Source organism: Trachurus trachurus (genome assembly GCF_905171665.1).
Source record: "Trachurus trachurus genome assembly, chromosome: 2".
NCBI classification, from domain to species: Eukaryota; Metazoa; Chordata; class Actinopteri; order Carangiformes; family Carangidae; genus Trachurus; species Trachurus trachurus.
In genome coordinates this window covers 12,261,378-12,386,173 of record NC_139914.1, presented here as the reverse complement: position 1 = coordinate 12,386,173, position 124,796 = coordinate 12,261,378, and the positions used below count along the sequence as shown (strand labels likewise).

The following is a 124,796-nucleotide window of genomic DNA, read 5'->3' as shown; positions in this document are numbered from 1 at the left end:
TGATCAACAAAGACCAACCAAACATGTCAATGAAGGAAACTGTCAAAATTATTCTCTTATTCTCTTAATCTCTTCAGCTCAACATTCAAACACTCTGCAGTACAAAGTCCACATGTTGACACCTGGAGCTGCTGGTGGTCTGGTGGCGCAGAGGAACATCTCATGTTAATTAATGTGGAGGTCGCTGGATCGAGACCATGAGCTGACTTTAGTTTGTGCATGGTTTGTATATGGTGCTGAGCCACAGTACGAGTCCAGTTGTTAGTGGATAGTAGTGCAGTGGATCGGCTACTTACCTGTCAACACAGCTGACAGCTTTTGTTATGTGGTGTTGTGCAGCTGTACGAGTCTGTACAACTTCCAACACATCTCATCTCATCTTAGATCTGTCGCTGGTGTAGTGGATCTCGCTTAGGCTTTGGACTCAATAGATTGTTGGTTCGAGTCCTGGTGATGGCTTCTTGGTTTTCTCCTTCTTTGTATGTGCTGCTTTGACGATGTCAGATACACTTTGACCAGTTTGTTACACAGATTAATGGTACAGTGGGTTACGCTGCCGCTTTGGGAGCAGCAGACCTCAGGTTCGATCCCGAGAGCGAGCAGTGAGAAGTTTTCGCCTTAAGTTTCTTTGTAGCTGCTTTGACGATGTCAGATACACTATGACCGTTGTCTCTATCACACCGATTAATGGTATAGTGGGTTGCGTTACCGCTTTGGATGCAGCAGACCACGGGTTTGGTCCCCAGGGTCGACGAGAAAGAAGTTTTCTCCCTAAGTTTCTTTGTATGTGCTGCTTTGACGATGTCAAATACACTATGACCAAAGTGTCTATCACACCGATTAATGGTATAGTGGGTACCGCTGCCGCTTTGAGTGCAGCAGACCACGGGTTCGATCCGCAGGGGGGACAGACAGAGAGAGAGTGGAAGAAGGCCGGTTGCAGCGATGCATAAAAAGCGAGTAAATAAGAGGGATTTTATTGACTTTATTACTTGAAAATACAATAATAGTTAATAATAGTTTCTACTTTTGTTTATTTTATTTACTACTTACTTTTATTTACTTATTATTACTTTTATTTATTTTTCTACTTTTAACTAGTCAATTCTACTTTTAGTTCCTATTTAGAACCTATTTAGGACCTATCTAATCACATTCATACAGACAGGACGAACAACACAACACAACACAGAGACGAACGAGACGAACGACACATAAGTCGGGCCCAGTCGGGTCAAGTCAGGACCGGTAGGGGCCGGTCAGGCCCGGTAGGGGCCGGTCGGGTCGGGTCAGGACCAGTGGGGTCCGGTTGGGTCGGGTCGTGACCGGTAGGGGCCGGTCATTAGTCGGTAACGCCCTTGTCCGGCCTTCTGTCCCACCGTTGGGGAGGGGAGGGGACTGCTCCCACTGGGGCTCGAACCCGTGATCTTCGCTACCCAAAGCGGTAACGCAACACAATTGACCACCGAGCCCGAGACAATTCACTGGTCATAGTGTATTTGACATCGTCAAAGCAGCTACAAAGAAACTTAAGGAGAAAATCTGTCTCGGGGACCGAACACGTAATCTGCTGCATCCAAAGCTGCAAGGTAACCCACTCAACCATTAATCGGTGTAGCAGAACCATTGGTCATAGTGTATCTGACATCATCAAAGCAGCACATACAAAGGAGAAAACCAAGAAGCCAACACCAGGACTCGAACCAACAATCTCTTGAGTCCAAAGTCAGGTGGAGATCCACTACACCAGCACCACATCTTTAATCAGATGTGTTGGAAGTTGTACAGACTCGTACTGCTGCACAACATCACATAACAAAAGCTGTCAGTTGTGTTGACAGGTAAGTCGTCGATCCACTGCACTACTATCCACTAACAACTGGACTCGTACTGTGGCTCAGCACCATATACAAACCATGCACAAACTAAAGTCAGCTCATGGTCTCGATCCAGCGACCTCCACGGCCATTAACATGAGATGTTCCTCTGCGCCACCAGACCACCAGCAGCTCCAGCTGTCAACATGTGGACTTTGTACTGCAGAGTGTTTGAATGTTGAACTAAGAGATGGAGTTTTCTTACTCTAATGAGTAAGTGAATAATTTTGACAGTCTCCTTCATTGACATGTTTGGTTGGTCTTTGTTGATCAGATGGTTTATGATGATGATGTTGATGATGATGAGAACTGTGCACGTTCTCGATCCCGCGACCACTGCGTTGACAGGCAATGAACAACTCCATTGCACCACGAAGAGCTGATACAAAAAAAAAAAAAAAAAACTGGGGGTGATGAACGTGAGAGGATCCTGGTGTTCAGGGACCGACAGACCCCTCAACCTTTTCTAGCATCATGAGAACAAACTATAGAGTCAATGCTGCAGCATGACGCTGATCTATGCTGTTTGACTCTATAGCTAGTTTGACTCCTTTTCCAGCTAGAGATCTAGAGGTCTAGAGGTCTAGAGATAGAGCCAGTAACACAATGAAATCTCAGTAACACAATGAAATCTCAGTAACACAATGAACAGAAGAATTAAGAAATGAAACAACACCCTTTCTTGTAATTGGCGATTGGCATTTGTAGTTAGGACTGTCCTGATGGGTTGTGTGTGTGTGTGTAATCAGTAGCAAGTCCACACAGCTGGGCAATCAACCTTTTTTTTTCTTCTTTTTTTTTAAACTTTATTAACACTTATGTACATAACAATACTGTTGTGCCTGGGGAAGAGCAATATATAAAAGTATAAATACACAAAGAGTAAATAATGAGCATTTCTAAATGTTTTTCTGGGGTTCCCTTTGACACCTCATTGATGTGTAGCCATGTGTGTATTCAGTAGGTTTATATATGACCAGTTCATTGTACCTGTACATACTAAAGCTATGGTCAACAATACATGTGTGTATGTATATCTGCAGGTATAGCATGATGCTGCTGATCTATGCTGTTTGGCTCTATAGCTAGTTTGGCTCATTTCAGCTAGAAACAGATGCTGCTGATCTATGCTGTTTGGCTCTATAGCTAGTTTGGCTCATTTCAGCTAGAAACAGATGCTGATCTATGCTGTTTGGCTCTATAGCTAATTTGGCTCATTTTCAGCTAGAAACAGATGCTGCTGATCTATGCTGTTTAGCTCTATAGCTAGTTTGGCTCATTTTCAGCTAGAAACAGACACATAGATCAGCACCATGCAGATCTAGGCGTCTATTTCTAGCATAGACTCATACAGCATAGATCAGGTGCTGTTTGACGGTGCTGATCAGTGCTGATCTAGGCAAGTGATTCTAGCTCACACACAAGGGTAGTTTGTTTTTCATTGATGTGTAGCCATGTGTGTGTGTGTGTGTGTGTGTGTGTGTGTATATATATATGGTCAACAATACATGTGTTTGTGATTGTCTATTCAATTTTTGTATTTGTATTTTTTTCTACCCCAACTTGTGTCTATTGCATCTTTGCCTTATTGCTTGAGGACATCATCCACACAGGTGTCCAAAATAAAGATTAGGCTATAGTTAGAAAAAAGAAAGTATTTAGAGGCGACAAACTCTTTATTTTAATTCTCACACTGACACATATTGTAGACTGGAGAGAAATAGGGTAATACTGTTACCACTCCCCAGAACGTTAAATCCTCACGACACCCTGACATGCACCAAAGAATTTAAGACGATTTAAAAGACACTTAAACTGCTTTTTATTTAACATCCTAACATACAGTCAACACTGAAAAGCTTTGAAAAAAAAAGATGCACTTTCAGTCAAATACTCAAAGACACTGGATACAAATGTTTCCTCTGTCTGGTGTGTTTTTGTTGCTTCTCTTTCAGTTCATTTATCCTGTTTTTATTCACGTGAACGATCCACATCCACACAGCAGGGGCAGCAGCTCCTGGTCCTCCTCTGTTGAAGCTGCAGCCTCCAAGTGAGGAGCAAACAGACACCCTGAGGATCCAGACCTTGGCTTAAAGTCACTGTCATGTGATAAAAAACCTTCACTTCAAGTTGATGGAGAAGCTGCAGAGACGTGACGATGTGGAAAGAGACGTTTTGATCTGTTTGAGTGTTGTAAACAGGAACACCTTGGCTTCTGTCCCGTTGCTCAGGTCGGTAAAATGTTTCCCTGAGGAAGAGAAAAGGAAACAGATCACAATCAATAACACGCAAGTTCAGTTCAGCTGATCAACTTCCTGTTTCCACAGTGATGTACCTGTGTGTGTGTGTGTGTGTTTCAGTCCTCCTTCAGGTTGTCGATCAGCTCCTGCGTGTGCTGGGCCAGCCTCCTCTTCTCGGCCTGCTGCTTCTTCAGGGCCGCCTCTGCTCTCTTGCCCTGGTAGATCTTCACCCCGGCGAAGCCCAAACACAGCAGCAGCGTCTTCAGGGCCAGGATGTACAGGAGGACGGGGACATTGTCCAGAGCCTAGAGAGGAGGAGGGGACGGATGGTAGGTAGATGATGAAGACAAAGTGACAAAAGTTGGAACTGTACAAGAGGGAATGAAGGAAGGGGAAAGAAAACTCTGGAAGAGCCAGGTGTCCTCTAGAAGCCCCCACCCCCCTTATTACTAGAGGCCCCAGCTGTCTAGATGGGGGGTGGGTGTTAATTTGGTCACACCATGTGCATTCTGTGCTCTGAAGTTGTAGCAGCTCTTATATAAAATTTGTATCACTTCACATTTACTAACCTATTAAACTGAATAAATACCCTTTACATGTGTCAAAGTCACCATATAGACTATCCCTTTAATGCTCTTAGCTTAGCAGATAGATAGATAGATAGATAGATAGATAGGTTTTTTTCAGACTTTTCAGATCACAGATTAAAAGAACAGCACTAAAACTAATAATTAATTGATTAAATAAAAAAGAAGAAGGAAAAAAAACAAAGAAAGAGTTAATAGAGTTGGGATTTTGGCATTTAGCCCCAAACCTGACAGTTCAAAACTATTAAAAGATCAATACAGGACCTTCACATGACACATTTATAAACTATTTCACCGTTGCTTTACTTCACCATGCAGCTTAGAGCAAAGTTAGTTGTGACAGCTGACGTGAGACCTGACAGCTGCAGTCACGTTAGCATTATGCTAAAGTAGGTTGCGACAAACTATGCGGAAAAAACGAGCCACACATGAAACAGCAGCTGTGTAGAAATAACGAAGCGTCTAATGCGTCTGTTTAAAGATGATATTTTATCTTCTTTACCTTCCAGTTGACCATGTTTATCCTCTGTGGCGTGTGATGTGTTGCCTCCACTTGCTTGTCGCTAGCAGCCGGAGTGCTGTTTGTATTTGTGAAGGAGTGGGCGGGGCTTGTAGTGGAGGACCAATCAAAATCTAGCCCCTGTTTGACGTAAAACTGTGTTGCGTTCAATGTCTCATGGAAACAACCGGTTGACTCTAATATCTTCGGTTACAGTTGACAAAAAGACCAATTAGTGATGCTCAACCGTTGTAACATTAATACACGTGCACACCAGAATGATATACATATAATATATATGAGTGTACATGTTAAATGTAAATGTTTTTAATTTAATTCTTATGATTAAAGATTTTCAATTCCTTGTATTCATACGTCCCCCTGTAGAACTTGAACGCATCATTGCTCCTGACAGTCCACAACCTGCATGAAGGTTCTAGCAACAGGCCTGCAGTAGGCAATGGATTTAAAGTTTTATTTCATCAATATAATGTGTTCATATATATAAGCTACTAAAGATGAAGTGCGTGCGTGTGTGTGTGTTTGTTACAGAGACACACAAACACCACAACTACATTTCATGTTTATTGAAACTGAAGAATACAGAGATCAATAAATTAAGAGCAGATACACAGAGAAAGACTGAAAGAGAAATGTGTCAACCAGTGTGTAAAAAATACAAGAAATAAATAAATAAAATAATTTAAAATAATAATTCAAAAAAAAAAAGAAAAGCAAACACAAGAAGCTGCCAACAATTTAAGGGTTTCTCTAAATTTTGCAGGTTTTACAGACTTTCCCAAAGAAAGAAATTCAAATCTTGGCATGAAAATGATGATTAAATGTCCATTATACACAAAATATCAACTTTATGTTATTATATAATTAGTCAACGAGTTAATGATGAAACATAAACTGCTGATGGAAGTTTACAGTGTGAGCTCTGCATGTTTTCAGCCTGCGACATCATCACCATCACATACATTCAGATAGTTATTTAAAGCCGCTCTGTCTGAGGAACATCTGATTGGTTGGTCAGTGTCCCCCGCTCTACCATCAATCGACTACAATCAATACACTGTCATCATGCTTTTTTTTTTTTGACTGTTAACCACCTTTCTAAGTATCAGATTATTCATTTAACTGCTGGTTTAAGATTAAATCATAGATGTTTCTGTTGCTCTTGAAGCCGTACAAACGTATGAAGTTAAACATTCATGCCATGATCCATCAGAGCTCAGGGCCTCATTTATAAACATTACTCTTTACACTGTTGCATAATTATTAATAATACAAATGAAACAATCTATAATCAATCAGGGGCGTAATTTAGGACACGACACGTTATAAAGGAGGCCTCTGATCTACATTTAGCAAATGCACCGTGTTTGATTCTCCGAGCGATGGCGGTCTGTTGTGACGGTCTCCCGCTGGTGCTCCTGCAGGAGGGGCGGGCAGGTGGGTGGGTGGTGCTTGTCATTGCAGGTGGGGGTGGTAGGCATGCTTTGAGTTGTTTATGGTCTGTCTGCAAGAAGAGAAAACATCTAAATCAGGGGTGTCAATGTCAAACATGCTGCCCGCAGGCTAAAACTGGCCCGGCAGAGGGTTCAATCCGGCCCTCAGGATGAATTTGCCAACTGTGAAAATTACATAGAAGACATACTGTAAGAGGCATAATATTGTTGAAATTGCACATTTAATCAAGAAATGTCAAGTTGGTTTGTAAAAGAATAGTTCATTAACTGTAAACATCTTAATAATGCACTAAAACAAAGGGAACAATTCAATGTTCTTTTTATTTACATGGTATCATGCTATTATTTTACTGGTCCGGCCCACTTGAGATCAGATTGCGCTGTTTGTGGCCCCTGAACTAAAATGAGTTTGACACCCCTGATCTAAATGGTTTAATTATTTAAAAAAGAAACAGTTTTATAGTCATTTATAGTAGGAATTTGAACTTACAGGGTTCAGTGGTGGCTTTTTCTAGTGGGCGACTCCAGCTCTGATGCAGATGGGGGACGACAGTGACGGATGGTGGCCTGGACGGATCGGCTTGGCTGAGACACACACAAAAAAAAACACCAAAATTCAAAGGTTGTCCTCCCACTCTGTTAGAAAACACAGAAGGAAGAAAAGAAGCCAATCTATCTCACCGATCTGAGCCGAGTAGCCCCTCCTGGCCATGTTCTTGGCCCGCACCGCCTCCTTGATGCGGTCCACCTCCTGCTGGTAGCGCTTGCGGTCCCTCATGGCGTTCTCCTTGGCCTCCTTCAGGGCGTTCTCCAGGGCTTTGACCCGCTCCGCCGTGGCGCGCAGACGCTTCTCCAGCTTGGGCAGCTCGCAGCGGAGGTCTGCGTTGTCTCGAACCAGCTGAGGAAGAAGAAAAAGAAGATTCATTAGGACTAAGTGACACTGATGCTTCTGCAGGTTTCACGGGGGATGTTTCCTCTACCTGCTTGTGGACTTTGGTCAGCTGCTCCAGGTTGTTCTCCAGGAAGGAGATCTTCTGTTTCTGGGCAACGTTACCAAGTCCCTCCTCACAGTCCAGCTCTGCACTCTGGGAAACACACATGGACATTTGCACGTGATAGATGGAGTGTTAAAGTGTCTTGTTTTATTTTGAAACGTGAGCTTTTATTTTGTTAGCTGAAAAGGAAGTAATGTTGACTGATTGGTGGCACATGGAAAAGAAAAGCAATCATGGTGTTTATAGCTGTGATATCTATTCTGTGATATGTATGCTGAAAGAAATGTGTTTGTTGTAGAATTGTATTTGTTAAGTTGTTATTGCTTACAACAATCTGTAAAGGACTATTCCAACTACTTGTATGTATTATATCTTTGCTTTTGCTACAGTTTCACCTTTTTCCTCATTAAAAGCCTCCCAATTACAACACAAGTCTGTTCCTTGGAGGCGCAGTGAGGAAAACGTTTAGCTTGCTGTTGAATTCAGTCGAAGCATTGGAGGAGAACAGAACAGTGTCATTTAGGTAGAAGAGGTAGAAAGGGAAGTGATGTACCTTTTTGACCCGTGTGGTGAGGTCCTGGATGAAGAGTTTGCGGAGGTTGTGCAGACTCTGCAGCTCTTTGGCCTGAGGGAGCGAGAAGAAATAAAACAAATCATTAGGTTTCAATAAAGATAATGAATGAAACCAACGCTGGAGATAATGAAATCATAAACTTTACAGACTTATAATCATGTCTTTTTATTTTATATTTTGAATTTATCTTGTCTTCTTTCACAGTTTAATTTGATAGCCTTGTTATTTTGTTTATTTTAGCATTTTACAACTGCTGCTGACATCAGTAATTTCATGAATTATTAATGCTACTAAAAGATTAAAGGTCCAGTGTGTAAAATGGGGGGAAAGCAGTGGCATCTAGCATTTCAATTCTATTATTCATCTATTAAATAATCCTATTGTTTATTTATGAATGTGAAACTCTTGAAACGTGCTCTGTGATTGGCTGGATTTTCCATTCCGCACAAACATGGCGGCGCAAGATGGTGACACTCTCTAAGCAAGACCCTTGCTATTAAAAGAAGAATTATAAGGCTATGAAAACCAAACAGGGTTTATTTTTTAGCAATTACACACTTATAGAAATATATTCATTGGTAGTATATTCAGATTTTGCCAATAAACTTTGACAAATATTACACACTGGACCTTTAAGTATAAAAGTTACAATGAGCCACATGAACAGGACTGGCTGGTCTGGACTCACCACAGTCTCTTCCAGCCCCTTCAGATCCTCTCTGGCCTGTTCCCTCTGTTCGTTCAGGACGCTGCACAAGAAAAACACACAATAACACACACACTCTAACACACCGACACAGTTCAGTGTGTGTGTGTGTGTGTGTGTGTGTGTGTGTGTGTGTGCTGCGTCTCATTCCTTCACACATACATGAGGCTCTGCAGCTTGGAGTCCTTCTCCTGCTCCTCGGCCTTCAGCTTGTCGTAGTCTGACATGAGTCTCTCCTGCTCCAGCAGCAGACCCTGGTTCAGGCTGAGAGGAGGAAACAAGACGCACAAATAAAAAATAAAACACTGGGGACGTTTATGCTGCGTTCAAGACAACTCGGAAGTCGGGAAAAAAACGAGCTCCGAGTTGTAAAAAATGAATTGAACGGCGTCGAACTCGGAAATTACAGGTCGGAAACTCGGGTATCATATAAGAGCTCCGACTTTCCGACTTACCCTCGTCTTAAACGGTTAGAATTTAGACATTTTAATTTATTTGTTGAGGTTTGAATGCATATTTTTGTGTATTATTGCAGTAGTCTATATGAAATACGTTTATATTAAGCTGTGATTGTTAACGGTGTGAAATTGCGGTTCCTCGTATGTGACGGAAATAACGTATTTAGTCTCAAATCTCCAAATAATTGGTAACAATCTGACATAGAGAAGTTAGTAGCGGCCGTCAATGCTAAATTTCTCACCACCACCAGCTCCCGAGTCAGTGGTTTGTTTGTTTTTTCGCACTTTTTATACATTTATTTTGAAAGGACAGCTGGAAAGAGACACAATCCAATGTTCATGTAGCAGTCACTTTACCTTGGATCACATACTGTAGGAAAGTGGGTAAAATTGTCCCTAACCCTATGTAATTGATGTGGGGTTTTTTTTTCTTTTTTTTGCATTTGTGTTTATTATGAAGTCGGTCTTAAATTTCATTTCAAGTGGCTTTAAAAAAGTCTTAAAAAGTCTTAAATTTAACTTGGCTTAAGCTGTAGGAACCCTGTATGAGCCACAACATGCCAAACTTCCTTCAGGTATCCATGTTTTTTTTCTCCCGAGTTCCTGCAGCGTGAACGCAATGATGTTGGAAGTTGTAAATTTCCGAGTTGGGAATCCTGACCTCGGAGTTGTTATGAACGCAGCATTAGTCCGGTGTGTGTGTGTGTGAAAATGTGTGTGTGTGTCCTCACTCTGTCAGCTCGTCCAGCATCCTCTGCTTGTCTTCGATCTCGTCTCGCAGGCGGCTGAGCTGCTTCTGGTGAGCCTCCCTGTGGTTCTCCAGCTGCTCCTCCAGAGATTTCTGGAAGAGGACCAACAGAAGCTGAGTTTCCATCCAAATGTATCCAATTTAAGAGCAATTTTGTGAAAATGCGGCAAAAAACAAATGCGAATTTATGCCCGTTTCCATTCATTAGTGTTTTGCGATTAGGAGGAGTGCACCGTGAGATTACGCCATAAGAGAGCGTGAATGTATCCAACAGGTGACACTCAGCTGACACTCAACATCATGGACAATTTACCTACTTTCCGGACTATAGACGCACCTGTATAAGCCGCACCAGCTACATTTTAAAAGAAAATACTGTACATATATAGGCCGCACTTGAATATAAGCTGCAGGTTTTCATGTTGTAACTTGAGATATTTACACAGAAAGACAGTAGGAACTGTGACAGTCCGCTCGCTTTTCCTCTGTTTTGGTTACGCTCCTCTTGCCCATGTGCATCTGTTGACAACAAAGCCGGCGAAAAATCTATAAATGGAGCGGTGGATAACGTTTCTTAACGATGTAACGGCGTGTGATTGTGTAGTCTTAACCGTCATAAACAAAAGATTACGGGTTACGGAGCGCGTTTGTGTTGCGGTGCAGAGAAGAGAGCTGGGACACCGGGGCGTCGCTGGGTGAAGTCCAGCAGCTTCACCCACAAACTCTGCCTCAATGAGCATAATCTGTTTCCATAACAAAAAGTCGCATTTTCATTTAATCGATACGCTGATAAATCCACCCCCTCCAAGCGTATAAACTTTTATGCCCATTTACTGCCTTTTTTCGAATTTCTGGCGTTTCCATTCAAGTATTTATTCGCAATTTTTGAAAATGCGAATAAAAAAAAGGTGGATGGAACTGCAACTACACACACACAGAGTCAGAGACACGGCCGACACAACGCTGTGGACAGGGTGTGGTGTTTCCAGGTCACCTTGATCTCCTCTCCTCCGTCCAGTCTGCTGATGTCCTCCTTCTCCTTCTCCAGCCCCAGCATCTCATGTCTCTTCTCTAAGAAGAAACAACACAGACATGACATGAGCTCCTACTGCTTCTTTTCATGTGTTTTCATGTCATTTAAACCCGCCCACCCCCTCTCCCAGCAGACTGACCCTGGGCCTGGAGTTTGGCCAGCTCCTCGGTCAGAGCGTCCTGACTCTCCTCCAGCTGCCTCTTCTTCTGCTCCATGTTCTGCATGTAGTCGGTCAGAGACTTGATCTTGGCCTGGTGCTGGGAGCAGAGACCACGGACCATTTGGTTTTACCATTTTATATGTGAAAAGAGACACCTGGCTGTTACTAAGGTGACAGTACATATATATATTTACGTGTGGGTGTATATTTACATGTACAAATGTGTGTGCATGTGACCATATATGGGAGTATATGGGTTGGCTGAATATGAATGTATAAAGGTCAGTGTTGGGAACGTTACTTTTAAAAAGTAATTAGTTATAGTTACTAATTACTTTACTTTTAAATGTGAAAACAGCGGAGATCTATTCAAGATTTGCGTTTAATAACAGGCGAAACAACAAAATTAATTTATTCATGGCCACATTAAGTGAAATTATTAACTTTACCGATTATCCATCTGATTATCTGTCCTGCTGCGAGCGCACAACAGGGTATCTGCGGATCCTTAAAAAGTCTTAAATTCATGTATCTAAAATTAAGGCCTTAAAAAGTATTAAATTTATTAGAAAATTCTAAGATGGTCTTAAATATATAATACACAGCGATGAGCCAAGTCGGAGAACAACGGCTTCACTGAGTAGTTTGTAACGCGCCTCATTTAATTGTCGGTAACGGTAACGGCGTTGTAACGGTGGAAATAGTAATTAGTTAGATTACTCGTTACTGAAAAAGATAACGCCGTTAGTAACGCTGTTTATTTTAACGCCGTTATTCCCATCACTGATAAAGGTCTGCATATGCATGTGTGAAGGTTTCTAATAGATATATTTTAATACATATACGAATACGAATATGAATTACTTTCTCCAAAGGGAAATTAATTTGTCTGTCAGCTCATCGACCATTTGCAGAAGAATAACATAGAAGAATATATTTATATATATACATAATATTGACAATAATTATTAGGGGATAATATGATAAAAAGGACAAGTATTTACTCCCTTTTGAGCATGTTAAAGGGATACTTCACCCAAAATCAATAATTCACCAATTTTCTGCTCACCGTCATCTCCCAGTGACTGTGTGAGATTTGCTGCGAGGTGTTTGTCTGTGTTTACATCACACATCCAATGGTTTACAACGACGAACCAACATCTCGCAGCAAAAACAGAGCCACAGGGAGCTACTACTACTACTACAAGACTAAAAACAGAGATCAAATTAATTTTTTCCCAACAACTTTTCCATGTGGCGTCTTCAGGACACTTGGGTCAGTACAGATGAGCAGTATGGAGGTATCTGGATGTTTCATAGTGTGTGTTTTGGACCATTCAAAAGTGAGCACTATCCGCCGCCATCATATGAAAATCCGTAGCCAAGTCCTCCAAACCCTTTCTTGGCATGATGGTGAGTAGAAAATTGGTGAATTATTGATTTTGGGTGAAGTATCCCTTTAAAACTTTTGATGAATTGAATATAATTTATACATTTGATTTGTTTTCCATTACAATTTTTGTTGTTGTTTGCTCTGTCTTCTGTCAGTCTCTTTTTATACTACCTTACATGTTCAAAATAAAGGCTTAATTTACCTGGGAGATGAGCAGCTGACAGGACGCCAGCTCCTTCTCATTGGCCTGGATCTTCCTGTGGGCGTCGGCCTGAGCGCTCTCCAGCTGCTTGCTGCGGTTGACCAGCGACTTCACCTCCGACTTCATCTTGCTGACGTAGAGGCGGGCCACGGTGAACTCCTCCTCCACCGCCGAGCCGTTGCCCTTCGTCTCCGAGGACTGGAGAAAGGTGATGATAACTCTAGGGGCCCAGCGCCCAGTGGGGCCCATAAAAAACCCAGTAGTCTAATCTTTGTATGACTGATTTATTCTGCATAAGACCCTGACTAATACTCATAGTACACTGTAAAAACTCAACATCCTTCTAAGAATATTTGTCTTATTTCTTGTCCAAATGTCTCATTTCTAGTCAAAACTAATCTCTTTTCCACTTAAAATAAGACTCATCATCTAAAAATGAACTTGTTTTTAGATCATTTTCACTTAAACTCACAATAAATAGAAAAATCTGCCAGTGAAAGCAAGTTTTTTGTGCTTGTAATAAGGAAGAAAAACTTGCTCCACTATCAGATTTTTTCGACTTATTCCAAGTGAAAATCTGCTTGAAAGAAGTAAAAAGTGTCTAAAAACAAGCTGCTTTTAATATGATGAGTCTTATTTTAAGTATAATGAGATTTGTTTTGACTAGAAATTACATTTTGACTAGAAATAAGACAAATATTCTTGCTAAGATACTTGAGTTTTTGCAGTGTAATGCTGCATTAGCATCAAAACAAAGAAGGCTAAATAAAAAACGATAATACATACGTAGTCTAAGAAAAAAAAGGAAAAGTTAGGGGGAGGGGCCCACTTTAGTATTCTTTAAGGGGGCCCAGAATTCCTAGCAACGGCCCTGCACGGGTGTCTGTGTGTGTGTGTGTGTGTGTGTGTGTGTGTGTGTGTGTGTGTGTGTGTGTGTCCGTCCTCACCGTGGTGGTCTTGACGTCGCTGGTGCCGATGATGGCGCCGATGTCGTTGAGGTCTCGGAGCAGCTGGTTGAGGACCTCGGAGGCTCTCTTCCTCTGCAGCCCGGTGAGCTCCTGCAGCTGGCTCAGCTCCCTCTGCACCGCCGACAGCTTGGTCTGCACACACACACACACACACACATGAAAAACTCAATAAATTCAATTCTACTATCCCTGATAGTTTGTATAAAATGCAGAACAGATCACAATTTCCACCATAATCTATGAATAAAAAATAAATCAAAATCCCCGTATGCCCAGAGATCTGCATCCTCAGACTGATACCAGAAACACTGGCCCTGAGAACACATGAGAGTAGCTGCTGAAAGGAGACATATTATTGAAAATATCACTTATTGAAGGCTCTTTAACATATATCTGGGTGTTTGTCTTGTCTTCTGGCCTCCAAAATGTGAGAATTGACAAAAAAAATCTGTAATGTGCAGACTCCCTAGGTTGAAATCCTCGTGGTTTTACCAGCTGTTCCCTCAGTTTTCTTCCAGTGATTCAAATTTGCATAATGCATAATGATGTTTGATCCTTGGGGTATTTGGACCGAAGCATGTCACAGACATATTTTAATTTGTGGAAAGGGGACAGAATATGTCTCCTTTAACCTCTGCGACTGCGTGGAAGAGACATTAATGAACTTTCTTCTTGCTTATCAATTGAAAGACTTACATATACAATCAAACAAAAAAAGTCTTATTTTTCATAACATGTGGGATTCATTTATCATATTTTTGGAATCAAGACCTGATATCCAAGTAAGACTGTACCCTTTTCATTTTATTCATGTTTTATTTAGGTATTATTTATTTATTTATGTTTGCTTTTTTAAATTTTACATCCATAAATATTCTCTTGTATATGTATACTTTAGTTTTCTCCTATTTATTTCAGTTGAATATTAATATATCCACTTTTACCAGATGATATGCAGGTGTGCTGTACATATTGTAGCCATAGATACAGTATATGTATATATATATATATATATATATATATATATATGTATATAAGTCATTTTCCTTATTTTCATTTTCATATGATGGTTTTCTTAGACTGGTGGCTCTGAGTTCAGGGTTGGGTGGAGGGAGGAAAGTTGTCGAGACTTGAAATGTAACAAATAATTTTGGATGAATGATGCACCAGGTTCAAAAATCAATAAAGATATATGTTAAAAATAATCCATATAGAGTAAAACAGGGTATCCGCAGGGTCTTGAAAAGTATTAAAAGGTGATAAATCAATTTTGGGAAAATTAAGACCCTTAAAAAGTTAAGGGTAAATTAAAAAGTCTTTTCACGACATTATAAAGTCTTAAATTTTGAAGGTATTTTTTTTTTCTGAATTAGCTGTCCAAGAGTTTGAGTCCTAAAAAACATTGTGAAAGTGTGTGAATTTATTTATTTTTATTAAAAAACAAAGATGAACCGGTACATAAAAACGAAAAGAAGATTGTTGTTTTTGTTTTTTGAGAGTGGAGCAATGTGGGTTCTTTTTTTTTAAATTAGTTTTTTGATAAACTTTTCCTTTGATTTATTATCCCAGCCTATTTTGAATTCTGTTGTATCATAGCGGTCTATAGTCTTTATCACAAACTAAAATTGTTAAAGTGTCACTGATGTGAATGGTTACAGCTTGAAGTGGCGGTGAGGTATTGAAAAATATTGATAAGGTCTTGAAAAAGTCTTAAAAAGGTGTTAGAATTAACTTCAAGATTCCTGTATATACGCTGTAAAAGGTCATCCCACCGTCTTGTGCTGCAGCTCCTCCGCCAGCTGCAGGTTGGTCTGCTCCCTCTCCTCCACCTCCAGGCTCTTGCGGTCGTAGTTGACGGCCAGCTCCTCCAGCGCCTGCAGCACCTCCTTCACCTCCTCCTTCGCCAGCTCGTTCTCCGTCTGCAGGCGGCACAGCTCCTCCTGGATCTTCTCGTGGTCGCGCCGCGTGGACGCCAGCAGCTCCTCCTGATCCAGCATCTGCTCCTTCAGCTTCTCCGCCAGCTGGCTCTGCTGGTTGATCTCATCGTCCTGCAGGAATAGACAATAGTCAATTGATTTATCATTTCTAGAACTTTATGCGCTCTCATTATAGAGAGCCTAAGCAGAAGCAGGAAGTAACGGTCGCCATGGGACCTCAACTCTGAAAAACTCTCCATGCATACACTGCAAAAATTCAAAATCTTACCAAGAATATTTGTCTTATTTCTAGTCAAAATAAATCTCATTCTACTTAAAATAAGACTCATCACATTAAAAACAGCTTGTTTTTAGACACTTTTTACTTCTTTCAAGCAGATTTTCACTTGAAATAAGTAGAAAAATCTGACAGTGGAGCAAGTTTTTCTTTCTTATTACAAGCACAAAAAAAATGAAACGAGTGAAAATGATCTAAAAACAAGTTAATTTTTAGGTGATGAGTCTTATTTTAAGTGGAAAGAGATTAGTTTTGACTAGAAATGAGACATTTTGACAAGAAATAAGACAAATATTCTTGGAAAGATGTTGAGTTTTTGCAGTGAGTGAACGGGAGTGAAAGTTTTATGACCTCTACCTGTTTAAAACATCACGGTTCATCCCGAGAAATCAGAAGTTTATCGTAAAACTATTGTAGAATAAAATTCTGAAGAATCCATAACCAGAAAGACTACAAGTCGCGTAGGTGACGTCACACACCAAATGCCGCCCTTTCTTTCCCGTGTCGGTTGGTGATGTATTTTTTGTGGGACACCAGATCTGTATCCGTAGAGCGTCTTCACACTAAATACATTCTTCTGTTGCTGTTTTACGATAAACTGCTGATTTTTTCCGATGAAACGTGATGTTTTGAACAGGTAGAGGTCATATTTTTCGGATGACGAAATAAAACTTTCACTCCCGTTCACTTACATGGAGACTTTTCCGAGTTGAGGGCCCATGGCGACGTTACTTCCTGCTTCCCCTTAAGCCTGCCACACACATAAAGATTTTATAAATCTCAACCGATTTATTATCTGTGAGAGACCCCACACATGAAGATAAAAAATCTGTGATTGAACAGTTTTGATCGTATTGTGTGTGGTGTGCTGCGATATTCCAAACACAGCACACCACACACATTAAGATTTTTCAGAATCTTGACCCTCTGGTCAGAAAACAATCCGGCATCAGCAGCGATACCAGGGGTGTCGTTGTAGCTACTCTTTCGGGTCTATTTCCGGAATGGACAATGAGAGCGACGTAATTTTTTTTTAATGAAAGCAGGACACTTCAGCCTTTACAACGATCCCATCTGTGTGTGTCTGTGTGTCTGTGGCTCCGGACGCCGAGCAGTCAAGCGGCTGTCCAATAGGGAGCCGTGCGCTGTCACATGACGGGCTGTGAGCGGCGGTCACATGGTCGTTTAAACATGGCTGCTGTATTGCTGGCTGTTGCCGGCTACGAGCGCTACCGTCTTTGCTATCGGCTATCAGGAAACCTCCCGTGTATGCGTGAATGTCTGTGTGAACCTCATGTAATGCCAGGGCTGCACCGTGGCTCTCTGTGGGAAGCCGGTGTTGTGTGGAGAAGTGGCTTGTTGCCGCGAGCAGCATGCAGAGCTCGGCAAGCAGGCGCTTCTCGGCACAACACCGGCTCTCCACACACACACAAGATGACTTTTGATTGAAACGGCCACCGAAGTCGGCCCCGATAATCGTAAATATTGAACATGTTTAATACTTACGATTATCGGCGCCGAACGTTTTCCGAGCCGATTGTCGGGGGAATTTTGACTCTTAACACACCACACACTACAAGAGAATCTTATAAGATAATCTTAAGACCTTAAGATAATCGGGCGGCGTCTGTCCGTGGTCGGAAGGGGGAAAATCGGGGCAAAATCAGCCCGATTATCTTTATGTGTGTGGCAGGCTTTAGGCTCTCTATAGGGAGGAGTCAGGGCCAGTCCTAGGATGTTGGTGGCCCCCTAAACAAGGTTTTTGTTTGTGGCCCTGCACTCTAAGCGCAAACACCAAATCACTGGTTAAAACTGAATACAGACGTGTTTATCCCTCTGAGCTTTGAGGCCATTTTCTCGAATTTAACATATTTTCTTAAATGTAACAATGTCTAAATATTAGAACCTCTGCTGTAAGCACACTGAGGCCAGTTTGTCCTAGAACACTGTAGAAAGAAATAATTTAGGCCAAATGCTGGAAATTTGAGGTCTGCTTTTTGAAAAATTTCAAATCCCTTGTGAAAACACTCCTTCAGTCATGAGCAGTGTTGGGAACGTTACTTTTAAAAAGTAATTAGTTATAGTTACTAATTACTTCTCCCAAAAAGTAACTGAGTTAGTAACTCCACTACTTCACTATAATAGTAACTAGTTACCAGGGAAAGTAACTATTGCGTTACTTTTTCTTTCTTTTTTTTAAAGCAGAAGTGAGTGATCCGGTCGTTTTCGCTAATGCTGCGTTCCAGGCAGGCTTTTGAAATCGTAAATTACAGCTTCAAGTCACAACTTACGACTTTGTAGCGTTCCAGGCAACCCACTCGTGTTTTTCCGACCTGTTTTACCGGTGAAAGTCACTATAACGGCCACTCGTAACTTCCGACCGGTGAACTCGTACCAGATCGAACTGGTACCACTTCACGGTCGGAAAAATACGAGTTTCCTTGAACGCACCATAACAGTCCTCGTCGCTACGTCACCACATTCACGGCGTTCCTTGGCTGCACACACAGCCCTGCATGCCGTTCTCTCTCCTCATTGGATAAAAACTGTAGGATACGATAAATGTTTTCTCCTCGGCTCAGAGCAGAGCAGAGGGACTGAGAGACCCGTGTTTCAGTCCAAACACTCTATGTAAGTGATTGCTGTCGGAAGATATAACTATTTAAGACTTATATTAACACAAATATATCACTCACTTCTGCTTTAAGTTTAAATATGTCGAAGAATTTGGATTTTTTTCCTCTCATTTTTAAATTGTATTTTATTGTTTTCATATATTTCACTGATCGCAATTATGGAATGCGAGTGTGTGTTTTATTGAAAGCGAGGCTGGTGTGCCTATGAAAATAGGTTACAGTGGGTTTTTTAAGTGCTGTGGCTACAAGCAAATCTCATATTGAATTTGTCTCTGTACAAAGACAACAAAGACCTTTTTAAATGTGAAAACAGCGGAGACCTATTCAAGATTTGCGTTTAATAACAGGCGAAACATCGAAATTAATTTATTCATGGCCACATTAAGTGAAATTATTAACTTTACCGATTATCCATCTGATTATCTGTCCTGCTGCGAGCGCACAACAGGGTATCAGCGGATCCTTAAAAAGTCTTAAATTCATGTATCTAAAATTAAGGCCTTAAAAAGTATTAAATTTATTAGAAAATTCTAAGATGGTCTTAAATATATAATACACAGCATCATAAAATATGTATGCACTTAAACTTTTATATGAAATAACAGGGTATGCGCGCGGGGTCTTAAAAAGTCTAAAATGTGAAAATCTAAATTTTAGGTCTTAAAATGTCTTAAATTTGTTGAATTATTGTGTTCAAGTCTTAAATAATTTTAGACAGGTCTTACATTTTCTTATGCCCACCATGGGCGAGCATTTCACTCGCATTTGCCCCTAAAAAAAACAAACATGTGTGAACCGGAAAAATTACAAAAAGAAAGAGCACACGATTGGTCAAAAACTACAAATCCCACAATTATCTGGCCTCAACAAAAACAGTAGTTAGTGTAAGTAAGGGAGAGTGGAGCTGTAGGTGAAAAGAGGAAACAACGCCACGTCTGGTCCTGTTCTATGTTGTTCGTTCACACCGTCACCGTTTATTCGTTACGTCCGCGGTGTAAAAGGCCGTGACGCAAAGACGCGATTAGGCGCGAGACGCGGTAGACGCGACTTTTTTTTTTGCGACGCAATACACCCGATTGTTTTATGGCGACGGGACCCTCGCGTCTTCGTCCTTTTCATCGTGAATCGTCAAACACGAGGAACGCTTTTTTTTCGCGCGAGCTTTTACGCGCAACCAAACGCGAGATACGCGAGAAATGCGATTTATCGCTCGTTTTGACTTTGTGTAAATTCGCGTCTTCACGAGCCCGCCCATTTTCACTACAACAACAACATTTCTGCTCTCACCAACCATGGTTGAGGTCACAACGCTGCTGTAGCTGCTCTGGAAGAGTTCCAGCTGATGAGCTACAGAGACTTTAGAGTCAAGAGGAGCAGTGCGTCGCTGTGTCGGACTGTTTGGATTTAATGAAGAAGCTGCACAGAGTCAGGTGAGCAGAAGCTCAGGACAAACACTTCGCTCCGGGACATAATGTAGCTACACCTCACATGTTCTTGTCTTTTACCTCAGGGAGATTAAAGTAGTGTCTGTTTCCACTTTCCCTCCGATCTCGGCAGCTTCCCTCTGCTAGTTTGTGTGTGTGAGGCTAAACTGCGTGCGTGTGTGGTTTGTGTACAAACTGAACACTGCCTCTGATTGGCTTAGCATGAAACCTTACTCTGCCTCAACCAATCATCATCACTTTCTAAGATGGTCAATTCTAAGATGGTCTTAAATATATAATACACAGCATCATAAAATATGTATGCACTTAAACTTTTATATGAAATAACAGGGTATGCGCGCGGGGTCTTAAAAAGTCTAAAATGTGAAAATCTAAATTTTAGGTCTTAAAATGTCTTAAATTTGTTGAATTATTGTGTTCAAGTCTTAAATAATTTTAGACAGGTCTTACATTTTCTTATGCCCACCATGGGCGAGCATTTCACTCGCATTTGCCCCTAAAAAAAACAAACATGTGTGAACCGGAAAAATTACAAAAAGAAAGAGCACACGATTGGTCAAAAACTACAAATCCCACAATTATCTGGCCTCAACAAAAACAGTAGTTAGTGTAAGTAAGGGAGAGTGGAGCTGTAGGTGAAAAGAGGAAACAACGCCACGTCTGGTCCTGTTCTATGTTGTTCGTTCACACCGTCACCGTTTATTCGTTACGTCCGCGGTGTAAAAGGCCGTGACGCAAAGACGCGATTAGGCGCGAGACGCGGTAGACGCGACTTTTTTTTTTGCGACGCAATACACCCGATTGTTTTATGGCGACGGGACCCTCGCGTCTTCGTCCTTTTCATCGTGAATCGTCAAACACGAGGAACGCTTTTTTTTCGCGCGAGCTTTTACGCGCAACCAAACGCGAGATACGCGAGAAATGCGATTTATCGCTCGTTTTGACTTTGTGTAAATTCGCGTCTTCACGAGCCCGCCCATTTTCACTACAACAACAACATTTCTGCTCTCACCAACCATGGTTGAGGTCACAACGCTGCTGTAGCTGCTCTGGAAGAGTTCCAGCTGATGAGCTACAGAGACTTTAGAGTCAAGAGGAGCAGTGCGTCGCTGTGTCGGACTGTTTGGATTTAATGAAGAAGCTGCACAGAGTCAGGTGAGCAGAAGCTCAGGACAAACACTTCGCTCCGGGACATAATGTAGCTACACCTCACATGTTCTTGTCTTTTACCTCAGGGAGATTAAAGTAGTGTCTGTTTCCACTTTCCCTCCGATCTCGGCAGCTTCCCTCTGCTAGTTTGTGTGTGTGAGGCTAAACTGCGTGCGTGTGTGGTTTGTGTACAAACTGAACACTGCCTCTGATTGGCTTAGCATGAAACCTTACTCTGCCTCAACCAATCATCATCACTTATGCGGTTGTCTCGTCCCTCCCTCCTCCCCCCTCCCCTCACCAAAGGAGAGGAGAAAAAAACAACAACAGTTTAGCAGCTTCGTGGCTGAGATGAGATGAGCCAAGTCGGAGGACAACGGCTTCACTGAGTAGTTTGTAACGCGCCTCATTTAATTGTCGGTAACGGTAACGGCGTTGTAACGGTGGAAATAGTAATTAGTTAGATTACTCGTTACTGAAAAAGATAACGCCGTTAGTAACGCCGTTTATTTTAACGCCGTTATTCCCATCACTGGTCATGAGAATGAACTGTTCTGGTGCTTGAAATAGGATATGAATACAGTAATAGATAAGTGTAGAAAACAAGTCTAATCTGAAATTTTGTAAGGTTGCTTTTTGAGCACAAATGTTGTCATTCTGCCGTTCTATTTTCACCAAATGTCTCAAATGTGAGATAAAAGAAGCTGAATATTGACTTCACATTACATATAAAGCTCATAGCTGCACGTGCAGACCTCAGGATGTTTAAATGACTTGATGAACCCCGGTACCTTTCTGATCATGTGGCCCCCCACCTAACGGCTGTGGCCCTAAACAACCACATAGAGGGTTTATGCCAGCGGCCGCCGGCCCTGGGAGGAGTCTCACCTTGTCGTCCAGCTGTTTGTACAGGTTGGTGATGTCCTCCTCGTACTTGGTCCGATCCTCGCCGGACACCGGGACACCTCCTATTCCTCCTCCTCCTCCTCCTCCTCCTCCTCCTCCTCCGGCCGGCAGCAGGTTGTCGATGACGGGAGTGTTGTCGCACGGCTCCACGTTCTTCTGGTCCTTGGTGCTCTGCTGTTCCTCCTCGGGAACATTCTCCCCTGGAGAGAAAACACTCATTTACTCCTCCATTCAACAGAGTACAGATACATCAGGTTTTTTTAATTGGATTTAATGAAATTATCTCATGACAATTTGACAGAAATAGAAAAAGCCCTTTTCCTTGCATCATTGCATATTTATTAACAGTTCTGAAGGCAAATATGCAATTTCAAAAGTCGCTGTGCACTGAAAACTGCACGTTAGTGAGTTTTACAGCATCTTCCTGTGCAATATTTCACAATAAAAGTCCAATTCAATTAAGAAATTAATGGAGACTGTCCACTGAAACTCTAGGGCTGCAATGTTGAGTTTGTAGTAAAGGTGTAATGCAGAAAATTTAAAGACAAAACCATCAAAATGTAGCTTCTTATTAAAATATGACCAGTTTCATGGACTATATTAGAAATAGGCTTTAATTCTCCTCTTTTCTTAATGCACCCCAGATGTAATGGACTTTTACTACTTAACATCATGTATACATTTGCCACATAGCCCACCATAATGTACTAATCTTTTTCATTTTACGCAACTGCAATGTAAATGTTTGTCTGTTTTTTGTTCTTGTTTTTCTTATTGTTATTATGTCTATTTTTATATATGTTTTTTCGTGCACAGTCCCTTTATGTTGTGCTGTTAAACTTCTCTTGAAAAACTAATAAAAATATTATAAAAAAAAAAATATGACCAGTTTCCCATTAAAACATATGGGAATGGAGAAAATGCCAATTAGCTTAGCTTCTGCAGTTTAGGTAATAATGATTTCCAGTCACTATTTTAGTTAAATGATGAATATCTGTAAAGGTCCCTCAATAAAATTATATTTTATCGTTTTAAGTACCATTTGCAATTACACCAAGTACCACCAGAGGTCCAAGTACTCCCGGTTGAGAAACGCCTATATTAAATATTTCACCACAGGGACATAAAAGTGCAGAATCACCCATTAACAGTCAAATCAGATCAGTCAGAGTGTTCACAGCTGGTCGGTCTGACCTCAGCACAGAGAGAAAACCCTGTTTCAATAACTATCGACGTTTTAATTGAGGTTTGCAAACAGCAGAACGAGGAGATGGAGAAGAGGAAGGAGGCAGACTGAGGAGGAGGTGACTCGGCATTAAGCCAAGCGCTGACTCATGTCAACACTGCATCAGCATAATGTGTGTGTTTGTGTACGTGTGTGTGTGTGTGAGGCTGCAGCGGAGCTAATTTGTTGCTAAGGAGTGGCCGGCGTCCTCATGGGAGTTACAGAACGGAAAACAACAAGGTTTCTGTGGTCGCCGAGCAACAGAGAGGATGCTGCGCAGGAGGATACAGGACTGTAAGCGTGTGTGTGTGTGTGTGTGTGTGTGTGTGTGTGTGTGTGTGTGACGGACCGTTCCTCCAGCGGTTGAGCTCGGCCTCCAGCCTCTGGATGACGCTCTTCAGACCCTTGTTCTTCTCCTTCTCCTTCTCGTACTTCTTCTTCCACTCCTCCGCCGTCAGCTCCAGGTTCACACACACCGTGTTCTTGATGGTTTTGGCTCTGCACACAGAAACACACACACACACACACAGCTGTTTTCACTTGCCCTGATTAGCCCTCTCGTCTGCACCTCACTCACATCTGATGAATTAAATCAACATTAGATTAGATTAAATATTCTAGGAGCATTAAAATTAATTCTTAACTCTTAATATGTGAGTTTAAGTAATGCAATAATTCTGTTTAATGACTTTCTTCTTGCAGGTGTTTCCACAGCAACACATTTTCCTTCTGTGTTTTGGTATGCAACAAATCTGGAGCCAGTTTTGTGTTTTTCTCAATAAAGATTCTTCGTTTTTTTTTTTATCAATCAAATGCAAACTACAGCACAAACCATGCTTTGTTTTACCCCTGGACAATTCACATCCCACGGTCAAATGAAAGGTTGATTTTTGGCAAGGAGGTGTATCTTTGGGTCAACTCTGGATGTCCCGAGTTTCAGAATGAAAGTCCATTTTTTGGACCCGTAATGTATTTTAACCACACCCATGACCCTTTACGTGGACAAAAATGTCCACCTCCGCCTAAAGTAAAAATTTTAACTAACAGATATCACCATGAAACTTCCCAAGTTTATCACTCACATTAAGACAAATATTTTTTGTATTACAAGTTTTGTCAAATTTTATGTTTAAATATGTAAATGAGGCAATATCTAATAAAATATGCGCTCATTTCCAGAACTGAAATCTGAACAATGCATAAAGCCCCTTTCAAAATTCTTGTTTTATTTTGTTGACATATTAGAGTCAGAAGTTTTCACTGAGGGGATTTGGGATTTGATCTCTTTTTATCACTAAAATACTGTCACCAGCCATAAAGCCCATAGAGCCCCATAGAAATGTTGTGTTTTTGCAGCAAAAACAACAGGCCAGGAAGGGGTTAAAAATGTTGAAACCCATGTCAGAAGTGATTTTCATGTTTAGTCAAGACCCAGCCCTATATGTATCACAAATATTTTGTTGTCTAAATTTTGTCCAGGTGTCATGGATGTGGTCCGAGTTAATGATGTGTTTTCTTTTCCTTTTCCTGTGTTTTTATGCAACAAATCTGGAGCCAGATTCTTCGTTTTTTATCAATCAAATGCAAACTGCAGCACAGTTAAAGTGTGTGTGTGTGTGTGTGTGTGTGTGTGTGTGTGTGTGTGTGTGTGTGTGTGTGTGTGTGTGTGTTCTCTGCCCTCCACATCGTCCCTCTAATGAATCTCATTTCATTTCCTCCTCCGTGGAGGGCAGATGGCTCATCACTCATCTCCTCCTCCTGCTGCTGCTGCTGCTGAGCCGCTTCCTTACGTAAGCAGTTTGATCTCAGACACTGTCTCTGGATCTCTTCTCTCAGCAGCAGCACACACACACACACAGAGACACACAGACACACACACACACAAACTGGTCGCACAACATCAACATCAACATCATCTCTGTGGTGGAAACAGGGACGAGGTGTGGCCAGCGTTTACACAGCAGGAGAGACCGAGCCATCTGGCTGCTGGTCTCACTGACGTCACACACACACACACACACACACACACACACACACACACATTAACACACACACACACATTAACACACACACACACATTAACACACACACACACTGCCTGCTTTGTTCCCAGGTACCTCTGTCCGAACATGAGCGTGGACTTGGTCTCGCACTCGTTGTATACGGACGGCGAGCAGCAGATGATGATGGTGGTGCGGCAGTTTCCTCCCAGAGAGTCCTGCAGGATGCGAGTCATCTTGCTGTCTCTGTAGGGCACGTGGCTTTTCTGCAGAGTCACACTCACATCATTACTTTAATAATAACACACAGCACTTAGTGACAAATACGGTCTGACAACGCACTTTGGAAATTCAACACTCTTTTTTCTTTAGTGAATCTCTACTAGCACTGTAGGACATAATGATAAGGACAGTGATAATTCACTTTAGTATCTCCTTTTTATTCTTTCTACTGTTGCAACTATCATGCACTGTATTTGTATTGTAATTAAAGGTGCATCTCTCTTCTCAATAAATTAGAATATCATGGAAATTTCCAGTAGTTCAAGTAGTTCAAAAAGCAATATAGATGGACATACTTTTCAGAAGGTCAACATTACATTTCCATATTAAAAATGCTTTTTTAAATCTAATCTTCATTAATTGTAAGCCATAATCATTATAATGAAAATAAATTACATAAATAAAGTCGTGAAATGTTGCATTCTGTGTGCAATGGATCTTCTTACCTTCTTTTTTCTACTAAAAGCGTAACTAGGGACGGGAGTTGGAAACTAGCATTAGCTATCATCTCTGTAAGCAGAACATGTTTATAACGAGTGGAGGTGTTACTATGTTAACCTGCATTGTCCCTATCAAATAAACTAAATTAAATTATTTATATTATCTATATAATGTGTTAGTTTCACTTTTTGAACTGAATTACTGACATAAATAGACTATTTCATGATATTCTAATTCATTGAGATGCTTATGACTTATATGATTTAGCTCCAGAGCTAAATCTGGCATATTTACAATCATTTTATTGTATGTTTATGAATATGCAGAGTCCCATTACAAATAAATTAGTAAATGAGAATAAAATGAAATGAGCTGATGCTGGTGAACTCACAGTTCCCTCGGCCAGAGCGGAGATGACGTTCCCCAGCGCGGACAGAGACTTGTTGATGTTCTTGGCCTCGTCCAGCACGGCTCCCTCTGCTCCCGTCTTACTCACCTGTTTGTTCACACGATAAAAAACAAAAAACCGCTTCATTAATAAAAACCTAAAAACATTAAGCTCATGAATATCTACACCTCCAACACCTCAGACTGCGACCGACCTTCTCGCTGCCGGCCAGGTCGACCAGGTAGAGCTTCCCCGACAGCTTCTTCTCCGTCTCGATGTTCTCCTGCTTGATGTTGATGAGGAAGATGCTGTGGCTGCGAGAGCTGTGCTCGTTCATGTCTGGAGAACGATTCAAAATAATAATAATCATCACAGGAAGTGGACGATTGACAGGGCCGTTGTATAGGGGGAGAAAGGTGATGATAATAATAAAAAACCAGTAGTCTAATCTTTGTATGACTGAATTATTCTGCATAAGACCCTGACTAATACTCATAGTACACTGTAAAAACTCAACATCTTTCCAAGAATTTTTGTCTTATTTCTTGTCCAAATGTCTCATTTCTAGTCAAAACTAATCTCTTTCCACTTAAAATAAGACTCATAACCTAAAAATTAACTTGTTTTTAGATAGTTTTCACTTAAATTCACAATAAATAGAAAAATCTGCCAGTGAAAGTAAGTTTTTTGTGCTTGTAATAAGAAAAACTTGCTCCACTATCAGATTTTTTCGACTTATTCCAAGTGAAAATCTGCTTGAAAGAAGTAAAAAGTGTCTAAAAACAAGCTACTTTTAATATGATGAGTCTTATTTTAAGTAGAATGAGATTTGTTTTGACTAGAAATGACATTTTGACCAGAAATAAGACAAATATTCTTGCTAAGATACTTGAGTTTTTGCAGTGTAATGCTGCATTAGCATCAAAACAAAGAAGGCTAAATGATAATACATACATAGTCTAAGAAAAAAAACTGGAAAAGTTAGGGGGAGGGGTCCACTTTAGTATTCTTTAAAAATGATGTCAGATACGTACTGGTCACAGCGACGTGCCGATTGGCTTTGCCCTCATCGATGACGTCCATCACCTCCTCTGGGCTGGACACAAAGCGCTCGGTGCAGCCCTGAGACACAAGGAGACAAGTCAGATCTTATTGCTCCTGCTTTTATTCTGACATGTTGAATCATATCTGAGGTTCACCCACCTTGACGTAAGGAACTCTGTTTTTGTCTTCATGCACAGAGAGGTTCGTCTTGGACACTTTAAACAGAGCAAAGACATTTATTTATAACACAAAACGTTCAAAAACAGTCAACTTTATCCTCCATGCTGCACACACACTCACTCACCATCCAGCAGGTCTCTGATCTTGTCCAAGTAGATTTCAAAATAAGAGACCTGCACAGAGAAACACATCAGCATCAGCATCTGCTTCAGGATTGATTTTAAGATCCTTTTAATGGTTTTTAAAGCTCTTAATGGTCTCGGTCCCAGTTACCTATCTGATTTGCTTTTAACATATGAACCCTCTAGAACTCCCAGGTCTTTTAATTATTCCAAAAGTTGCGAACAAAACATATGGTGAGGCCTCATTGTATCACTACGGCCCACGTTGCCTATGGAACCGACTGCCTGAGGACTTGAGGAGAGCAGAGAATCTGGACATTTTTAAAAGCAAACTGAAGACCTACCTTTTTAGCCTTGCTTTTAACTGATTCGTACTATTTCTATTATTCTGAAACATGCATTTAATTTAATTTATCTTATTTATTTGTTTACTATTATTATCTTTTTTATTCTATTTTAATTCATCCATTCTTTTCTCTATTTTATCCCACTACACCTGCCTATTTTACTTCATTTTACCTAGTGTCTTTCTCGTCTTCTCTTTTTATCTATTTTACCTCATTTGATCTAGTATCTCTCTTATCTTCTCATTCTATCTATTTTACTTCATTTTACCTAGTGTGTCTTTCTCCTCTTCTCAATTTTATTTATTTTATTTCATTTTATCTAGTGTTTTCCCCACTGCAAATGAGTGAGTATTAGATAGCGTTTCCCCGATAAAATCCAATGCTCTAAAATTATTGTATGAATGTGTATATGTTTGCGAATTTATGTATGTCTCCCTAACATGTGTTCCCTATATTATATATGATATGATATGATATATATTATATGAAAAGTGCTGTACAAATAAAGCCTGATTGATTGATTGAAACATGAGAAATGTTGTTTCTGTTTCCTACCTTGATGTGAAACTCCAGGTTCTCGTCCATGGAGTAGATGTGGTCGAAGATGTCGTGGGAGATGCGCGGGATGATCCCCATCAGCTGGGGGTCGTGCAGTTTGCCCTGGACACACAAAACGATGGGTGGATGTGTGATTGTGGAGTTGGGTGAAACTTTTTTTTTGAAAGTGAATTTGAAAGCTGGGTGCAAAGGTTCAAACGGTGGAATTAAAAAAACATCCTCATCACAGATCAGATCAGAATTAAAGCGTAGCTGTGGATTAGTCTCTGATCTCTGTGCAAAGTGTTTCTGCTTCATCTGGAGATTCAGACTCGCACGCGGGAATCGAACCCCCTCCCAAAACAATCTGCTCCGTCAGTCCTTTGTATGGATTTAGTGTTTGGAATAAGCCTGTTACACAACGGCTGCTGATAATCTGCTGACTGCTGTAGACAGATGCTGAAGTAAAGGTCACTGCCGCTCTCTGCTCATTGATCTATCGGCCGATCGATTGGAGTATTAGCTGATATGTGATCTTTTTTTTTTAAAACGCTGCTTTTGGACTTTTGGATTGGACGAGTCTCTCACCTCCATGGTGTGTGTCTTCCCCGAGGACGTCTGTCCGTAGGCGAAGATGGTCCCGTTGTATCCGCCCAGCACATCTGGAATCACACACATGACTTTACATTTCTACCTCTTCTATTGATACGAGCACTAAAATAATGAAAATACGACTAATAACAGGATCAATAAGATGGTGAAGAAGATAAACTAATCCACTGTGAAGCTGCAGAGCTGAGAAGGATTAATAGTCTGATGTAACGTTACATAAGGACGATGTTCCAACCTTTGACGATCTGCTTGGCGCACTGGTCGTACACCTGCTCCTGCGCCGTGTTGGGAGGCAGCACGCGGTCGAACACGTACGGTTTACCCTGTCACACACAGAAACACACACACACATGTTCACAGCGTCATTAAAATGCAGAAGAACTATCAGCTGGTTAAAACCAGATCCCAGCTACATATAATGTATGGATTCAGAAAAGATGCAGATGGAAAACTGTCATCCTAGCTTTAGCTTTGTTCATACAATGAGTCTGATTTATTTTCATGTTTAGATTTTTTTCTCTCTCTTCTCCTTCTTATAATTGTTACTGTTTTCTATTTATTATTATTTTATCTTATCATAATATACTGTATGTATATATATAGATAGATAGATATATATATACAGCTCTGGAAAAAATGAAGAGACCACTCCCAAAATGATCAGTTTCTCTGGTTTTACTATTTATAGGTATGTGTTTGAGTAAAATTAAATTAAATGTTCTTTGTTTTATTCTATTAACTACCAACAATATTTCTCCCAAAATTGAAAAAAAAAAAAATTGTCATTTAGAGTTTTTATTGGCTAATGACAAAGCTAGTCTAAATAACAAAAATATCAAGTCTTTTCAGACATTGAATAATAATAATAATGCAAAGAAAACATGTTCATATAAGAAAAGAATGACTGTCATACATGTAGAGATGCTTTTAAGAAACATTTTGTGAAAGTGGTCTCTTAATTTTTTCCAGAGCTGTATATATATAGAGAGATTTTTTTTTCTCTGTCTCTCTTCTCCTTCTCAATCTCTAAATGTATGTAATAATTGTTACTGTTTTCTATTTATCATTATTTTATCTTATATATATACATATTAAAATGTATATTATGTGTCACATGATTCTTGAATATACGTGTAAAGATTATGTGCAGCTGTAAAAAGGGAAAACATGTAAATGAAAGGAAATGTATGTGCAATGCATGTATGTTGCTGTTGAGAAAAAAGGAAATAAAAACAGAGCAGTGCATGATATTAGAGCGATATAATACAAAGTTATGTGTAAATATCAATGCTTTTCATTGATATTCCTGCACTGTGCACTGACTCCGGAGCTGTAAACGCTCCAACAACTTCCAGGATGTGTCAGTGTGAACATCCATCACTCCTCCCTCCGACCACTGACTCTGTGTCTCAGGGGGGGAAACGTCGCTGCAGAGAAAAGCAGCTCTCAGCACTTGGCCATCTCTCTTTCTCTCTTTCTCTCTTTGAACCCCCCCACCCCTCAAAACCAAAACCAAGCTGACACCGTCAATATCAGAGCGCACGGCTTCTGTAATGTGTTTCTGCTGATTGATGATGGCACAAGGAGGTGAGAACACAACATCTAGGAACAAACACCAACAACGAGGCATAGAAACTGACTGTTTCTTATTGGATATAGAGAAATAAAACTGGATAAACTCCAGGTGATAAAGCGATTTTGTGGAAAAACACACAAAAGCTGAAACTGTGTCTGTGTCTCCACCCACCTGGGCTCCCACAGGCTGAAAAACTAACAAATCCAAACCAAATCTTTACCCAGTTAACTGTGGCTAAGCTCAGTATTGATGCAGCTGAGCCTCCCCTGACTTCCTGGGGCCTCCTGCATCAGCACATTCACATGGTGAGTCACAGTGTGAGTGTGACCTCTGACCCCTGTGAACCATCACACCCTCAGCATCAAACCTGAGCTTTTAAAGCTTTCTTTCTATCCTACGCACTTATAATCTCTAATAGAGGGTTTAACATGAACATTTTTGATATTTAATCATATAAAAAGTCAAAAATATTTTCCGGACTCGCCTGTTTCTGACTTATCTACATTAAATTTAGTCATAAATGAACATTTTTGATATTTAATCATATAAAAAGTCAAAAATCTCTTCCGGACTCGCCTGTTTCTGACTTATCTACATTAAATTTAGTCATAAATGAACATTTTTGATATTTAATAATATAAAAAGTCAAAAATCTCTTCCGGACTCGCCTGTTTCTGACTTATTTACATGAAATTTAGGCATAAACATGTAAAAAATGTCAGTTTTCGCAGGTTTCTATGATAAAAGTGATGTAAACGCTGCAGGAGCTGTGAGTCAGAGTCGCTGCAGTGGATCTAAAGACAAAACCAGCCTCAGATCTTTATTGTGTTTGATGGAACAGTTAGAGTTATTCTTAGCAGCAGCCTGTCGTGCTGTGGCTGAACCTGACTCTGTTTCCAGTGGAGCTGAGTTTTGACAGGTGGCACTTTGAGCTTTATTTATCATCACATCAAAAAAAAAAAAAATACTAACACACACTAGTGGTGCAGTAGCCTATGGTTTAAAATAAACTGAACACTCCTCTACATCTATAGCTACAGCAGCTCGGCCTTACTGCGCACTTGGCACCAGGAGCCACCCTGCCACCCTGCAGAGCTCCACGGTGCTTTGTCCCTCCAACACACTGCAGTGTTTGTGTCGGAGTGGGAGTGGGAGTGGGGGGACTCACCGTGATCACCACCGTGTCGTCCTCCTTGAATTTGGGGATGTATTTGTCTCCTCTGTTGATCTCGGCCTCGTTGAGCGGCCTGAAGCGGCACATCACCCTCACCCCGCACTCCGCTGCGTCCGCCATGGTGCTGCTGCTGCTGCTGCTGCTGCTGCTGCTGGCACTGTTTACACTTGTTACACTGTTGACACTGTTATCACCGCCCCTCTGGATGGAAAACACAAACACACACACACACAAGGTAGAGAGGATGTGGAGGTGGTGTGTGCGGCACCTTCAGCTTCAGCTCGGGGCCTTGAGGATCGTCGCTACGTCCCTGCAGCTCAGTCAGTCCCGCGGTTCAGAGTTCACGCTGAACGAGATTACAACAGAGTCAGATCATTATTGTGAACCGGGCCGCTCCCCTATCCCCTAGGCTAGGGGCTCGAACCTGCTCTGTGTGGCTTAGTGCAAGCTCAGAAACCTCCGATTGCGCAGCGCGTCCTTCATCCCAGCAGAGAGAGACCGGGTTTCCTCGGCTGCGCCATGGTCCGAAGCCCGGATCGACCGCAGCGCTGCGCGGAGCCTCTGAACGCCGCTGATCCGAGTCTGGGCCTCCTGATCCAGATACTCTGACAATAAGAAGAAGATGATGAAGAAGAGGCGTCGACGGGAGGAACTAAAGGGCGTGTTCGTGCTGCTGGTTAGCGGTTAGCGCTGCCCGGTGTGCGGAGAGAAGAGGATGCGCAGCAGCACAGAGTCAGACAGCCGCCGCATCGTCAACATGAGGCGCGCTCCCGGTGCGATGCGATGCCGCGGCGCGCTCCCGTTGCTTCCTGCATCAGCACCACCAGCATCATCATCACGGCTCGTGGACGCGCACACACACAAAAAAAAATAACTGCACTATTTAGAAACTAACAGAATAAATGCAGAATATTGAATATTACCGGCTGATGATGAGCACGTGAACGCACCACAGGGCTGATTTAGATTATAATCTAATAAAATATTAAACATCAATGTGATACGATACGAGCTATAGATCCATTAACGGCAGCGATCTGCTCTGGAGCTTTTGATCAGATCACATGATCCTCATCAGTAAATGGGTTTTTAGAAAAAAAAAAAAAAATCTAATGAGGATAAACGTAATTTCCGTGTAAAATAGCTAAATAAGAGCTTTAGACCAGCTATAATGGACTTTATGTTGTGTTTTATTTACATTTTAGGCTGAATATTCTTTACATTTTCTTTTGATAGCCTATATTAAAATTTTTGGGTAAATATAATCTGTTTTTATTTCACATTCCAGGATTTTGTGAACCATAATTAAACTTTATTCTTCATTTGTCCACTAGAGGGCAGCGTACAATAAGAAATTACTACTATGGAGGATATAAACTGGTGTCTTGAAATGAACCAGTTTCTTTAACTTAATGATGTAAATATGAAGAGCTGACCAGGGACATAAATACACGTCGCACACCAGGTTATTCAAGTAAGAGTGACCATGTTTTTAATATCTTAAACATCTGTGCAACATTATTCAAAATGTTACATCACTGCATGACCTGTAATGTTTCACAATATTTACAAAAAAATGCTGCTTACATCAAACCATTAAAAAAAGTCCAAACAATCTCAAAACAATGGACTCTGACAAACTATCCCTAGCCCACATTAATGCAAAAAGAAAAAGAAACAAGAGCAATCAAGTGCACATCATACTTCACGCAAGTCTATTTTTTGTAAAGTATATATTAGTGAGAAAATATATACTTAATTACAAGTTGAAAAATTAAAATACTGACGAGGAGAAAGGTGGAAGAGAGAAATGAGATTCAAACGAGTTCAGCAAAGAAAATGAAAATAAAAATAAAAGTCACACTCGCACGCACACACACACACACACACACACACAGTCACAGGCGGGAGGAGGAGGAAAAAATAGACCGCACAGACAATCGGAAACACAAACGTGGCTTTGAACTCTTGACCACAATTAACATGAAACTGATAACAGATCTGTAACACATGGGTTCCCAATGAGACCGGGTTCCTGCATGTCATTGCACAAAAGAAACGGTGGGAGGAAGAAGAGGAGGAGGAGGAAGAAGAAGAAGGAGAGGCAGAATGAACTTTACCGCGTCATCACATTTAGAAACCGGAGGATTTTCCCTCGCCACAGTTTTACAGTAAAAGAGTGTGCACACTGAAAAAGAGCGGGACTTGTTGAAAAGCGTGGACATCCGATTATTACTGAACTCTGAACAGGAAAACGTGGAGAACATTTTTAACAATTGCATCATTTTGCTACAAATTCAGAAGAGCTTTTTCCTAAATGTTTTTCCTCCAGTTTCTCAGTGAGCAACATGATTTGAAATAAAAAAAAATACAGAAAGAAAGAAATGTTTTACAGTACAAATGACCTCTCGGTTTGACATTGATTGGACGCTGGAGTTTGTGGGGCCACAAATAAGAGAAAAAACATACTCAGTGGGTGTTTGTGGAGTAGTGTGGTGTTTGGTTTTAAGTCGTCAAAGCAGGAAGTTTCTGCAAAATGTTCAAGTAACGGCGTCAGGTATGGGAGAGTTTTGATAACGGTGAAGGACCTCAGTAGGGTTAAAGTATCTGCTGTGTACATGGTAAAGCTACAAATAAATAACTACTACTTCCTGGAAGAAGAAAAGTAAGTGGAGAGGAAACGCCGACGTGTTTGAAAGCGGGCGGTACAGTCGGAGGAGGAGGAACGCTTTCTGTTGCTTGATCGTTGTTAACGTTTATTGCACATGATAGATAATTCTGTAGTGATAATTCTGCAGGTGGTTGGTTGAGTTTTGATCAGGAGCAGCACCTGTGTGTGTGTCTGTGTGTGTGTGTGTGTGTATCTGTGTGTGTGCACGAGGTGGATTCTCGGAGCGACGCTTCTCTCTCTTAGTGTTCAAACTGCATGTATCACCGGCCGCCTTTTCACACGTGCATATTCATAAATAAGTGTGTTTTCTTTTTCTTCAACTAAAAAAAAAACAGTCTGTAACAAAAAAAAAAAAAAGTTGCACTGTAAAAAAAAAAAAAAAAAGTGTTATCTGTGATGCTCACGTCTTAAATAAAAGGGAACAAGACCTTTGTAATGGACAGAGAAAACATGAACTATTCACTTGTTAAAAAAACAAAACAAAAGAAACATACATATACACATATAAGGCTTGAGTTCTCAACTCTTGGTAGTATTATTGCCATCTAGCATATTTGTAAAGCTTAAAATAAATATGGAGTACTGTACATAAATAATTTACATCAATAAGCAAAACGAACAAACCAAAAAAAAAATTAAAAAAAAAGAAAACACAAGGCCCCTAAATGTGAGAAATGCTTTCACCGTGTTAGTGTTTCTGTCTCTGACTCACTTCCTCTACCTAAAGCTATCGTTGTGGCAAAGACGACTAAAATGAAAAACAAAATGAAAACACTGTACAAACGAGCACTAGGACGTGATCACAACATCCAAATGAAATGATTCATCACTGCAGACTTTGATTCTGGGATGTAGGCGAAGGGAAAATCCACCCAGGCTGCGCCGTTGACGCACGTGATTTTATGTTGTATGACTTTTTCTTATTAAAGATTAGTCGTTCAACCTGTTCAATACTGATTGGATCAATCCTCAGAGTCCAAAAGATCAGTTTTACATGATGTGAAACAGACTTTACTGAGCAATTAACATCTTGTGAGTTGATTATTCTTAGAAATAATTTTTAAAACAACATAAAATGACACGGATCAGGTGGATTTTCTCCTCTGAGATCATCAGGTAACCAACTTTCCTTTATCTGCCAGATACAATGTTCTTTAACTCACATGTTCACCTGCCAACCAGACTCATCTTCTTCTTTATTAAAGAACAAATCTCCATTTCCAAACGTCCTGCTTTTTTCCTTTGTCAAGGTGCCTGGTGGAGCAGATGAACAGTGACCAACACTGATCCATGGAAACATTGAACACTTTCAGCTGGTAAAGTTCATTCTGTTTTATCTTTTTTGAAATAATAATTTGAAAAAAACCAAAGAAATGAACACTTAACTGGTGTGAAGTCGCTCACATACTCGTGCCTGTTCCACTGCTGTTCCCTTACGTTACAAAAATAAAACTAAAGAAAATAAAACGATAAAAGAAAGAAAAACAGCACGTCTTACAGTTCGTCATATAAAAGCTTTAGGCTGTATTCTTATTTATCCTATGCATGCGGCCGTACGCAACCGCATTTCTGAATAGAAACCAAGACATTGGTACACTTCTTCTGCTTTGTTTTGTACAATAAAAGATAAAATGTGCATTAGGTACGCTTGTACATGACATTGTACAATATTTACATACATTTCTTAATAGCATGAAATTTCAGGATTATCTATATACATATTGAAAATGTATCAGAAATATTTGGACTGTCTATTTTTCTTAAATATGTAAGGTAATGCTTGTAGCTTTTTTTGTTTATTTTACTATCTTATACTAGAAAAAAATAGTTAATTCAGTGAGCTGTAGACAAATTGCAACCATTTTTGATGTTTTTTTTCTCAGTTTTTTCTCTGTCGTTGTATTTTTTGTCTTCTACAGTTAAAACTGTATCGGTGATTGGAATTTCCAGCACCTTTCTGTGGTCAGTCGTTAAGTCAAGTCGATATGGAACAAAGATGTACCACTGAAAGTCCATGTGTAGCACCTGTTAGAGAGCTCAGATCGCGTCAAGGCTGAACGGACAAGAGTCTGCCGAGGCTTTTTGAGGGACGTTCTCGGGCCGACACATTCATTGTTATCTGGATATTTTCCTCCTCTTAGGCTTCGGGAGCTTCACCTGACGATCTCTCGACGGGATCTGACGGGAGAAGAAAGACACGGTGAGCGCCGCACAGCTGGGAGGAGGAGCAGGGTAAATACAGGAATCTTGAAGTTAATTTTAATACCTTTTTAAGACTTTTTCAAGACCTTCTCAATATATAATGACACTTTTAACTTAACAGTTTTAGTTTGTGATAAAGACTATAGACCACTATGATACAACAGTATTCAAAATAGGCTGGGATAATAAATCAAAGGCAAAGTTTATATAAAAAAACATTGCTCGACTCTCAAAAAACAAAAACAACAATCTTCTTTTCTTTTTTTATGTACCGGTTCATCTTTGTTTTTTAATAAAATGGATAAATTCACACACTTTTACTTTCACTTTTACAATGTTTTTTAGGACTCAAACTCTTGGACGGCTAATTCAGAAAAAAATACCTTCAAAATTTAAGACTTTATAAAGTTGTGAAAAGACTTTTTAAAAACTTTTTAAGGGTGTTAATTTTCCCAAAATTGATTTATCACCATTTAATACTTTTAAAGACCCCGCGGATACCCTGAGGAGAAACGATTCAGTCAGGTGGAAATACTCACTGTGCCTGACATCTTATCCAGCTCGCTCATGGCCTCGTGGATAGCAGCTTCCAAGTGATTATTCAGTTTCCCCGGCCTGTGGGAAAACATTTTACATTTTACATTATTTACACTGGAGATGATGCAACAAGCAGGAGTCAAGGTGGTTTTAAAGTAAAGTCAATAAAGTGTGCAGGTTCACTCACTTCAGGCCTCTTTTGGCGGCTCGGTCAAATGCCTCCAGGTCGTGAGTTAGTGTTTTTAGCTTCTCTGGCTCCACCTGCATCAGGAGCACAGAAAACAAATTTAACAGGTAAAAATGTGTTTAACCCTCCTGTTTTCCTCCTGGGTCTAGGAAGGAAGGACGAAAGGAAGGAAGGAAGGAAGGAAGGAAGGAAGGAAGGAAGGAAGGAAGGAAGGAAGGAAGGAAGGAAGGAAGGAAGGAAGGAAGGAAGGAAGGAAGGAAGGGAAAAATGGGAGGAAAGAAGGAAGGGAAAAAGGAAGGAAAGACAGATGGAGGGAGGGAACAAATCAGGTCAATTTGATCAAAAGAGGAAGGAAAGAAGGAAGGGATAAAGGATTGTGGAAAGAAGGAAGGGAGAAAGGAAGGAAGGAAAGAAGGAGGGAGGGAGGAAGGACGGACAAAGGGAAAAATGGGAGGAAAGAAGGAAGGGAAAAAGGAAGGAAAGATAGATGGAGAGAGGGAACAGATTGGGTCAATTGGGTCAAAAAGTAAGGAAGAAGTAAGGACGAAGGGAAGGAAGGAAGGGAGGGAGGGAAAAAGGATTGTGGAAAGAATGAAGGGAAAAGGAAGGAAAGAAAGATGGAGGGAGGGAACAGATCAGGTCAATCTGATCAAAAGAGGGAGGGGAGAAGGAGGGAATAAAGGAAGGAAAGATAGATGGAGAGAGGGAACAGATTGGGTCAATTGGGTCAAAAGGTAAGGAAGAAGTAAGGACGAAGGGAAGGAAGGGAGGGAGGGAAAAAGGAAGGAAAGAAAGATGGAGGGAGTGAACAGATTGGGTCAATTGGGTCAAAAGAGGAAGGAAATAAGGAAGGGATAAAGGATTGTGGAAAGAAGGAAGGGAGAAAGGAAGGAAGGAAAGAAGGAGGGATGGAGGAAGGGAACAGATTGGGTCTATTTGACCCAGAAGGACAACGGGAGGGATAAAGAAAGGTGCGATGAATTTGCATGGGAAGAAAAATGTGTTACAGTGAAATACAAAATAAAAATCACCCAAGATGCTACAAAATGTTTAGTGTGGCTTTAAAACGTGTGTGTGGTGAGTTTGTTAAAGGGACAACGAGGAGTTTTGGAAAAGTGAAGCGTTTTCTCACTACATTTATGAGCCTCCGCACGCACCACTGTTTTCATTCATTAAGAATTAAAGTCAGAGGTTGGAAGACGATCACATACCGTCGTAGTTCCCACCATAAACGGAGATTCGGCGGCGTTATTCTCATGACTCGCCACGAAACCGAAAGTAAAGAAACGCTGGTCGGCTCAACCAGCATTTCCGCCACCACTAATAATAACAAAATAACCATAGAGACAAAACCATAGATTTATCTAAAATGGGCGGGCGATATGGCGATATTAGATCGTGAAGGACATTTGCAAAGTTTGCTAAAAGAGATAACAACAGTTACTTTATTTGACCCTTTTCAATCAGCTATTTAGTGTTTTGATTAAAACACTTAAAATCCTGTTAAAATGACTGTGTTGAATAAAACAAACAGTAATGTCTTCATTGATATTTTACTTTCATGTTTATTGAAAGCTACCTTTTATGTTGCAAGAGTGCACTTTATCAGAGTGTTGTTGTTGTACCTTTTACTATGTTTACATTGTTTGCACATGTTGGCAAAACTGCAACTATTTAGATTAAAATCTGTTCAGAAAGGTTCTTTGGCCTAAATTGTCAGTTTTTCTTTTTTCGATTTAAGATCGTGATGAAATCGAAATCGTGACTTCATTTAAAAAAAATCGTGATATGATATTTTTGCCATATCGCCCACCCGTAGCCCATTAACAAGTGTGGGTAGCGTAGATTCATCCACATTAACGTGAGATAATACCAAATATATAAGCAAATAGAAACTCCTGGTTGTCCCTTTAAGTGGAGCAGCAGCTGAGCTCTGCCGTCAGTGGGCGGGGCTCTGACTCTTATTCTGAAAATGCAGGTTGGCTGGTAAAAGGACGACAGGTGGTCACAGGCTGCGTTCTGCGTTCTTCTCACCTTGGCCTGCTCCCGCAACTGCTGCATAGCGGCGCTGTGCACTTGCTCGTCGCCGGCCAGCTTGGCGGGCCAGGGTGGAAAGCCCTTCAGCTGGCCCCAGACCAGCTCTCCCATGTTGAAGGTCCGGGAGCGGTAGTGGAGCAGCTCCGAGGACGGCGAGTCCGGCTGCCGCAGGTCCTCCTCGCTGCTCAGGCTCTTTGTGTCCGAGGGGCTGGGCGCCATGCCGTTGAAGTGGCCGTTGTAGTGGCTGTAGTCTTTGGCCGTGGCCAGCGGCCCCTCCAGGCTGGTGGAGGAGCTGGGCGACTGGTCGTCCCCCGTCAGCTCCTGCCGCGGGGGGCCCAGCACTTCTCCGTAACCGCGGGCGGCGAAGTGCGGAGTGACGCCGCCGTTGATGTGGGCGCAGCGCTCCACCGTCTGCTCCAGCCGCTCCTTGTAGTTGGCCGGCGTCCGGCTGCAGGTGTTGAAGCGGTAGGCGTCGTCCAGGAAGGCCTTGTCGTGGGCCAGGGCCAGGTGGTCGCTGGAGCCGTCGGCGGGGCAGGGCGGGGCGGGGGCCAGGCTGCACGGGCTGCTCCTCACCTGGGTGGAGCACTCCAGGAACTCCTCGCCCCCCCAGGCGCTGCTGTTGCTGTGAGCGTCGAAGCCTGAGGACAGACACAGGATTAACAAAGTGATCAAAAAGGCTTCTAGGTTCTATCATCAGGGTTCTTACGGATCCTTAAAAAGTCTTAAAAGGCATTGAATTCATTAATCTAAAAACAAGGCCTTAATTGGCATTAAAATGTCTTAAATCAAATTTTCAAAGGTCTTAAAAATGTTAACACATGGTAAGTGGGATTTTATGATTGTAATTAGTCTCAAATCTCAAAATAATTGGTAACATTCCGACATAGAGAAGTTAGTGGCGGCCGTCAACGCTAAATCTCTCACCGCCACCAGCTCCCGAGTCAGTGTTTTTTTTTTTCCGGACTTTTTATGCTTTTATTTTGAAAGGACAGCTGGAAAGAGACACAATCCAATGTTCATGTAGCAGTCACTTTACCTTGGATCACATAGGAAAGTGGGTAAAATTGTCCCTATAACCCTATGTAATTGATGTGGTGTTTTTTTTTCTTTTTTTTTTCTGCATTTGTGTTTAATGCAAATTGTAGCGGAAATAATGATTTATGAGCAATAATAATTTCTGTTGTGTGCTATGCTAAGTAATGCATTGCATTGCACTTATTGTACTGCCTGAGTTGTCAATGCTTGTCATGTTGTAGTATTTTGTTTTATTTTAAGTGTGTGTGTGTGTATGAGAGAGTGAGGGTATGATATATATATATATTTTTTTCTATCTACTTTTGTGTTTCATTGGTACAGTCGAGAGCTTGGTTTTTTTGCATTTCACTGCACTGTTTTTTAACCTTGGTTTTAGCTTTGCATGTGACCAATAAACTTATCTATCTATCTATCTAGTATTGTGTGTTGGATGTTGTACGTACAGAGTGACAATCAATTTCCCTTCAGAGGGATTAATAAAGTAAACCAACCCACCTCCCCCGTGCTGCGTCTCCCCGTCCCACTGCGCCCTGGGGGTCCCGCGGCCCGGAGAGCGGAAGTAGTCGTTGGCGTCGGGGCCGTCCGGAGTGCTTTTCCCCGGATCCATGTTCTTCTGCCCCCGGCCCGGCCTCACCTGCCGCGGCCTGGCCTGCTGGGGCAACGCCTCCCCCTCGGGGTGGCCGTGCAGCACGGCGCTGACGGCCTGGGGCAGGTTGACGGGCTCCCCGATGGAGGCGGTGAAGGCACTCATGGCGCTGAGGGCGGGCACCGGGCTGGCCTGCGTGGTGCCGCTCACCGTGGTGGTGATGGTGACGTGCATGCCCTTGCTGGCGGCGTCCACCACGGCTCTGTAGATGGCGTCCACCGACTCGGGGCCTCCGCCGGGGCCCCGGTCCGAGCCGGGCGGCCCCGCCGGATGCCCCTCCCCGTGGGGCTGCTGCCCCTCCCCGAACTGCGAGTGAGGCAACATCCCCTGCTGAAAACACAAACATCAAGGTTAGAAACTTCTCTGAAACTATTGCTAGTAAAGATTAAGATTAAAGCTTTATCTTGGATTTGCACTGTAAATCCTATATTAAATCAATATTTCGTGCTGCAAACTCATAGTTTATGCTCTATTTTAGTCTAGTTTTTATTTTATATCTTTATTATTTTCTATATGTATTCTTCTATTTCCTCTCTCTTTTTCCTGTACTTTCTTTTTTTCTTGCTTTTAATTGTATGTTTAATGTTTCCAATTTTTACTATTTTGGGTTTTATTTTAAAGGTCCAGTGTGTAAAATGGGGGGAAAACCATGACATCTAACATTCAGATTCTAGATTCCTTCCGCCTTCTTCGTCTCTGGTTGGCTGGATTTACCGTTCGGGCTGCCGTACAAACATGGCAACGCAAGATGGCGACACTCTCTGAAGCAAGACCCTTGCTATATGTATACATAATTATAAGGCTACGAAAACCAAACAAATTAGCGATTATACACCAAATATATTCATGGGTAGTATATTCAGATTTTGCCAACTAGACCTTTAATTTTTTTTTAAAACTGTATGTTTTTATGGGTTTTTTTTTTCAGTTTCACTGTTAAATGTTTTAATTTTCATGTAAAGCACATTGAGTTATCCCTTGGTATGAAATGTGCTATATAAATAAAGACTCAAAGCAGCTCGTCCTCCCACCTGGTAGTTCTGGTAGAGGCAGGCCATGGAGCCGGCGGTGGCCATGTTGCCGTCTGAGTAGGGGGGGTTGTCGGGAAAGTGCTGCTGGCCCTGGTAGGCCGGGTGGGAGGCCACCACCCCCTGCTGCATGCCCTGGTGGACCTGCTGCTGGTACATGGGACCTCCGCCGGTGCCGACATGTGGCTGCAGGCCTCCGACACCGCAGCCCAGCGACGACGGGTTTCCTGCAAAGCAAACGTACAGACGAACGGGTCAGAGAGAAGCTGCTGCATCTCTGAAACTGGAAGACCTGATTTCATATAGATGGAGATAGATAAGGTCAAACCCTTCAATAGAAAATGTTTTTCCCTATCCAAATCCTCCCCTTGCCATGTTATATTATGTTATGTCCTATGTCTTGTGCCCAGTTGGTGCATATGTGTGTTACTGAAAGAAAATGAATAGAAAGTAAAGAAAAAAAACAGTGATGCTTTGCTGACATCAGGATGGAGAAACGCTGATGATGACGCCGGCAAATGTTACTTCTGACACTGCACCATTTCAAATGAAAATAGGACAGGGATGAGACTGTGAGAAAATGATTTTTCAGATTACTCTAATCCATAGTTCCTAAGAAGATGGCAATTTGTTTGTTTGGTTCGAGGCTTTTGCAAGTTATATATGAAAACTAATCAAATGAAAACTTTAGAGCAAATCTATTTGGATGTGTTGCATAAATACATTGAAACTTTGCAGGTTTTTGAGATGATTTAAATCTCTCTTCTCCTAACACTATTATCTGCTGAGCATTTAGGTGGAATTTATATACCTTTTCACATCAACTGTGCCGACCAGAAAAGGAACAGCAGAGCCTGTGTGAGCATGTGTTTCTCAACGGAGACTTTCAGAATAAAAGAAGTAGTTGCGCATGAACAGTCTGTTCAATCTGTTGCGCCCACAACACACAAACACACTGCTGGATGTGTGGTACAGAGGAACACACACACATATATATATATATATATATATATATATATATATATATATATATATATATATATATATATATATATATATAAATAAATATCAGGGTTCCTACACATTTTAAATTTCCAAATTCCATACTTTTTCCAGACCCTAATTTCCGGATTTCCACTACAAAAAACTCAAACTCTTACCAAGAATATTTGTCTTATTTCTTGTCAAAATGTCATTTCTAGTCAAAACTAATCTCATTCTACTTAAAATAATAAGTGAAAATGATCTAAAAACAAGTACATTTTTAGGTGATGAGTCTTATTTTAAGTGAAAAGAGATTAGTTTTGACTAGAAATGAGACATTTTGACAAGAAATAAGGCAAATCAAATATTCTTAGAAAGATTTTGAGTTTTTGCAGTGTCTCAGTAAAATTTTTTTTAAATAATTTGTGACATTTGAGTAAATAGATATGTTTCACATTAATAAAGCATGCAATTAATCATTTGTTTTCATTATTCTGAATTTGTATGCCATTATGAAACCAAATCATTTCCAGGATATTGTAGCTAGGTACAATAGCGCATAGGCCTACAAAGTAATAATGTGAATAAGACCAAACCCAGATAAGTATTAAGATACGTATATTTCCATACATTAGTTTCCGTTTTCGATACTTTTCAAGAGCTGGAAATGTATGAAATCAAATTCCATATTATTCCATACTTTCCGTACTTGCGTAGGAACCCTGATAAATATATAAAACAAGGCCACAAATGCATCCATGAATCCATGAATGGAGAGAAAGCCCAGCAGCAATGTTATGTAGACAAAAGCAGAAGCAGATACAAAATCTCTAAGGCCGAGTGTGTGTGTGTGTGTGTGTGTGTGTGTGTGTGTGTGTGTGTGTGTGTGTGTGTGTGTGTGTGTGGACGAGTGGCGACTGGAGCAGCTGGTGCGATGCTACGTAGCTGAAGGGCAGCTGTGTGTGTTCTCCATTTTTTCACCCTCCTCCTCCTCCTCCCCCTCGTCTTTCTTCCCCTCTCCCTCCCCTCTCACGCTCAGAGCCACGACTCGGCCGACCCCCTCCCCCCGCGTCCTCCTCCTCCCCCTCCTCCTCCTCCTCCTCCTCCTCCCCACATCCTCCGCTGCCGCTATGATATAGTGACGGCTGTTGCCGAGGGAGGTTGCCATGGCTACCGGGTGATGATTGGTGGTGCTGTCCGCTGCCAGGAAGCTTGTCGGGGGGGAGCCAGCCGGGTTGGGTGGTGGATGAGCGGGTGGAAGGGGGGGGTTACGAGGGTCGGGTGGTGTGATTTTAGCCTGCTGGGGGATGGGGGGGCAGTCAGCTGGGTGGCAGGAGGGTTTACAATGAACTTTGGAGTATTTGTTGATGGCAGAAGTGGAGAGGAGAGGAGGAGAGGAGAGAGGAGGAGAGAGGAGGGGGTGTTCAAAGCTCGCTAGCTGTCTAGAAACAGATGCTCAGAGGCTAATGCTAAGAAGCCACTGACTAGGACACTTTCAAAGAGCCTCCAGCGCTCTTAAGATCCCTGACATGTCATCCAAATTAGCTTCAAGTATAGTGGGAAATCTACAGAGCTCCTTCAACAGCATCACATCTGCCGTTTTGGGTGACAAAATATCCCCTTTATCCCACCGGCCTCTCTGAGCTTATGTGCTTTTACCACCAGCTAATTTGCCGTATTGGTCATTTGCGTGATTATAAATGTTTCCATCCTTTTTAAAGAGTAGAAACGGTGAAAAATACTCATTGTAAATCCAAAAAGAGCTCCGTATGGTTGCTTTAAATCTCCATTTGGTGTATTATGTTACTAAAAAATACAACAGGACACATGCGGCCGATTTCCCCCCAGAACAGACCAACCGATGGCTCCGCCGCTAAACGGATAAATAAATGAGCGGCTGCATAAAAACAGGCGTGACATAAGCGACAGGAGGACACAACAGGTTGCATATCTTCCTCCTCGGAGTTGAAACCCCATATGGTGTCGAGTCAGACGTGGCCCTGCGTGTTGGTTCAGTGATGAAGAGAAACACAACGCTTGGCACGGTCGTATTTACCCGCAGCTTTACACTCATCAGCTTTGTTCCATTTTTCTAATTCAGGAAATATAAAACGAGGCCGTTGTTTGCTTTCGATGCACGTTTGGAAGAAATACGACCACAAAAACCTCAGATGTATTGATTGAAATGGTTGTTGCTGGAGTTACGAGCACAAAAATTAAAAAATATAAAACGTCACAGCTGATTATTTCCTCTCCTCCTGACCCACACAACACCACCTTCATTTCAATGACCTGACTTGGGAGAAACACAGAATAACAAGGCACCTGGTGATAAGAACAGGTGGCCTGCAGCAGACCTGGGTGTTATCTCCATTATAAACCATATGAGGACACACACACGCATGATGAATACATAAAGCCAGAGCCCGGTCCCACAGCAAGCACACAGAGAAAAAAACATGTAGATCTTTTAAAAAAACAAAACAAACACTAACATGAATGTGTGTAAACAGACACACACACACACACACAATTAAACATAGTCACACACAAAGTTATTCATACGCACACAAATAAACAGAAGCGCACACACTGTAAAACACAAGTAGACATGCACACACAGTCATTCAAACACACACACAGGCCAAAACCCTCATCAAAGGCTTCACTCTGGTCTCTATTCAGGGTCCATCGTTACTATAGCGACCGGCTAGCTGGGAGAAGCTCTTAAGAGCGGCCCTATCTGGGCTGCTTCCCTTAAAGCGTGATGCAGATCCCATTTCCATCTTCTTACACCATTGACTGATGCTAGCATACAAATAAAACAAAGGGAAACACTGGCTGACTGACAATTAGCTGAGCTTCCAGAGATGAGGGGCCGTGCTCATTAGCTCAAAGATCCTGGAGGAGCCAAACTGTCCAGGCTCAGGGCCTATCACCTCAATCCCTCAGCTTTTGGTCACCCATAACCATAGAAACCACATCTTTATCCGACCGGTAGCTTATCCCAAAGACAGGAGAGGGAAGCGGGGGAAACACAGTGGTTGGTGGTCAATCACCAAACTCAAATCAATTTCTGGGTTCCCTGGGATTATCTACGCAGAACTTAAATTACAATTCATTGATTGTATTATTATTAATTTGACTTTAAAGGGATAGTTAAACATTTTGGCAAATTCACCTATTGCCATAATATACAGGTAATACTCAGAAAATTAGAATATCGTGAAAAAGTTCATTCACTTCCCCATGATTGCGAACTGTACTGAACCAGACAGAGAGCTTTTAAAGGCTCAGGAACCCTTTGCAGGTGTTTTGGATTAATTGGCTGACAATTTGAGCTACAACATTGAACTTTTTCACGATATTCAAATTTTTTGAGATTCTGATTTTGGGGTTTTCATAAGCTGTAAGCCATAATAATCAAAATTCTAACAAATAAAAGCTTGAAATATCTTGCAATGCCTGTTATGAGTCTAAATAATATATTCATTTCACCTTTTAAGTTGAATTACTTAAATGAATGAACGTTTTCACGATATTCTAATATTCTGAGTATTACCTGTAGGGGTGGGAGAAAAAATCGATTCACATAGATATCGCGATATCTTTTTTGACGATTTTTAAATCGATTTTTTTTTTTTTTTTGAAAAAAAATTTTTTTTTGAATTTTTTTTTTTTTTTTTGAAATTTTTTTAATATTGTGCAATGTGTATTTGTTAGCCTCTTTTACATACAGAGAGTACAGGCTTTGAAAAGGGTTTAAGTTCACTTTATAATGGAGTATGTTAATTTATAGGCTTCTACAGTATTTGTGTGCAGATAAATGTTAAAAATGCGACTAAAAATCGAGAGAATCGGCAATATCGTAGAATCGCAATTTAAATCGAATCGCCATCCAAAAAATCGTAGAAGAATCGAATCGGGAGAAAAGCATATCGTCCCAGCCCTAATTACCTGTATATAATCCCTATAGTCATAGCAGTAGGTTCATTACCTTTAATTATCAGTGCATGTTGTTTTGAGATCAGCGGGGCAGAGACGTGAGCTGCTCAGTGAACACAGTGGAGGTGAATGGTACAGGTCCCCTGTCCCTCATCAATCACAATCACAATCACAATCACAATCACACACAATCCAACAACACCAAAACGCTCCATGGAGAAGTTGGGACCTGCACATTCACCACACTATGAAATAATAATGTAACATTATGAGACAGTTATTTTCAAGGCAAATGGGTAGTTGGTGTAGCTACCAGATCGGCTTGGGGTCCTGCGCTTGCATGAAGTGCAAGCGATGAAGTGACCTTCTGTGATCTGACTGCAGAGCTGAATAAACAGACCGACCTTCTGCTCCACACAAGGATCACATCTGACCAATGAACTACATACCAGACACGGCTGCTGGGTGGAGTGGATTTCAAAAGTGCAAGTAGTTCAGAGTATTTACTTCATGTGTCGTAATGTTACATAATTATACACAATTATTTAATAGTATGGTGAATGTGCAAGAGTGTTTTGGAGTTGTTGGATTGTGTATTTGATGAGTTTGATGAGGGTCCTGTACCGTTACCTCCATTGTGTTCACTGAGCAGCTCACGTCTCTGCCCTGCTGATCTCAAAACAACATGCACCGAATCAATTAAAGGTGATGAACCTACTGCTATGACTAAAGGGATTATTGCAATAGGCGAATTTGCCAAAATGTTGAACTATCCCTTTAAGTCTCTTATTTCCCACATGGGAATCCCTACAGTCTATAAACACAGGTATAATTCACCATCATGCCTGTAATCACTGCTTTTCTCACATTAGAAAAATGTATAGATTTGGTTTTGACCATTGAGGCTTCAGTATCTGATTTCTTTCTCTTGTTGTGTGTATGAATATTGTTGGGACATTGAAAATGGAAAAACATCGACATAGTTTTTAGCCTTATTGTCGCTCTGTCATTAGCCTTGTTAGCAGACACAATGTGCTGCTGGGGTGTCTCACCTGCATCAGAAATGGTCTGTGTACAGCTTCCATCACCACCTCCATGTGGCACCATCACCATGTTAGTCCGCCCCATACTGTGAAGGAGGTTTTGCTGTGAGGGGTGAGGGCCGGGATGGGAGAGCGGTGGGGGGTTAGTGTTGGGGCGTCCCAGGGGCATGCCATCAGGGCCCACCGGTCCACAGTTACTCATGGCGGCGGCCTGCATCGGGCTCATCATGTCCGGGAACTGGCCCGGACGAGAACCCAGATGGCCCCCGGACGTGTCCATGCTCTGGCAGTGCTGCATGGCGTCGCCTGGACCCCGCAGCCTCTGCTGGACGAGGAGACTCTGCTGAGGGACCATGCCTGTGCTGTCGTTGTAGTGCAGCTGTGCAGCCCCTTGAGGACCCTGCCCCGGTCCGGGACTGAGACCCGGACGATGGCTGCTCCCGGCCAGGTTGTGGGAGCTCTGGCAGCTCATGGACTGGAGGAGCTGGGCCATCGAGGTGTTGGGGGGAAGGTTTCCGAGGCGGCCCACTTTACGCAGCTGCTCGGTGGCCATGTGGGGTCCTCCCATGCCGGACTTGCTGAGCATGTTGTAGACCATGTTGTTGCTGTTGTCGTGGTTCACGGCGGCGGCGGCGGCGCCTGACGACTGCTTCCGCTTGCGCATGGGGTCCCTCTGCTGGGCCATGAGCTTGTCTCTGAGAGCCGCCCGGCCGCTCTGGCCTTCAGGAGTGTTGAGCAGCATGGTGGAGTTTGGCGGGAGCATGGGGTTTAAAGTGCTGTGTCCCTCCATGCCTCGAGGGCCACTCATAGGGCCGGGGTGCCCGCCGCCCGCTCCGTTACCTCCGCCTGCCCCCATGCCGGCCATACCGACTCCACCGCCAGCCATGCCAGCAGTGCTGTTGCCGGCAGCGCTGAGTTTGTTTTGATTCGCTAGCTGTGCTTTGGCTGCAGCTGACAAGAGACTGCTGGCGGGGAAGGAGGCGGCGTTCTGTTGGTTGAGGAGCTGGTTGAGGGGCATCCCCAGGAGTCCCGGGTGGCCCTTCTGGGAAGCGCTGGGGGTCGACAGGGACGAGGACGACGAGGACGACGAGGTGGGCGAGTACATGGGGTTGCCGTGTTGCTGGGAGCCGATGGAGTTCCCCATCCCGGGCAGCAGCTGGGAGTCTTTGTACTGGTGGAGTGGGTCTGTTTTGTTGGTGGAGGGGCTGGAGGGCATGGCCGGCCGGGGAGACCCCATGGCCGACCGGGGGGAGCGAGGGGGGACCTTCATGGTGCCGCACGGGCCCTGGTGCCCGGCGGGCATCGCGAAGTTCCCGTGATCGGAGGAGGTGGACGACGAGCGCGAGCGATGAGGGGAGGCCTCCACTCTCCCCAGAGCGGGCCCGGCCATGTGGACAGGGGAGGTGACGGGGGAGGGGGACATGGAGGAAGCCGGACCGCCCTGTTGAGTCCTCTGAATGTGGCCGCCATGCCCCACAGGCCCGGGCTTCACCGTGGGTAAAGGTAAGTTGCTTGGCAAGGGGACAATGGCGGGAGGGGGTATGTTTACATTCATCATTGGTACCTGAGAGTGGATGTTAGGCTGGAAGTTGGAGGGGTTGGGGGCGTTGGTGGGGGGCCGATTGTTGGGAATGGGGTCCAGGATGCCTAAGGGATCTTTTTCCGAGGTCATTTGCCTTTTCTGAAGAGCACAGGAAGGTGGTATAGACGGAGGGGGCGGCCCGGGGTGCACGGGGGGCTGCGTTTTGTGGTGAAACGCCGCGCGGGGCATATCCACGCCCGGGGGGAAGTTCCCCCGCGGCATGTTCATGTTCATGACAGGGCTTTTGGCAGTGGCCGTCGGGGAGAGGGGCGTGCTAGTCCTCCCTGTCATGGCGCAGGATGGCTGGCCCGCGGGGGAGCCGTGGAGCATCACGCTGGGGGGGGAAAGAGGCGTCCTAGTATTCCCATGGATGGAGGCCGAGCCGGGACTGCCCGCTCCTGGAAAACCACAAGGATTGGTCCTCGGGAACCCGTCGGGGCTGCCCGCGCCGGGGGACTGCGGGCTCAGCATGCCCCCGTACCCGGCCCGGTAGGGGGATTTGGGGCCCGGCTCCCCGCTGCCCAGCCGCTGCGACCTCGGGTACCCGGAGTAGATCTCCTGCTGTTTGGCTCCGCCCATCTCCTGGGGCGGGTACAGCCTCTGCTGCTGCTGCTGCCCGGCCACCATCATCATCTTGAAGGGACTCTTGCAGTCGGGGCCGACAGCATTGTGCGGGCCGTCGTGGGGTTTAGTCCTTATCGCTCGTTGACTCGTGGAATGCACGGCGACCACGGACGATGTACCTTGAAGACAAACAAAACATATTTGACTTAAATCACTAACTAACACCTCAGACAAGATAAAAACCATCAAATATTAAACACTGAGGTGAAACCAAGGGGGCAGTTGTCGGTCTGAGAAGTGAAGCTCACTTCCGCGTTCAAAAAACTGCAATCCCCTCGGCTTCCTCTGGGGGCTGGTGTCAGAAAGCAGCATTCTCCATAGACCCCCATGTTAAAATCGCCGACTTTACATCCTCAATAAACATGATCAAAGCCTGGTGTCAGAACGTTTTTTGGTCTCAATCGATAGTTTCTACCCCCGCAAACACTCTGAGGGGGGTGAATTTTTTTTAACTCTACCGTTTTACTATTATTAGGTTAAGATTCTGGCCAATTAGGGCGCGGAAACATTGAGTGACAGGTCCGGAGCAGCTCCGTGGACAGCTGCTTCGAGGCCAGTGGGCGGGTTCTCGGCCGGCCAATCCAACATGGCGCTGTTCAGGCCGCCATATTTGAGTCACAAAAACGACTCCCCAAAACCAATGGGTGACGTCACGGATGCTACGTCCATTCTTTTTACAGTCTATGGGTGAAACGAGCTCGTACCTCCCCCTGGACTGGTCAGCGTCAGAGGTGGGTGTCTCTCCATGCTCTTGTGCAGCGTGGCCACGGCCAGGAGCTTCCTCTTGTGAATGCAGAGCTTGGTGACGTCCTCGTCCGCTTTCACGTCCTCCGCCGTCCTCTGCTTCACCGACGCCCCGGGGTCGAAGTTGAAGACCTGAAACAACATCAACAACGATGAATTCACAGGTGCAACGTAGATTTTTTTTCTGTTCTGGGTGCAACAACGTACAAAGCTGAGGAAGAACTCCCTAAATGTTTTCAATGAGATTAACACAGGGTAAAGGAAGAGAAGCGTGTGAAGGCGTGGAGGGAGGAGAGTGTTTTGAGAGCGGTGGGGTATATGCTTTATTAAAACATCAATAACAGAGCAGAGAAGCAGGCGTTTTCACAGATATCAGAGATGATATCAGCCTGATTGGACAGACGGGGCTGCGTTGGGGACAAATTTAGCTTCAAGAAGGATAATCGCTCGGATTACTCCGTGTAATGCAATACGGAGGATGCTTCAGAGCAACCCGACAGTCGCAGATTGGTCCTTCACAGAGATCAGCGGAAGTGGTCAGTGTGAATTTATTTCATACGTCCTGAGCATATGAAACGGGAGCAGAGGAGTGGATTATGCAGCAGGAAGTGGCTTTTTTTTTTTTTACCTCTACCGTGAAAACTGGTCACTATTGGAATTCATCGAAACGGACATTAATTCAAGTGGACCTCGACTCCGTGAAGGACAAACGTCCAAACTTTTTACAGCCACCTTTCAAAGCTGACAGCGGTGACTTTCTGATACTCAAAGGACAATTTCAATAAAAAAAAACAAAAGCTAAGGTTTAACAATAGCCTGTCAGGAGTTGTTTTCACCTTGGTTCGACTAGAGTGACACGGTGTTTACTTCCTCCTCCATCTTTTCCGATCCTTCCCAGCCGCAGTCATGAATGTCAAATACGTAATGTCTTCTATCTTGGGGCCAGGACACATCACGAGTTGATTGTCTGCTCTGAATTAAAATATCATGTAGTCTGAAGAGCAATCTCGCCAACCACTCATTCTCAGCGACTGTGCGCCGTGTGAGTGCACACTTCTTGATCGCCGGCGTGCTCTGGATGTCACTCACTTTTTTTACAAGCAATTACCAAACGCAACAGTCAAGTGCCATTTAATTCATGCAAAATGAATTAAATATCGGAAATTAACAAACCTTAAAATTGCGCGGGGCTCGAGGAATGTTAAATGAAATGTTTTCTCATCTGTGTCGAAAAGGTATGAAACGCAGCCTGCACAATACGAGCGAGTGGTCAAAAGCCCCGCACAGGCAATGATGCAGTGTCTGCACTGACCTTTACTTCTCCTCTAAGAGTAAATATGAGAAAACGTACTAAAGAACAAAAATATTCTCCTCTCTCAATGTGACTGAAAAAGAAGGAGCTGCTTGTACGTGCTGAATTTCTATTAATGGCATAGAAGATACAACAATTTAGACATCCTAAATCCATGTTAGATACAGCAGCGTCCAAAATATATTTTAATAATATAAGTAACACACATCTGGCAACATCACTCTTTGATATAGGGACATATGCGTTAATATATATTGTATATGTTTATTATATTGTATGGGTGGATCTCGACATATTCTGCTACTGTGGCTCAGCAGTGATCAGCTAAAAACACCTCCCTTCACAAAATGCCACCTGCTCGTGCATGTTTAGCTTATGATTGTTTTTAATCTCTTCAGGGGGGCTGTGTGGTTTTTTTTTGGGATAAAACCACCTTAAATTCATTTGCAGATTGCGACCTCGACCTTCATCTCTTAACGAAGCCGTGTTCTGGAGCCAAGTTCAAAAGGAGGCTGGGAAAAATAAAAAAATAATCTAACCAAACACCAACAACATTACCTTGTGGAGGATGAGTGGGCACTCCAGGCCGCATTTGCAGGTTCCATCTGTCAGCAGGTAGGTCTTCACCTGCTCCAAGCTGGACAGCAGCGAGCCGCTGGGACTGCACACAGAAAACAACATTAAGGCCGAGGGCAGACTTCAGCCGGGGCGGCTCCAGAGAACAAATGCTCCTGTGATATCACATGTTGCAGCTGCACTGTTTGAAAAGGCTGGTGGACATATAATTTTTAAAGCGACTTTCCTAAAAATCAATAATATATTTGCCTTATGAGAACTTCAGCTTCCACAATTGAATTCCTGACTTGCAAGAAGAAAACAAACCATGCAATCAAATCCTAATATTCAAACATTATTTATTATTTCTTCTTGTTATTATGGTTTCTTCAATCTGGAGGTGTCTTCTTATTTTTGCCCAATTTGACGATTTTAAGAAATAGGAACATGATGGGGAGGTCACAGCTGCAGGAATGAAGGTTTAGCCCATGAAGAATAAAAATCTAAGCATCCAAAAGAAATGAGAAAACCTTATGAATACCTTTGCCACCATTGACAGAGGAACACTGTGTACCACTGGTTTCTATCAAACGGCATAGCACTGATAAGTTGACAAAAACATCCAGCTCCGACTGAATCATCAGTCGGAGCCGCAGTGAAAATATCTACCGAGAGGATCTGTAGCCTGCACATCCCTGCAGCTAATGCACATTTTAAATGTTAGGAATATGAGCAAATGCAAGTGTGCGGTGACAGTATCAGGCCACGGTCACAGAAGTAGACAGGATTCTTTCCAACACCCAAAATAAACCTGACACCAGCCAACTGCTTTGGTTCATTGTGGCTGGTAAACACACTTGCTGGTGGTGTTCGTACGACACCGACCTCCAGTCCACACCACCCAGTGGATGTCCAACTCATTAGTCAAACCGGCTTTACTTAACATTTGCCAATCACATCCCAAATTTACCGGAAATAACCTGTTAACAGAGTGTTGTGAAGAGCGTCAAAAACAGCCGCTGTGTTTCTGTCCATCTCCTGCCGAGCCGATCAATTAGAGGAACTCCGTCCATGTGTAGTGAGTAAACAAACCTATCGGTGGTTATCTGATTTGAAAGGAACGCACGACAAAAGCTGAAGTTTACCACAAGCATATCAGAGAGAAATTAGCTTTTTACTAAACTCATCTATTTTTGGCCACGCTGGAGATTAAACATTGGATTGATAAATGGCTCCTTAGATGTGATGATGTGCTTTTTTCTCTGTTGGACAACAATTTAAATGGTCTTTTCTTGAATTTTGTCAAAACAGAGTAAAGACTTTTTATTAAATTGTGTTAATTTAATAAACAGGGCGATGATCAGATACAGTGCTGAGAAACTGTCAGATATCTGTGTGATTTCTTCATGTTTTTAGTCAAAGGATGCACAAAATTTAAAAGTAGACCCAAAAGCTCTTTGATTATATCAATTCAGAATGAAAAAAAAACCTGCCTTGGCCTGTTTTTCTGTTTTTACATGTTTTTTCTGACATGTTGTTGAACAAATCAGAGCTTGAAAATCATTTCAACCCTGTTATACACTTGATAGAACAATTTCGCAATCAAAATGAGTTCAGAAACACAACCTTCAGTGCCTTTAATGGTTGTTTTTCTTTAAAAAATCGATGTAATTTTATTTTCCTCTTCAACTTCAGAATGTGAAAGGCAATCTTGGACCTACACTGCAAAAACTCAAAATCTTTCCAAGAATATTTGTCTTATTTCTTGTCAAAATGTCTCATTTCTTGTCAAAACTAATCTCTTTCCCCTTAAAATAAGACTCATCATCTAAAAATGAACTTGTTTTTAGATCATTTTCACTTGTTTCAAACTAATTTTCACTTGAAATAAGTTGAAAAATCTGCCAGTGAAAGCAAGTTTTTTGTGCTTGTAATAAGAAAGAAAAACTTGCTCCACTGTCAGATTTTTCTACTTATTTCAAGTGAAAATCTGCTTGAAAGAAGTAAAAATGTCTTAGAAACAAGCTGCTTTTTATGTGATGAGTCTTATTTTAAGTAGAATGAGATTTGTTTGGACTAAAAATAAGAGAAATATTCTTGGTAAGATTTTGAGTTTTTCTGATTGAGTTTGTCTGATGACCTGGTCTTACCTTATGTACACGACGAGCCCTCCGCCGCGCTCCGCCTTGCGCTGCCAGCCAATGGGGACCTGGACGGGGACGGCCTGCCGCTCGTCTCCCGCCTCACGGTCCTTTCCGCCATTCATTGCTCCACTGGTTTTACGCTCGACGACACCTCAGAGGTATATTTATCAGACATCAACCAGCGTCTTCGCAATGCGCGGCATGTTCGTCTTCCAAAGCCGTGGTGGAGGAGGGGGTGATGGGGGGGCCGAAGAGGAAGAGGAGGAGGAGGAGGAGGAGGAGGATGGGATGTGAGTGATGTAGGGTTATGCTTCAATGTGGGGGGTGGTTGGGTAGGGTGAGGCGAGCTCACGGCGGACCCTACCCTTTGAGCTGCTTCATGGCTACGGTGCTGAACTGCAGGTGGACTTCCATTACTGCATCTTGTCGCTCTGAGCCATCCGACTCGGGGGCGGCGGGGGCTGAGAAGGAAGGGGGGACGGGGGACGGGGGGGAGCTGCGTGCTTTTGCGCGAGGGGAAAGTCCTTTTTTATCGCTTAGTAGTTGTTCACCATTTGTCTTCCGCCGCCTGGATTTACCGTCCCTCGATCGGTCAAGACGAGTTCAACATATTGGTTCCCAAACGCGGTTGGGTAGTGGTGTTCCCATGGTTCCTGTGAGGAGAGAACAAGAGCGTTCAGTCTATAATTTAATCCACTGTGGGCACAGATGACATAAAGGGTATAAAATAGATTTATGTCACTTATTTCTGACAAGAAAACTGCAAAATGATGCACTAAAATGGATAAAACTACAATTTTAAAGTGTTTTTTTTTTTCAAATATGTGTCCTTTAATATCCACCACAGACTTATCTGACATTTGTACTTCCCCACTGATATAATAATCCATTAGTCTGGTATCTGCTCCAATAACGGCCTGATTAGGAAGACCAGCGATAAGATCAATTCACGATAAATTTGTCTTTTTCATCTGTGTCGTTCCACATCATGGAGAGCCTCAAACTCACTTTTTAGCGCCGGCCGGGCTCTGGCCTCGTGCTACCTTCAATAAAGTTCAGTGAGCACTGCGTTGAAATCAGCGGTTGAGTAATGGGAATCAAGGGTGAAGACGATGGATCAGTGGACCCTACCTAATCCTGATCAACTCAGGGTGGCGACTGATCCCAACTGACAATGAGGAAATACGAGGACTCCTCTCATCTGTATATCTAATGCATGTTAGGATACGTAGATTTTTTTTTTTTAATGCTCTGCAGGCTATGAATCATTCGCAAACATGGCAGGATTTAATATTTAGGAGACACTGCAAGTCCTTTATTTACGTAATATGTTCAGGTAAGAACAAAAAACAGCAACATAAGGATTGAATAAGGAGCACGGATATCTCATCAGCTTAATAAGGTCATTGGAAGATCTGATACCAATCCAGAGCAATGGACGAGTAGAAGTAAATAAAGACCGATTTAAAAAAAGACACGTCTGGTGGAGATATCAATTCAGTCTGCTGCCTGGTGTCTGTTTGTTTATGGTCCTCTGCAGTTCAATTTCTCACAATGCTCCGAGTGTTTATTCTACAAATAAACTAAGGACTGAAACTGGACCAGCACTTGAGGCTAACGGGTCTTGGAAAATGCCTCGATTGCCCCCGAAACAGATCTGCCTTCCTGTATCTGTTTATCTGCAGGTTTATGATAAATCCTCATTTTGTTAGCAGTAGCACGGCTGTCATATATAAAACGTCGCCTAATCAAAAGATGACACCATTTAATTTTTTATGCAGCATTACTGGCGGTTTTCCCTCTTTCTCAGAAAATGATTTTCACTCGTAGCGGGCCCATCAGAGCTGGTGAATCAGGCTGAATTCAGCCGGTGAGTGATGGAGATCCATGTAAAGCCTCCTCTCAGCCGCCACTGCTGCTGACTCATAACTGCCCTGTGAGCTGCTGAGACCAAACCCAGCGACACCACCGCCAGAGGAGGAGGAGGAGGGCACCACTCACCGTGGCACAGTAAAAAAATATGAAAAGATAAATAAAAATTAAAACACAGCAGCAGTTTAACGTATACTGTTTATCTGGAAATATGCAGCAGCAGCGACTGTCGCGCCTCTTCATCTCAGGAGGAGTGTCGTCCTATCTGAGAAACAACCACATCATTAAAATCTAATTTCCCACAACTCCATGTTCAGAAAATGCAGAGGTAACAGAGAAAACATAATTTTCGATTGTTGTGTTCACACTGGAGGGGAAAACTAATTATTTTCCCAACAAGTGCTTAGTGCAGCGCTGTGACAAATATCTCACCTCTATCTTTAAGATTTCTATTTGTTATGTTGTCTTTTTTTTTTTTTTTTTTTGGTTGTAGGATGTTGGAGGAGGAAGTGATGTAGAATATTTTTTTCTATTTTTTTAATTGCAACCTTTTCCACAAAGCTACCATCCCCTAATGTGCCACCAAGTATGAATTAAAGCTCAACTTTTTACTATTTCCCTGCCCATCTCTCCGCCACCGTTTCCCTGACTCATTGCTCGACAATTACTGTGTCCAAATTATATACGGTACTCACACTGATCTCCAACCTTTTACTGCAGGCTGATCTTTTTTTTTAAGATTACGCTTTTGGCCTTTTTGCATTTACTGTCCACAGCAACAAGAGAGAGAGAGAGAGACAAACAGGCGCGAGGAGGACGGACAGAGGAGCAGAGAGGTTGGTCAAGCTCAGGACGGAGAGGACACATAAAAATCTGGCAGCGTGAATTCAATTATTCCTGCAGTGGAAACATCTTAAGGTGGATTTTTAAGTGAAGACAGACATATTTTTGTGTAGTTGCTGGACATACTTTTGTATTTTTAGCTGCATGTAAACAGGTTATGATTTGGCTTTGTCTTATGTGCATTTCCTCAGGATGCTTCTGCTTTCTCCTGCAGGTTTCGGACCCAGATGCAAGAAAAAGTTTCAGTAACACAAACCTAGGAAGGCACGACTGCTGCTGCTCACAATCTTATCAAAAGGATGAATGTAATCACAGCGACTGTACTGGAGTATTCCCCTATTCAGTCGTGAGAGAAGCCAAAATCCGAGCTACCTGAATGCACAGCCGAGCCGACCGCTGCTGCATATTTCAATCACCTGATCACATTAGTGATTGATCCGGCTGTACTGAAAAGCAAAATAAGACAGGATTTGTCCAGATTTGGCTCTGAAATAACAGTGGAAGTGGATCCTGAATTTAATCCTATGATAAAACATCTTAATAAATGACAAAGGAGAGTAATAACAACGTCACTGCAGAGTCATTCATGTCTTTGACTGCAAAATGAGTCCATGTCATACATTTAAAGGTATATAGGAATGTAAATCTGCCTAATTAACAAAGTGAAAGTTGAAAAGTAAAACTACTCTCTAATTTTCCTGCACATCGTAATATTAGGGCGAAGAGGCAGCAGCCAGTTTGGACATATTTTAGGGGTAAACAACCAGTTTTGGCATGAGACCGCCTCGTATGGGATGGGAATCCAACACATTTTGGACTCAATCCAGCTGCAAAACTTCATATAAGCAATGTGGACCCGGGGAAGAAGTTAATGCAGAGAAGGACATAAATATAAGCACTGGGGAGTTACAGCAATGCGGCCTCAAGAAGAAGAAGAAAAAAAAACATGTTTTCGATAAGAAATCGCATCAAAATGACGACGAGTGGAAGCCAAAGCCAGGGGTTCTGGAGTAACTGAATTTGCGGTCCATTAAGGATGGCAGTTTATGTAAATGAAAATCTTCCAATGTCCAAATTTTAAAGAATATGATCAGGCAAAGTAGCTTGTGTGCATCTCATTACGTGGCCAAGAAGTTGATTTCTTCCTGTTATGATCTGGTTTCATTAAAGCGGCTCTTATAATGTCATTTTTGACATTTTTTTACGGTGAAATTATTGCACGCACCAGCTGTTTAGAACTGTCGTGATCACAGATGCTGCGAGTCTGGTGTTTATTTTGCCTGTAACAAGCGTCCATCCAACCCACAGACTCTTCTAATAGTCGATGCTCACCCTGACCAGACCAGGAACATGAACCGTCGACTGACTCGTGATGCAAAACAAAGACTAAAGTGCAGCACAACACAAGTTTACCAGAGAGTGGATTACAGTAGAGTCTCACTTAGCTCTGTCACAATAGGAATCCTTAATTCTTAACACGAGCCGATTGAATAAAGCCAATTAAAAGTGATAACAGTGAGAAGGCAACACAATCTCAGACCAACACAAACCGAAAAGACGTTTTGACCCTGCACGCGCCTCGGAGCAGTCCCATCCTAATCTGATTTAAAATTTGGTTAATATGTCAAACACTATATATATCCAGACAAGGCGTGTATTTTGAGCCAGCTGACAGATAGACAGGTTACACAATGATGAGAAATCATGTCAAGTGCCATTTAATAGACAATTTATGACCAGATTATTTGCTCACGTGTGACTTCTACCTCTTGACATGCTGTTTAACAGAAATATGTAAATCCGTGGTCACCCCCGAAGGTAAACTAAAGGGTTGTGGTGCTAATAAATTCACCTTGAATATGAATTGTGTTTATTATGCATTATGCACGGTGCAGGACATGCTACACACATGAATTCCCCAGACTACTTTTTGAGCATGGATCCCAATGCATTTTGTTTTTGTGTCTGCAGCACTTGTAATAAGATAAATGCATTGAAGAGCACCTGTCATAGGTTGTCAAATAAAGCAGGAGTTGAGGACACACAGCACAAAGAATTTACAGTTTGTGGAGCATATAAAAAAAAAAAAAAAGGGAATAGGGAATAGGACACAAACTGTACAAGACCATAAAGATAAAGCAGCTACCACTGCTCTTTGAGTAACTGGTTAGATTAAAGCCATTAATTCTCAACCCAGCTGTTAAATCTTGCTGTAACCCCATGGAGTTGGCTAAGGCTAACTTAACACTGGGGGTAAATTAGCCATATTGCATTTGCAGGCAGCCTTCAAAGTTGACAGCTACACAACTTGGCTTAGCTACATGACAACACTTTACCCCTTGGAGAAAAAAAAACTGGACTGTAACGAGCACAATGTGCACAATACCAAAGCAACCCCAGGTGCCCAAACGTTAGATAATAGCTAATTAGCTTGGTGAACATTAGCCAGTCTGCTGCCTCTCCAACTGTGCCAAGTGTTGCTTTATTTTATTAAACGTCTCAGCGACAGCCGTGAGGCGTCAAAGGTTGTGTAGTTTATCCGCCGGAGGAGACGTGCAGCTCGGGCTCAGTCGCCTCCGAGCCTCGGTGTTACAAAGTGACCGTGTCAACAAGCGGAATCGGTGCTGTCTGACTGGGCTTTTTGATGCATTGGGACACAGCAGCATCTGAGCTAGCTGGGGGGTTAGCATGCTAGCCGAGCGTCAGCTGTCCGTTAACAACCGTTACTCGGCTAGCCTGTTAGCTTTAGCTTGTTGTAAACGAAAATGAATTAGAGGGCGAGCTCGGCTACTGCTAATAACATTTTAGCATTTATTTAGCGAACCGAGACCTGCGAGCCCGTACGTGAAGCACCCGCGGTCCCGGTTCAGAGCTCAAATTGTCGAAGTAAAAAGCAGCTAGGCCCCGCGGTGGGGTTTTCGAGCCAAGGGGGCCAAGGCAAGGCCAGGGCCAGGGCCAGGCCGAGTTAGCACGGGATAGCTTATTAGCTTATTAGCTTAGCATGCTACTAGCTAACAGCCGTGCAATGCAAAACCCGTTGCGTTCGCAGAGGGAGAGAGAGAGAGAGCGAAGAAGAAGAAGAAGAAGAGGAAAGAGAGAGAGACGCTTTTCAGGCACTAACGTTTCTGTCTGCGTCAAATCAAACCCGTAAACTGGCCGCTGCCGGCCGGGCATCCCGGCGGACGCCTACCGCTGCTAAAAACACTGCAGCGAGCGAGCAACAGTGCGTTTCTGAACCTTTAGGAAAAATAAGAATAAGAAGAAGCCTACCCATTAGTTCTCTTGCCTCTCTGCTGGTTCTCCTACACTGGGATATTGGAAATGATGGAGAGCCGCACTGCGCATGCGCCCAAACAGGAGCAGCCAGCAGATGGGAGAGGTGATGCACGTTTTCATCCAGTGCACAGTTACACACTTTGGCCTGTGCACGGCCAAAGTTCACAATAAAAACTATTAAACCTATAGCAATCACAGCTGGAAATGTGCATACATTATGTGCATGTATGTATTGACTTGTGTTATTATAGCACAATATTCACACTCTTTAATAACTCTATGTGTCATTTAATAAACAAAAGTATAAAGTACTATGGTGGAGGTTATTTCAACTGCTGCGTACATGACTGCATTGTACCTGATTATTATTCCAATAATGGATTAATCTGAGATGTATAAGTGTGTACGTATATACTGTATAATAGTATATAATATGGTGACCTCTGATTGTGCATAAGGAATCCACTTATGTCATCTTTGAAGGCTGAGACATGCATAAATAATGCATGCATTAAAGCTGCAGGTGAGTGGTTGTGGAGAATAAATGTAATGTGGTTAACTGTTGAATGACAAGAGATGAAAAAGCCTGAAAAGCATCATTTCAATGTAGGAAATTTCTGATTTAATAGGAAATGTAATGGTGTGTCAAGGAGAGGCAGCAAATAAAGGCAGACTGGTTTACTTACAAAATAAATAATAATAAAAAAATACATTAACATGTAAAAAAGAGATGAGCTGTGTATGGCAGTGAGGTCAAGGTGGGTGGGAAATGAAGTGAGTGAACACTGGTAGGAATAAAGACAACCCGAACAAAACACATTGGAAGCATCGGGCTCATAACCTGATACCAGACTCTACTGCAGTGTTATTTGTATTTGTGAAATCTTACTCATAAATTGATTAGATATCATCTTAATATAAAATACTTAACATTTAAAAATGAAAACAATATATATTTTTTAGTATAAACTGCATCTAAAACTGTCAGTTTGGTTCTTCAAGGTGCAACACATGAACCACATTGTGAAATAATGAACAGAAATTATACCAAATTATGTAATAATGATTGTAAAGACATGTTCATTGTCTGGGTAAAAAAAAAAAACCCTAACTAAATTGATGTAATAAAACTCACTAATAATCAGTGATGGGAATAACGGCGTTAAAATAAACGGCGTTACTAACGGCGTTATCTTTTTCAGTAACGAGTAATCTAACTAATTACTATTTCCACCGTTACAACGCCGTTACCGTTACCGACAATTAAATGAGGCGCGTTACAAACTACTCAGTGAAGCCGTTGTCCTCCGACTTGGCTCATCTCATCTCAGACACAGAAGCTATTAAACTGTTGTTTTTTTTTCCTCCTCTCCTTTGGTGAGGGGAGGGGGGAGGAGGGAGGGACGAGACAACCGCATAAGTGATGATGATTGGTTGAGGCAGAGTAAGGTTTCATGCTAAGCCAATCAGAGGCAGTGTTCAGTTTGTACACAAACCACACACGCACGCAGTTTAGCCTCACACACACAGACTAGCAGAGGGAAGCTGCCGAGATCGGAGGGAAAGTGGAAACAGACACTACTTTAATCTCCCTGAGGTAAAAGACAAGAACATGTGAGGTGTAGCTACATTATGTCCCGGAGCGAAGTGTTTGTCCTGAGCTTCTGCTCACCTGACTCTGTGCAGCTTCTTCATTAAATCCAAACAGTCCGACACAGCGACGCTCTGCTCCTCTTCGACTCTAAAGTCTCTGTAGCTCATCAGCTGGAACTCTTCCAGAGCAGCTACAGCAGCGTTGTGACCTCAACCATGGTTGGTGAGAGCAGAAATGTTGTTGTTGTAGTGAAAATGGGCGGTCTCGTGAAGACGCGAATTTACACAAAGTCAAAACGAGCGATAAATCGCATTTCTCGCGTATCTCGCGTTTGGTCGCGCGTATAAACTCGAGCGAAAAAAAAGCGTTCCTCGTGTTTGGTGGGAAGCCCCTTGCGGGTCTTCCCACCAAACACGATGAAAAGGACGAAGACGCGAGGGTCCCGTCGCCATAAAAGAATCGGGTGTAGCGTCGCAAAAAAAAAAAAGTCGCGTATACCGCGTCTCGCGCCTAATCGCGTCTCGCGCCTAATCGCGTCTTTGCGTCACGGCCTTTTACACCGCGGACGTAACGAATAAACGGTGACGGTGTGAACGAACAACATAGAACAGGACCAGACGTGGCGTTGTTTCCTCTTTTCACCTACAGCTCCACTCTCCCTTACTTACACTAACTACTGTTATTGTTGAGGCCAGATAATTGTGGGATTTGTAGTTTTTGACCAATCGTGTGCTCTTTCTTTTTGTGATTTTTTCGGTTCACACGTTTGTTTTTTTTAGGGGCAAATGCGAGTGAAATGCTCGCCCATGGTGGGCATAAGAAAATGTAAGACCTGTCTAAAATTATTTAAGACTTGACACAATAATTCAACAAATTTAAGACATTTTAAGACCTAAAATTTAGATTTTCACATTTTAGACTTTGTAAGACCCCGCGCGCATACCCTGTTATTTCATATAAAAGTTTAAGTGCATACATATTTTATGATGCTGTGTATTATATATTTAAGACCATCTTAGAATTTTCTAATAAATTTTATACTTTTTAAGGCCTTAATTTTAGATAGGCCTACATGAATTTAAGACTTTTTAAGGATCCGCAGATACCCTGAGAAGTTGTGCGCTCTCAGCAGGACAGATAATCAGATGGATAATCGGTAAAGTTAATAATTTCACTTAATGTGGCCATGAATAAATTAATTTCGATGTTTCGCCTGTTATTAAACGCAAATCTTGAATAGGTCTCCGCTGTTTTCACATTTAAAAAGGTCTTTGTTGTCTTTGTACAGAGACAATATGAGATTTGCTTGTAGCCACAGCACTTAAAAAACCCACTGTAACCTATTTTCATAGGCACACCAGCCTCGCTTTCAATAAAACACACACTCGCATTCCATAATTGCGATCAGTGAAATATATGAAAACAATAAAATACAATTTAAAAATGAGAGAAAAAAAATCAAAATTCTTCGACATATTTAAACTTTAAAAAAAGAAAGAAAAAGTAACGCAATAGTTACTTTCCCTGGTAACTAGTTACTATTATAGTGAAGTAGTGGAGTTACTAACTCAGTTACTTTTTGGGAGAAGTAATTAGTAACTATAACTAATTACTTTTTAAAAGTAACGTTCCCAACACTGCTCATAAATTGATTAGATATCATCTTAATATAAAATACTTAACATTTAAAAATGAAAACAAGATATTTTTTTAGTATAAACTGCATCTAAAACTGTCAGTTTGGTTCTTCAAGGTGCAACACATGAACCACATTGTGAAATAATGAACAGAAATTATACCAAATTATGTAATAATGATTGTAAAGACACGTTCATTGTCTGGGTTAAAAAAAAAACCTAACTAAATTGATGTAATAAAACTCACTAATAATATCATTAACAGGAAGAGTTATTTAGCTAATAGCTTGGAGTTATTGTGTCACATTTAATGAGGCCTGTTGTGTTAACAAGGTTACTAGTCTGCCAGCTGCAAATTGTTGTAATGTTAATAATTAATAACATTAATTGGAATGTTTCACGTAATAAAAATTACCACCAAGCAGCTCTATCACCTGGAGCCTTTTTTGTAGCATTTCATGGAACAGATGAACAGAATAACCTGGAAAGAGCAAACTGCTGTATTATTATTTTGGTCATTTCCCAGTTAAAATTGTGTTTACATGCATGAACATCTGAAAATATAACATGTAGTGACACTGGGGTAAAAACTGTGTAATTTGCAGCGAAAATGATGGTCACAAAAGCTAAAAAATAAAATGAGGAGTTCAGTGATTTGAGGTGGAAAAGAGAAGCAGCTCCGGGTGCAAACGCTTGAATTTTGGTTGAAGGTCAAACCTGAGGAGATGTTCAATTAATCCAGTGTATGGCTGCAGTAAAAGGGCCGCTTCATGTATTTTTAAGGGCAAACACAGAGCTGAATGCGTGAGCAGAGAGTCGTATTTTAGAGTAATGTGACAGGCTAAACGTGAGCAGAGCCTGGGAGACGATTTGTGAGATATCTGGTGGTTTATTGTGCTTTTTTTCATCAGTCGGCCAAAAGCCACAGGAAGCGTTTTAAGTATCTCCAGAGCTTCATCATTGCTGTGAATGAGTAAAAGATGTTGTTCTGCAGGCAGCCCTCGAGCCAATCAGATGAACATCCTTGTTCATGTGGCGGTGGCAGATATGGCTTTACAGATAAAGAAAATAATTGCTTATAGTAAGGCAATTAGTTTATTTTTTTTCATTTTTATATTAAATATTTTTTGCTCTACTTTGTACGCTTACAAGATTTTGTTTGTCCAAATAAAGTTAAACAGGTTGAATGGCAAATTATAGGTTTTAATGGTAGTGGTATTATTTACAGAATGTGTTTGCTAATTATTTGTAAAAGACTATTTCTATATGTTACTATTAGACTATTTTATTATTATTTCTATTCTATTATATTATATGTATCTATTTGCATGAATGAAGAGCTTGAGGTTGGGTTGAAAGCTCTGGGAGATGATACTGTGGGCTTGTAAATAGACAATGAGGTCAACAATGACTTTTCTATTCTTATTCTATTGTCTTTTGCAATTAAAAAGAAAGAAAGAAAGAAAGAAAGAAAGAAAGAAAGAAAGAAAGAAAGAAAGAAAAAATAAATATTAGTCCAATTCCAAGCCAATTTCTTTCAAATGATGATGCAAATCTTCAATAAATATACATTTATAGAATATTATTATTTATTTTAATTTTAGTAGTATTTAACAAACTATTAAATAAAAGTAAAACAGTTAACTAAAACATCTGTTTGACACTGTTATTTTTTATTCTCTTAGAAGCATTTTTAGGGGACTATTTTCTCTCCGAGCTTCAGCCAATCAGAGCGAGAGGTTAAATAACTACAGGAAGTCGTCATAGCTGGCCGAGCAGATTTCCCGCGAAGATTGAGAGCTGTGCCTGAGCGAGTTACTGTTTTCTGTAGGTACGTGTTGTTATTACTTATTATTACTAATTAATGTTGATCTAAGTGCATAATCTAAAGTCATTTGACCTCTTTTAGACAAATCGTGCTGCTCGTTTACTTCCGCCACACTTCCGTAACGAGGCCAAAGCAAACTCCCGTTTTTAAACAGACAGACTTGTGTTTGCTTTTTCGCTTTTTCTGCAAACATTAGAACAGCTTTGACTACTATTTTATGTCGCTTTCTGAATAATAAAACCTAATTTTATAATTCGGTTTATATATCATCCTCTAAAACTGTGTTGTGACGCCTCCAGCTGTGTTATAAACAAACCCTCATGGCCGATTGTGAGCAGTCGTTTACTTTTATTCAAGAGGAAATTGCAGTCATATAAATGTTTGTTGTTGCAATAGTCTTATGCCGAATTGAATATTAGTTTGTGCAAATTGATATCAGACCTGAATTAACATAAATGCATTAATGTATATATGTAAAAATCCAGATTATGCTGTGTTTTGACGGATACTGAAGCGAGGTTTGGTGCTACCGTCCTGTAGAAACCCACTTTAAAGGCGCAGTGCCTGTAGCCACGTTCCTAAAGGTTTTTCTTCTGCTTCACATTAAACACAGAACTGTAACTATGTGCTGCTAAAGAGAAGCCGGGATTTATTTACAGATAATTTTTCTCATATTGTGCTGCTGCTGGATACAATAAAAACCCACATTGAGGTGGTTTTAATGTTCTTTGCGTGTCCTTCAGGACCCCCAGAGCACCCTGCTGCACATTTTTGCCTCTCTGATGTCATGCATTTAAACTAACACAACATTGTCTGCTGTTTAGAGCTGCATCATGGGTAAGAGGAAGGGGACGGATGCTCATCTGCCTGTGGGAGAATGCATCACGCAGGTAGGTGAACCTGGTTTCCTGCAGCATGCACTAATAACTTCATGAAGTGTCAATCTAATGTGTTTACTCACCTTCATTTACAGGTGCAGAAGATTTTGAGGGAGAGGCTTTGCCACCAGCAGCTTCCTGACAAGCCAGAGGGAGTAGAAGCCCAACATAAGTAAGGAAACCAGCTCAGTTTTCATGTGTTTACCATCATTAATTAACATATCTGTGGGTTTTAATAAAGAATTTAATCATTTTAACACCTTGAATGATTTGAAAATGACAAATGAGAGGATAGAAAGTTACATCTGGAGAGAAAAACCTTCATACAATAGAATACGGTGCAGGTAGAAGAGGCGAGATGAGGAGTAGATTCACATAATCAAAGAGCAACTCTTGAATATTTAAATAGAAACTGTAGTAGAACTGTCATCTATTATAAAGAGACGACATGGAGCTCAGAGTGAGTCTCGGTGACCCAGTTCAGTCTTACCTGGCTGACAGCGCTGCCCCAGTTTGCAGGCTCCCAGGTGCTGCTCAGGTGCTGAAATCCACCTAAAGCACCCGGGATTTCATCATTAAGGCTAATTAAATGATGCACAGCTCTCAAAAACTCCTTCATAGTTTGCAAAACACAGAAGCATGATGGGTATTGTAGTCAAAAACCTGTGTCTTTTCATTTTCAGACACCTCCTGGAGCTGGTGAAGCGGACGGCCGTCCACGGGGAGAGCAACTCGGTGCTAATCGTCGGCCCCCGAGGAGCCGGGAAAACAATGGTGAGCTTAAAAAACAGAGAGTGGTTTTGAAAAGATGATGAATTGCAGTGAAGTGGGGTTTTTTTTTTTTTTTTTTTTTAATCCTGGGAGGGTTGCAAACATCCGACGAGCTGTGTGTGTTTGTGCTTTTTGTGTTTACAGCTGCTCAAGTGTGTGTTGAGAGACCTGCTGGAGGAGAAGGAGGCGCAGAAAAACCTGCTGCAGGTTCATCTCAACGGTACCGGCCGCACTTCATCTAATTTATTCACCGTTCAATTGTGTGGTTTCTCCTTTAACACAGTAGATATTAAACTAAGAGCAGGAAAGACAGGATTATCAGATACAGGTGCATCGCAATAAATTAGAATATCATGGAAAAGTCCATTTAGGTTGAGCCATAATCATTACAATTAAAAGAAATTAAATAAATAAAGACATTAAATGTTTCATTCAGTGTGTAATGGATCTATATAATGTATTAGTTTCACTTTTTGAATTGAATTACTGACATAAATAAACTTTTCCATGATATTCTATGGTCTTCCAGGTCTCCTTCAGACTGATGACAGAATAGCACTGAAAGAAATAACGCGGCAACTACACCTGGAAAACGTTGTCGGAGACAAAGTGTTTGTAAGTAACAGTGAGAGAGTTTCATTAATAACGATTTTCTCATAAATAGTGAAATAAATCTACAATAAAAAGCCGGTTCTGTTTCATTTCAGGGAAGTTTTGCAGAAAATCTGGCTTTCCTTCTGGAGGCGCTGAAGAAAGGTTTGAGAACTTTAAAGTTTAAATCTAACTGTGATTTTTTTTTTTACTGTTTTTACATTAAAGATAATAAAAGTGAGGTGTAATAATGTGTTTTACGAGTCCAGGTGACCGCAGCAGCAGCCGCCCTGTGCTCTTCATCCTGGATGAGTTCGACCTGTTCGCCCACCACAAGAACCAGACTCTGCTCTACAACCTGTTGGATGTGTCCCAGTCAGCGCAGGCGCCCGTCGCCGTGGTCGGCCTCACCTGCAGACTGGTACGTACACGCCTCAGTCTGCTTTCACTTCACAATCCACTAAAAAAAACATACGGTTTATAAACCAAGACCTTCCATGACGAGTCAGCTTCCTGTATGATGTTACATGGGCTTCTGCTCGGCCACGCCCCTTTAGGGAGACTAGCAGCAGCCTGGAGTGTATTGACCCCAATGGGACAATTGAACGTGAACACAGATTATGGTCTGTCCTTTCTCCCCACAGTCACTGAAGTAAATTTTGGACTCATTTTCCACAAGCCACATCTCTTCTGAACAGTTTGACACCAAAATGGCAACTTTCAGACGGACACATCAGGAGAAAATCCACTTTGTTCACGACCTGTCTCTGTCTCTACGACACACTCTCGCCAGATTTGGCACAGATCTCCGTCCTAGGCAACGTCAAACAAACGGCCGCAAACTCCCGTGAAAATGATTTCAATTATATTTGTCATGCTAAATATGACTGTTAGTAGTGTAAATATTTAATGTTATCATAAGAAAATATAAATATCTCACTTTCATCTACCTACAAATTGTATAAATCCACACACACGTGTATACCAGCCTCTCATGGAGTATCTTTCCATATATTCAGAGCCGGCCCAAGGCATAAGCAAACTAAGCACCTGCTTGGGGCCCCGTGCCTATTGGGGGGCCCCCAAAAGGCAAGTAACTTTTTTAAATTGTAGTGCGTAACTTTTGTCGACCTTTAGAGAAACACTGCGTTATTAGAAAAAACTTAAAGCAGATATCAGCTTCACGGCCGTTTCGGCTAATGCTGCGTTCAAGGCAGGCTTTTGAAACCGTAAGTTACAGCTTCAAGTCACAACTACGACTTGGTAGCGTTCCAGGTAACCCGTAGCTCGTGTTTTTACCATCCTGTTGTCTGTGAAAGTTCCCTATAACGGCCACTCGTAACTTCCGACCCGTGAACTCGTACCAGATCGAACTGGTATGACTTCACAGGAAGGAAAAACACAAAGTACGAGTTTCTTTGAACGCACCATGAGTTAGCAGCCCCCGCCCTTGTCAGGCATCAATTGGTCCTCGTGCTACGTCACCACATTCACGCGCATCCCTTGGCTGCACACACAGCCCTTCATGCCGTTCTCTCTCCTCATTGGATAACACTTGTATCCCACAAGGAAAATTTTCTCCTCGGGTTACAGCAGAGCAGAGTGACGGAGAGACTCGTGTTTAGGCTGAAATACTTCATGTAAGTGATTGCTGACGGAAAATAGGACTATTTAGGACTTATATTAACAAAAACATTCCACTGATATCTGCTTTAAATTATTGTTGCATTTCAAATTGTTGTTGCACTTTTCCGTTGCAGTCTATTTAAAACCAAAAATTTTAAAAAGCAGATGATGTGTTTACAGTAAATGCATTGTCTGTTGGTTTATTTCGTTACTTTTAGTCGACCTAGGTGACATTCAGTATCCCAGTAGGCCTACTACATCAATTTGAAGATTAAATGTAAATCAACCCAGTGCCATTTCAGAATAAAAACCATAGATGGGTAAAAGAAAACTGCCAGGATGTGATGATTCCTAATGACAGAGTAAAAAATGAAATAGTATTATTGGCAGTAGCCTAATTGGCACCAAAATAAAGGTTTTGCTTAGGGCCCCATGGAGGCTTGGGCCGGCCCTGCATATATTGAATATCTTTGTCGTCACTAAAGATGTGTTTCATCCTCTTGCAGGATGTCCTGGAGCTGCTGGAGAAGCGGGTGAAGTCTCGGTTTTCCCACCGTCAGATCCACCTGCTCAACAACCTGACGCTGGCTCAGTACGTGGAGCGGGTTCAGACCCAGCTCCGCCTGCCGGGGGAGTTCCCAGACACCAAGTTCGCGGAGGACTGGAACGACAGCATCAAGGTGAAGTGAATGAACACACACTTTTTTAGAAACTTGTAAAGTTTCTATGCTGCAGCAACAATCATTCCAACTCCTCTTTGTGTGTCTGTAGAGTTTGTGTGCGGACAAGTCAGTGGAGGAGGTTTTACAGAGACACTTCAACTCCAGTAAAGACGTCCGCTCTTTGCACATGCTGCTGGTGAGAGCTACACACCTGCTGCTGTGTGTTATCTAGTCTTCCATGTAGATTAAAGGGATAGTTCAACATTTGGGCAAATTGGCCCATTGCCATAATCCCTATAGTCATAGCAGTAGGTTCGTTACCTTTAATTGTCAGTGTAAGCTGTTTTTAGAACGACGGAGCAGAGCCGTGAGCTGCTCAGAGCTACGCTACGGAGGTTAAAGGAATTTCTTGGTTTCCCTCATCAAACTCATCAAATACACAATCCAACAACTCCACAACGCTCTGGTGGACAAGTTGTGAGCTGCACAATCACTACGCTATGAGATAATAACACAACGTTACCACACAGAGTTGTTTTAGAGGGAAATTCATGCAAAACAGCTGATGCACGTTGCCTTCAGGGACAGTTTTTTAGCAAGCAGTCTCTGTATTTACCTCGAAAACGGCCCCGTTAAAACGTTCCATTATTATCTCATAGCGTGGTGAATGTGCAGGTCACAACTTGTCCACCAGAGCGTTGTGGAGTTGTTGGATTGTGTATTTGATGAGTTTGATGAGGGAAACCAAGAAATCCCATGAGCCTCCGTAGCGTAGCTCTGAGCAGCTCACGGCTCTGCTCCGCCGTTCTAAAAACATCTTGCACCGACAATTAAAGGTAACGAACCTACTGCTATGACTATAGGGATTATGGCAATGGGCCAATTTGCCAAAATGTTGAACTATCCCTTTAAGTTAGTTAAAAGTCGTGCACTTCTGTATCTGTTCCTAGATGTTGTGTCTGAGTCGCGTCTCCGTGGCCAAACCTGCCATCAGAGCTGCCGACCTGCAGGAGGCCAGCAGGCTGTGCTTCGCCGACGCCAAGGCCAACATGCTCCATGGTAACGACTGATGTCTGATGTCTAAATGAAGGGCAAAGTGTGTGTAGAGATACACACTGCTCCTCCAGAGGGGTTACATTACAGTTATGTGTTTCATTCTCTCTCTTTAGGCCTGTCCATCTTGGAGCTGTGTCTGATCATCGCCATGAAACACCTCAACGACGTGTACGAAGGAGAGCCCTTCAACCTGCAGATGGTCCACAACGGTACCAGAGGAGGCCTGGCTCTGTTTTTTGGGGTTTATCTTAAAAACACAAGCTGTCAAAATAAAAAAGACACAAATTCGAATTCGATTTTGAAGGAAGGAGAAATAACTTCACAGTTATGACTCTTGGTTTTTTACAGTTCGTATGGGTGAAACCATAAAACGGCAAATAAAGGGAAATCTACTGAATGAATCCGTAAGGGAAATAAGATTTCTAGATGCGAGGCTGCCGCAACAATCATTATAAACTTTGCTTCTGTTTGTGTTTCAGAGTTCAAGAAGTTCCTGCAGAGGAAGTCGAACTCCATGTACAACTTTGAGCAGCCTGTCATCATGAAGGTTTGTTAAAAACCCTGTTTCCAACAACTTCAGCATTTAGGTTGTAACATTTTAAAGGAGACATATCATGCCTCCTTTCCACAAATTAAAATAGTTCTCGGGTGTCAAAGTTAAAGACATGCTCCAGTCAAAATACCCCAAGGATCAAACATCACAGCTCTTTTCTGTTCAGAACAGAACCCAATGTATGGGTGGTGTTATGCAAATTCGAATCCTACTAACATCACTGGAAGAAAACTGAGGGAACAGCTCATAAAACCACATGGATTTCAACCTAGGGAGCCTGAAAATTACAGATTTTTTTGTCAATTCTCACATTTTGGAGGCCAGAAGACAAGACAAACACCCAAATATATGTTAAAGAGCCTTCAAACTGTGATATTTCCATAATATGTCCCCTTTAAAGTCCTAACTGTCCCTGAATGCATCGTCCTCAGGCCTTCGAGCACCTGCAGCAGCTGGAGCTGATCCGCCCCGTCGACGGCTCCTCGGCCAAAACCCAGAGGGAGTACCAGCTGATGAGACTGATGCTGGACCACAGTCAGATCATGGAGGCCCTGCAGAAGTACCCACAATGCCCCACCGAGGTGAAGCAGTGGGGCATGTCTGCGTTCGGCTAAGACCCTACCTGCATCTGAGAGACAATGTTAAACTATACCGGCCTGAAGCGAGGATGGATGTTTGTGTTATGTTTTGATCTGATAATAAAGATTCTGATGATGAATATGCTCATATACAGAGCCTCTTCTAGCTTGTTTCACCTGCTCCATGCTGCCATCTAGTGGTGGAGCTCTGCAGTCACCACCGGCCGGACAGGGAGCACAGAGATCCTTATTAGATGGAAATGGGGGAGAGCTAAAAAAAAAAAAGAAGCAAAAAGCCATTTTGATCTCCGGCACTAAAAGCTTGTTTCCTGCTGAAGCGACACATCTACACATCTCATCCTCGTTGGCATTCGTGATCAAAGCACACGTGATGAGTCGTCTTTGCAGGAACTGACAACAACAGTCATTTTTTCCCCTTGCAGCCTAGAAAACACAGCAAACTGTTCATATATGCAGTAAACGGGTCTATTAATAGCAGCGGCTGCACCAGGCCGCTGCTACAAAAACCCTCAGATTGAGGACCTTTACATTTCATTACGTCACCTTCCTCTTTCTAATGATTCTTTTTTTTTTTTTTTTTTACAGCAGAGGAAATATCAAATCATTTCCAAACACATTTTAGTAGAAAGAAAGAAAGAAAAACATCAAGATGCACAATCTAAAAACACATTTATTTACATCACGTGGATCTCTTCAGCTGCTAAAAACCATGGCCGGCTAATGTTAGCCGTGAGTCACAGCGCTGATCAGGGACCAGTTTTGCCTCCTCTCTGATAATGTACCCAGGGTTTCTGAAGATTTTCTTCCGCTTTAATACTTTTTGCAAAAGGGATTTCTCCTCTTTTCTCTTTAAACCTCCCTCGTCCCTTCACCGGGAGGTCCAGGATCTCACATCAGGCTGGTAAAAACCCCGTAGGTGGAGTCGCTCGTTCTGCCCAGGTCTCAGTTTCTTTGTCCTATTTTCACATTTTTGTCAGTAACATAAAAAGTACAGTCACATGTATCAGGAGTAAAGAAACAAGACATTTCCATCATTTTAGATGTTTTTTTTTGTTTCGTTTTCTTTTTTTTTTTTTTAAACACAACCCACTAAAATAAAAACAGAAACCCTTGGAGCATCATTACCATTAAGAGGCTGCGTTGGCAGATCCTGGATCAGCAATGCAACTCGGGAGCCTCGAGAAATGTGGGGGTCAAAAAAAGAAAAAAGAAAAGAAAAATGCTTGTAGTGTTTTTGTTATTTTGATGTAGAAATTTCCGGCCCAGCGACCGAGAGTCTCGGCGGCGAGGTCGATGGAGTTCAATGTTTCCTCTAAAATTCTTTACCGACAGTGGGGGGAGGAAAATTAAAAAAGCAGATTTGAGATGCTGGAAAAGAAACAACCTGTAGTGGATGATTGTATTGTCACATATGGAGTATTGCAACTGCTCCTCAAGAGCTTAAGGGGTTCTTCAAAAAAAAAAAAAAAAAAAAAAAATGCAATGCAACCACCACCCAAACAGGTTCCCTGAGGAACGCCCCCGGGCTGAAAAACCTCTGTCAGTCAATCCATTTTTTTTTGTTTCTGCTGATGAACCCTTAAGTGCTTTCTTGTTTTCCATGAGCCTCTAGCTTTCAGCTTACACAAAGCTCAACCCCCCCCACCCCCCTACCCCACCCCGCATAGTGAAGGGCACATTTTTATTTATTTTAACGCAGCCGGGGCCAAACAGACCTGACCTCGCTGCTGCTGAGTCATAATAACAGAAGAAAAAAAAGTATACATGAATGTAGAGGAAACACTGAAGTTCAACACGCACTTATAAAGATTCAGCTCAGAGTATATAGTCGATACAGGTATTTATGTTCTCATGTCTGTACAGATCCTAGACTGCTTAAAATAGTGTGGGGGGGGGGGGGCAACAAGACACAAATGTTTCACTGGTAGTTTATATGCACAGCAATGCAAGGTGCTGGGCTGGAGGAGGTCGGTGCGGAGAAACGTAAAGCCGGCACGCTGAGGGACTCAATCATACACCTGGAGAGGGTCAAAGGATCAGATTCACCTGTTGATGAACACAAACTGGATGTTTTTTTAGGTTAAAGAGCCTATGAAGAAGTGTTATTGTTGGAAATGTAGTGATTTTTTTTTTCTTTTTTGGTTCAATAAAACTATAAAGGTTGGGTCCTGTTTGAGGACTTTCGAAAATGACCACACACGTTGTGGTTCACATCTGCAGGTAACTGTACAAAGAGGAGGTGTATGAGTGGATCTCCGAGGGGGGGGGGGGGGGTTGCGTGGGTTTTACGCGTTTCTACAGCGACGGGGCACAATCACACGAAACCAGCCAAACGCAAAGCCCTCTAAAGTTACACAGGGCCGGGCTCAATCCATCAAAGAACACACAATACTGGAATCCAGGAGTCTGAAGAAACATTCATTCTCGGTCGTTTTTGTCCATTAGACTGAATAGAAAGAAGCATGTTACAGTTTTATATCTTTTTTTTCTCTTTTTGAATTATAATGAAAGTTTTTTTTCCTGAATTACAACCAAACACCCACCCTCAAACCCCCGAACGACAACCGTAAAATCGTGCCAACTCTAGTATTAACAACTTTATTCTGAGTTGCACCTGAGCTCTGATCCCCGAAACCTCAGGCCTGTAAATTAAAAAATAAATACAACATATATCAATATGCAAGGTCACGGATTTAAAAAAAAAAATTAAAATGCTACAAGTTATTCGTGTGTGTGTGTGTTGTATATTGAAAGTCACTCCTGCAGTTGATCCTACAGAAGTGTAGGGTAGTTTGCGGCACTGGTTGCATATAACTCGCTAGAACTTAGAAAAGCATAGTACTGAATCCCTGAATGGTATTTGTTGGGTTTGGGACGGTTTCTCCAGCGCGGTTTAAACTCAGCCAATCGAGCGTCTTCCTGATCTACCTACAGTACCGGGATGTGACGGCCAAGCCAAGCGGGCGCTGGCACTTTTTTTTTTTTTTTTCTGTGTTTTTTTGGCAGGTAACCAGCAAACGTTTGGAGGTTGTTGTTATATTAGAAACACTGTTGAGTTTTGCATCTGAGGGTTTATAAGCACGGTGGGAACGAGGGTAATACTGGTGTTTATTGAGATGTCATCTATACGTCCGTCCTTTACAATGAGTGAGATAAGACCGTACACCACAGTAAAACTGAGGAAACTGGTTTTTTTTTAAGCCTTAATTTGCTTCTGTCTCAAAAAACTGGAACTAACTTAACCCCAATTCACCAACTCTGGATTTTTTTAGAATCCCTTTTTTCTACTCGAGGAACCTGGTTGAGATTTTGGTTTATTTGCCACACGTTCTACCCCGAAGAAATCCCTGTGAGTGAGGTAGTACTTATTGAAGAAGGGCTGCTGGGGTTTGCAGTACAAGATCGTCCCTGACTGGTCAAGCTTCGTAAGGACCGCAAGATATTGGCTGTTTCTGAATAACAGTTAATTTAAAAGATAATAATAATAATAATAATAAGAATAAAACCAGCAGCAGCAGAATGAAGCGACATCGATGCAGATATCGTACTCGTGCTACAGTTGCGTGAAGAAGAAGATGATGGCTTGGATTTCCTTCAAGGTTTGCTGTGTTGTTGAAATGGCGTTGCTTCTGTCACTGTTGCAGAGGTGGAGCAGGAATCAAACTCTCTCTCTCTGGGAACTTTTAAATTCATCAGATTTTATTTTTTTTTAACTACTGAACTAGTTTGGCCTTGAAAAATAATGTATTTCAGCCTCAATCAGCTTTTAAAAACTGACATAAATACAGCATGCAGCATAAACTGAATGGGGAGCATGCAAGTGTTTAAAGCAAATGAATGACTTTTTTAAATTCCTATCATTTGCAGAAGAATTAAAGGTATAAATATATCTTCTAAGAGAGAGGAGCCGTCCACCACCGCCGTTTAAATAATCTCTAACCAATCTAACGACCTCATGTGCAACAGACCAGCAGAGTCTGTTCTCTTTTAGTGTTTTATTTTCCAACCTTCCTCAGCGTTCTCTTCAAATGTGAAACGTGGTATAAAGAAAGCATCGTTATGCACTGTCCTGAATGTGAGATGGTTTGGTAGAAAGACTTTTCTTCTTGTTTCTTTTTTGAATTACATTTCCGAGTTGATTTTAAACAGCGCGCAGTGAAACCGTCCCAAAGCTTGAGGAGAGACTGCAGGTCTGCCGGCACCAGTGTTTCAATGTCCCTCAGAGGAAATAAAGACTCAAAAATGTCATTGCTACCTACACAACAATGACAGGTACATCCGTTTTGCCTGACATCTACAAGAGTAACTTATATGGATACGTAGAAATGGCACCAGGATGAAAGACAGAGAGACAGAGAGAGACAGAGGTTCCTCCTCTAACTGTGGTTAGCCGTGCCATTGTTTAAATTTTCAGAGTAACATGATTTCAACTGCACTTCAATAGCAGTTTGTCCTATTTATAATCACTTGAATTTGATGTGAAAATGGTTGAATCAGTTCATTAAAAGCAGCTTGTGTCTAAAACAGAAAGATGTGATTCCTTTCTCAGTGGGTCAGAAATAAATATATATAAAAATCAAGTTGATTAGACAGTTAGAGTTCGACGTTATTTGGCTTGTTTGTGGAAAAGTCAAAGAAAACGAGGCTGAGGCTGAGCTAAGCCTAGACCAGATGTTTGGAGGATTTGGGTCTGTAGTGTAAAGATTTAATTTGGACCGGTCCTAATGTCAGCAGACTGACGGCACGGCTGAACCATCGCAGGTTAGAGACGAGGCCAGAGGGGGACAGAGGAGGAGGCGTGATGATGAGTCAGCGAGAGAGGAAGTACTCCAGTCCAAGACAGGTGAGGATGAAGAGGATGAAGAGGGGGAGGAGGAGGTGGGTGAGTGAGTGAGTGAGTGAGTGAGTGAGTGAGTAGCAAAGATTCCTGAGGTGTATCAAAAGAGAGCAGAAACTCTTGATAGTAATCCAGAAAAAGATGTGTGCAATCAAATCAAAAAAGCAAAAGCTGGCTCAGCTAAATACAGGTACGATTTCCAAAGTAGGGCTGGGTACCCCCGATACTTCAGTTCTGATGATACCTTTTCTTAAAATTAAACACATCGGAAGTTATTTATTTCATTAATCTGTTTGTTTTGTTGTTTTTTTTCCTAAATAGAATCAGACCACACATGATTTAACAAAATGAACAAGAACAAGAAGCTCCGAGAAAAAAAAAAAAAACGATCTTGAAGCGTTTTTTTTCTTATTTTCTTTAAAAACCATCTGATTTTCTGATTTGGTACTGATACCAAGAATGAAAGGTATCAATAAGTTGGTACCCAGCGCTAATCCAGAGAGATATAAATACATTAGAGTGTATATCCAGATCTCACAGCCAAAATGAGACTTGTCAGCGATAGATATCGTTACTCCGTTGACAGTTGACACGGCAAACCAAAAAAAAAAAATCACTTTTAACGACAACTTCATTATGGGGGGTTGTTTTTTTTTTTTTTCCATTGTCAGCACAAAATCTCAAAAAGGAAAAAAAAAATTATATATATTTATATATAAACAAACTAACAGAAGGAGAAAGTTCTTCTCCAGTCACAAATCAAAGTGGGTCAAACTGAGACTGAGAAAAGGGGGAGGAATAAGGGAGTTTATTTTAACGGTGTGTATGGCCATGTGTGTCGAGACTTTGCTGACTACATTACCCATGAGCGCCATGGGCTGACAGCAGGTTGGTTTAGGATGTCGTGAAGAGCCAAGGTTGTGGGAGGTGAGAGAGCTTTGACTGTGAACAGGGAGAGGGACTAATTTAAACTGTGTCCATCTGAACTGAGGTATACCTGGTTGAAGGAGGTTTATGGTTTTTTTTTATCGTTGTAATGCTTGAAAATGGACCCCCGCCCCCCCTTCCCCCCCTCACCCCTTTAAAATAAGCTTGATTACCAAGTTGTCTGGGTCCATAATACACTATGTACAGCAGCATTACACTATAAACATTCAGAAGCCGTTGCTTATTGGCAGAACGATAGTCGTTTCTTCAAAAAAAAAATGCACACAGGAAAACAGCAAATGTATTGAGAGCCGGGTACTTGTCTTTTTTTTTTCTCTTTCTTTTTTTTTCTCTTTTCTTTTTTACACTAAAATGCACTGAGAGTTTCTGTGAAATTCATCTGCAGGATCTCCTCTCTCCGTAGAAAACCGAGCAGAACAGGTTGCCCTCCTATGTGTATGTATGTATATAAAAACAAAGACATGATAAAAGTGTTGAAGTGTCGTCGTCGTCGTCCCAGCGTGTCAGCACTGTCACTCGGTTGACGCCGTCGTCGTGTCGTCGTAAAATATCCTGAATCGTTTTGCTCGGGATGAGAGAGCGCCGACCGTTTTAAAATGTTAAAATCCTTAGGCACACATATCAAAATGAGGTGGGTAGAAACGGATGGTGAGGTGGGCGCAGGGTGTTTCCTGAACGTGAGTAGCGGCCCGCACTTAAAGGAACAAAAAACGAAGAAGAAGAAGAAGAAAAAAAAACATAAAACGGAAAATGTAAAGAAAGGAAGAAGAAAAAGAAAAAAGAAAAACCCACTGCGCCAACCAACCAGGGTCGGCTGTTCATCCCCTCGTGTTGATCCGTGCTCCTGCGAGCTCATCCGCTGTGTCGTCATCATCCGATCGGGCCGATCATAAGCTGGACTCCTTGGGCGGGAGGTCCACGTTGGTCACCATGGTGACCACGGTGACGATCTCCTCGGGGCCGATGACGGGCGCCTGGCGCTGCATCTGGCCGATGCGCTCCTCCACGCAGCCGGCGGACAGGCGGGCCTCGGCCTCGTGGTCCCAGCAGTCCTCGATGGTTTCACACAGCATGGCCAGACCCTGATCAATCAGTCAATCAATCAATAATCATTATCAGGTTTTAGTTTAGTATTTCTAACTATAAGAACAATAAATGTTTGAGATTTATTTGATATTTTTTAAGTTTTACATTACATGAATGAGAAAAATGGTCAGAGCGGACATGAGAAAATGACTGTAGTTTAACACAAAAAGTTATATATGTGCAAATTGTATATTTATTATTTACTTTTATTTTACCTCATGCTAGAAAGTAAACTTTAATTAATGGCTTCAGACACTGAAAGTATTACTGACAGTTTTATTATGCCTCCTATACCTCTTTGAATGTTGGGGACCCAAACTTAACAGTTTTCATGGAATGACTCTTATATTCTGTCAAATGGCACTCACCGTGTGTTTCTTTTTCTTTCTTTTTTTTTTTAAACATATATTTATTGGTGTGTTTATACAATAACATCCAACAATTTGAAGATCCTAAACATATGGCACTGAAAAGGACCTAAATAAATGAATAATTAAATAAATGAAGATAGCAAAAATTAAATAATAAAAATGTATTAATTTAAAAAGATAAATTAAATTGCACTAATTAGTCAACAAATCACTGTGAAATGAATATTAAATAAAAACAAATAAAGATTAAAAAAGTATTCTGATATAGGTTACAGCATACATTTGGTATTCACATAACCAAATGTTGTAAAATTCAGAAGCCCTCTTTCTAGCAATATACTTAGGTCAGTTTCTCTAGAGCCAAACTCGATGTTAAAGGGATAGTTCAACATTTTGGCAAATTGGCCCATTGCCATAATCCCTAAAGTCTTAGGAGTAGGTTTGTTACCTTTAATTGTCGCTGCAAGCTGTTTTTTAACGTTACAAGACGGAGTTGTTTTCGAGGCACATGCAGAGACTGTTTGCTGAAAAACTGCTCCCGACGGCAACGCGCATTGGGACTTTTACTTTTTTTTGATGGGTTTGATGAGGGAAACCAAGAAATCCCATGAGCCTCCGTAGCGTAGCTCTGAGCAGCTCACGGCTCTGCTCCACCGTTCTAAAAACAGCTTGCACCGACAATTAATGGTAACGAACCTACTGTTATTATGACTATAGTGATCATGGCAATGGGCCAGTTTGTCAAAATGTTGAACTATCCCTTTATGTTATTTAACCAGTGTTTAAAGGAGGGGCTCACCGTGTGTTTCTGCCAGCAGTCTCGCAGGCAGGGCCGCAGCTTCTTATGCACCACCACCTCCTGCATGTCCTCCAGAGACGGATGCTGTCCCACCTCCTCCTCGAACGGCAGCATGTACTCGTCCACTGGGCCTGTTCACACACACAACCACACAACCACACAACCACACAGCCACACAGCCACACGACCACACGACCACACGACCACACAACCACACAACCACACAAATTGAAATGAATAATCCATAGTAACACAGTGACAACATGGCGACCTGAGCGTTTGGGTCTGTGCCTCACCGTCGGCGGCCGTGCACCGCGCCGCCAGCTCCCACAGCACCAGGCCGAAGGCGTACATGTCGATGCGCAGGAAGGAGTCGCGCTGGAAGTTGATGGCGCCTTCCAGGACTTCGGGCGCCATGTAGCGCCGCGTTCCCACCTGCGAGAGGTCAAAGGTCAACATTTAGCTGAAATGAGACTACAAATGAAAACTACTGTACAAGCTACACTACAAAACATGATCCACAGGCTGTTTTTAAATCATCTTCTACAGACTCTAAAAGATAATCAGCAACCTGACAGTCGGTTTTCTTCGGCATGTACAGGTGCATCTCAATAAACTAGAATTTCATTGGTCCATTTCCAGTAGTTCAGGTCAAAAAGGCCCCAACCAAGTACTGAATGCATATAGATGGACATACTTTTAAGAAGGCCAACATTTCCATATTAAAAAATGCTTTTGTAATATTCCATTTTGTTTTTGAGATACTGAATTTTAGGTCTTCTGTCTTCATTAAATATAAGCCATAATCATTAGAATGAAAAGAAATGAAATAAATAAAGACATTATTAATTTCACCTTTTGAATGGAATTCCTGACATAAATAAACTTTTCCATGAATTTACTGAGATGCACCTGCATACAGTATGCCTTAATCTGACTGACACTGGACAATACTTGTGTGCATGCTTCACAACAGTAGAGACGGCACAAAGTGTGGCACAGAAGTCGGCCTGAACCTGGCTAGAAAGAAAAAGCACCTGGGCAGATGTGTCAGTGCTGATTAAGTACATTTTACACAGCGTAACCAGCGAGATGTGTTTTATAATATGTTTTTTTTAAGTCATTTGTATACATTTTATGCCTGGAATGGCTCGTTTTAGTTTAGTTTATTAAGATCCCCATTAGCTTTTGCAAAACAGCAGCTATGAGTGACAATACAAACCAAATATATAAAAGACACATACTTAATATATACAAATGAACTGGGAACTGGTCGGGAACTAAAGTTATTTATTTCCAGTTATTTACTAAACTGCTGAATGACGCTTATCGCCACCTATGTTGATGAGGAGGACACTGTCAATTATTCCATTTTCCCTGTTGATGTGAACTGGCACATGACAGAACTGTGAGGAGATGCAGGTGGATGAGTGGTCAGTAGTTTCACACCGAGCTGTAAAGTTTAAACCTCACCTGTCCGTGTGTGTCCCCCGCTGACTTCCCAGCCTCGAACTTCAGGGCGAGGCCGAAGTCAGCTATGCAGGCCGTCAGGTTATTCTTCAGCAGCACGTTCTTACTCTTAATGTCCCTGAGATGCAAAAAAAAGACGAAATAAGTCAAGAAATAAGTCAAACACATCACATCTCAGCACGTTCATGAATAAAAAGCTGGAAAAGCCTCTCAGACCTGTGAGCGATGGAGGGCTTGTGTCCGTCCTTGTGTCCTGGGATGTCCTCGTGGAGGTAGGCCAGGCCGCGGGCCGCCGTCTGGGCGATGTGGCACAGCTCGTTCCAGGTCACCACGTTGGCCTTCAGGTAGTCTGTCAGGGAGCCCTGGAGGAGGAAGAGGAGGAGCAAATATAATGCTGAAGAACTGTACAGTGCACAGTACAAACAGAGTGATGGCTGTGTCTCCATAGTAACAGCAATGCCCTGAATGGGTTGAAATGCATCTAAAAGCTTGTGGGTAGCGTTGTAAATCATAAGGGATGCGGCTATAAAGCGGTTTTCTGTGTGACGGCGTCTGTGAGGTTGCAGAATATGGAAAGTTTAGAGCGGATTATCAAAGTCGGAGCTTTACATCTCACCGCTGGGCCATAAAACCACATCTACAGCCTCTTAAAACCACAGCAAAGTCCTTTTGGTCACCTCTGTCTCCTCTGTCGCCCAGCCCAAACTCCCTGCACATTTACCTTCCAGGATGAATAACAGAGCCGTGATAAATGCAGCTCATTTATCTACTTGTTGTGGTGGCGCTTAATGACTCTTCTTTAATCTCTATTTATCAGGGAGAGATCTGCTGACACCATCCAGCTCTTTATCTGCAAAGACCCGTCTCCACACGGCTCTTGAATAATTCTAGAAAAACTCTGCAGAGGTTTTAGCTTTCATGCCTCTATCCAGCGTGCACCATCTTTGTTCTTACATAATGTATGTCAATATGATACAAGGTCACTTCTGGCAAACGGCCACAGAGATGCAGTGTGGTGAAGTTACCACCAGAGGGCAGGCAGCGCCAACAGATGAACACAAACATCTTATATCTGATAAGCTCAGGCCTGTTTTTGGATAAATATCCCTGTGTTTGCTGTTTATTTCTCTTCAATTATAACAAATCAAACCACATCCCTTTAGAAGATGATCTTATTCTTATTATTATTATCCACCGATTGTCCAAAATATGAAAAAGATGCACACGCGGTTGGTTGGTATTCTTTGATGCGAAGCATTCAAACAGATCCGAACGCGCCGGGCTGCATAAAATGTGTCAAACACCGAAGGGTAAATCAGCTGTCAGGGAAACGCTGAACCCTGCAATCAGCGCTCCAGCTGTGTTACACAAGCCGAGGTCAGCCCCAGCCGCCGTGTCACACATTTAGACGGGCCCCGCTCAGGAGGGAACAGCTCTTTGTAGGTCAGAATCTTCTACAGACTTACAAAATAATTACAGCAAAGGCTTGACAAGGCACTTAAACATCTTGATGATATATTCCCAGGCGTGTGGCCTTTCTTAAAAACGCCTCTAAAACAAATTCCTTTAATGTTATTTCCACTCGGAGAGCTACAAATCACAGTGGCACTTTACTGTACAGGCCTGCACAGGGTTGAATGGCTGAGAGTTTTTACTACAGGGCTGCCACGCCCACAGCCTTTCATTTTTCACCCGCTATCCACCCTGGGAATGTTTCTTAAGCGCGCCGCACGGCTTCGACTTTCTCGGGGCCGGGGTTTGGGAAATTCAAGGAAAAGGAAATGCGCTGAAATCGCACTCCATTCCGTCGGTAATGACCCTCAAAACACAGAGGCACTTAGAGGCCGAGATGCTGCAAAGACTCAGGCTGAAGAGAGCGAAGCACAGCGCGGCTAACGACGCTGGAGTCTTCCTTCGCCTGGCAACCAAGGCTTTAAAAAACAGCGGCGAGTGTTTTAAAATTACGGCTCAGCTCTTAAGGCACCGGACAGAATCAATACAATGTGATGCGTGTTATTTATTTGTTAGGAAGGTTTGTAAATCACTGCACAATAAGCATGAGATGATACACTAAGACCACGATGCCACCGTGTTCACATGGAGGCAAATATGTAAACACAGAGATACGGACTGGATGTGGATAGTGGGAGAAATCAAGCAGGAAATCAGAGAATTTGTTTACGCGCACCGTCGTAAACAGTTATGGAGAAAACGCGTGTTTACACGCAGCTGGTCCGTAATCAGATTTCTCCGCCGAGATATATTTAAAAACCCACGGCAGGACTATTTATTCTCTGTTTTTTTGGACTTGTGACAGTTTTTTTTTTCCTCTTACTATGCGAATGTGTCGCACAAATGACCTAGTGTTGAGCTGTGGAGGCTCATTGTGTGAATAGTTTCAGATACAAGGATGCGCCACTGCTCTCACCTCTCTGTGGTGATACTTCCTGTCAGATTTCTCCATCAGCTGCACATAAGTATTGATTTAAAAGCTTCTTTTGCATTTTTTCCTATGAATTTAAAGGGATAGTTCAACATTTTGGCAAATCCGCATAGCAGTCGGTTCATTACCATTAATCATCAGTGCATGTTGTTTTGAGATCAGCGGGGCAGAGACGTGAGCTGCTCAGTGACCACAATGGAGGTGAATGGTACAGGTCCTCAGTCCCTCAAAACTCATCAAATACACAATCCAACAACTCCAAAACACTCTCGTGGACAAGTTGTGACCTGCACATTCACCACACTATGAGATAATAATGTAATATTCCAGACACGGCTGCTGGGCGGAGTGATTTCAAAAGCGCAACTAGTTCCAAGTATTTGCTTCATGTATCATAATGTTACATAATTATATTCACAACTTGTCCACCAAAGCGTTTTGGAGTTGTTGGATTGTGTATTTGATGAGTTTGATGAGGGACAGGGGACCTGTACCATTCACCTCCATTGTGTTCACTGAGCAGCTCACGTCTCTGCCCCGCTGATCTCAAAACAACATGCACCGATAATAAGCGGAAATGAACCTACTGCTATGACTATAGGGATTATGGCAATAGCAGAATTTGCCAAAATGTTGAACTATCCCTTTAAAGGCTTTACATGCACATGCTGTTTAGATAAAAAAAAGTCTGGAAGCATTTACTGAGAAACTGCAGAATCTAAAACCTACAACATTCATAATTAATGTGAGAAAAGCCTTCGCTGGTGTTGGCATTCCTCAGAATATTAACTCCTGCCCTTGTCTCACGTTGGAGCGGTTAAACCTACAGTATATCCCTTTAAGAGCGCTGTGATTAAACTGTATGAGAAGTCGTGGCTGTTTGCAGGTGGTATGCACAGTACAGTATCTCCGTACCTTGTCGTGGTAGGAGGTGATGAGCCACAGCTCCATGTCCAGGTTGTTGTTCCTCTTCTCCACGCCGATAAAGTGGAGGATGCTGTCGTGCTTCATGCCGCTCACGGTGTAGATCTCATACTCGTTCTGCCAAGACAGCTTGTCCTGCACGAGGAGCGGAGAGAGGGAGAGAGGGAGAGAGGGAGAGAACACATGCAGATGTTGTTTTTCGCCCAATTAACAACAGCAAACGACTACTAGAGCTTGTGGAACAAAAGCGAGGGGAGGTGACAGGAAGTGTTGAGGATGATTAAACACATCACTAAGTCATCACATGGAGGGAAAAAGAAAGTCTGAAGTAAACAGAAGCAGCTTCCACACCTGAATGGGGAAGATCTTCACCGCCACGTAGTCGTTGAGCAGCTGGGCCTTCCACACGCAGCCGAAGCGCCCCCTGGCTTTCACCTCGATCAGCTGCAGGGGTTTGTGTCCCAGACTGGGGGACGGGGGTGAAGGTCCGGGATCCTAAAAATAAAAAAAACAAGACAGAGGACGGGGTTATTCTTCTGTTTTTTCTTTTTTTTTGGTAGAGCATTAAAATAGCATTGGCTTCCAGTGAAGGTGACCGGGCTGTTGGCTCAGCGACAACATGCCTGAGGAGCTCGGACCGGCAAAATCAATATCATCTTCACATCTTAAATCACATCTTACAACTTACATTTATAGACTTTGCTTTTATGTGATGATGTCCTCCTATTATTTTTTCTTTTTTTGCCACCGCACTGTTTTTAGCCTCTTTTGTCATCTTAATATAATGGCGCTGTGCCTTTTTCTTTTTTCTTTTAAAAATCTTACTTCATTTATTTAGTTTATGGCTCTATTTGCTTTATTTGATTGTTAAAGCACTTTTGGAAAAGCCCCGGTTCAGGAAGTGCTGCATGTTTGAATTTAGAAACATTATTACTGTGAAATTTTTCAGCGGTGAGGACACGGCATACCAAGCAGGGCTCGGATTCATTCATTTTTAAATTCAGTTAAACCCTGCGGGGCTTGAGTTTACAGAGGCAGGATTGTAGCTGGAAGGTTGCCAGTTTGAATCCAATGAGCCCGCTGAGGAAAAAGGATGGGGTGGGTGGGGGAGAAGATTTAAAAGCATCGACTACCCGTGAGCAAGGCACACGGAGAAAGAAGCAGGCCATGTGAATATGAAAGAGTTTAAATGTAAAATAAAAAGACACTGAGCAGCCGGGTCGAGGTCAAGCCTCATGCATGCGTGTTCATGCTAATCCCATAAACAAAAAGTGAGAGCAAAGGAAGCCAAGTGTTCCAAATCTAAAGCATGTCAAACACAGCTGGTGATCGGGATTAAGCTGATCACTTTCACATGTGACTTCACAGAGGAGGACAGAGGGCGAACGGGGATAGAGAGACTCACAGAGAGACAGAGAGAGGGAAGAGAGGAGAGGAGAGGAAGGTTAAAAAGAAGCATGCAGTGAGGGAGTCACATTTCCACAGGATAAAAGGTAGAGGAGAAAGACTAGCACATGACTGATGGCCTTTGATGAAACCAGATACGCTGCTGCTGTAAAATCCCTGCGCCTCTGTGTATACCTGCTGTCAGTAAAAGGAAAATAAAAAAAAATAAAGAAAAGAAAAGGAAGCAACGTTCATGTTTTTACTTGAACTGAATGAAGGCTTACAAGGTGTTCAATAAGCCGGAGCAAGTTGGAAGACCCAAAAGGCCCCCGAGGACCCGCTGGAGCCCCCGTGACAATAAATCAGAAGTGCACCGCTTGTCAGTGGGAGCCTGTTTTTCTGCATTTCCTGTGAAACTGCAAATTCCCTGTGAGTTACAAGGTTCGCTGCCGGTGTGAGTGACAGAGAACAGAAATGACGCTCTGTACGAGCAAAAACAAAAAAGAAGAAGCTGGATGACCTCAGGTTTATTGTTTAGCCCCCTCCCCCCCTTCCTTAAAGACAGACCTTGGGTGGGTGATGCCCGCGCTGCGTTTCACCGCATGTGCAGTAAAACAAGGAGACGCGGCTTCGGCTTTTTACCGCCCGTCCTGACAAGGTTACCGTACCGTTGCCGTAGAAGCAAACTGTTTATCATTTAGCAGCGTTTATGGGTTTGGATTTTTTTTTTTCACCAAGTGGAAATCTAATGCCGACTTTGGCCTTCAGTGAAGCTGAAAAGAAGATACAGCTGAAATGAGAAGAAAAGTCTGAACTGAGTTTGGCCTTTATTCAAAAAAGGAGCTCTTTTTTATAAGAGATAAAATTAGGGAAACAAGTAATTGAATGGCTGGACTTCACTGCAACATTTTGCAGAAATAAAGCTATTCAGATGCTCCTGAACAAGAGTTTATTCCAGTATAATCAATAGCTAAGAGTAAACAGACAAATGAAGTGAACCTGTAGCCAGTTCAACCCATTATCCAGCTTGGAGTAGAACGCCTGCTTGTTCATTTCAGCTTCATATGAATAAAGGAAAGTATTTGTATTTGTTGTTGTTTTTGGGTGGAAATGTGCAGCAGGTTTTCCATGTGGGCAGCAGAGGAGGAGGAGGAGGAGGAGGAGGGGGGAAAGAGGCTTTGACTTGGGAACCAGTGTGTTTACTTAAAGCCTTTTCCCTCTGACGGAGAGCTGCGAGGCAGACCTGCTGTCTCTACACTCTGCTCTCACACCCGCTGCCAGCCAAATGATGGGGAAAATTACACACGATGGCGCTGAGGTTGGATTACAGCTCGGGCCCAAATGCTCCGAAGTCGCCGCCACCTTGTAGGGGGAAACAACGGGAAACAAAGAATTCAGAGGGAAGGTTCTATCATTCAGAGGTTCAGTTCGGCCTCGCTGAGCTCGGGGTTTGATTGGCTCACCACCAGAGTGCACTCACTTCATTTAAGTTACATTTACGTCATCATATCAGAAAGTTATCATCCAGTTTGGTGAGTGACTCTTATTGATTTATCCACTAAAGTCGAAGAGATTACGAAAAATGGAAGAAAAAGCATAAAGGGATGGTTCAACATTTTGGCAAATCCCTAGAGTCATAGCAGTAGGTTCGTTACCTTTATTTGTCGGTGCAAGTTGGTTTTAGAACGGCGGAGCAGAGCCGTGAGCTGCTCAGAGCTACACTACGGAGGCTAATGGGATTTCTTTTTTCATTTCCCTTATCAAACTCATCAAATACACAATCCAACAACTCCACAACGCTCTGGTAGACAAGTTGTGACCTGCACATTCACCACGCTATGAGATAATAACACAACGTTACCAAACAGAGTTGTTTTAGAGGTAAATTCAGAGACTACTTGCCCAAAAACTACCTCTAAAACAACTCTGTCAGGTAACATTCTGTTATTATCTCATAGCGTGGTGAATGTGCAGGTCACAACTTGTCCACCAGAGCGTTTTGGAGTTTGTGTATTTAATAAAAGGGCCAGAAATGTAATAAAAAAAACTATTTGACTCCGTTTACAGAGCTTGGCATTTGAAGCAGTTATTATTATTCATCATGACTTGTTAGGGAAATGAGTGTTTTATCCAAACACTCACCATCGGCATCCGTTTATTCATTTATCTGTATCTCCATATAAATGTTCATTATTGTTAATTATAGGATTTCCAATTCAAAAAAGATAACTGGAGCACTTGTTCTGCCACTGATTAGTCTGCAGAAATGTCAGCGAGAAAACATTCCAGTGCATCCATTATCCATCCATCCATCCATCCATCCATCCATCCATCCATCCATCCATCCATCCGTCTATAATCTGTGCATCTTATCCTTTATGCAGACAGATTGTGATTTGTAAATCTCCACTTCACCTGACCTTCATGTGTTTGGACTACTGGGGGGAACGGGAGGATCCGGAGGGAACGAGTCCGCACAGAACCAGAACCTGGAACCTCTGAGCTGTGAAGGCGACTCTAGCTGCTCAACACAGTCTGCACCGCCCACTTCTATTATTAGCAGGGTAATTATGGATCCATTTGGGTTTTAGACCAGAGTTTTTAATCATCCGAGGAGAATTTCAACACGCAGCTTGTTAGTCAATTACAAAGACAAACTCAGGTGCAGGAGAACTAAGTCGTGCCGTGTCATCTTTCCCTCTTCCATATGTTACAATGGAAGACATCAGTGTGTCACCGAGACAAATTCCTGTGCATCTGCAGAGCTGGGTGAAATATGTGATAGCGGCTCTAGATAATGATGTGCATGTAGGAAATGATCACTGAGGGACCGGGTCTGGCTGGAATACCGCCGCCGCTGCTGCTGCTGCTCTGCTCGCCGCGGGTCGGCGTCACGTCTGAAGCCGAGGTGAATTCCTGCGCCGCAGCGACGCCTCGGCAACAAGAGTGACTGACTCTGACCGTGATCTTGATGTGACTGATGACGACTGACAGGTTTGTCGATCCTGATCCTGATCCTGAATCCTACAACTGCAGCAGATGATGATGATGATGATGATGTGGTTTAAAGGACAATTCCAGGCAAATTCAACTCGGGGCTGTATTTTCCTATAATTTTAGGTCTAAAAGAAGGAATTTCAGAAGATTTTCAGGTAATCGCTCCTGTTTTGCGGTAGTTGTGTCTGTCCCAGCGTCAGATGGCGACTCAAACATGCACCGAGAAGTTTATTTACTTCAAGCAAGCCGACATGTTTGTAAAACTAGATCTAATTCAAAGTCTCCCGGAGTCTCGCGCGAGACCCAGTTGCCGTGCTCGGTGTGTTCAGGTGCAGTGGGCGCTTCCGTTTGTGTCATAAACACAGCAATATCAACTCTTGACTTGCTTCAAGTAAAAAAAACTTCTCGGTGCATGTTTGAGTAGCCACCTGACGCTGTCTGTGGAAAAAAATGTACACTTGAAGCAAGTCAAGAGTTGATATTTCTGTGTTTATGATACAAACGGAAGCTCCCACGGCACCTGAACACACCGAGCACGGCAACTTGGGTCTCGCGCGAGACTCCGAGACTTTGAATTACATCTAGTTTTACAAACATGTCGGCTTGCTTGAAGTAAATAAACTTCTCGGTGCATGTTTGAGTCGCCATCTGACGCTGTCTGTGGAAAAAAATTGCGGCTTTGAGGGATGTAAACAGCCTAAACAGCGGAACTTGCATCCGCTCCCATTCATTGCTGCCGTGGCGATGCGGGGACAGACACAACTACCGCAAAACAGGAGCGATTAAACTGAAAATCTTCAGATTCCTTCTTTTAGACCTAAAATGATAAGAACATACACCCCTGAGTTGAATCGCCTGGAATTGTCCTTTAAGAACAAGTCATTGTGAGACTCATTTCTCTCTTTCTTCCTGTATTGTTTCTGGAAGGTCTTGTTTTCCAGACTTCAGCCTGATGGAGCGGCCCAGCCCAGCCTGTCCCGGCCCGGCCCAGTCCAGACCAGACCAGGCTAGGCCTCCCCCCCCCGGGAGTCACCGGATCCCTTGTCCGATCGCAGGGCGCCGTGGCCTCAAACGGGGACGCATTACACTTAGTCAGCAGACCACAGGAAACAGGAAAACAGAATCTGCTGCTTCACGCCGTTCTTCCCAACCCTCAACCATCTCCAATGGCCTAATCAGGTTACACGTTCATCTATTACACCCTAACAGCTCCTTTAGGCCTGGGTTGGTTTGTCCTGGGTTTAAAGGGATAGTTCAACATTTTGGCAAATTCTCCTATCGCCATAATCCCTATAGTCGTAGCAGTAGGTTCATTACCTTTAATTATCGGTGCATGTTATTTTGAGATCAGTGGGGCAGAGACGTGAGGTGCTCAGTGAAAATAATGGAACTACATTGGAACTACATTCAACATACGGCTGCTGGGCGGACTGATTTCAAAAGCACAAGTAGTTAGTATTTGTGTCTTAATGTTACATACTTAAACATGATTATCTCATAGCGTGGTGAATGTGCAGGTCACAACTTGTCCACCAGAGCGTTGTGGAGTTGTTGGATTGTGTATTTGATGAGTTTGATGAGGGACAAGGCAGCTTGCGTCTCTGCCCCGCTGATCTCAAAACAGCATGCACCGATAATTAAAGGTAATGAACCTCCCCCTACGACTATAGGGATTATGGCAATAGGAGAAGCTGCCAAAATGTCGAACTATCCCTTTAAGGGGCAGATACAGCGATATAACTCAAGTCCAATGTGCAGTTCTTCTGGACTATTCTCCAAACCTCATATCTTGAGGTCATACCTTGAGGTCGTGTCGAACACAAAAAGTTGTTGACGTGACCTTAAGAAGAGATAAGATGAAATCCTGAGTTGACAGTAGGATTGAGTGGAGACTCTCTGAGAGAGCCGGGCTTTTATTTAGTGAGTATTTTCAGTGATATCTGCAGCCTCACTTCTATTCCAATTTGACCAATTTTGAGCCAAAGTACATTTGCGAAAGGCTTACGCTCCTCTTGTACTTAAGTAATTTACACTCTCTGACTTGAAAAATGTTCCAGATAAGTGGCAATGCTCCTACTTATGCAAAATGTATCCGCACTCCTCCTCAGTCTGCATGTGAAATGGAAAAAAAAAAAAACACGCTGCAGATTCAGTTTCAAACACCTTCAGCTTTGTGTCTGTGCATGAGGAACAGGAACATGGTGAGCCATAGGTCTGAGCAGATACCGTTCTGGAAACTGGGTCACATCACCAACAATAAGTTACATAAATATCACAGATGGACATTCATACCCAAAAAAAAAAAGAAAAGGGGGGCTGCATTCGGAGCCATGTTGGCTACTTTCCACCATGCACAATACATTTTCAGCAGGGAGCACAAAAGACATCCATCCATGCAATAAACCAGGCAGAAAAAATAAAGAAATGTGTTACGAACTGAGTAAACAAGATGCTGTCGAAAAAGCAAAGACAAGAACAAAATGGTGGTCTGAGATTGAGGTGGAGAATAATTCATACCAAGCTCTGAACCCAAAAAGAGGGGAAAAACTAATTCAACTTCAGTTAAACTGCTCTTACCTCTACCATAATGTGAAAGGCGTGCTTGTTGAAAAGGAACATAAGAAGCAAACAGAGAAATTATTGCTATTTTCTGTCAGTTAGTGGATGAAATAGAGGCTGATAAAAGGTCGGAGATGACGGCTTGTCCCTGAACAAACGCCTCTTCCCCCCTCGTGCTCCACACCGGCGTTTCCACGGCTATACGGTTTGAGACTCTCGAACAGACGCCGGGGCTGTTAATAAGCATGGACCCAAGGGAAGGATGGTTCAGTTCAGCAACTTAAATGATGCTCGGAAATGGACAGAAACAATGTGGAAAAGGAAAAAAAAAAGATGTTCCTGCATCACCATTAAACCGAAAACACACAAATTCAAAGTTTAGGACGGCGACAAGACTGGTGTGTGCCCATCAAAATCATGGGAGACACAGAAATGTTAAAAAAAAGAGCACAGAACAAAGACAAATAGAAATATACACTACAAATAGAAAGTGTTTCTGATGCTAAAAAGATAAAATTAAAAAAATACAAATATCTGTGCAAGAAATTGATAATATTTCAATTTTAAATCAGGAACTATGATAAAAGAAGAAGTGGTGAACACATTTTCTCTTCTGGTAGCGAGCCAAACAAACGTTGGAGGAAGAAAGCAAATGGAAGGAGATTTAAAGCTTCCTGCAGCTGCTCGTACTTCACTCTCTAACGTATGGATTTGATGGATCTCACATGGGAACACGCTCAAAATCTAAATATGTGGGGGGGCTCTCTGTGATATCTGGAGACCGCTTTCTTTGGAAAGCTGCACCCATGATGTTTGTAGCTTCGCTTTGTAATAAACGAGTGGTGAGACTTGATCGGTGAGATGGATAAAGATGAGAAAATAGGGTCCAGATTGGAAAAAGAAAAAAAAAGAAAAAGAAAAAGAGGGCAGACTTATGTTTAAGTGCTGCAGGTCTCTCTCTCTCCGTGTGAAAGCTGTGGGTCTGTGTACTCAGACAGAATCAATTCCAGTTTGCCTCCACTTCGCGCTGTGGTGTGAATAATGGAGGCTTGGTGGCAAATATGCACTCGGCAGATGGACCGCCATCACAATGACACCACCACAATGCGCTGTAAAAAGTTACTGGGCCACATATAATCTTCTGCATATCTATTTGAAATGGATCTTTTCTGAGGACTGCGCAGGTCGAGTGAGCGGTCCACAAAAATCAAACATCCTTTGTTGGATGTAACAACAAATAAAAAAAGAAAAAGAAAAAAAAAAAGCCTTGTTTTTTTTATGACTCCCCCCTCCCTCCTCCATCTCCGGCCTGGCCTAATGTAAAGCTGACAACTATATGAGAGAGCACAGCAGCAGCTCTTTCTTTCTTTTGTGCCTTTTCCATCATAAAATTCAAGAGCCATGATAATGGGCCCATTAATGATCATTAGGTGGGAACAATTACTTTTGCATCATGAAGAACTGCATGTTTCATTAGCTTGCAAAGGGAACTAATTTACTGCAGAGGAACATGTGACTGAAACGACGACATAAGAGATTTGGGGGTGGTACTTCTAAAAATCTAAAATTATAATGATGACAGGATGCAACTGTTCATCTTCTGCTCATTTTATGCAAAAGTTGCCTCAGCTGTTTGATAATAAACACGGAAATCAATCAGGTTGGAGGAGTTAAAGCCTCGGTGGTGTGGTGTTCTGCAGCCAACGATGTGGTTTCACCCCAAAAAGCAGAAATCGGCGGTGTGAATATGTTCTGCATTCGTCTCTGGCTCCGTTCACATGGCTGCCACTTGTTTATGACATAATCACATTCCTGCTCCTTTTAATTAGCGGTTTAGATTAAATGTGCGCAGTGTGATGCAGAGGCCTGGTGGATGTTGTTAGGGAACAGGAGGAGAAAACATCACCTATTACCAGCGACGCCTATGATGAACCACTGTTACGACTTCCCATCCACACAGGGCACTTAAAACCTAACCAGCAACAGGTGCAGGCGATCTGTTAGAGCCAAATTAAAAATACATGACTAAGTACGGAGCATTACGCTGTGATGACGGCAGCGTAGCGGAGGAACAAACATGATGGAGCAGAAATAAGAGTGCCATCGATTGGCGCTTGATTGTGCGGACTACTGTACATCTGGGATGCAGCTTCTGTTGTTTGGAAGAACCGCTGGAAGTTGATGTGAAATATAGTTAGACTTTAACAGAAACAGCAAGACAGTGGAGTTCAAATTTCAAATACTTTCTGTCGGCTGCTGTATACCAATTTTGTATGTAGATTTTTTTTTCCTTTTTTTTGCAAAAAAAGTTTAGAAAGTTAAAATCAAGTATATATATATAAAAAAAAAAAAAATCTGTTTTTTTCCTCTTCTATGATTCCTTCAAATCATAACGACCTGCTGTTTGTGTTTTTTTCTGTCCTTGATGACTCTGCAATACCAAGCTATTGAGTGATTGTGAGAGTTTTTTGTTTTCTCTCCTCTCCCTCTCCTCCCTCTCCATCCATCCACTCTCCATCTACTTATTAAACCAGTTTAATCAATTCCTCAATTCCTCAATGAGTGGATGTGTACGAAGCGGTCGCTGCACGAAACGTGTCTGCGTTTGTTTTAGCTGCCTCCAAAAAGCAGGCGGGTGGAGTTTACTGCATCACCTGCTTTGACATTATATTCATGCACAAAGTTGCACCTTTAACTTGCGCAACTGCGTTCTTTCTTTCTTTCATGCACGTGAGCGTGGCGTGACTTCACTTGTTCCGTCCCGGCTATTTCATTTCATTTTTATTCCCCTTTGTGATTTGTATCAGTCTTTTAGCTGTTCATCATCCGTTATCTGATCTTGTTTTTGTTTGATGCTCTTTATTTATTCATTCACGTGGGTGTTTTCCAGGTGAGATGTTTCATCAGCCTCTTAGCCGTGTTGCTTTTCCCATGCACATTTGCATTGGTTTACTGATTGCACGGCGTCTCTCCTCTCTGCTGTGTTTTAGCACTGTGCAAATACAGTAACTAAGTTGAGAGAATAGCATTTCTCCCCTCAATCCCTCCCCCGCACTCTCCACCCACCCACCCACCCACCACCATCCTCCCAGGCAGAGCTGCGAGCGTCTCTGTGTTTTAGTTTTGTTTGCCTATATAAAGCCTCATCAATAATGCAGAGGCCCCTGACTCCTCTTCCATACGGTGGAGGCTCTGCATGAGCTTTTCTGTTTCCCCCCTCGCTGCCGAGCTCCACAGAATATAGCTGCAACCGCCTCGGAGTGGAAGTAAAAAAACAAAAAAACACAACTACAGCAAATAAAACAACTAAATTAATCAAGAATTCAGATTAACGGCCTTATTCTCACTCCTGCGAGGAGGAGAGACTCGAAGAAGGTTTCACAAAGGTGATAAATCGAGCTGATTCAAGTGGAGACATGAAAGAGCTGCGCGGCGATGTAACGGCATGGCAGGAGAGAGAAGGAGAGAAGAAAGCGCTGCAAATAAAAACGAGGAGTGATGAAAGGTGAACGAGTACACGGTCTGATGTGAATCATATCTCTGCTTCTGCCTGCGAGATTTTAACCCGAGCAGCACAATATCCACTTAAAATGTAGGTATGAGTCCAGAGCCCACTCTGACTCTCACTGCATGAAAAAACCCCAATTAGAGCCAAAGTCTGCTTCGTTAAAGGGAAAGTCCGAGATGTGTTTGCTCTTAAAGGGGACAAAGACAGAACCAGCGCTCCTCTTGCTCCTCAACACACCTCCGACGGAAAAAAGCAATTATCCCGACGTCAACGCTCGGCACAGTTTGTCCTTTCTGGGTGACCGTAGCTCGGTGCAGGGCAGGAAGGGCCAAGGCTAGAGAGAAACTAGATTGGTAGTGAAGTGGAGGGCTGGTTAGATAGAGAAGTGTTTTTTAATGTCAATAATCATCCTGCAAAAACTTCAAAACAACATAAGCTGCGTTTTATTTTATAGAGGGTATGTGTTTATGTCACGTTGCCCTGGGAGACGCCCCTTTTGTTCGGACTGAGTGGCAAAACATACCTCCCTCAACGGTGGACACAGCGAAACCGGGTGTAGAATCAAAACAAGTTGAGGTCAGAAGGACTCGACAATGATCCGCACCAGAACCCAAAACCACCTGGTCCATGTTGCCAGAAATCATCCAATCAGCCGTTAGATTTAAACAGAAACTAAAACTAACATGTATATACAGTCACATTGTTTCTGTTGTGTGTTTAATTCAATCTTATGTGGCCGTGGGACCTGCAGAGTGACAGACAGGCTCATTGTTAATGTGCAGAGGGACAAACTGACACAGCTGTTACTTTGGTCCCAACACTTAAACCCGACTTGCTTCTATACTGAAAAACTCTGACAAGTCAAACTGTAGGATGTGTTAGAGCAGTGGTTCTCTACCTTTTTTACATCAAGGACCCCTAAATTGACCCAAATTACACCACAGACCCCCATTGGACAAAATTTTCAAGCAAACCAGAAAAACACAAATATTTGTTCTGAGACTGAATAACGTTACTTTTTTTTGTACATTCAAATTAGGGTCAATGGTGTGAATTTTTGGAAACATTATAGAGAAATTTCTGGAAAAAAGTGGTACAATTTCTCCAAAAACGTTGAAACATTTGTAGGAAGAGGTGGTTAAAAAAAACCTCTCATAAAAAGTTAAAAAAAAAAAAAAGGTAAAATTTTCTACAAAAAAAGTGGTAAAATTCTCAAAAGAAAAAACCCCCCAATAATAATAAAAATTCTCAAAAAAAAGTGGGGACCCCCTTTAACCCTCTCAAGGACCCCACGTTAAAAACCACTGTGTTAGAGGACTAATTCATCTGTCTAACCATCACAACTATGACACCTGAAACGGTAAACGCGGCTGATTGATACTTTCCATCATTGAAAACAGCTGATTGTTGAATGTAACTCGGTCAAAGTAAGACGTGTCCTCAAGATGTTTTGCAGCTCTGTTAGGTCATGCTACATGCTGACAAAGTTAGACATGTCAGGCTTGTATGAGCTCGGAGAAAACCGCTTTGTTACTTCCGTCGATTTCAAACTTTGGCGCCTCTACCACTCGTCTTTTTGCCACTCAGTGACTTCTGAGTACCGAGACGTCACGTGCATATCCTCTATTGACTCGTGGGAAATAAGTCAACAAAATCCAACTGGAGCTGAGTCAGGCCTTTTGCAATAAACGATGACTTGTTGTATGAAGTATTTGATGTGTGGCGATCCGTCGGCGAATACCGTTCTGCATTTTTAAGCAGGTGACTTTGAACTTATCTCCCCCAAGCTGCACCGGTTATTTCTCCCTCTTTGTTTACAGTTAACAGACAACTGCATCAAAGAAAGGTGTGTGACAGGTGACACCACAGCGATGAGCAGAAATATGAAGACGGAAAAAACAAAGAAGAGGTCGTGGATCGTGGATCGGGGGATTTGGGACTTACATGCGTGGGGACCAGGGCGGCCGGGTAGGCCAGCTTGTGGTGCCTCCACATCCAGAAGGAGAAGAGGACGACGGCGGCCAGGCCTATGATGGGGACCAGGGAGTAGAGGAGGGTGCTGAAGAGCTGGGGCTTCTGGGAAAACGGGTTGGAGGTGGCTGTGAGAGGAGAAAAACAGAGAGAGGAGGAGACGTTAACAAGATAACACTCTGGAGTGGCTTATGTGATCTGCATGGGCAACAAAAATAAAGCAATTAAATATCAAAAACAGTGGAGGAGAGGAAAAGAGAAAGAGAGTGTGCAAAGAAAGAGAGAAGGAAGACAGAGAGCAGCACGCCTGATTGGCTTGACATTGTGCTACATCATCTCTAAGTGCAGCACTAACCCTGCTTACAGCTTACTGCCACTGTGCTTAGGGATCATATCATTGCACGAATGCACGCACGCACGCACAATCACACACACACACACAGAGACACACACACGCACGCAGCAGGATTAGCAAATCCATCTCGTGACATAACGTAATCCTCGCCTGCCAAAAATAACAGAGCTCTGAACTGTGTGCGACCCCTGCAGGAGCGGCGCGGCGACGCCTGCTGGCTCGGCCCCCGTCCTCCATCACAAGGTGCGACCGAGCCCGTCAAAAAAAAAGAAAAAGACGCCCGACACCCCGTCCTCAGGGAAAGAAAAGAGGGGTGCACCAGCTGCATCATGTGTCTGTCTCTACAGGGTGTCTGCAGTCACATTTAAAGGAATGAAAAGGGACAGACCGGCCCTGTTGGACAGCGCAAGGACGCCGGCGTTGAACCTGTATCTGATTCAAAGGCGATCGCACATGAGGCTGCGCTTTATTATGTAACTGTAACTTCACCAGGATCAACAGTTGCTCTTCAGGTGGCGACATTTCGACTAAATAAAGCCCAGACCAGGAAACCTTCACCAGGTCTCAGATCTATGGCTTATATAACATCTATCATCTAATATTTTCCTTTGTTTGCCTTAACCTGCACTTTTTTCATTGTATTATTATATTTTCTGTATCTCCTGTATGCTCTCTACTGATAATTAGTATTATCATTAAATATGTTCAGGAGCTGAGCAGCTCCGGCTCAGAGGCTCAGTATCTGGCAGCTGTCCACAGCGTTTTACATCTCACACTTTCAAAGTAAAAGCCTGGATGGAAATACAGCCAAGCACACGGAAGTATTTGACTGAGCATATTTACAAGGAGCACGGCTGCAGGTTGACCTGGTTCACCTGGAACAGCCCTGAACGCATGTTAAAGGGATAGTTCAACATTTTGGAAAACAATCCCTATAGTTGTAGCAGTAGGTTCGTTACCTTTAATTGTCGGTGCAAGCTGTTTTTAGAACGGCGGAGCAGAGCCGTGAGCTGCTCAGAGCTACGCTACGGAGGCTAATGGGATTTCTTGGTTTCCCTCATCAAACTCATCAAATACACAATCCAACAACTCCACAACGCTCTCCCAGGACAAGTTGTGACCTGCACATTCACCACGCTATGAGATAATAACACAACGTTACAAGATGGAGTTGTTTTAGAGGTAAATGCAGAGACTGTTTGCCGAAAAACTGCCCCTGACGGGAACGTGCATCAGCGGTTTTGCATGAATTTCCCTCTAAAACAACTCTGTCTGGTAACGTTGTGTTATTATCTCATAGCGTGGTGAATGTGCAGGTCACAACTTGTCCACCAGAGCGTTGTGGAGTTGTTGGATTGTGTATTTGATGAGGGAAACCAAGAAATCCCATAATGAACCTCCGTAGCGTAGCTCTGAGCAGCTCACGGCTCTGCTCCACCGTTCTAAAAATAGCTTGCACCGACAATGAAAGGTAACAAACCTACTGCTAAAGCTATAGCGATTATGGCAATGGGCCACTTTGCCAAAATGTTGAACTATCCCTTTAAATATGAGAAAACGGAGGTGTGGCTGCAGAGCATGCATGAATACTGATGCGTGTGTGTGTGTGTGTGTGTGTGTGTGTGTGTGTGTGTGTGTGTGTGTGTGTGTGTGTGCTGTACGTACTGTAGGCGGTGGACTGGTGCTGGTCGCTCTGTGACTCTTTTGCTTCGGGGACGTAGAGGAACCTCTCGTTGCACATGTTGCCTTCGCAGCAGCAGAAGAAGACGTCGGGGCTCTCCTTCTTCTCCACACACTCATTACTGCCGAAGATACAGAGGTGGAAATTGAAAAACGATCACACACACACACACACACACACACACACATACACACACACACACACTAGTCCTTCTCTTTATGTTTACCGCAAAGGACATGAAAGCAATTTATTTTTTTTTAAGTGTTTGTAAGTGCACGCATAGAAACCCACACACTCATCTGCATGGCAAAAAATAAAAACACATTCCCTTCTCCATGTTTTCTAAAAAGCAGGAAGACACACACACACACACAAATACACTCTTCTACGCACAAACACACACTCCTCTCCTTCCTCTCCGTTCCCTCGCCACCGCCGCAGAGGACATGAAAGAAAAACATTTAGAAAATAACTCCTACACACGCCAATATGCAGACATGCAAACAAACACGCATGTACACTAACAATCACACACATATACACACACACACACTCTCTCTTTCACAATCACACAGTCATCAGATAAAAGCCAGAGGAAGTGGCAGCCGCCCTGCACTTGCTCTGGACTCTCCGGGGAGGCCAGGCGGCGCCGGAGCAGAGGTACCCACAGTCGAGCGTCGACTTCATCGCTCAGGAATCAAAGCAAAACTCCTGCAGAACCGGCTCAAACCGGCTCAAACCGGCCTCCCATGCCAGCTGGAGACTAGAATAGTAATAATGATAATAAAAACACCCATCTATTAATACCTGAGTATTGTTTTTTTTTGTTTTTTTGGAGACTTGTTCGGAGATTCACACGTCAATTTAAATTCCATCCTGCTGTAGTAATTAAGAATGTGGCCTTGTGTGCGAGTGGGAAGCTCACACAGGGACGGAGACTGTGCTCAAGGTGATTTTAAATCTATTTACAGTTTAGCCTTCCCCATGCTGGGCCGGTGTAAGTACTGGATGTGCCCGGGCTGCCAGATCGCCTCGGGGTCCTGCGCTCGCTGATGACACGTATTATGACAAGTCCTGATTGGTTGTAGCGTGGAAAAGTTGGAGAAAACACGAAAAGTTTTCACCTCATGCTGTAATAATGACGCATTTTGTAATAAAATTCTGGAGCGCAATGTGTAAGCAACTTTGCCGCATTTTGTCATTAGTTGTTACATAATGCACCGAATTATTACAAAATGCATGTGTTACATTTTTATATGAAGAAAATGTTAATTTCTGTTCTAATCAGGTGCATTATGTAACAACGTATTACAAAATGCGGCAAAGTTTATACATGTTGTGTTCAAGAATTTTATTACAAAATGTGTCAGATTACTACACAATGCGCCGGTGTTATTACATCATGAGATGAAAATGTATTACATTATTACATAATGGATTGATCCATTCATTCATTTAATGACCACACAGCCAGGCTGGTGGAGTTTGCTTCCAGTACAGCTGATTTGTGCAGGTTCCAAACATATAAAATATATAGGCATACTACATACAAACATATTTCATGATGCATAATAATAATAATATGGCGTTATTACATAATGTGGCGCTACAAGGTGCATCTCAATGAATTAGAATATCATGGAAATGTTGAAACTAATACATAATATCGATCCATTACACACAAAATGGAACATTTCATTCTTTAGTCTTTATCTATTTAATTTCTTTTCATTGTAATGATTATGGCTTAAATTTAATGAAGACCTATTATTCAGTATCTCAAATACACTATATACACATACACTAACCCTGGATGTGTAACCCACTTTCTTATGCATTTCTCCACTTTTTTTTTTTTTTTAACTTTATTGACCATTGTTCATCTGTACAAACCCTTGTTTTTTTCCGGCCTACAACCAATTGCCATACAGTATACTGTAGCATGACGTCGTTTGTAAGCGCAGGATCCCGAGCCGATCTGGCAACCCGAGCACATCCAGTACTTACACCGGCTTTGTCATGTGAGAGAGAGAGAGAGAGAGGTGCTGCCACTTTTGGTTCAAGATTAAAGGTCAGGTTTCCAGGGAGACTGTTGTGCCTTTACCTGTCGTAGCAGTTGACGTCGTCCAGCCAGCAGCCCTGCTTCACCACCTCCACGGCGCCCGAGACGTTCTTCCACGTGGCGAAGCAGTGCCGCCGCTTGTCTTTCTCGCCGTAGCAGGGTTCGATGCCGCTGCGGTTGGTGCGCTCCTTCTCCCAGCTGGAGTTGTAATACACGCACTCCTGAGTCTCCGAGCGTCCTAGGATGGCACCTGCAGAGGACGAAGAAGGACATTTTTATATTTTATTTTTAACATTTCTTTGAATTCGAGGGCGAGTGTCGTTGTTAAGAACGCATCCGTGCATTTTCAACTTCCCCCCGGGGGAGGTAGAAGTTAAAAATAACAAGTTAGCTATTAAATATTTGTCAGGTAAGCCTGGAGAAAGTGGTGGAAGCAGCTCTTGAGTTTAGGGATTTACAAGCTGCTGTGGCTGGGAGATGAAAAAGTTATTTCGCTGCTGTGTCACTGACTAAGACGATAATTTAGTTCTGTTTCCAAAGAGCGTTTCTTTACAGCCTCAGACGCCGAGATACAGTGAAGCTGTAAAACATTTAGTAATAATGAAAACCACTTCTGTTGTGGGACTTTTTTTCTTTCTTTTTTTTTAAATCAGAGCTCCCCGGTGCTTTAGAGTCAATACACCAATGAAAAATGAAAGCTTTATATAGAGGAGCACAGCAGCAAGGCGCTCTGCCATCCACTTCCTCCTCCCTCCCCCACCGCCCCGCCAAAATAAAGGAGACTCTGATTTCCCGAAGATGAACGCAGGCAGCAGGTTTTCGCAAGCCGATATCCAGGGAAATGACTGCATGACAGCTTGTCAGTTTAGCGTTGCTGCCGCCGCTTCTCATCACCTGTCAGACAGTTAGTCCAGTTTAGACTGCTGACAAGACTGAAGACGCTGGGCCTCCGTTCGCCCGCTTCCCGGGAAACAGGATTGACTCCTACGCATCATTTCTTTGTGCTCTGAAGGTGCGATAAGTAGAAGTTGACTGTAACAGGGCGGTACTGTTCCCTCTCAGTCATCCATATGCATCATCTACAGTTTAACGCTCAACATTTCTTTTATCTTCCTCCTGCTGAGTCCCAGCTCACTTCTCACCACTGTGAAAATGTGACTCGTCTGTGTGACCGGCAGCTCATCGAGGAGAAGCAGTGCATGTGTGGGTCAAACGCTCATAAACTTCCTCAGGTTGTTGACACAAGTGCAAAAAAAAAAAGTTTGCAAAATCACTCTTTGTGCTCGTCTCCGTGTAAACGCACACGGTTCCTGTCCAACCTGTGTCAACTGCAGGTCACAGTCTTTTCCTCTGGCTTCAACAAGGACTACCATGTTCTTTTTAAGTACTTAATCAAACCGTGTGTTTTCAGTTTTCCATTTGATGCTGTATTTTTCTGCAATATGTCATTACCGAGGACTGCGGTCAACTGTGCATCTGCTTTGTATTCCTGTTTCATTCAATCTGTGCTGACCTTTTTTCTTTTCTTTTTAAATTTTTCCACCTTGCTACCAGCGTTCGCACTTCTTTTTTTTTTTTTTACCAGCTTTTATTTACTGTGGCTTTTATTTAATGTCTGTAATTTGCAGAAAATATATAAAAAGAAGCTCCAATCTATGTGATTATCGCTCGCTGCTCTCTGCCGGTGACATAACACTGCATATAGGAGACGCATCCTGTCCGCCCTGACCGGGTCTCCGCTCGCTGTAGCTTCCAGAAATTAGGGCTTAGCTTGCATAATGGAGGTTAACTTCAGGAAGATCATGTATTTTTCAATAAAATGGCTGCTTAAGTCGATCCAGCTAATGCCAGCCGGGGCCGTGGAAGCGCTCGCACGTCGACATTAACAGCTGCAGATGGGGGAAGCGAGAGGGGAAAGAGTGGCTACTTCGCTGGCAGGCGAGGTCACCGCGCCTCTTAGCAGCGCTGACGGCATTTTCTCTCTCGTCAAATCCATTTCCCATGAAGCCCCGAACTATTTCGCAGCAACAGGTGCAGCTGTGAACTGTTGCCTGTGTGACCGAGAGAGCAAATGGCTGGAGAAGTGAAGGGGAGAGGGGAGGAAAAAACAGTCCGTGCTGATGAGTGAGGGCCGGCCGAGATGCAATATGTTGGAAATGCGGGAATAATTGAAGCAGATAGAAACAAATGTAAAAAATAAACACATGAACCCAAGAGAAAGTCGGCATGGAAGCTACAGTAAACACAAATACACACACACACCCACAAAACTGGATTATATCTGCTTGTGCAAACAAATACGGGTTTGCCCAAACATGCACACAGGCATAAATAACGCCGCGGGGACGATTATATCACTTTGCACGAGCTCTTGAAGATTCTTTCAACGCAAACAACTCGCCTTCCTCATTTGTTTTTAATCGTGCATCTCATTCCTCGAAATTAAAAACATATTTGACTTTAATACTTCAATCGCTGCTCCGCGTCGGGGAGGGGGGGGTGGGCTTGACTTTTTCGTCAGCGGCGGCTCCTGCCAAAGATTACCTTGAAGGAGACACACACGTCTGAAGAAGAGGAGTTGTTGAAAGGAAAACTCTTCATGTCAAATATCTGTATGAAATACTGGAAGGAAAAAGCGCCTTAAGAGAAGAATACAAACAATACATGAGGTATTGAACTGGAGCTTGGTGATAACCCTCCTGTGATAACCTCTGCCTTTAGGCCGCTGTTTGCTCTTCTGTAGAGCTCCGACCGAATCTGGAGGGTGAGAAAATAAGGATATTTCGTTGACCGGTGATGAATGATGATAATAAAAAGGTGGGGAGACAAATCACCTTCGGGCGGCAGGAGATAACGAAGCATATTTGATGTTTCTCTTGAAATACGCTGTCCCTGAATAACCCAGCTTGGGTTTCATAAAGCTGTGCAGTGATGCACGGGTCGCTACTACTTTGTCTTTGTGTGAACTCCCCGGCTGTGTTTTGGTGTGTTTATCCACTTCATCCGGGCCCTTTAGCAGTTTAAGTGTCAGCTGCTTTCTGCTCTTTCTATTCTCCCTGGATGGGGAAGAATGCAGCGTTCCCTTCGATGGCTCTCGTGGGAGATGGAGCCGGCCGACCATCGTGGAAAGGGATACGCGGAGGTAAAACGGACGGCGATTAGGCGATCCTGGTGAAACGACGGCACCAACACAGAGGTGTGGCGTTCGGACGTTCATTTGAAGTCCATCAATTGATGCTCTGTCCCCTGAGATCTCCACACACACTAAATCAAAGGCTTAGATATGAAGAGACAACCTTATCCCTCTGTAAACTGAAAAGTGGGGTGACGCAAAAAAAAAAAAGTCTTGTCGTCTTGCCGAGGAAGGCGACGTTCGACACCTCAGCTGCTCCGGCGATAACGCCTCCACTCCGGTATTACACTGCGTGTGAGGGGGGGGTAAAAAAGAGCTGCGAGCCATGTGAACTGCAAATACGCGGCGGCGTTGTAAATACAGCCGTTAAGCGCTCAAATCAATCACTTCCCTGAAATGAGGTGACAGAGCGGGCCAGCTGCCTATAGCGCCGTGTGCCAAAGGTGGGCAAGAGCCGCCTGGCAGTATGGCGGATATGAAGGATATAAAGCAGAGGAATCAATCTTCTGACTAAGTCGCAGCTCAGAGTTCACTAAAGCGGATAATGTCACAGAGTGCAGGGCCTACACAAGCGATTGTGCAAGGACATACAATAGGGCTTCCACCCACAAGCACACATCCAGGCAATAAAAAGAGAGGCCTCTTTGTCTCCGGAAGATATTTCACGCATAGAAATGTCAAACACGAGTGGCACAGGCTCGTTTTGTTTGCCGTAATAAGGTGAGTTGGAGAAAGAGAGAGAGATTGAGAAAGAAAAAGAAAAGAGGGTTGGATGGTTTCAGCCACATGCTGCAAATGCAAGGTCGTTTTCATAGTAATGACGCTGGTAACATGTATTTAATTCATTGCACACTAATGAGGAATGTCACAGAGTGTCAGAGAGCCGAAGAATGAAAAGGACAAGAGACAAAGGAGGAGAGGCAAATCAATAACGGAAGGAGGGGGGGAAATGTCTCGCTGTTTGTGAGGTCAGCCCGCGGGATCGTGGGTAAAGAAAAAAACATTCATTTAAACTTCATATAGTGGTCAACGCACTGTGAGGAACTCCCAAACAGCCTCTGTGATGGTTAATGGATCATGTCCTGTGAAAAGGAAACAGTCAAACCTCTGCAGCGTGGTTCTCCTCCCTCCTCTTGACCACATGGCGTTTCATAGAAGCTCCTTTCTTTCTTCTAGTCATACAAGAGATTTATCAAGGTTAACCGCGACCTACTTTAGCCGCGGATATTTAAGCAATGCCCCCCTCCTCCTCCTCCTCCTCCTCCTCCTCCTCGCTGCAAAACGTCTAAACTCCCGACCCACTTCTCGATCCACTGGGGCTTTTTGCTGCTCACCCCTCGCTCGCTGCCTACTGGCTCTGGAAATTTGCGCTCTGACATTTTAAATTTTCACATCTCAGGCTTTTAGCCAATACTCTCAACCACACTGATTGAGATCCTGACTCCTATAGCACCAAATGTAAAAGAAGTAAGGGTGGAGGATATTCATGGGGACCACAGAATGATCAGAGAAAACCATTAGAGTGGGAGGACAATTAGACGGCAAATAAGGGATGAGATTCACTTGAGTAAGTGCAATATGAAGATGGAAAAGATGGTGAAGTTGGCAGGGGAGCTGCGACCGGAGGAGGATACTGATTACCTGCTGGCTCTGTGAATTCAATCTTGTCTCGCGGCCAAGAGGTCACATCAGGTGGAGGCGTTTCAAAGCACCTGAATCTGAGAAGTACAGTGGAGGTCCCGACACGGCGAGTATAGGCTGACGCGCGGGGAGATGCGACACTCTCAGATAGCGAGCGTTCCGACCTGCCGCCACGTCCACGATGAGATTGATTCAAGTTTCTCAGGATTCAATGTTCCATCCTGCTGTAACTACATCGCTATTAATGAAAGAAGTGCTTCACATATTGAAAATGTTGGTTTTAAAATCACTTTTTCCACATAGTCCACTTTTTTTTTTTGCTTTTTTAGTTGGATAAAATGCCACTTCAGGGATGTGAAGTGGGCCAAAGTGTCTGTGGCAAAGCTGAAAAATGTAGTGGCGAGTTTGGAGACAGAAAATAGAAAAGTCTTAAAAAGAGCTGCAGGAACAGGAAGTCTGCTTCCATTATTTTATAAGTACGGCGAGTTAAATCACATTTTTCCTCATTGCATTTTCTTTTTTTGCGACATACAGGTAGATCTGAGCAATTCACGTGACGTGCACTCTGAAATCCTGAAATCCTAAGCCAGAGCTCCGGACAGGAAACAAAAAATCACAAGGGAGAGCTACAGCAGATCCTGTGTATTGGCACATGTCTCTTTATCGGCCAGGCGAGAGGGCTACGAGGTGTGAGCCGCGACATGGAGATGGTTCTGGTCTGATCTGCGGCCAGGGCCGGCGAGGTGCATGCTGGGTGGGAAATGACCACCAACCACCTGCCAAAATGTTAGAGAAATTTCGACTAAGCCACCCTGGCAGGTAGCCAGCCAACGCCCGGGGGTTTTGTTCGCTCTACTCCAAAACTAAAGCTGGCTGGTGAAACAGATAAAGTGTCTGATTAATTTAGGAGTCCTTGAGCTTGTGTGGCAGGGAAGGAAAGCAAGAGCAGTTTTGTTCCTCTGAGTTTTTTTTTTTTTTACTGCAACACTGACTGTAAGAAGAGAAACAACATCTGCCAGACAGGTCAGCTTTATATAAATAAATGTAAACTTGGCTCCTCTCCATCACCTGTTGTATTCACAGCGCAAGGATTCAACCTTGTGTTCAAAACAGCTTTGTGCTCAGCTTTATCCTTTTTTTCCCTTCTTTCCAGCACATAGGAAGTTATATCTTCATGGCTGGAGGATCAGTACACAAATATTCACACATTCAGCTCCAAAGATGCGGAAAAGAGTGAGAGGAGATGAAAAAAGAGCCCAGGTGAGTTTATTATCAGTCAATAATTGCATTTAAATGTGACATTTCAGACTCAGAAACTGTCCGTCAGGCGGGTTTTTGCCTGACGACTGCTGAGGAATACGGGAGCTAATATCTAATTTCCTCTCTGTGGCTGGTCACAGGGGCAAGCTGTGCTACACTCGGCTCTGTGGCCTCATAATGAAGTGGCATTTTGGCGGGCCAAGCCTGCACTCGGCGCTGCGTGCACCGAAGAAGGTAAACAACCCATTCATCAAGGCTTTTTTGTGCGCCTGCCAGGAGCTGGGATTGTTCGTTATGATGGAATTTGTTCTAAGGATCAACTTATCATCTGCGTCCGGGGCAGACGTGAAATAGATTTGAGGTGATGTATGGCTGTTTGGGGGCGCTGGTTTGTGTGGGAATATGTGCGACCGGTGCTAAAAAAACAAATGTGAGCGATGGTTTTTGAATAGTGTTGAATAAAGAAGTTAGGCTGAAGCCAGGGGTCAACGCGCTGTCTGCAGAGCCCGGGCTCTTGGCTTGTCAGCAATGCTTGTTGTTGCTGCTGATGCAATTTGACACTCCTCCCCCACATCACTGACTCAAGACACAACTAAATACAGCTTTTGCATGTGTGAATAACGGCATGCATTTCGTAGAAAACTTCTAATCCTAGTAGTGTTAACACCTCCTTGCACCCATTGAAAAAAAAGAAAAAAAGAAAAAAAAACGTCTTCCATCTACATATAGTGTTAAAATAAAATAAAATAAAACCTGCACTGGTTCTGTGTAACGTTGTGCAGAAGAAAAGATTCTGTGCATTTCACAGAGACAGGGAGGGAAGAAGAGAGGAAGATCTGAAGTGGCTTCAAGGTCAAGTTGGGTTCAGTCGACACATTTTGAGCTGTCAGGCCTGGATTGAGCAACAGCACTAGAATAAAAAAAATAATACTAATAATATTCACACAGACTTTTCAGGCTTCTTCTTGAGCTGCTCTATTAAACAGGTAACTAGAGAATGCATTTCCTGAAGGAAATACGGGGGAATACTGAAAGCTGGAAGCTGAATAAATTGTCAAAACAATGCTGAATTAAGTGAAGAAATTGCTGAAGCAATCTTGAAAAGATGAAACAATATTTGAAGAGTAAAACTAAAACTAAGATTCCTCTTACAAAAAAAATGTAAAAGCAACATGTGTGTTTTGGTAATTTTCCTGCAGGCAAACAGAAATAGCGTTCGAAAACCTCAGCCATGGGAGATCACTTTTTTTTTTTTAAAGAAAAAAAAAAACATACAAATCACTTAAATGAACTAAACGTAGCTGTAACTCTCCACATCCGAGCTCTCTCCCTCTCTCTTTTTCTACTACCACCATCAATCCTTTCTCCCCGGCTGGAAAAACGTGGGCAGCTCCGGTTAGAAATGCAGCCCACCACTTGCCTTTAGGGCAGCTCCTGGCCGGCTTGGATAAAGATTTTTTTTACACCATTTATAGCTGTTTGACTATCACAGGCATTAGGCACCAGAGGCAGCAGGAGAGACCACTGGCCCACGGCGAGGTTATCACCTCGGTGTGTACACTATTTTAGAGCCTGGGCGATGGGTTCCCAAGTCCCATTACGCAAAGTTTATTAAGCAGTCAGCCTTGGTGCTTAATCAGTATTTCAGTGATGAGAGAGCTTCATCATCTTCAAGCATCAGACGGCAATAATCTTAAAAAATGATACAAGAAACGATGCAGGGGGAAAGATAAGAGCGGAGATGAGCCCAGAGACAACAGGTTTCGCTCTTCTTCCAGAGAAAAATATGCCACCGTCTTGTAATTATATCAACTCCATGTTTCCAGCTGCAGCAGCTGAATGAACAGAGAGGTAGGAGTCCAGGCTGCACAGAGAGACACTATTTTGAAGCACTGCTGTAATTTCACAGAGCAACCTGGGTCTGTACTCGGTCAGATGGTGTCGTGACATGGCAAGGGGTGGTCGGGTTGGCCCGGGTGAGCCGGTCACAAAGACTGTACTCTTTCCATGGCCGGGAGGAGGGGACAGGGTGAAGGGGAGAGCAGGGGTTGGAGGGGGTGGCGGTGGTGGAGGGTGGGCATTAAAAACCACCGCACTCAGCAACTGAATCCAATCCCTTTAATCCTCGCTGGTATGCCCGAGCGACAAACGCCCATTGGTCTCCACCTCAATTAGCGCTGATGGGGCCAGTTGCTGGACAGGTCAGGAGGTGGGTGCCGTGAATCGCCGCACACTGTACCGCTTGCACAAGAAGCACATACCAGCGTAGCCCAGTGTGTGTGTGTGTGTGTGTGTCCCTTGTGTGCAATGGGCTCAAGTCGGCCAATGCATACCGTACATTCTTTACAGGACGAGCAATTTAAAACGCCTCGCTATCTTTCACGGGGTGCTGTAGAAGGATCTGGAAAACCCCCCCCTCTACCTCTGCCTCTTCTTACCCCCCCTCCACCCCCCGCCACCCTCAATCCCCTCTGTGCTTGAATTGTTTGGATTTATTTGAAGGGTGTGTTAAGTGCCACTTGGGCTTAAAGCTGAACTGTGTATTGAATTTGCAGTGATATTGCAATATCACAAAGCCTGCAGCATGGGCAGTTCAATTCATTTTTATAAAACAAGCAATCAATGAGTGAAGAACGGAGGGAGGAAGACGGGGAGAGGGAGAGAAAGAGCGAGGGAGACTGGCAGACGAGCCATTATATATATATGAGGAGATTGGTCCTTTGAGAGTCCAGTGCAGTTCAGTGGGAGAGATTTTCCATAATCCACTGCTGTAAAGCTATGAATGTGCTTCCAGCGCGCCCCATCGCCAGGTAATGCAGATGCCCAAATGTGCCGTTGCAACTCATATCGCAAATACCACGCCTGTCGAGGTAATCAAAATATGATATTGTGTCTGTGCACCAAAAGAGGAGAGAAAATCCCAGTGCACGTAAATACACCGTGGTCAAGGTTAGGCCTCAGTGGCTACCAGGCTGCTGCTGGTGCTGGTGCTGGTGGTGTGCAAGTGATGCACCCGACCCAAGATATGTTCAATTACGTCCACTGTTTGCGCTCGCCGGCTTTCGCATTTGTGCAAGACAAACCAATAAACGCCGGGAGTCAATAAATCCTCCCCGCCTTTCATCCGTCCAGCCGCCCCGACGACCTCGCTGACTCCTGTCTCATCTTTATATTTAGTGTAAACTAATGACACGCACCGGTCACAAGGCATCGCAGCCAAAATAAAGCACCAACACTTGTGTATTTTTAATTGGGATTATATTACGGGTGCTGTAAGCTGAGGAATTTGACTCCCGCCGATGCAGAGAATAACCATAATGTCTGCCCAGTTTATAGTTTTGTTTATCAATACCAGGGATGATGACTCAGTGATTACCGGCCACAGCTGAGATTTCAAAACTGTAAGTACAGCTCAGTGGGGGGGGGGGGGGGGGGGGTCTTCAAGCATTCAGAGTTTAAAGGTTGTGCAGAGTAGACCCTCTCTCCACGTCACAGAGGCCGGTTCTACAAGTGTCCCAAGAAAAGTGGCAGCACTTGCCATTATTATAATCATCATAATGATTGTATTTCTGTAAAAGTAGCAGAATGAATGCCAGCCCATAGATTTGTCGACGTTCCTGTAGTCCACATGATGCTGCTCCATTCATCCAAAATGGCATTTGCGGTTTATTAGATAGCGTCGCAAAATGACAACAACAATAACGTCACCGTGACAAACCCCACAATATCACGAGCGGACAGCGTTGGGCCCGGGCCCCGCCGAGTCCCCGAGACACCATTACCCTTTAGTGGTTTCGGTGATAAGAGGTCACAGTGACCTTCATGACAGGGAGGAATCTTGGCTCGGGTTGAAGATGAAGAAGAAGAGGAGGAGGAGGAGGAGGAAGGAGAGAGCGTAAAGCAGGCGAGGACCCTCGAGAGAGGCTGAAACAAGAGCATGATGAATGTACAGCTCACAGTTTTTAATCAAGGATCAAAGCAGGGCCTCTCCGTCTGAGCAGCCAGTCTGTCTAGACTGAAACTCTCCCCAGCACATAAAGCAACATCTGCAGGATGCATTAATTACAGTAAAGACCCATTCTGGCCTGTTCTCTGGAGAACCGACACATCAAGAGGCCTACACGAAGATAAAACAGTCCTGTGCATATGAAAAAGTTATTTTTCATATCACTTTCACAACTCTGAAGCCTCAAGTTTGTCCGTTTCAAAAGTGATGTTTCTTTTAAGCCATCGTCTTCCCTATCGTTTGTTTTAATCTGGTCAGTAATGATCGCTGGGGCAATTCATCGACTTCCCATTACGGAGGTACGCGCAGTCCGCAATTTACATTTTAGGCTTTTAGCTGATGCTCTTCTCCTCCGCCACGATTTACAGCCAGCTGAGCAGGCAGGGCTTTGGCTCAAGGACTCGCTGACAGGAACAATACATGTAGCCGATGTCCAACATGTGACCTTTACGTTTTCCGGATGGACCCGGCGACCTCCTGCGGTGACGACCTACCTGTCCGCTACGGCTACGGAATTAATCAAGTGAAGTGAGAAGACTGATTACAGGAGGCAACTATCTGGTTTCAATAAAGCACATGTTCTTTAAATATCGTTTCATTTCATTTACGCTCACTGGATCCACAATAAACAAGGTGAAAAGATCACAAGAGCCATTCTCTCAGGTCTGACGATGCTGTTGATTAATAACAGCAATTACAGTATCAAGCAGAATAATCAGGATGGCTGTCGTAGCCGGCGACAACTCAAGCGCCTTCCTCAGCTGGCATCCAAGCCTACACCTCTGCTTCCTCTGAGGGGGGAAAGCTGAATTAAACATGCACGTTATTTTCGTCCCTTCACTGCTTCTACGCCGCCGTTATAAAAAGACTCGCAGCCTTACAGCATTTGCAAATAATCCTTCGCATTTGCTTTGACTTGTTTGCAGCATCTAAAGACTTACCGCGTCAGATGATGTCAGCCTCGAAATTTAAAAAAAACTACATAAACTGTCCTTCAAATGATTTTCTTTAATTACTCAACCTCGGTGTACTGTCCTGTGTTGTAATACTGAAGGAGCAGGTTGAAACAAATCACCGCAACTGAAGAAAATCCCCTCAATAGCAATAATGCTGTTTTGATGATTCATAATTGTAGTGAAAGTTTAGACAGTCATTTATGTGGTGAGTGTGTTCTGAAGGAGCCTCAGGGTTCTGAAACCTCTTAAAAACATCACTGTCACACGTCAATCCTTCCGCACCAGATCACTAGAAATTGATTTATTTCCAGTGTAACTCAGTAACCAGAGAAACTTAGGTAACATGTCAACAAGCTGAGCTGAGCAAATCAACTTTCAGAAGGTCACCTGCACTTCGGCTCTGCTGTTTAGTCTGATCAGCGGCTGTGGAGAATAATCAGCATTATTACGTTGGCAATTTCCTTCTGAGCGAGAAAGCTTTTGGTCGTTGTTGTGGTTGATGGTACGCTCCAAAGTCCTTTTGTTTTTTTTTGACAATAATCGCTGGCTTCCACCCACGACACTACTTTAACTCATTCAAAGTGCCGTTTCCTCAAAGTCAACACCAAAACTATGCATGAACAACTAATACAACCACTACCAACACACACACAAACAAAAGAAAAACACTGTGTTGTTTGCAGTTTGTGCAGGACACAACACACCTGGCCCTGGTCTAAATTTAACCAGCGCTGTGACCGGTGGAAAGTCACCATTTCCCCCAGCTGGACACAACGCTGCGCTGTCGTTGGTCGCCGCTTCCCCCCCCCGCGACAACGAACCAACTGGTGCAGCGCTTTGTTTTTATAATGTTGAGGCACGGAATGATCCACGGCCCTGGTAGGAGGCGAGTCTGGCTAGTTGGGCCCGATGGGAAATCGAGGCTACATCTGGCCTTAACAAATACACCTGTGCTTTTGGAGCCTAATGCATAATGCAAGAGAACATATTAGAAATAGATAGGGGAGGAAAAATGGGACAGAGCTGGTAGGCGTCCTCTGACTGCTCCAGGTTTCACCCAAAACACTGCAGCAGAAGGTGCAGGATGGAAAGTCAGAGTGGTTTAGTCACCGTGCAAAGTGTTTAAATATAGATACTAATTACCAAACATGCATATATAGTAATAGTTCAAATAAACTTTATGGATTTGTATGTTTAACCTGAGTATTTATCTTAAATGGTCCCAAAAAGACTGGTAATATTCCACAAATGGGAAAAATTCCACATTGAAATTTGTTGAAGAAACTAGTTCCTAAATGTTATAAGTAGCCTTTTAATATCTTTAACTTCAGATTTTAACATCAATAGGATATTTAATGTTTTGAGGTGAGGGGCCGTCCAAAGCAGAGCTCTATAATCAGATAATTAATTGCAAGCTGGAGGGAAAAAAAGTCTCTTATCTCTTTAAATCCTCTCCAGGAAGGTCAAAGGTCACGGTCAGCTGCAAAACGCAGAGATCTAGCTCGTTGCTAAAAAAGCACTCGATCACCCTCGATGACAGGGGAAGGTTTGACGTGGAGGCAGGCGAATTAACCCAAACTGGTAAATGTGACGTTTCCCCCAGTTCAGCGAGACGGAACGCAGATGCCTCAGACTGATGATCAACTTTCAAGTAGAGTTTGATGTGTAGCAGAGCTGAAACTGAATCATCAGATCTGCTGCTGCTGCTGCTGCTGAGGGTTTAAAAAAAAAGACACACAAAAAAACACAACAACCCAGAGCCGCTTCATCCTCGCCATATTGATGTAACCTTACACTGGCATGCAAGAGAATCAATGTCTGTGTGAAACTGCTGCAGTGTACAAAACAGGAGGCCAATGTGAAGGCAAAGCACGAGACCCGATCTAGCTATTTATCTATCTATCTGTGGTGGAAGTGCACAGAAATCTACAGCTGACAGCCATTTTCCTGAAACTACCTGTCAAACACGACTAATTACTGGACTTGCATTCACATCATGTCAGAGGACGAGGAGAAACAGAACAGAGTCTTGTTGTTTCAACTTATCCCCATTTCTGCTCATTAACTCATTAGAGAAAATGAGCCGGTCATAAGGTCAAATGGTCATATGACACGGGAAACACTGCCGTTATCAACGCTATGAGAAACACAGCAGCTACTTGCGTGCCATGAACATGCATAACTGGGTTAGAGCGGATATAATTGATCATTTGGGTTATCATTTAGTGCATGTGTCAACACATCTTCACAGTTTCTGACAGAGATGCAGGCGATACAAAAATACCCGCCACACGTCAGGGTTTTTTCTGATCGCCTATGAACGGGATCTCGATGCGCCGCGGGGTAAATATTTACCAATTTGCAGCTGAAGCTCACGTGGGATCTAAGGCAGAGGTCACCTTTTCAAAACAGATGACCGCGGCGTCACATTATCAGGTCCTTGGAAAGTTAAATGTCACTTTCCAGTTGGGCGCAGGGAGGGAGTTCAAACTCCAACATGACAAGCCCATTCACCATCCTGTCACATCCAGGCTGCGGCGGACAACCTTGACCCAACGTTAAACCTGTCACGTCAGAGTTATGCATCTTCTTTCTGAATATAAACACACCTCCTCTTATCCAAATCAATAATCAAAGCTGTGTTATATTTGTTTTGGAGGCCGGTTCTGAATATCCATATAATCTGAATTCTTTGACCTTGTATACTGCATATAGCATGCTAATAATAATGCTAAAACTATGAAAATCCATGACTATATGGGTGCAACTAACATTCAAAACGTTATCTGTGTGGTTTCTAAAATGTCAAATCTAATTCTATGCAATCAAGACTTTCAATCTATTTATAAATGACAGGAACTATGTAGGACTTTTCTTTAGAAATAATAATTAAACAATCAATTTTTGATTCATTTGTGACTTGGAACGTGAACATGCAGCAGTTTCCAAATGCTGGAAAAAGCTCAAGCTCATTACTGGGAAGTCGCTGTAGAATTTCATCATTTCCTGTCTGATGAAATGTGCATCGACTCAAATCATGATTAAACTTGAACAGAATTTCAGAAGGAAAAAAAACTGTTGTTGAAATTAGTGTGCTTTATACGGACAGGACAGGAGGCCTTTGAATAAAAAACCTCAATGTTAATTCTTTTTTCCAGGCCTCATCTGAGCAACGTGCCCTTATCAGAGGTTTCTACTCGCTGTTGCCTTGAGCTGTGCCATTTTCAACTTGGATTTCATAGAGGATTATTATTCGTCCTCAAGTAGGAACCATTCATTTCCCCACTTCAGACAGTAATGAGCAAGTGGAATAATCATCTGCTGCGCTGTGCAACACAGACAACACCTGGCTCACACTCTAACCAACCCTAACTATTACCCTATTTGAGAAGCCTTTTAATTTCTGCCGGAGCGCTCAAAGACACCCCAGAGCTCTGCTAAAGGACCGATCCACCGTGGCTTCAGATTTTATTTCACCCTTTTCATTTCTTAAGTTAATTGCTTTTATAAAAAATAATAAATAAATAAAAAGAAGTGCACTGGATATTTTAGAATAACCACACAAACAACAGCCGACACCGTTTTGAACATTTAGAGAAAAAAAAAAATTCTGCCCCCAGGTCTGACACTTGTTTTCTTTCAACCTTCACATCTTCATCTGTGGTTTCACTATGTTCTGCATCCTGTCAACACAACACAGTCAAACCAGCAGATGAAGTGATTACAACAACACCAAAAAAGAAAAAGAGAGAAAAAAAAAGTGAAACTATTGTTTGAGTGTGTGAGAGGTTGCTGTTGTTGGCAGCGCTGGACGTGTTGGTATTCAGGGCGTGAGCTCCGGTTTACTACTTGTCACCTCTCTGTCATGTGATGAGCTGCATCACAACGAGTTCAGGTATCCTGACTCGGCCGCGTTCACGCCTCGTTGACCCTGTTGACAAACTGCCTGGTCATACGTGTTGGAAATGTGTTATTACACGAGGTGGGACAGGTTCACTGAAGGCTTGGTTTCCTCCGATTGGCCTGCCGTGAAGTAGAATAATAAAAAACAACCCTCACAATCTCTAATTAAACCCAAAACACACGGTAATCTTAACATAACAAGCTCCAAACTGATTCCCTCCTTTTAAAGGCTTGTGTTTAGACAGCATCTCTTTCCAAATATGCAGTCTAGAATTTAAAAAAAAGAAGCTTTTCAATGTTATAACCCAGTAATATCATTTCCCTTTAGGTCCTCCCACTACACTATCACTAATATGCTGTACAGGAGGAAACAGCACTCGTGTGTTGACCCTTTTCTCCTTATTCCCACCTCGGTGGCCCCACTGACATTCATTATGCATCCATCCTTGGGAGAGGAGGACGTATAATGGATGTTGTTCATCAACTCCGGGGCTGACGATTGCTTCGCTGTGATTAGATTTTTACCATAGCAATGTTATAATGCTGCGTGAATGTGCTGAAAAGAGGGTTAATCCTCTTTTCAAACTTGCCGTGACCTTTTGAGCCAATGTTCTCTCTTATCAACAAGCTACATTTCCAGCAACAATGATGTGACTGTAAATAAAAGCTTTATAAAAAAGAAAAAGAAAAAAAAAGGAGGGGGGGACTTTTGAGATTTTTTTCTCTAAATCCAAAGTCCTGTGGTGCTTTCCCTGGGCTGGAGTTTATTAGACATTAACCACAGTTTATTGACACAGTGCACTTCATATCAACCCCATCTGATGTTAGATTTGACTTGGCAATTAACAATTACATAACTGCACGCTCTGCAAGTTGGGGGTGGAGGCACAGCACCCATCCTCCTGTGAATCTATAGCATTCCTTCCATTCTCTAAGATAAATTAATAAAAACAACACGCTCATTGTGCTGATAGGAGCTCCTGGAGGGGCCCTTGAGGTCCCCAGGCCCCTTCTTGGACTCACTACTGACATCTGCAACATGCACAATGAATGCACACCCTACACATGGAGGATGGAGGATGCAAAGAAAGGGCACCAGTAACCCCCCCTCCCTCATCCTAGCAGGATTGCGTTGCACTTACTCCACACTGCATGATTCTCCACAAATAACAACAAGCTATTCCCCCCCTCTTGCATTCTGCAGAGGCAACAACAAGCACCGCACTGGATTCAACACACAGCTTTGACAGTAAGACATGCACACAAGCCCTCCACACCCACCTGAAGAGCAGGAGATGAGGAAAACGGCGAAGGCCAGTTTGGTGGCGTCTCCCATTTTCCATCCGAATCGGATCCTCTGACTAGAAAGAGAATACAAAACCCCAAGAAAACCCCCCAAAAAGATCATAAAACGACTGAGTCAAATTAAATGTCTTGCAGCTCCGAGGAGCACTGTCTCTGCAAAAATGACATCTTTAAAAAAAAAAAAAAATCCAAAATATCCCAGGTAATGCAAAGGCTTACTAGTCCAAAAAAGAGGTGAGGAAGACGAGGAGGATGATGAAGAGGAGGAGGGGATGGTTGGTGGGATTTCCAGGTTTACAGACAAGCAATGGAGGTGGACTTGTTGGCATTCAAGCCGGGGCTGTCATGGACTTGCTTGGTCTGCAGCATTGTTCTGAACAGACGTGTTCACCTGTGCCTGTTGTTGTTGTTGGGTTTGAACCGGTTATTTTTACCAGAGCAGCGGAGCGCAGAGCCGAGCCACAGCCGGACAGGGCTAACATCCATCGGACTGGAAATCAAGCGCACTTCGCTCTCCAATCAAACTTCTCCTCGGTGAGCTCCGTCGCATAGCTGGGAAAAAAAACGTCACAACGTCGTTAAAAATCAGCATTTCCCACGCTCCCCGTTGTGGAATAATAATACGGATGTAACCGTTTGTTGTTGTCGTTGTATTCCGTGTTCGAGTCCGAGGTTTGGTCCCGACAGTAACGGCGGCGCTGCCCGGCCACAACCAGAGCCCCGTCCGTCCGCTCCAGCAGGGAAACAAGCGACTACGAGGCTCCTCTCTCTCCGTAACGGCTTTGCCCTCTCTCCGAAGTGGGACGAACCGCCTCGAAACCGCGTCGAAAAGGACCGAAGGAACAAGCGGAAACACTTTTGTATGATAGTAAATAAGCGATAAAGCTGCTGTTAATCCGTGTGGCTGACGCAGCTATCGAGTTAAGGACGAGCTGCTGTGGTTTTCCCAAGTCCGCGTCTCTCCTCCTCGCCTTCTCTGGTCGGGACAATTTCAAGATGGCGTCACCGTGACCCGCGGTCAAGCCACACAAGCGAACACACGGCGCTTCCGGTGTCGTGTTTCAGAATAAAATGTTGTACTTGAACTTGGGATGATAAAACGGAAGTTTAGGCAAATATAATAGAAATGTTAGACCATTTGAATAAATAAACAAACAATAAAACATTTAAGTTTCCCGCGAGTAGGAATCTTATTTAATCAATTTATGGTGTTCATCATTGTTTCCATTGTAACTGTGCATAATAAGCACTATTTAGCCTAGAAAATATATTAAAATAACCAATGATGTCCAGCTTCACTATTTTTAAAAAATATTTTATTTGAGAATATCACATGGTGAAACTGATAATCTCACTTTGACAGAGTTTACAGGTTTATAATTTGCTGAAATTAAATCAACGTTTCAGCCTTATCACAGGGATAAAACATGCAGCATTAGCAGACTTTGCTTCATAATGTTGTATTTTGTGACTGCTATTTCCAATATTGTTGATGTGATGTGTGGCTTGTCTATATCCTTTTTTTTTTTTTTTGGCGTACTCTTATTTTGAAGGCAGAGTTGTTCAACTTCCTTCACTGATGTGGCTCACTCGGGCCAACCAGGCACTGCTTCACGAGCTAGGGATTGTTTTTGTTAGGGAGAAGTGCTCGTTTTGCACCCCAGCGTGTGCCCTTGCAAGAAAGAGGGGCGGCAGTTACCGTTTCAAAATAACAAATAACCAAAAAATGTTCACTGTGCACTGTTCTCACAGGTACTGTAGGTTACAACCTGCTTGTGTGCATATTATAATGGATGTGTGCCCCATTCACAACAAATACTATACAGGAAATCTATCAGTTATAGCCTAGTGATGTTTCACAAGGCTGAAACCGCAGGGCATCTTATTTTAAATGTACAATGTGTTCATAACATGCAGCCCACCACTCCATGTAGGTCAACATATAGCCTCACGCTGTGGCATGTGCTACTATACGGCTACATATCAAATTTCAACATGGGTTGAGTGCTCAGTAATAAATGCTGCGAATACCATGAAGTACAGATATAGGCTTGGCCCATTCCCAAATCTGTGTGACACTAATCTCTCTAATAGCCTGGAGCAGATCTCCAACCATAAGCGCTGCTAAACGATTAGGAGGTCAAAGGTCTCGAGGGATTTCTCTGCCAAGCTTGGAAGCTGAGTCACCTGTTCTATATTGGAGTGTTGGCGTTCATCTTGAGTAAGACACACACAGTCCTGTACGTAGCTTTAATGGCGAGTGCTCCAGGGCAGGTGAGGAGTTCAGTTCCTGTACATGTTATTCCCCTGGCAACAATGCTGAACTTTCATCTCAAATGAACTGTCTCTCCTGAAAGACTGAGCAGAGCACCTCTCTCCGCTCTGTCCTGGAAACGTGTGGGATGTTTTTCATTTCACAGATTATTCACTGAACAACATTAGAACCACGACCGCTTGTCCTGTCCTCTGATCACCAGGACACTGTACGCATAGTTATGTTCAACAAATCACTGCATAATTAGATTACACACCATTGTCAGGATCCTTTGTCTTGCGTCACAATTAGTAGTTAATTAATCAAATTCCAGGAATTTAGGGTGAACCCTGCATGAACTCTCATTTTACCAGCAACTGCACGGGAACCTTACCTTACCTGCAGGCTGTGTTCTGGGAAATGTACATCCATTATCACAGCTTAGCATCTGTGTTAAAAAAAACACATATCTTTATTATATCTTTAAATGTTAATTAAAAAATACAAAAGAAGGGTTTTAACAGCGATCAGTCACACATTTGTTCTTAATGAGCATCCTAAATATTTTATTGGGCATGTGAAAGAGACACTGAATGTGTGGCACAAACAAAACAGAGAAATAAACATCCACACTATTAATGAAACTGTAATCTATGACCTTGTTTTACCTCATTTCAGCCTGTCACTTCAATCTATAAATGTCTTGTTTTTGACAAGTTAACATTTAATCAAAGGTTGTTCCACAGAATTGCATGTGTATTAAAGTGAATGTATATGACCCGAGGCACTTTGCACGGAGGCCTTGGTGTTGTAATGACAGGATTTGTATTTTAATTCCACCTCACTATGTATATACATGCCAAATGCATGCAAAATTACATATGAAAGAATTAAAATGACGTGCAGAGCAATGAGCACAGGAAGGCTTTAAGCCTTGACTCAGCTCGCAGTGACGATGCCAACATCTGCCATCCTAAACCAGTTACACCTGGTTAATTTAATGTTATATAAATTGGATTTTCGACTTGATCCAATGTCAGGGTGTCATGAAACTTATTGCAGCTCACGAATGTCTGCACAGCATTTCATGGCAATCCATCCTCAAATGTCAACCTGTAGGTGTGGGAGAAGTCGTGGGCTCACCAAAGTCAGTAAGGGGAACCCCGTGAAGGTCAGTGGAAAATATCTCTGTCATACATGAAACAGTTGTTTTTAACACAGAATATAAAAGAAAGACCAATACAATTAAGAACAGCACTGGTTTAAAAAGGTGAACCAGTTTAAAGGGGAAGGCGTGTGAGGCAAACCTGCAGAATTACCTTCCTCAAAATAAAGGGAACACACAGTTAGCAATCAGGTCAGACTCAGTCAGGGATGACTTTGCATTATGTTCATGAGGAGAGGGCAGGTCAGGTTGTGTGTCGATCTGTCTTCCCTTGAGTGGGGAAGACCTACAGTTCTGGTCCTGGAGACTTACCGCCCAGCTAATCCCATTACTCAACTATCATATGCCAAATCCCCTCTAATGGTATTACACGTGCCAGAACTACGTATGATGCTTGCTAATGAGAGTTCAGCAGATATACCTTACTGGAACCAGTGGCCCTTGCGCACAGAGTAGCCCCATGGCTCTGCGGCTTAATGGACTCAGTATTGAGTGTCGAGGGAAGTCAAATTTATCGACAAAGTGCTTTTAACAAAAAGCAGGTTGCTCGCAGAGTGCATTGCAGAGCAACAAAGGATGTAAATACATCGAAAAGCTGCGAGCGAACGTGTCGAAATTTTAATAGCTGAGGTGTGTGTTTGTGGAGTGTGGGTAAGTGTGTGTGTGCATGTGACAAAGACAGCAGCAGGTCAACACCAAGGGCAAATGGACTCTTAAAGATGAGTGATGAATGGAAGGATGGAATGTCCCATTTAAAAACCTCAAATCAGGCCGTTAATGCTCCTTTTATATTTCCACTTTGTGAAAGTAGAGGTTTTAGAATGTCTATAAAATAGTTCTTAAGATAACTATCAACTTACAGTGCAAAAACATTTTAGAAGTATTGAGAAAATGTTCCCAGATGATTCAGAAAAACTGCCACACTGTTACTCAATGTTGGATTACGTAATACTGATCATGGCCGTTGCAAGGAATTCTGGGCCCCCTGAAAGAATACTGAAGTGGGCCCCCTTCTTATTATCTTTTTTTGTTTTTTTTCTGTTACTCTATGTTCTTGACAGTGCGAATGACCAATTATCATAATTAGTTTGCAGGGGGCTACTGTTGCTCCAGCATGGACTAAACTATTTTTAAAATAAGGCAGGGGGTTATTCCTTGGAAAATAAAACATATTTCAAAAATATAGCATGTTTTCTAGCTTTGTTTTGATGCTAATGAAGCATTAGTATGAAGATTAGTCAAGATTAAATGCAGAACTATAATTGAATCATAGAAAGATGAGGCAAAAGGGGGTTTTGTGGCCCCTACTGGGCTGTGGGGGCCCCAAGAATTGTCATCACCTTTCTCCCCTATGCAACGGCCCTGTTACTGATGCAGAGATGTGTATTTTCATAGTTGTTGCAGGTGAGAAAAAGACTAAATGATCCAGATCTGTACTTTTTGTGTTATCTTGCTACTGTTATTACACAATGTGGCCAAAAAATAGTGTTTGTTGAACATGGACCTGTGTGACGAGACCTGGCGGTGTTTCAGTTTGTCCTAAAAGTGTTTGGATGGATGTTGAGGTCAGATGAGTCAAGGTCTTCGACGGAGCGCTGGGAGGAGCTCGTCTGTGCCGACCTGGTTCTCGTGCATGAGGGCATTGTCGTGTTGAAACAGGAAAGGGCCGTGTCCAAACTGTTGACACAAAGTTGGAAGAACACTATTGTCTAAAATATCCTTCCATGAAGATTAACCTCCTCTGGAACGAAGGAGGCCTGGACCAGGAGAGGAACACGCATTTGGCCGTGCAGCGCGATGCTCTATTTCCTCCACTAATAACCCGAAATCATGCGCTAAACTCGCCAAAAGCTTTAAATTAACTCCAGTTTTTTGTTATTGGAGTGCTAAACGAACTCATCCGCTGAGATTAAGAGGCTGTTTTGCAAACATAAACACTGCAGAGAGAACATGCAGCCGAGCACAGAAGCAAAAAATAGAATCAAAGTCACATTAGAGAGACAGTGAAGTCCTACAGTGTGTGTTTCACCAGGCAGGAGTCCAATATCAAACCAGCGGCCTCCTTGTGGGCCCGAGACTCTTTTAAATCATATTTTTGAGATTCTCCAGCTCCACCGCACTGTGCTCCACTCAGTCACACGAGAAGCCCCCAGCACTTGTGATTAAAAACAATACTATCAGCAGGTAGTTCAGTGGTTGGGCAGCGTGCCGGCTACTTCGACTCTACCTAAGCAGAGGGCTCCTGCTCGAATCAAAGCCTCTACTTTTGCTCTTAAAGCGCCCAGGAAAATGATTTATACGCCTGCTTTCGGCTTGTCGCGATGCCACTCAAAGCGATTTATCTTGTCTTGGCTCTGGCTCCATGTAGCAGGAGCTGGCCAACCTCCCCCCTCCCTCCTTTCTGTTGTTTCAGCATGAATGATCTTTTCCATTGACAGCTTTGTTCGTCCCTGCAGGCAGATCTGCACCTGTAACCAAAGCCCGGTGGATACCGGCCTAATTACCGTTCTCATCTGGCACC

General features: G+C 42.8%; 4 protein-coding genes across 5 annotated transcripts; 1 reads left to right on the top strand and 3 right to left on the bottom strand.

The window, feature by feature from the left end:
- Positions 1–6,604: 6,604 nt before the first annotated feature.
- Positions 6,605–32,313, bottom strand: LOC310998729 (kinesin heavy chain-like; the record flags this gene model as incomplete). Its single annotated transcript, XM_083988903.1, has 25 exons — positions 6,605–6,728; positions 7,169–7,263; positions 7,360–7,576; positions 7,659–7,763; positions 8,227–8,298; positions 8,936–8,996; positions 9,116–9,217; positions 10,143–10,252; positions 11,154–11,230; positions 11,332–11,449; positions 12,948–13,130; positions 13,895–14,047; positions 15,688–15,963; positions 22,248–22,465; positions 23,840–23,988; positions 25,608–25,756; positions 26,605–26,709; positions 26,816–26,940; positions 27,636–27,723; positions 27,805–27,860; positions 27,950–27,998; positions 28,850–28,954; positions 29,420–29,493; positions 29,679–29,766; positions 32,188–32,313. The coding sequence occupies 24 exons, from the start codon at positions 32,311–32,313 to the stop codon at positions 7,190–7,192; spliced, it is 2,880 nt and encodes a 959-aa protein (XP_083845029.1). The 3' UTR covers positions 6,605–6,728; positions 7,169–7,189.
- Positions 32,314–35,540: 3,227 nt separating this feature from the next.
- mbd5 (methyl-CpG binding domain protein 5) lies at positions 35,541–55,601 on the bottom strand. Its single transcript, XM_083986464.1, has 10 exons — positions 55,476–55,601; positions 53,329–53,431; positions 51,419–51,590; positions 48,518–50,833; positions 42,540–42,763; positions 41,358–41,838; positions 39,825–40,465; positions 37,791–37,864; positions 37,606–37,681; positions 35,541–37,042 (listed from the first exon to the last, which is right to left on the bottom strand). The coding sequence occupies exons 1-10, from the start codon at positions 55,589–55,591 to the stop codon at positions 36,980–36,982; spliced, it is 4,266 nt and encodes a 1,421-aa protein (XP_083842590.1). The 5' UTR covers positions 55,592–55,601; the 3' UTR covers positions 35,541–36,979.
- A 10,864-nt stretch (positions 55,602–66,465) lies between these two features.
- Positions 66,466–73,330, top strand: orc4 (origin recognition complex, subunit 4). 2 transcript variants are annotated; one of them, XM_083986657.1, is made up of 14 exons: positions 66,466–66,522; positions 67,344–67,409; positions 67,493–67,569; positions 68,081–68,171; positions 68,313–68,388; positions 68,698–68,783; positions 68,876–68,924; positions 69,029–69,180; positions 70,892–71,065; positions 71,157–71,243; positions 71,998–72,106; positions 72,217–72,312; positions 72,583–72,650; positions 73,088–73,330. In XM_083986657.1, exons 2-14 carry the CDS (start codon positions 67,353–67,355, stop codon positions 73,268–73,270), a joined length of 1,305 nt encoding a protein of 434 aa, XP_083842783.1. In that variant the 5' UTR covers positions 66,466–66,522; positions 67,344–67,352; the 3' UTR covers positions 73,271–73,330. The 2 variants fall into 2 exon arrangements, with proteins under 2 accessions (XP_083842783.1, XP_083842784.1); XM_083986658.1 differs by having other exon boundaries at positions 66,489–66,518.
- A 577-nt stretch (positions 73,331–73,907) lies between these two features.
- Positions 73,908–119,813, bottom strand: LOC311001231 (activin receptor type-2A-like). The gene is made up of 11 exons (XM_083992260.1): positions 118,833–119,813; positions 102,695–102,902; positions 100,575–100,711; positions 98,528–98,682; positions 86,485–86,628; positions 86,125–86,268; positions 82,983–83,128; positions 82,770–82,884; positions 81,593–81,731; positions 81,297–81,427; positions 73,908–80,122 (listed from the first exon to the last, which is right to left on the bottom strand). Exons 1-11 carry the CDS (start codon positions 118,957–118,959, stop codon positions 79,928–79,930), a joined length of 1,641 nt encoding a protein of 546 aa, XP_083848386.1. The 5' UTR covers positions 118,960–119,813; the 3' UTR covers positions 73,908–79,927.
- Positions 119,814–124,796: the final 4,983 nt, after the last annotated feature.

What these genes read in the sequence shown, in the direction of transcription:
- mbd5 (XM_083986464.1), bottom strand. Translation starts at nt 55,591, where the DNA reads ATGAATGGCGGAAAGGACCGTGAGGCGGGAGACGAGCGGCAGGCCGTC. An exon ending in GCCCACTCATCCTCCACAAG is followed by an intron (nt 51,591 to 53,328) that starts GTAATGTTGTTG and finishes ATGTTGTTTCAG; the next exon opens with GTCTTCAACTTCGACCCCGG. An exon ending in GCCGCCAAAAGAGGCCTGAA is followed by an intron (nt 37,682 to 37,790) that starts GTGAGTGAACCT and finishes GTTTTCCCACAG; the next exon opens with GCCGGGGAAACTGAATAATC.
- orc4 (XM_083986657.1), top strand. Translation starts at nt 67,353, where the DNA reads ATGGGTAAGAGGAAGGGGACGGATGCTCATCTGCCTGTGGGAGAATGC. An exon ending in CAAGGCCAACATGCTCCATG is followed by an intron (nt 72,107 to 72,216) that starts GTAACGACTGAT and finishes CTCTCTCTTTAG; the next exon opens with GCCTGTCCATCTTGGAGCTG. An exon ending in CCTGCAGATGGTCCACAACG is followed by an intron (nt 72,313 to 72,582) that starts GTACCAGAGGAG and finishes TTTGTGTTTCAG; the next exon opens with AGTTCAAGAAGTTCCTGCAG.
- LOC311001231 (XM_083992260.1), bottom strand. Translation starts at nt 118,959, where the DNA reads ATGATCTTTTTGGGGGGTTTTCTTGGGGTTTTGTATTCTCTTTCTAGT. An exon ending in GACGTCAACTGCTACGACAG is followed by an intron (nt 100,712 to 102,694) that starts GTAAAGGCACAA and finishes TATCTTCGGCAG; the next exon opens with TAATGAGTGTGTGGAGAAGA. An exon ending in TCACCTCCTACCACGACAAG is followed by an intron (nt 83,129 to 86,124) that starts GTACGGAGATAC and finishes TTCCTCCTCCAG; the next exon opens with GGCTCCCTGACAGACTACCT.